The sequence below is a fragment of the Myxocyprinus asiaticus genome, chromosome 7 (genome assembly GCF_019703515.2).
Source record: "Myxocyprinus asiaticus isolate MX2 ecotype Aquarium Trade chromosome 7, UBuf_Myxa_2, whole genome shotgun sequence".
In the NCBI taxonomy this organism is placed as follows: Eukaryota; Metazoa; Chordata; class Actinopteri; order Cypriniformes; family Catostomidae; genus Myxocyprinus; species Myxocyprinus asiaticus.
This window is the reverse complement of record NC_059350.1, coordinates 14,485,432-14,629,610: the sequence shown is the minus strand read 5'-3', so window position 1 is coordinate 14,629,610 and position 144,179 is coordinate 14,485,432. Positions and strand designations below refer to the sequence as shown.

Sequence of the window (144,179 nt, the reverse complement as noted above, 5' to 3'; positions counted from 1 at the left end):
GCAATGTTAAGCTTAACGAACCAAATAGCTTTCAACTGTGTTTGATATAATGGCAAGTGATTTTCTAGTACCAAATTAGCAATTTAGCATGATTATTCAAGGATAAGGTGTTGGAGTGATGGCTGCTGGAAATGGAGCCTGTCTAGATTTGATCAAAATTACTTTTTTCAAATAGTGAAACAGTACGTTTTTTACATCAGTAATGTCCTGACTATACTTTGGTGAATTAAAGTACCAATTTCCTTCCGAAACAGCAAAATCTGTACATTATTCCAAACTTTTGGCCAGCAGAATATGTATATATATATATATATATATATATATATATATATATATATATATATATATATATATATATATATACAGTGCTGTGCAAAAGTATTAGGCACTTATGAAAAATGTTGCATAGTGTTGATGTCTTCAAAAATAATGCCATAAATAATTTTCATTTATCAATTAACATCATACAAAGTCCAGTAAACATAAAAAAGCTAAATCAATATTTGGTGTGGCCAACGTTGCCTTAAAAACAGCCCCAATTCTCCTAGGTACACCTGGACACAGTTTTTCTTGGTTGTTGGCAGATAGGATGTACCAAGCTTCTTGGAGAATTTACCACAGTTCTTCTATCTATTTAGGCTGTCTCAACTGCTTTTGTCTCTTCATTTAATCCCAGATTGACTCGATGTTCAGTATGGGGGCTCTGTGGGGGCAATGCCATCTCTTGCAGAGCACCCTGTTCTTCTATTCTAATTTTTCTATTAGAAAAAGTAATGTTTGTGAGTCTAAAATGTATTTTTCCTATTGACACACTAAAGCTGAAGATATAAATAACCATCTTAAGACAAATGTTTTTGTGAAACATCTTAAGTGCCTAAAACTTTTGCACAGTACTGTATATATATAAGCTGACAAATCAGACTGCAGTACAATATTTTGAATGGCTATGAACAGCTTATTTATAGTTACTCATAAACTTTCATAGGATAAAGTATATTACCAATGCAAAATTACACACTTCACCTTTAACCCTTATTATAAAAAGCCCTATGATGGGTCTAATTTGCTTATATATATATATATATATATATATATATATATATATATATATATATATATATATATATATATATATATATATAGTTGGTCATAGGAAAATTCTCAAAAAAAACATGCTTTTTTTTCTAATTAACCGATGTTTTACTAATTTATATAGAGAGTGCACTTACATATAAACACTTCTTTGCTCACTGCATGACCCTTTATGACTATATCTGTGTTTAGGTCTAATTTTTAATCTTTTTTGTTTTGTTTTTTCAGGCTGGTGGAGAGCCTAAGTGGGTTACTGAAGATGTGGTAATGACTCCAAACATCACACAGAAGGTATAAGACTGCAAGACACTATTATTTGCCGATACGTTTTTGTCTCAAACAAATATCCAATGTGAAGTGTCACCAAATAATTTTCGTATTTGCCATTTTCCCTTTCTTTAGAAATGCAAGACCGCTCTGGAAGAGCTGGTTTGGACAGAGGATCTCAGCAAGTACAGACAAGTTTCAATGGGGAGAGGGTGCCTTTTGTAGTTCTGAAAAGGAAAATAAGAGTGAACATTCCTCAGTTCTTTAAAAGCAAATGAGACCCATCATAGGGCTTTTTATAATAAGGGTTAAAGGTGAAGTGTGTAATTTTGCATTGGTAAAATACTTTCTCCTATGCCAGTTTATGAGTAACTATAAGTAAGCTGTTCATAGCCATTCAAAATATTGCACTGTGTTTGTTTGAGCAGTCTGATTTGTCAACTTGGTGTGGAGTGAGTTTGGGGCAGGACCTCTATATGTGTTTTTTACGAACATTAGCATAATGGGGGTGGGAGGAAGGGAATGTTTGGGTACCGAAATTCCATTTGGTGCCAGAGAAAATACATACTTATTATAGGGCTAATTGTGCCAATTTCATTTATGTTAATACACAGAAGTTTACTTGCTGTAGCCTTAATCTATTTGTTTCCACACACTATCTTTTATTCCAAGTATATTATTTAGGGATGCACCGATATGAACATTTTTTTGCAGATACCGATTTTAACAAAAAAACCATTGGCCGATATCGATATTTTGGCCACTTACCTTATTTTGTCATTAGATCACTGTTTTATTTTGGAATTATGCTTTAAATATGTACAAAGAAGTAAAACGGCCTTTTCACTGTTCTAACAATGAAAAATTTCCATTGAACGGATTGGATCTGTTGAACACATGACATGCAAAAACTTTTATGAGAACCACAATGGAAGATAAAAAGAAGATAAAAAGATATTAAGAAAAAATAACTAAACATGATAATATGAAGATTGATATGAAAAATGGTTATTTTGTACTTATAAAACATGTTTACACTTCTGTTCACATTATACACATATGTACTGTATATGATAGAACATTACAAATTCAAATTATGCATATTCATTCATTCATTCATTCAAGCTCTTTATTGTCATTGTACAGGTACAACGAAATTATTGTCTTTCACTGGCTGTTGCATAAATTTAGAAAAGAAGAGATTAGACATAAACAAAAATACAGAAAATATAGAATCTAGGAAATATCTAAATATACAGGAATGCACAAAAATACAAATATACAACAAATAATAATAAGCATGAAGGTGCTTGAAATGATTGGATCAGATGTGGAAAATATTGTATTGTTATACAATATTGTATATATTGTATTGTTGTGCAATTCCATGTAAATGTCATCCACATCATGGACAAATAAAAAGTATAAACCAGAGGAACCAAACCCCCTTTTAAATCCTGTATTATAGTTGTATAATGGGCAATGATAAAGGCATCCACACCACTAGAGGGCGCCGCTTGCTCACATAGCGCTGACTGAAATGCTGAATACAGAAATGCAGCCTTTTAAGGTTAAGTAATCGCACAAGGCCATATTACGATTTCAATCTTAATTCAATCAATCATGCAGCATTAATGGATATCATACTGATGTATCAGAAGTCAAAGTCGACTGGTTTCAAAGTGTTTTGAATGGTTTCCCTGATCATGTAGCCAAAAGCTAAGTGCTGTTTTCATAACTATCACGTCCGTTTATGGTGGTTTTTCCTCATTAACATAAGAATGAAAAAAGAATAAAAATGAAATATTACATGTTCTTAGGAGTACCAACCCTTTTACATATTGTGGCTATTATCATTTCTGGATTGAGATTCTAGACTGCATTTAAATTCACAGAGTTTTACAAAGTGTGTTACTAATTAATTATAAATCAACCATCATTTTTCATGTCTGTGTTTTCATGCTTGTAACCGATATGCCGATGGTTTTAATTTGGTCAATAATTGGCCAATAAATATCGGTACCGATACATCGGTGCATCCCTCATATTGTTTATATATATTGTTCATATCTCTTGTTTGTTATTCCCTCATCTGGTGTCATATTTTCAGTATCCCTGGCATTCTTTCTAGATCTTTGGCCCTCCAATACCAACAAACCTCTCACTGGTTAGTGCAGTATCTACACATAAAAGCCTTCCACATAATCAAATTATCTGTCTGAACTGATGTTACCTGCAAGTGAAATTTAAGATGACTTTTCTTTTATACCACACAGAAGGGGCAGATAACAACGTTGTTGTATTTGACAAACGAGAGGAGCAAACCTGCTCCTGAAGGAGTTGAATGATCCAAAAATGCATCATCTATTTAGAAAAATTTAAAGATTTTTAAGATGATTTGGTGACTATATGACTGTGGATTCTTCTCATAATTTTAAAACCTCTTATAAAAACTATTTCATGTTACCAGAACCAAGTCATTCTGCTCTCAATGGGCCTCATTCATTAAACTTTCGTAAATATGTGAGTAAATTGGGAGTCATTTGTTTGTAAAATGAACCTTCCCGAAAACTTTCCTCCAAATTAACAAATGCTGCGTACACCCCAGATCTTTTTATTTTTAAAGATCTGGGGTGTACGCAGATAATTATTATTTTTAATTTTATTTTTTTTTTATTTTTTTGTGATTAACATTTTTTTTATTGATTCAACCATTAAATATATACATAGCAGAACACACATATACAGAATCAATATACAACCCCCATCTTGTGTCTCCATCTTCTAATTGACATCGCCAGCAGGTGGGTGTGTTTTAAGACCAAGCCTATGCAATCTAGAGGGGGTCCAATAGACTCTATGTAAAATCTTAAATTGCATGAGGCGAACCCTTGCATCTCTAGATGCAGATTTGACATTTTTTAGAATCCCAGCCCACTGTCCCTCCTCCAATACCAAATTTAGATCTTTCTCCCATAATCTCTTAAGAGAAGTTGAAGTTCCATCTCCCAGACTCTGAATTAGTAGGGAGTAATACACCGATGCCTCATGACCTTTTCCAAAAGCAGTAATCACCTCTCCCAGAGTGTCTGCCGCTTTAGGAGGGTGTAAACCATTCCCAAAAACAGTACAGAGCAGGTGGCGCAGCTGTAAATACTTATAGAACTGAGATCTAGGAATCCCAAAAAGTTGAACCAAATTTTGAAAGGATCTCAACACTCCATTCTCATACAGGTCACCGAATGTAGTAAACCCCTCCCAATCCACTCTGACCAGCAAAAAGGGGACTTGTTGATGCATAGTTTGGGGTTCAGCCATATGCTCGAGGCAACATTTAAAAAAATGTCAGAATTAAACAGTCTGGACACTTTAGTCCATACCGATTTCAAGTACGAGATAACGGGATGTACTTTAGCTTCTCCGATTAATTTGATAGAAAGGCTCTGCAGTGGCGAAATAGGGGCAAGAACTTCCTATTCTATACAGAACCAGGGAGGGGCTCTCCAGGGGGTGGAAGCGACCAATGAGCCAAATGTCTGAGACCGAATGCATAATAATAAAATAAAATTTTGGGTAGGCCTAGCCCACCTTTGTCAATCGGCCTATGTAACGTATTGAAATGTAATTTGGGACGCTTACCAAATGAAAGACTTTACTATGCTATCAAATTGCTTGAAATAAGAGATGGGGACATCTACAGGTAGAGACTGCAGTAAGTAATTGAATTTTGGAATACAATTCATTTTAATAACATTAACATTCCCAATCATAGATAAATGTAATGAAGCCCACCTACCCACATCACTCAAAAGCCGTTTTATTAAGGGGTCAAAATTAACTCTAACTAAATCACACAAATTTGTTGGAAATAAAATACCCAAATACTTAATGCCCTGTTTGGGCCACTGGAAAGCACCCGGTTGGAAAGCCGTTGCTAGGCATTACGCTGTCAGAGCCAAAGCTTTGGATTTAGACCAATTGACTCTATATCCTGAAAACTTAGATAAGGAATTAATAATTCTGTGGAGGCAAGGCACAGATCTACTGGGGTCAGAGACAAATAATAGAATATCATCTACGTAAAGCAAGAGTTTATGCGCCATACCTCCCGCCACCCACCCTGGAAAATCATCCTCCTTTCTTATCGCGGTTGCTAATGGTTCCAGGGCAAGACAGAACAATAATGAGCAAAAGAGGGCAACCCTGCCGGGTGCCCCTATCCAAAGTAAAATAATCTGAATTTAGTCCATTTGTTTGTACCGCCGCTACTGAGTGTCTATAAAGTAACTTAATCCATCCAATAAACATACTCCCGAACCTGTATATTTTCAAAACCTTAAAAAGATAATCCCATTCTACCATATCAAACGCCTTTTCGGCATCAAGTGAGATGGCAGCGACCGGAGATTGTTCATTCGCTACTGACCACATGATATTGATGAGACGCCTAATGTTATCAGAAGAGCTACGGCCCCGAATAAATCCCATCTGATCTATATGTATAAGTGATGTCATAACTTTACTTAATCAATTAGCCAAAATTTGTGACAAAATTTTTACATCTAACTGGATCAGGAAAATTGGACGGTAACTTTTACACTTGCTTGGATCTTTGTCCTTTTTAAGAATCAGACTGATCCAGGCTTGTGTCATGGTTGGAGGAAGCTTTCCGTTCTTTAATGATTCTGTATAAACTTCTAACAAAAGTGGAGCCAGTTCTGTAGCATTAGATCTAAAAAATTCAGCAGCAAAACCATCTGGCCCCGGAGCTTTGCCTGTAGGTAAGGCCTTAATTACCTCGTCAATTTCCTCCAAGTTTATCTCAGAATCAAGAGAATTTTTTTGCTCAGTTGTCAGTTTAGGAAGTTTTAATGGTTCCACAAAGTTTCTAATATCTTCATCAGTAGACGAAGACGTAGAACTATAAAGATCAATATAGAATTCTTTAAAAGCATTATTAATATCAGTGGCCGAGGTAAATATTTCACCACCAGCAGATTTCACTGAGGGAAGAGTAGAAAAAGACCCTCTCTGCTTTATATATCTAGCCAAAAGCTTCCCTGCTTTGTCCCCTGACTCAAAGTAAGACTGTCTTGCCCTGAATAATCAAAACTCCACTTTCCGCAACAAAATAGCATTATATCTGTATTTCAATCTAGTCAATTCTCTGAGGCCATCAGATGACATTCTGTGCTTCAGCTCTGCCTCCGCACTTTTAATATTCTCTTCCAACTCCACAAATTCTCGTGCTTTGGATTTTTTGGTGAATGAGGCATACTGTATGATCCAACCCCTAAGAACTGCCTTAAGTGCCTCCCAAGCCACACCCACAGAGGATACTGAGGACCAGTTGTTCTCCATATAAACACTGATTTCGGTCTTTAACATTTGTTGGAAATCAGGATTTTGCAAAAGGGATACATTAAAGCGCCAACTATATGATTTCTTTTTCTCCGTATATGGCAACATCTCTAAACTCACCAGGGCGTGATCTGAGACTAAGATGTTTCCAATTGAGCAATCCGCAACAGATGAAATGAGGGACTTAGATATAAAAAATAAGTCTATTCTAGAATAAATCTTATGGACTGATGAAAAAAATGTATAGTCCCTACCAGATGGGTTCAAAAGTCACCAAATATCTGCAAGACCAAGATTTTTACACATCTTGTGAAGTGTCACCGTTGCTCTAGGGGGCTTACACACTTTTGCTTCACTATGATCAAGGACTGAGTCCATCAAAAGATTAAAGTCTCCTCCCAATATTATATCATGAGGGGTGCCAGCGGCTTGCAACATCCCTTCAAGATCTATAAAAAAAGCCCTGATCATCAGTGTTAGGCGCATAAATATTAGCCAAAATCAACCTTTGCCCCTGAATTTCAGCTAAAACAATAATGACTCTTCCTAATTTATCTTTAATCTGTTTGAGAAATTTGAATTGTAGATGTTTATCAATCAATATAATGACTCCCCTACTCTTACTTGAGCCAACACTAAAGAAAACATGTCCACCCCATATCTTCCCAAATTTTTCAGCTTCCTGCGGGGAGAGATGTGTTTCTTGAAGAAACACTATATCATATTTCTTACGTTTAAGAAAATAAATAACCTTCCTTCTTTTTATGGGGTGCCCCAACCCATTCACATTCCATGTGGAGAGAGACAACATATTCATATTAACATTTGACATATTGATATAATAAAAATAAATAAATTGTGTGTCAAAAACAAGATTACACAGACCACATTCCCCATTAATGCAACAATCAAACCCTGAACTTCTCCCCGATCAAAACAAACAGAAAAAAGAAAAACGTGCGCATTAACCCCGCGCATGACAGCGCCAACCGGCATCAATCCCTTAAAACTCAAAGAGTCCATGTACGCCTACGAGAGCCCCTGCGACAACTTTGCCATCGGATTGCTCAAGTCCGGTGCTTCTATACAAATTTTGTAAGGCAAAATTACATAACAGAAAATACTTTGTAAAACAGACCCCAGCCAACAGGCAGTATAACAGAAAAAACTGGTGTGTTCCTCCACGAAATAAACTCCAGCTGATATAAAGCCGTTCAGTTTCCTCGGACAGACAAGCAATTGTTCAGTGAGCCAGCTGTTATGAGTTCAATGGATGACATAATCCTTCCAATGTCCCGTAAAAATACTCAACAAAACAGACTCCAGCCAGCAGGAGGAATAAGCACAAAGGACAAACAGATTTATCCACAGCTGTTCCAAAGGAGTGATATTCAACAGAACAAGCTCCAGCCGCTAGGCTGAGCCAGCACGAAAAACAAAACCGGCATCCCGGTTTCTCGAATGATCAAGAGCCAAACTAACTCGGAGGCTGCAAAAAAAAATAAAAAAATACACCATAACTTACTCAGCCCGTCAACTTTATAAAAGACATCCTTTATGTGAGCATGTAGATATTTTGTGGTCATCCAAGGTGTCCATTCTCGATCTGGCCGGAAACTTCAGTGTAAAAAAAGACCTTCCGTCAATGCAAAAGTTTCTTGGAGTCATGCCACAAAACAAACTCCAGCCGCTAGGCGGAGCCAGCGCAAAAAGAAACAAAAATGGCACCCAGCTTCCTCAGATAATAGAGTTTCTGAACCACGAGTCAGTCCACTAATATAAGAAACATCAAATGCCTTACTCACTCCAATGTATTTATGAAAGAGAGTGCCTGTTTTGGACATGTAAATATTTTGCGACCATTCTTCGTTTCTATTCTCAGTTTGGCCGTGAACATCAATGCAAAGGTGATCTTCTGCTGGTGTAAGAGTTTCTTACATTCCTTGAACCGATCGCGTTTCTCTCTTGTCGAATTCGCAAAGTCCGGGAACAAGAAAATATTATGGTTCTTCCAAGAAAGCTTTCCTTTGCTCCTCGCCTGGCGCAACACCAGATCTTTATCGGATGATCTCAGAAATTTGGCCAAAATCGATCGGGGCCTATCTCCCTCAGCAGATCTGCGAGCAGGGACTCTGTGAGCTCGCTCGATTTCCAGTTTGTGGCCTGTTATGTCGAGCATACTCGGGAAGAGCTCGTCCAGGAATTTCACCTTATCTCTGCCCTCCTCATGCTCAGGAATTCCAACAATTCGTATTTGTAAGGGGGTTCAATGAAAGGAGGAGGCGAGAACCGGCTTGACAACTTAAATAATAATTTAATAAACAACTTAAACAGAAACACACAACCATAAACACACAGTACAGCTGCCTGTAATTCTCTCTCTCGAACTGTCGTCCCCGGGCGCCTTTATCCCTCGCGCGCCCCATCAGGCTGATTGGTGACCGGGCGTGCGTCATTCCAGCCCGGCCCCACCCTCCTCGGCTCTACACTCCTCCAGGCATTGCCTCAGGCTGGGGAGCCCCCGGCATGACGTACATCCCCCCTTCCTCTCCGGGGGGCGTGCCTTGCGCCCCGAATGCCGGCGGGTCATCCCCGCCTTCCTCGACATTGGAGGAGACAGGAGGGGAAAAACAACAACAAAACAAAATAGGCGAGGGAAAGGCCAACACGGAGCGACAGAGAGAGAGAGAGAGGAGAGAGAGAAAAAGAAACTCACCGGTTCTCTGATGCGCCGTCGCGTGGTCCTCGATCACTCCTCCACCCTCTCAGGCGGACGGCAGCCGCTCCTCCCCGGGCGGACTGGAGTCAGACCTCCGATCCTCAGCGGCCAGAACGCCCCTCCGCGTTCCCGGCGTCCCATGGGGACACTCCTCCACCCCTCTCAGCGGCCCTACCACTCCAGGCGGTCGGGGAGTCGTTTCCCTCCTCCCCCCGCGGACGGCGGTCTTCTCTCGACCCCTCCACGTTCCCGGGGGACGGCAGGGCACTCCTCCGCCCCCGGCAGCGGCTCCCTCGCTCCAGGCGGTCGGGTAGTCCCGTCCCCACTGGCCTCGCAGGCGGCGGCCGTTCCCCGCGTCCGGGTGGTCGGGCTACTCCGTCCCCCGTCGGATGGCAGCGGCGCTCCCCTGGGTGGACGGCAGTGTCGAGGACTCTGTGACGGGAATCCCTCCTCCTACCCGGGTTTCGGCACCAGTGTAAGGGGGTTTGATGAAAGGAGGAGGCGAGAACCGGCTTGACAACTTAAATAATAATTTAATAAACAACTTAAACAAAAACACACAACCGTAAACACACAGTACAGCTGCCTGTAATTCTCTCTCTCGAACTGTCGTCCCCGGCCGCCTTTATCCCTCGCGCGCACCATCAGGCTGATTGGGGACCGGGCGTGCGTCATTCCAGCCCAGCCCCGCCCTCCTCGGCTCTACAGTATGTTATTCCTTCGGCTCATATTTTCAAATTATTCCAGTTTTTCTGAAATTAATTCCAAATCTGTTTTGGACACGGGCGGATTAGCGGATAATTCCCTTTCCGATGACTCAAGATAATCGATTCATTTTTCAACTTCTGTCTTGTAAACAACTCAGAGAATTTTGTTTCCATCGCCGTAATCGATCGATGTATTACAGCGAGATCCTCCAAGTCAGCAACAACCTTCGTCAGCATTACCGATATGTTGGACAGTTGACGCTGAATTTCATCTACCGATATGCCGTCCAAATCGAGTCCTCGTCTCGCAGTCCCGCCAGAGGCCTCAGCTTGAACACGTAAGTGTCTTTTAATGTCTCCAGAGTCTGAGGATTTTGACTTCTTTGCCATGTTTACCTCAAAGAGCAAATATGTAACTGGGTGTATCGAATCTCACCAGATTATAACATGAAAATAATTAATAAACTAGCAAAGTTCGCAGAGCTCGTGTCTCACACGTCTGCTTCTCGCATGGCGTCCCCGGAAAACCAGATCATTTTTTTTTAATTGAAGTGCATTTACAAAGTAACATATTGATTTAGCAAACACACTAGTGTGTCTGGTCTCAAAGAAAGCGAGGAACTAACTGTCACCACATGTTCTTGCCGTCATCAGAGATTCTTTCGTAAATGAATGAAAGTCAAGAAAAATTATTTGACATGAAGCTTGAGTGTAAAAAATTTACCAGTTCATGAGCTTCACCACCATTAACTTTATTTTAGTCATGACAACTCTCTGAAGATTTAGCATGTTAATGTGGATATGACATATTGATTGGATATTGGTCTTGGCTGACTAGATCTGCTACGCTGCTGCTGCTAGAACATAAACCGGCATACTGAGTTAAGCATGTGGACATGCTGCTGCACAATTAGAAAAACACAAGACATGCTGCATTAAGCATGTATGACATGCTGCGGCAAAATTAGACATAAATAAAATCCCCATGTAGCAGATCTAGACAAGTGGAGCTGGAGAGGGAGAGGGTTTCAGAGAAAACTCTTGCAGTGTGCTGCAGTGAAACCAGCTCACTTGCAAATTTAAATGTTAGGCAAAGAGAGTACGCAAGTTGATTGGCTACCCAATTACATGTCAAAGGACCTGTCAGCTTACACCATGTCAGTCGATTGGCTTGACATACACTGGCAGCCAAAAGTTTGGAATAATGTACAGATTTTGCTGTTTCGGAAGGAAATTGGTACATTATAGTCAGGACAGCACCATCACTATTTGAAAAAAGTCATTTTTGATCAAATCTAGACAGGCCCCATTTCCAGCAGTCATCACTCTAACACCTTATCCTTGAATAATCATGCTAAATTGATAATTTGGTACTAGAATAGCACTTGCCATTATATCAATCACAGTTGAAAGCTATTTGTTTTGTTAAATGAAGCTTAACATTGTCTTTGTGTTTGTTTTTGAGTTGCCACAGTATGCAATAGACTGGCGTGTCTTAAGGTCAATATTAGGTAAAAAATGGCAAAATAGAAACAGCTTTCTCTAAAAACTCATCAGTCAATCATTGTTTTGAGGAATGAAGGCTATACAATGCTTGAAATTGCCAAAAAACTGAAGACTTCAAACAAAGGTGTACACTAAAATCTTCAAAGACAAAGGGCAACTGGCTCTAACAAGGACAGAAAGAGATGTGGAAGGCCAGATGTACAAATAAACAAGAGGATAAGTACATCAGAGTCTCTAGTTTGAGAAATAGACGCCTCACATGTCCTCAGCTGACAGCTTCATTGAATTCTACCCGCTCAACACCAGTTTCATGTACAACAGTAAAGAGAAGACTCAGGGGTGCAGGCCTTATGGGAAGAATTGCAAAGAATAAGCCACTTTTGAAACAGAAAAACAAAAAGAAAAGGTTAGAGTGGGCAAAGAAACAGACATTGGACAACAGATAATTGGAAAAGAGTGTTATGGATCTTAACCCCATTGAGCTTTTGTGGGATCAACTAGACTGTAAGGTGTGTGACCGTAAGTGTAAGTGCCCGACAAGACAGCCACATCTATGGCAAGGCTACAGGAAGCGTGGGGTGAAATGTCACCTGAGTATCTGGACAAACTGACAGCTAGAATGCCAAGGATCTGCAAAGCTGTCATTGCTGCACTTGTTGGATTTTTTGATGAGGACTCTTTCAAGTAGTTTTAGAAGTTCTGAAAAAAAAAATTCAAATTGTAATAGTAATTTTTCACGTCATTAATGTCCTGACTATACATTGTGATCAATTGAATGCCACTTTGGTGAATAAAAGTACCAATTTCTTTCCATAAGAGCAAATCTGTACATTATTCCAAACTTTTGGCTGCCAGTGTATCACATATGAGTGTGCTGATTGGCTAACATATCACAAGTTCCAAGAACCTATCAGCCTGTGCCATTCTAAGTTTAATGACTGAACTTTGTCATTTGACACAGTTGAGCACATCGCAAGTGTCGGGAAAATCATGATGGTTACAGTGATATACTTGCAACTGTAAGTATCTTCATAGAAATTAACAGAATGCCTGAAGAAGGTATTTGACCAAAAAACTGTAAGCTAATAAAGATTTCCAAGCTATGACAATGTGCAGGTCTTTTCTATTTGTTTATTTATAGATATCAGCATTAACATAGACCACGCGTTATCAACCGAATGCGATATAGCCTATACTGAATTAGTGAAACCGAAATTATAGAGCTCATATCAAATGAAGAAACGGTCAAACCAGTCATGTTAGAGGGTATTCATTTTTTCGAGAAAATCAAAAACAAACTGCGTCTTCCCACATACTTTTCACCCCACGTCATGCACTTCTGCTAGAAAAACGATGTTAAATTTAAGAAGCAAAGTTGGGAACAAATTATACTTTGAAGATATATATATATAAAAAAATGTTTTTTTATTAAGTATATGTTTTTAAAAAGAAACAACAAACTGCTTTCTTTTACTAATTTATGTTATTTATTAAGGTGCCATTTAGTAGGCACTCTTAGCCAAAGTGACTGATAAATGAGGAAAACAAGAAATTTGTCATACAAAAGCCAACAATATCTGCAGTATTGCACTGTTCAAAGTTCAAAGAGTAGCTATAGTAGTGCAGATAAAGCAGGAGAAAGGACAGACCAAGAAAAAGAGAGATTTTTCTATGAATGCCTTCATTCTTTCAAGAAACAGGTTGAGGCTACCGTTTGCCAATAAAGGTGATCAAAACTCAAGTACAGTATGGAAGGACATTAAGCATCTTTTAAAACCATAAAACTTTTAATGATTATCATTGACCTTAAACTGATCTTGTGGGTAACTTTTATAATTATTGATAATTAACAGATTTAGTAGAGCTTCAAACCACTTCCAAGTGTTTTCACTTGAAGCATTTATTGGTAAATAATTTGTTATACGCTGGCTTTCATTCATAAATTATTTGTAGTTTAATATTTGTTATTTGAGGTTGTAGTATTTTGTGTGTGTGTGTGGGCGGGTTTGGGTGGTTTTTGAGGACATTTTTGTAGGTTATAAACTGGTACTTACAAGGGTATTGTGCTATAAATGTGGTTAATGAGGACATTTCTAGTGTCCCCATAAATCAAATCGCTTAAAAAACATACTAAAATATGTTTTTTTGAAAATGTAAAAATGCAGAAAGTTTTTTGTGAGGTTTAGGTTTAGGGGTAGGGTTAGGGGATAGAATATAGCATTCGTACAGTATAAAAATCATTATGTCTATGGTTAGCTCCCTAAAAACACCCAGAATGCACCATAAAAAACAGGGAGAATCATTGCTCACTACTGGAGTATCGCAAACCGCACTCTTCTGCACTTTTCGACGCCATTTTGTAAGTGTAAGTAGTGTGAGTAGTATGTTTACACTTAAAATGCAGCAAAAAGAAGTGTACTATGAGTACCCGGATGATGCACTTCTTCAACCGCCAAAAGAGAGTGTGGAACGTTGGACACTTTATACGCTCAGCGCTTGCGGCTTGCTGTACGTAACGAAAGGGGCGGAGTTACCTGGCTGGTTCCTGGTCTGTCAAAACAATTGTTAACAATGGAGAATGTGGCAAATAGCGAAACTTCAGTGAAGACAGCACCTTACAAATGTGAGTTGAATGTTTTACCATCACCCCACGCTGTGTGAATATGTTTATTATTTTAGATATAAGTGTCAAACTGGGTGGCAACACATCATGTGCGTTTGAAATGTCACTTCCATCAGCTGTTAAACGGCGAATGCTTTGAGGTAGTAAAAAACCGTTAAGTGTTCCAATGGGATGATACTATACTTTGAAAATTCATACACTACATCAAGGAGCTCTAAAATATCGCACTATATGGCTGAGTGTATAGTGTAAGTGCACATAGTGTGTCATTTGGGAGGAGTGCAAGTGTAAAAAAAAAAAAAGAAGTCTTATTTTCTCTTTAAAATAGATGTTGTTTGTAATAGGCACGAAACAGAAACAATGTTTTATATATTTGAGCTGTTAGCAGAAGGTTAAAAATACACTACTTTATGTTTTTTTATTCTTTAATTTATGTCATTTATCTTTTAACAATAATTCGCTTTACGTTTTAATATCAGCTTAAACGCGCGAGCTCGTAATCTTGTCGCGGATAATAGAGTCACGAGCGTCCAAATGTTCAGTAGATCAACACCCTTGCCGGTGCCCCCAGTTCGTGTTTACGATATGCTGATTCACGAAATGCGGCGAGGTGGGACTCACCCTCAGAAAAATGATTGGGCCTCTAATATGACATTGTCATACGCGTGAATGCACAAAATAATTCGGAACAAATGTCTAGTAACTTAATGAGTGAAAATGCAGGCGGTTATGTAAATAAAACCACTTCACTCATCATTTTGCGTTGCTCGAGACGCAAATTTGAATGAACATGTTGAAGCTTAATGGTTTCTAAAATGTTGTTTTCATTGGACAACAACGCTTCGAACAACACATTGATTAAAAGCAGAGGAAAATGTTAATAGAAGTATAAACCATTTACAAAACCCCGTTTGATAAACTATATCCATTTTTTAGAACCAGGTTTATATCCGTGGACGAATGGAAACAAGTATGCAGAACTCACGCACCCCTCTCGCATACTAGGTTAAAAAAGCAACTGTTGTTAGATTACGCGGAAGGAGAAAACGTGGAATTAAAAACAAAATCGCTTGAACAGAAACAAACTGCAAAGACATAAAACAGTAGTGTACTCACAATTTCATCAGTGTAGTAGATCCGTTGTATATTTTTATTTAATCGAAATCAGAGCTGAAGTGCAACGTTGTGTGGATAGGTGTGTCCTCGGAGATGTCCTGGTGGAAGTCTGGTCAACTTTAACCAGAGACAACTCAGTCCTTTATGGTGCTGTGCGAACAAACCGCTCTGGGCACATTCCGCTTCTTGGAAGTTTAATATAGCTAAAGTTTGTTTTTGTGATTCGTGAGCATTTGTGTAAGTTTGGGCTGAGCGTGTATACAAGTATTAGGCTATAGCAAGTGTAGTCTACACATACATTTGAGGAGTAAAATTCTCATTTATAATTATAATTTTATTTTAGATACGTGTATATGTATTATCAGGGCAGAAGCAAGGAATTCTGTGCCCCCTAACAATATATTGCTCTGGGCCCCATACCTATTAAAATAATAGTTTCAAATTAGTTGTGGGCCCCCCTGGACCTTTGGGCCCCTAGAATCGTTTCCACCTTTCACCCCACTAGTTACGGCCCTGTGTATAATTATCATTTTAAATGTGGAATTTTTTAATGTTGAAAAGCATTAAAAGCATTTGTTAAAAGCATGCCCTCTTTGATATAGATACTAAATTTGCAAGCCTCTAATCAATTGCCTTCTGTAAAGCAGTTTTGTTGAATAGTTGGGAAATAGCTGTAGTCTAAGGACTAATTGAGCTTACTGGATCTCCTCTATTGTTTTTGATTGTACTATAGACATAGAATGTTAACCCTTAAATGCATGGGAATTTCTCCAAACACTCTTACATACAGTATTTGGGTCTTTAAAAACCCGGCACTTATATTTATCACAAATGGATGTACAAAATGCCCAGATAGTGTCAAACTTTTAAAACATTTTCAAGACAATTAGAAAATAATAGAATAAAATAGATTTTTAGATATTTTCATTTTTTACTTTTCATATATCAAAGAGATAATGCAACAAATCAGGACAAATCTAGAACAGGATTCATTACTTTCACACCGAAATGTCCTGAGACGAAACACATATTGAGCTACACATAAGATACACATAAGCTCCACATAAACTACATAAAAGCTACACATAAGTATTTTCTCAGGCACTTATTGAATCTAAATTGATGCACAACTAACAGAATTTCAGTAGTACACCCAAATGACAACAGTATTATCATACTGTTCATGTGTTACACTTGCTATAGTTTAGTTCCATGTCAAATTGAAACCAAGTCAATTACAGAAACAAGCACCACCTTGAGTATGAAATATCATGTAAAATGTATGTGTATATACATATGGAATAATGATAATTCACCATTATTTATAATTCATTGTTGCACAGAAAATCAACATGATATAGTATTTAATTGTATGAATATAGTGCTCATTTCTCTTGTAATAAATAAATAGATATCCTGTGATATGAAACTTTATATATATATATATATATATATATATATATATATATATATATATATATATATATATATATATTAAATAATTATACAAAATATTATTTATGGAAGTGCAAAAAAAAAAAAAAAAAAAAAAACACTATTACATACCTAGGGTCTCTAATGACACTATACACTTTTAGTACTTAAGCCATTATACAACTTTTTTTGTATGCAAAGAAAAACCCCCGATGTATGCATTTAAGGGTTAAAAAGTCAGTTTTACACAGTTAGATGTTGATTTGGTGCTTAAAAAAAAAAAACAGTCAAAATAGAAATTAATATATTTAATTCTTCAAAAGTGAAGTATGTTCCCAGATATGAAGAGGGGGTTGGGACTGGATTAAACTGTATATATCTGTGCTCCGGCCTTCAGCTGTTCCTTCTATATTTTCCCTTGCAAGCTATGTGGGTACATTAATAGTTGTAGAACGAACAGACTGCACCAATTTAGACTGGCACGCCTGCATAAACAGACAAAACAGGAAACATGTCAGAGTACAGGCTGCAGGACTCCTCCCATTCCAGCATGCATCAGTGCACAATTGCTGTATGGAAGAGATGCAGTTTAGAAATCGAATTACTACTGTCTGCCTCTGCATCCTTGGACAGTAACTTAAGTGGCTGACTATTTAATAAACATTACACATCATCTGTCATCTATCACCTGTGTGACTGTGAGCTTTGTCAAACATAATCACATTCTGGATATCATTCTTTGTTTTATTTGTCAAATGATCAGATTCTCTGTTCTTTTATTTAGAGAGGACACTTGTATTTACATCCTTTCTTATTTCAAGACTCTTTCTGACTATATCTGTGGAGAGCCCATGGAGGTTACTGAAGTCATAGTGCCAGTATCCCTGGCATTCTCTCTCTGGACCTGTGCCCCTCCAATAGCAACAAACCTCTCATGAATCTACACATGAATGCCTTCCACATGATCAAATTATCTGTCAGAACTGATGTAACTTGCAAGTGAGATACTTTTCTTTGATACCACACAGGAGGTGCAGATAACAATGTTGTTGTATTTGAAAAATGAGAGGAGCAGGTTGTTGCAACTCTTAAAGGACACATAAAAAAGTCACCTCTATCATTTGTCCAACCAGGTGAAGTCTACCTGCACAATTGTTTTCAGTCTCACTGAATGGTTAACATTTTTATTCAAGCGAGTGTTTTATTCAGCTCTCTGCTTAGGTGTGGTCTGCTGTCGGTGGCAACAGTTGTGGATGTGTTGGGAGTTTAAATTTTTTTTGTCCAGGTCTATTTAATTAACGCTACATAGCTCTGAGCACCAGAACAGTCAGGCACAAGAACAGTTTCTTCCCTCAGGCCATTCACCATATGAACAGTTAAAACTGCCCCCAATACTCTCCATTGTGGCAATACAATCATATGCATATTCAACTAGGGCTGCTCAATTATGGCAAAAATCATAATCACGATTATTTTGGTCAGTATTGAGATCACGATTATTTAACACGATTACTCATTGACTTTGGAAACGTCTTGCATTTATTTTAAAAAAATGTTTTTTTTTTTATTGTCTTTTTAACAGTGGATTTCCTTGAACTTGAAATGTAAACTGCACTGGGTAGGGGAGGAGGCTATTGTCATATGTTAGTTATATTTTGTTACGTACGGTAGTCAAATAAAGGAAAGTCCATATCCATCATTTACAGCAGGGGTGCTCACAATTCTATGGAATGAGATCAAATGAGAATGAGACATTTTCATCATGTTATTGCAGCAAGATCTACCATGTACAATAAAGAGGCTATATCTACATTATCCCAAAACCAAAAGTTCAGTAGTCGGTCATGATATTTCATGATTCTCAATACCAGCTTCAAAACCACAACAAATAATAACACTATGTTAATTATGGAAGAATGGTTTCAAGTTCTTAAGTAATTATTCGTGACTAGTAAACAGTCAGTAATAAAATAACAATAAAAAACAGCAATGAATAGAATTAAAAATAATAGAACAAAAAATTAAAATTAAGAAGATTCAGTGCTTTTTAACAGCTTTAAAAGTTTTTAACAGCAGTAGGCTATCAAGTATTCAAGTAAACATTCAGAATGAAATGCAACATAAAATTGTCGGGCTTTACTGGTTGTTTAGATCAGTGTTACTATCAGAAATAATTAATAATTATTTCTTTAGTTATTAATTAATATTTAAATTAATTAATTGAATCTAACTCATTAAAACCTCATATGGGGCTCCAGTAAATGTAGTGTGCTACGTTTAGGAGCAAGTTTGGTTATTAGCAATAATTAGTAATTATCAAAGATAATTAATAATGATTAAAATCAATAGAACATTGATGAGAATCAATGTTAGCTTTTTTTAATCCTATAAATCAACAATTATCAAAGATAATCGTTAATTGTTAACATCGATGAAACATGAATTAAAATTAACACTAGCTTATTGATCATTCAAATTCAACAATCATCAAAGATATTTATCAATTATCAAAAATCAATAGAATATTAATAAGGATTAACATTGACGGGGCACCACCCTGAAATCAGGGACTAATAACCAGATAGTAAAACAGTCTCAATATTAGATTGTTTTCTTAGGAAAATCAACATCCGAAGAATATCGATTTTCGGGAAAAAAACAACGAACGAAGGCTTGAATCCGAGCACTGACATCTCGTCAGCATGACACAGGCGTATGCAAAACAAACCAAAACACTTCTCTTTGTAATATAAACAAAGTTTATTTATGCAGTAATATCAATTAATAATTAATACAATGCAGTCAATATACTTCCGACTTACAACTACAAACTAAACAGTGATATGATTAGATATGGAAACTAAAATAATCCTATAACACATGAGGTGTGTGTGAGAGTGTGTGTGTGTGTGTGTAAGGAGGGACGCGCACAAAATGGCGGACATGACTCTCGTGGAGAGTATGTCACGCGAGACTTCCGGCCAGGGAATATGGCCGCGAATGGGGGTGGAGAGAATCCAGTCAATGGCGTCTACCAGTTACCGCGTGTATCCGCTTGTACGATAGCTTAGGGACAAAGCTGGGCTTTAGCATGAAGCTATCTAGGAGCCAAAAATGTGTGCCAGAATGTTTGTGAGGGGTCGCGTGCATGTGTGTGTGTGTGTGTGTGTGTGTGGTTAGTACGAGAGAGAATAAAGTGACAGCCCTAAAGCCGATTTCGCAATCGTGGGAGAGAAAGCAGCTGTTAGTTTATCGCTCAGAGACGCGGTGGACGGTAAACAGTCCCGCGTTCTTTGACTCTTTAATGGATGAACTCACTTTACCGGTCTCACCTGCGGTGGCGAAATTGTACAACAGTCCAATTTGGTTGGACCACAATACAGCAAAACAAATTCATGATAATTAATACCCTGAGTATTAATAATGAGCGGACATGGCGGTCTGTAAACTGTACAAGCAAAAAACCTTGAAACACAAGAATAACACACTATAAAATTCCATCTCTGCCCAGACGTAAACCTCTTACTTGAATCGCATGAGGACAGAATGTGTGTTCCTCCGTCCTTTAACTCCGACCCGGTTCCTTGAGGCTCGGGTGATGACGGGAGGCCATTTCCTCGCTCTGTCGGCGGGAGTACGGCTGACTGTTTCTCGGCGGGCTGGCGGAGAAATCAGAAATGTCGACTTGATCGAAGATGGAAGAGATATCTTTTATCTCTTCACTTCTGCAGGCAAACGGATGAAGATGTGGATTGCTCAGCGGTCTCCTTTGGATCCGTTAGAGTGTTCGGTTGAACACAGAGTAATCTCAACTCGTCCAGCGAGATGGAGATCGTATGGCCTCAGTTTCAAGTCGGACGTTACTTCCTTGTGCCACGAGGTTGCACCTGAGAACAGCGATGAGCTACGTCTAGTTGCTGGATGCAAATCCCGGAAGCATTTCAGAGGTATTTCTACTCCTGATGATGTCATGGTTTGAGGTGCGTTCTGTTGTGTGCCTCATCCAATAGATGTTGAGAGTTCGATCCTTTAGTGAGCAAGGCTTCATGGAGTTTGTAGTCTGTTTTGGACTCCCTTTGTTTGATTTTGGCGCAATTTTTATCAGTATAATTTACAACTTGGAATGTGGGGGCTTGAGTTAGGTTTTTACGACTGTGTTAGGCCTGCCTTTGTCTTCTATCTGAATACATGAGGCCCAACAAAACTACTACTGGTCTTCACTGTATGATTATAATACATTAATACTTTTTAAAGCTACTAAAGTTACCCAGTCAAGAACTGTGAGTGTTTTCTCATTTTCTTGTTCTGGATGTTTGATTATTATAATGACACACAAGACAGCAGCAGGTCTATTAGCTTACATTTACACTTACAAGTCAGTCAGAACAGTTAGTTTCTTGTTCACACCAGATTTGAATTTCTTATAATGGCCAATTTACTGACACAATAACTAGGTTTTGAAGCATGAATTAAATGTTTTGGGTGAGCATGCAATAGAGTTGTGATGTCCCATAAAACAGTTGTGACAATTGCACTTACAGTTTAGAGAATGTTAAGACGTTTAAAAAAATGAGCCAAAGCGATTGAGAAAAACTGTAATACAAAGCTTGCAATATATACGTTCACTTTAGACATCACTCTCTGTGTGTAAATGAATACCTCACCAAGACGGCCATTTTGGCGGAATTTTGAAATGTATTTGACCGTTCAGGTGCGCATTAGCACAAGCATTTTCGGAACACACGCGCATGTTCAGCACACACACATACGCCACCTTCCAATCAAACATGGCACAGCTGTTACTAGATCACTAGCAAATTATAAAATGACATGCTCTGAATTACTTTCAGCAGCAGAATAATAATATGAACTTTATAATCAGTGACACAGGCCTAGGCTATCACAAATATAGACGGTTATTTTTTCGTTATTAATCAGTCTGACGTTTTAATCAAGCAGACAAGCGATGTCGAGCCCTGATTAAATATTGTATTCAACATTCTCCAATAACAATTTTTCTTCTGCAGCATAGCTCCTAAAGTAAATGTATGTTGTTTTAAAGGAGGTTTAGATATTATTTTGGAAAACAAACCAAAAAAGACTAATCTAAAATGTGTATAATGGGCTAAGACTCTCTCACCATTATGTTCACTTCGATCCATCTTTAACTCACAAAAAACAAACTTTCTCTTCTTAATAGAGCTGCGTATCGCCGATTTTCTTCATGATAAGATACACACTGTGAACGTGACAGATACTTTATATTATGATTCACTACATTATAATCTAGCTTCACGTTTTCTTTTAGATCATGTGGACGGCTGGGTGTGTGTGCGTCGTTTACCTGGGGAAGAGATGGCAGCAGGATGCACTATGGGAAGAAGGCAGGCCGGTGGAGGCAGTGTGATGCTCTGGGCAATGTTCTGCTGGGAAACCTTGGGTCCTGGCATTCATGCGGATGTTACTTTGACATATACCACCTACCTAAAGATTGTTGCTGATCACTTACACCCCTTCATGGCAACGGTATTCCCTGATGGCAGTGGCCTCTTTCAGCAGGATAATGCTCCCTGCCACACTGCAAAAATTGTTAAGGAATGGTTTGAGGAACATGACAAAGAGTTCAAGGTGTTGACTTGGCATCCAAATTCCCCAGATCTCAATCCAGTTAAGCATCTCTGGGATGTGCTGGACCAACAAGTCCGATCCATGGAGGCCCCACCTCACAACTTACAGGACTTAAAGGATCTGCTGCTAATGTCTTGGTGCCAGATATTACAGACACCTTCAGAGGTCATTTGAAGTCCATGCCTTGATGGGTCAGAGCTGTTTTGCTGGCACCAAAGGGACATAAACGATATTAGGCAGGTAGTTTTAATGTTGTGGCTGATCGGTGTATGTGCTTGCTTATCCCAGTGCCTTGCAGAATCTTCACTTTTAGAGGCACAAGGAATATTTTTGAATGAACCAACCACCTTCTTCCATTATTTTCGTGTCCAGTTTGGAAGACCATGCATTTATTTTTTAAAAACATTGCACCAAGCAAGAATCGTATATGCCACAGCAATATGTATTCATGGTAAAATAGCCTTGATTAGCAGTTTTAACTATAAAATAAAAAGGAAACAATACCCATATGTGTTGAATAGTTCTGTAAATTCAATAATGTAAATTACAATTTTATGGATTATTTTGATCAATTTTGTAATTACCAAATTATTACTAGCTTTAATGTGATATGATATTTGCCAATAGTTACTTAATTCCATTAATTAATCACATACTTAACTCCCATGCAGAGATAATTAAACGATAAACAATTTTCATTGGTTTGCAGAGGTTGAAAGATTTGTGTTATTTGAAGCTCTTGCCTTGTGTTCTGTTGGTCTAATTCAGCTGGTGAATCACATGGTGATGAGTAATGAGAGGCCATGAGTGTGCAGAGATCTGCTGTTTACATTGAACTGGCCAGCTGTGGCCGCATTTAGAAATGATCCGTTATCTCAGAATACAATCTACCATGAGATCAAATCGTCGATAAAATTTACATTTTTCAAACTGTTCACTTGGATTTATCGATAATCGCTACAGATTGATGGTAAGACTAAGAGCCGTATAATGCATGTCTGAATTTAATATATACATATTTTTAAATACAGTGCTTAATATGGAGCCCATAGGTGAATTACAGACCGGGCCAATGGGGACAGTGCCCTGAGGCCCTTGACTACCAGGGGCCCGGGTGTCCCTGAGCTGCAAGGTCCCGCGGCCCATCAACTTTGAAAACAAATGTTTGTATATGCTTAAATATGTGGGCCCCACAGCCCTCTTAAAGGACCCTTCCTGTTTCTAATTAAATTTTTTGAGCAACTCTTTAATCTTATAATGCCACCTGGTGAAAGTTTCAATGCTCTTCTGAAAGTATAAAACCTTGTAAAATAATTTCCAAAATAGCTACCTTCATATTTTGATGCACTCATCTTTTTTATGTGAAATCTTTGCCGATTTTGATAAAGTAAAATTAACAATGATGTTTATATTGTTACTGATATTTTAAAATGAGTATTTATTGAATTCAAGCAACATGTGTTTATTATTTTATAGAAAAATAGGTTTAAAAAATATAATTTTTTGACTTATTTCATTAGGCTTTATATGGTTAAGCTTTATTCTTTGTATAAAAGGGCTGCTGAACAAAACATTTATTATACTATTTATTGCTCTAACTTTGCTGACAAGTCTGAAAGTTTAGAATCAGAATGAGCTTTATTGCCAACTATGCTTACACATACAAGGAATTTGTCTTTGTGACAGAAGCTTCCAGTGCACAAACAATACAACAACAAGAATAAAATAGAATCAAAATAAAAAGCGAACAGAAAATATAAATATATATAGAAATACACATTAAGACTATATATATATGTATATATATATATAGGTGCATCTCAATAAATTAGAATGTCGTGGAAAAGTTCATTTATTTCAGTAATTCAACTCAAATTGTGAAACTCGTGTATTAAATAAATTCAGTACACACAGACTGAAGTAGTTTAAGTCTTTGGTTCTTTTAATTGTGATGATTTTGGCTCACATTTAACAAAAACCCACCAATTCACTATCTCAAAAAATTAGAATACATCATAAGACCAATAAAAAAAACATTTTTAGTGAGTTGTTGGCCTTCTGGAAAGTATGTTCATTTAATGTATAGGTACTCAATACTTGGTAGGGGCTCCTTTTGCTTTAATTACTGCCTCAATTTGGCATGGCATGGAGGTGATCAGTTTGTAGCACTGCTGAGGTGGTATGGAAGCCCAGGTTTCTTTGACAGTGGCCTTCAGCTCATCTGCATTTTTTGGTCTCTTGTTTCTCATTTTCCTCTTGACAATACCCCATAGATTCTCTATGGGCTTCAGGTCTGGTGAGTTTGCTGGCCAGTCAAGCACACTAACACAATGGTCATTTAACCAACTTTTGGTGCTTTTGGCAGTGTAGGCAGGTGCCAAATCCTGCTGGAAAATGAAATCAGCATCTTTAAAAAGCTGGTCAGCAGAAGGAAGCATGAAGTGCTCCAAAATTTCTTGGTAAACGGGTGCAGTGACTTTGGTTTTCAAAACACAAAATGGACCAACACCAGCAGATGACATTGCACCCCAAATCATCACAGACTGTGGAAACTTAGCACTGGACTTCAAGCAACTTGGGCTATGAGCTTCTCCACCCTTCCTCCAGACTCTAGGACCTTGGTTTCCAAATGAAATACAAAACTTGCTCTCATCTGAAAAGAGGACTTTGGACCACTGGGCAACAGTCCAGTTCTTCTTCTCCTTAGCCCAGGTAAGACGCCTCTGACGTTGTCTTTGGTTCAGGAGTGGCTTAACAAGAGGAATACGACAACTGTAGCCAAATTCCTTGACATGTCTGTGTGTGGTGGCTCTTGATGCCTTGACCCCAGCCTCAGTCCATTCCTTGTGAAGTTCACCCAAATTCTTGAATCGATTTTGCTTGACTATCATAAGGCTGCGGTTCTCTTGGTTGGTTGTGCATCTTTTTCTTCCACACTTTTTCCTTCCACTCAACTTTCTGTTAACATGCTTGGATACAGCACTCTGTGAACAGCCAGCTTCTTTGGCAATGAATGTTTGTGGCTTACCCTCCTTGTGAAGGGTGTCAATGATTGTCTCCTGGACAACTGTCAGATCAGCAGTCTTCCCCATGATTGTGTAGCCTAGTGAACCAAACTGAGAGACCATTTTGAAGGCTCAGGAAACCTTTGCAGGTGTTTTGAGTTGATTAGCTGATTAGATGTCACCATATTCTAATTTTTTGAGATAGTGGATTGGTGGGTTTTTGTTAAATGTGAGCCAAAATCAACACAATTAAAAGAACCAAAGACTTGAACTACTTCAGTCTGTGTGCACTGAATTTATTTAATACACGAGTTTCACAATTTGAGTTGAATTACTGAAAAAAATGAACTTTTCCACGACATTCTAATTTGTTGAGATGCACCTGTATATATATATATATATATATATATATATATATATATATATATATATATATATATATATATATATATATGTATGTATATAGTTGAAGTCAGAAGTTTATATACACTCATTTTTTAACAACTCCACAGATGTAATATTAACAAACTATAGTTTTGGCAAGTCGTTTAGGACATCTACTTTGTACATGACACAAGTAATTTTTCCAGATTGATTTCACTTTTAATTGACTATATCACAGTTCCAGTGGGTCAGAAGTTTACATACACTAAGATAACTGTGCCTTTAAGAAGCTTGGAAAATTCCAGAAAATGATGTCAAGCCTTTAGACAATTAGCCAGTTAACTTCTGATAGGAGGTGTACTGAATTGGAGGTGTACCTGTGGATGTATTGCAAGACCTACCTTCAAACTCAGTGCCTCTTTGCTTGACATCATGGGAAAATCAAAAGAAATCCCTCAGAAAAAAAAATTGTGGACCTCCACAAGTCTGGTTCATCCTTTAGAACAATTTCCAAATGCCTGAAGATACCACGTTCATCTGTATAAACAATAGTACGCAAGTATAAACACCATGGGACCACGTAGCCATCATACCACTCAGGAAGGAGACGCGTTCTGTCTCCTTGAGATGAGCTTAGTTTGGTGCGAAAAGTGCATATCAATCCCAGAACAACAGCAAAGGACCTTGTGATGATTCTGGAGAAAACAAGTAGACAAGTATCTATATCCACAGTAAAACGAGTCCTATATCGACATAATCTGAAAGGCTGCTCAGCAAGGGGGAAGCCACTGCTCCAAAACTGGCATAAAAAAGCCAGACTACAGTGTGCAAATGCACATGTGGACAAAGATCTTACTTCTTGGGGAAATGTCCTCTGGTCTAATGAAACAAAAGTTGAACTGTTTGGCCACAATGACCATCGTTATGTTTGGAGGAAAAAGGGTGAGGCTTGCAAGCCGAAGAACACCATCCCAACCATGAAGCATGGGCGTGGCAGCATCATGTTGCGGTTTGCTGCAGGAGGGACTGGTGCACTTCACAAAATAGATGGCATCATGAGGAAGGAAAATGATGTGGATATATTGAAGCAAAATCGCAAGACATCAGCCAGGAAGTTAAAGCTTGGTCAAAACGGGTCTTCCAAATGGACAATGACCCCAAGCATACATACAAAGTTGTGGCAAAATGGCTTAAGGACAACAAAGTCAAGGTATTGGAGTGGCCATCACAAAGTATTTGACTAACTGGGGCCCAGGTCAGGAAGCAGACAAACTGGTTAATCCGAACATCTGCTAGCTGCCTTGAGACATCACACAGATCACATAAACTACAACACATAGGGACTGTATCACCTAGATGTCACATAAAGACTGTGTCTGTTCCCCAAACACAAAACTCTCACTAAATAATTTAGAAAAAATTTGCTTAAGGTCAAACTTGGAGACATGGGATACTTAATATGCCACTGCCTGAACCTTGGAGTTAGGATGGACCCCACTGAACCTCACCAAAATGACCTGCAGGTTGAACTGCGATGCACCTCATTGTGCATTTTCTCCCCAATTTGGAATGCCCAATTCCCAATGCGCTCTAAGTCCTTGTGGTGGCGTAGTGACTCGCCTCAATCCGGAGGACGAATCTCAGTTGCCTCCGCCTCTGAGACCGTCAATCTGCACATCTTATCACGTGGCTTGTTGAGTGCGTTACGGCGGAGACATAGCGCATGTGGAGGATTTTTTGCATTATAAATAAAGGTTTAATGATAAACTTAACCAAAAAGACAAACACACACACAGGTGTCAGACAGCTGTCCGTAACTCTCTCTCTCGCACTGCCGTCTCCTGTCGGCCTTATCCCTCTCAGGCTTAATCAGCCTAATTATGGGCCGGGTGTGCGTAATCACGACCCGGCCCCGCCCTCCGCCCTGCCACATTCCTCCCTCGTTCTCGCTCCCCGGCCTGACGTACATCCCCCCCTCCCCCCTCTTTCCCTGGGGGGAGGCGTGCCCTTCCGGCCCTGTCTGCCGGCAGGTCATCCCCGCCTTCCTGGAACTGGGAGGGTGACAAGGGGAGGGACACAACAATAAAAAAACATGGTATATACACGCCGAAACGGCCGATGATACCAACTTAATATAATAATATTTTAAAAAGAGAGGGAAAGGCCAACGCGGAGCAGCAGTGTGAGAGAAAGAGGAGAGAGAGAGTAAAAAAAACGTACTCACCGGTTCTCCGATACGCCGTAGCCTCTAGTGGACGACAGCCATGCCTCCCCGGGCGGATGGAACGCCCAGCCGCGTTTTCGGTGGATGGAAGGGGTCTCTCCCGCCCCTGGCAGCGGTTCTCCCGCTCCAGGCGGTTGGCCAGGAGCCCCTCCCCACTCGCGGTCGGTGGTCTCAGACCCCACTGTGTTTCAGTGGCTGGTAGGAGTCTCCTCAGCCCCTGGCAGCGGCCCTGACCGCTCCAGGCAGTCGGTTAGGAGCCCCTCCTCCCCTTGCGGTCGGCGGCCGTTCCTCTGCTCTCAGGCGGCCGGGCTTCTCTGTCCCCCGGCAGATGGCCGCGTCTGCTCCGTTGGGGTGGATGGTAGTGGCGAGGACTCTACTACGGCGCATCCCTCCTCCTTCCCAGGTTTCGGCACCAGTGTAACAAGGTAAATGGAAAGGAGGAGGCGAGAACCGGCTTAACAATACACACACACAGGTGTTGGACAGCTGTCCATAACTCTGTCTCTCGCACTGCCATCTCCGGTCGGCCTTATCCCTCTCAGGCTTAATCAGCCTAATTAGGGGCTGGTTGTGGAATCCCGACCCGGCCCCGCCCTCCACCCTGCCACAGCAGGATAGTAGACATCAACATGTTGACTGGAATGCTCCTTTCATCCTTTTTTGCATCCATTTCTCTTTGAAAATTGAAATCATATAGTGGCTCCAAAAGCTTTTGGATGCTTGGATATTTTGATAAACCACACTGTTAAATCTGCTGTCTCGCTGCGTGTGTGTGCTGCCACAGTGGAGGATGCGTTTGCATAAGTGTAAAGCTATGCAGACTGTTCTCAACCTCTGCAGCCCTTCAGTCACTGACAAGTGTCTCATCGCAGAGGCCTGGTGCCCTGTTGGTAAACTGCTGCTGCTCCAGAGTGGTCTGATAGAAGGAACGGTGAGAGGGATAATTATTATAGGCAAATAGAGGGATTGGGGACAGATGCTGTAAAGGCAGGAAGCAAAAGAAGAATTAGTTTGCATATTTTCTGAGGTCAGAAAGTATATTTTCTGAGGTCCTTCAACCTATGCATGACATCATGAAATCAAGCATTTTGGAGCGTAATGTTGCACCCAGCATCAGTAGGATGTCTCTGTTGCAAGGTTATTATAGCTAACTGAAACTAAAACTGAAACAATATTCCAAAAAAATAACCTAGAAAAACTAAATTAAAACTAACACAAGTTTTTCTAAAAAACTAAACTGAAACTATCATGCATTGATTTAAAACTAACTAAAACAAAATAGAAATTATGATAAAATATTTATCGTTTTCATTTTTAATACTTTTTTTATATGTCTCTATCTGGTGGCTCAGTGGTTAGCACTGTTGCCTTACAGCAAGAAGGTCCTGGGTTTGAGTCCTGGCACAACTGGGCCTTTCTGTGTGGAGTTTGCATGTTCTCTCCATGTTTGTGTGGGTTTTCCCTGGGTGCTCCAGTTTCCCCAATGAGTTCAAAAACTTGCAGGTTAAGTGAATTGGAGATTCAAATATGTGGATCAAGGATGGTCTGCTGTGGCAACCCCTAATGGGAGCAGCTGAAAGAAGGAGGAGTGGGCTATTGATGTGTATTATGTTCTTTTTTGAGATAAAATTTTTTTTATTGATTCATATATTAAACAGATAAAAGCAAAAACATATACAAACAGAATCAATACTTAACCCCCTTCCTAATCCCCAACCCCACCCACAAGAACACCCCAGTGGTCCCACATGATTATAGACGAACAAAAACAAATATTAAAAAATAAAATAATATAAATAAATAAAATATATTAATTACACACATAACATCTACACCTCTCTCTCCAATGTGCCCCCCCCCTGTGGAGACCCCTAACGGGAGCAGCCGTAAGAGGAAGAAGAAGGAGTAGGCTATTGATGTATATTACATTCTTTTTTGAGATTAACATTTTTTATACATATTTATTGATTCATTTACAGATAAAAGCAAAAACATATACAAACAGAATCAATACTTAACCCCCCTCCCAATCCCCAACCCCACCTAGTTCTAAAGACTTGACATTTTGTAGAATCCTAATCCACACTCCTTCCTCCAATACCAAATTAAAATCTTTCTCCCATAATCTCTTGAGAGAAGTTGAAGCTCCGTCCCCCAAATTAGCAGGGAGTAATATACTGATGCTTCGTGTTCTTTTCCAAAAGCTGTAATCACCTCTCCCAAAGTATCTGCTGCTTTAGGGGGGTGTGTGCTACTCCCAAAAACAATACAGAGCAGGTGGCACAGCTGTAAATACCGCATATTACATTCTTAATCATCATGAAATCTTATTTTCGCAGTCAATTCAGCATGAGCAGTGCTGCACAAATAGACCTGCAGCTGCTGTGACACTTCTGCCACGCTCTGACGTGCTGCTTAAGCTTCCAATGTGAATACTCTAGCCTGTTCATCATGGACGGCAAAAAAACTAATATCTAGAGCATGCGCAGTTAGCAACAGATACCAATAACTTAACTCAAAATGACCAAATATCTGCCAATTTATAAGTTATTGGTATCTGTTTTCCACTTGTATGCATAAACTACTGGATTTGATCTGGGAAAACAGTGTATATCCTTGATCATTGTGTTATACACTCATTGTGTTAATATTATTATATGTAAGTAGCCAAACAAACACAATGAGCACCACAAACAAAGCCACAACAAACCAGCACAGAACCCTAAATGTCATCTGTGTCATTTTTGCACCAATGGCGGCAGAAAACAAAGTTGCAAATATAATAATTGGTTAACACTTTATAATAAGGTTGTATTCATTAACATTAGTTAACTACATTAGTTAAGATGAACTAACAATGAACAATACTTTTACAGCAATTATTAATCTTGATTAAAGGAGACCAATTATGCCCCTTTTTACAAGATGTAATATAAGTCTCAGGTGTCCCCAGAATGTGTCTGTGAAGTTTCAGCTCAAAATACCCCACGGATCATTTATTATACCATCTTGTAAATGCCTCTTTTTGGGTGGAATCAAAAACACGCTGTTTTCGTGTGTGTCTCTTTAAATGCAAATGAGCTGCTGCTCCCCGCCCCCTTTCCGGAACAGGGCTGTGCCTTTACAGCTCGTGCTTCGGATACTATAGCAACAATAAATCAGAACCAATATGACTGACAATGTAAATAACGGAGTTCAGCCATATATGTAGGAGCAACCGTAAACGACTCAAAACATAGGCATTGTGAGTTTGTGATAGTGCTTCTTATGTAGAAAATCACTTCCTGCCATCCATCTGCATTTCACGCCAGAGCAACGCAAACATACACAAATTTTGGTATGTTTTGGGGCACATTTTCAGTGGCTCTGATGCCGGGAGTACATGAAGACTCTTATGTTCACTTTTACAGCCAACAACAGAACACTTATGACGCTTACGAAGTTGAGACATTATTCTTCTCACTGTAGCTGCTCCAGCTCGGAAAAAAATGGCGGACTGTGAGTCGATCACTTAGGGGAGGATCTATGATAATAGGGTGGAGTCCGTCACCAGTCGTGGGCGGGGCCTGCTCTAAAGTGACTTTAGAGCGGATACGAAAACCAGTAATTTTGAGACACTGTTTTTGATTAATAGAAATATAAGAGGAGTGGGTGGACTTTTAACATTGTAGGGTGGTTGTGTACACACACTGCCGACTCACATTTATGCTCAAACACCATGTAAAAGTGAATTTTGCATAATAGGTCCCCTATTATTTCAGCATAAATTAATACATTTTTAAAAGTACATTTTTTTAAACATTAGTTTGTGTATTATGAACGAACATTAACCATTTAAGCTCAGTAATGATCAAAATATTAATAACTACAGTCTTGACCAAGACAAAATAGGTTTAATTTTAAAGCTTAGAAACTGTACTTTACAATACTTGTAGGCATTATTACCAAAAATGAACAATTGCTTTGAAATTTCCAGACAAATCAGAAGTGTTCTGTTTTGATTCATTTATTAAAACTTTTGCACTGTACATATTATTGTAATCAGTAAAAACATCAAACTGATCAAATAGCCATGTGTCATATGTCATTGGAAAGCTGAAAAATCTGTTTTACTCACAGACAAAAAAAATAAATACAGCGAGTATGAGATAAGTACGTTTTTGACATACAGTACATGTTACATGTAAACAAGTCTTGCTTATAAGCCGCGTTTTCGCTTATAACGTCACAAAAATAAACAGAACACAAAATATCACATAGCATTACTTAGAGGAGGGGATTCCTGTTAAAATGAGCCCACACACAATGTAAACAGATGCATGGATAATTCGATAATCCACAAAAAGCACAATGTGCACACATGTGAACATAATGTTCTATCTGGCTAAAAACACCTTGGCTTTCCTGGATCAGATGACAGCATTGGAAATGATGTTGTATGCTGTCCAGAGTCATGGAACGCTAAACCAATCATATTAGGATTCAGATCACTGCAACCAGAGGTGGAAGTCATCCAAATATCGGCAGAGAGGATCGTTCACTCTAATTACATATGGCCACCAGGAAATGGCGCCAAGTACATGGCTCAGACTCAATAATGGCTCAAATGATTCAGAATGGAACTGAATGAGATCTCATTACTCATGTCTGCATGCTTTGGAGAGAGAGCATACCTTTATTCATTGTTGTATTTGCATGTGTAATTAGTTCTTACGTACAATTATTATGTTTTATTTGTTTGGAGAGGCTTTTGGACACTTGGAGCCATTTTTGGACACTAGGATAAATTATATTTGTAATGCTACAACTTTTGAAGTTATAGCTTCAAAAATACTGGAGTATTCTGGGACCATATCCTACCAAAATATGGAGAATACTGGAGTATTCCAGGGACCATACCCATTTGGCATTGACCTGCTTTCAGAGCCTTTAATCAAAACCTCATTGTGGAACACTCACTACTTATTATTGAATCACAAAATGTGTTTTACCTTTATCAAGTTATTTTAGATATACTGTAAATGTATTGAGTAATTGTTTTAATCACTGCTTTAAAAAGGCAATCAGAGGTATAATAATAATAATAATAATAATAATAATAATAATAATAATAAAAGTTTTTAGATGATAGTATCTTGTTTTCTGGTTGTCAGATCTGGAGTCTAACCAACAACCACTTCCTCATCTCTTATAAGATGAAGATGTCCATCATCATCGGGGTCATCCATATGACTTTTGGGGTCTGCTTGTCTTTCTTTAGCTATATGTGAGTCATTCAAAATGTACATGTATTTGTTCAGTGTTTATAATCATACTTTTTGAACAAACCGCTAACCATGAATATAAATGTTTGGTTCTTAACTCGTCCTGCACCGTTTGTGGTAAAGACATAAATGATACCTCAAATCAAGAAGTGTGATGTTACTTTTCTAAGCTATCAGACTTACAGTGTTCACCTTGCAGCTAATCTGTTAAAATAATTGGCTCGTATTCTCCATGGTGGTCTCTTTGTTGCGCTATTTTCTCACTGAAACCCTCCTCCTCCCAGCACGACATGTCTAAATCTGCTTCAGGGGTATTTTATATATTTCCTATTGTGCAGCAGCATGTCTTACATGCTCAGCACAGCTTGACTGTGTATCTTCGTACTTGCTCTGCTGCAGCGTAAGCAGATCTAGACGGCAAAGACCAAACCTACTAACTTGTCATGTCCATTATAATACTTTAAAATCTATTCTGAGAGTTGTCATGACTAAGCAAATGCATGCAGGTACTCAGGGGATATAAGCTATGTGCTTCTGGTGCTGATACCTGAGCTAGTGTTCATGCTGTGTCTTTTTGAGTACCTTGTCAAAATATTTGCAGAACGTAACCGAAAACTGGTGAAAAGTCCCATTCAATCGTTCCGGAGTGAAAACTTTTTTTACATTTTTAAATGTTGGTAACCGGATAATAACTGGTTCATTTTGTTCCAGTAATTATTTTCATGAAACCAAAGTCTAAATGGTTTATTACAGTACATTTTCGAAATAACATCACTTCTTGTTGCTGAAAAAAATAGGCTTCTCTCTTTTGAGTTGAACATGACAACAGTGCTTTGATTCTGAAGGAGACCTCTGCATCACACATTTCTTTGCCATAATGCTCATTGTAGATGTAGCCCTCTGTGAAATACTGAAGACCTTTTAGGCAACTATTAATTAATTAATAAATTAATTACTATATATACATGCACGGTTAATCCAGATACAAGGAAATATATTGAGGTAAATAGTACATTTCTCAGTTGCTTCCAAGTCTTCACTGAATTGTTACAGATGATGTATTGATACAGATTAGATGCTGCCGGGCTCTGACCGAAAAGCAGATCTGTTATTAAAACAAATAATTAAAATTAAATTAAATAATTATTACATGTTTAAAATAAAATAATTCAGCCCACATATGATTACATGTAGTCCAAACACACCCAAGCATGGTGCGCATGCATTCAGGAGAGAGAGATTTTGGCTATTAATTGATTTTAGAAGGCCAGATGTATTTTTGAAATATTTTGGGGGATATATTTTATATTAAGAATGCATTTATTGAAAAAAGGAAAAAAGAAAAAAAAAAGTATTTTATATTGGCTACTTTATACTTTGCTTGTTATGTTTTCTATGCGGATAATTCCCCCACGTGGGGGAAAAACATTTATGACTTATTATCGCTTATTTTGGTTGAGGCTAGTCCTTTATATTGAGCGTGTTTTTCCAGACCACGTGCCTTGTTTCTCTTGAGAGATCTGGTAACACTTCAACTTATACATCGCCCACCCTTAGAGCAGAATATTGTCATTCAAAAAATTAATAAAATAAAATTATTAACCGTTCTTTAATTTAAATCTAACTGGTTACCAGTTGGAAAGAAAGCCGCGTAAAGCTGGAATCGGAACAAAAAAATACAGTTTCTGCTCAGAACAAACCAAAACATTTTGTTTTCAGTCCCTGTTTTAGAGTACAAAAATGGGTACCTAAACGTTCTTCATAAAAATTTGCCAGTGATGTATCTGTGGTACCCCAAATGGTGCCTCAAAAATCTTTTAATTTGTATAGTGTTAAGTGAGAAATATAATACTTCATGTAAGCAATGTCTCTTTTTAAAACCAAGTTGGTTCACTTGGCAATGCCATATGCAGCTCTTTTCCAGTCATTCAACTTAATGTACTTAAAGGTGCATTCAGTAACTTTTGTCTTTGTGTCATCTTGGCTGACACTAAGCTTGTATGTAGTATCATTCAAAATCAACAGTTTTCAGTTTCAGATGCCATTTTAGAAATGTACTATTCACTTTCAGTCATGATTAATTTAATCCTTGAATGAAGGTGTCCAATAGCAGGGTGGTTATTGAGATTGAGTAGTATTTGACTGGTCATGTGATCTCAATATGGCAGCCCCCATGAGAAAACCCTCTCCATGTAAAATAAAACAGCTTTTATAGCATTACAGATATGACTGAAATAAATTAATTTCTTTAATGGTAAAACTTTTTTAGTAAGGAAAAAATTACTGAGTGCACCTTTATTTGGGAAAATTTTCCAAAACTGTTTGCCAAGCTTAATGCTGCCTTCACATGCTATCGGAATTATCGTAAATTCGAGTTTCCCACTTTGAAGTTGCATATGAACGATCCCTCAAGTCGTAATTATGACTGAGAATCTCTGATATAATTTTGATACCTGAGTTTCAGAGTTGGAAGGAGATGTCAACTTTCAACCTGGCGGAGGAGAGGACGGTTTCTGTTGTGTATGACAGGTTTTATTCATTTTTCTAAATACAGATAATTGTTAGCACTTGCCGTTTCGGTCATATACATTTACAAATATCAGCAACCATTTGATGCATATTGTACATTTTTACACCAAGAAAATAGCATGTATTTGCCCAAAATACCATTACCGTCAGCAAGCTGAGTAATATGTTTCATGGTGTCAAAATAAAATGTCCTCAAGAAATATGCATAAACAAACCTGCTACGTCCATGTTTCCTGTTCATTCTGACAACAAAGCACTTGAACGCGACTTACTTGTATTTACCACTTCAGAAGTGGGAAGTAGAATAATTTCAACAGCACATGAAGGCAGCATACATTTAAATAACATGTCAAGTCATCAATAAACTCTAAAAGCTAAAAACGTATTGTTCAAGTTGGTCCAGCTAATGCACATGCATTAGCACATACCAGACGATGCCTCTACCAATGAAGCGTATAGATCTGTTAACTGAAATGCAGGATATTTTTTCATAAAGCTGCCATATTGAGCTTTGTGATTTCTCTTGTTTCTCCAATACTGTCTCTGATGTAATGTGTTGAACCTATATCTCAATGACTGGAAGAGCAGTGCCCCCTAGTCACAAAGACTGGCTCTATAAATGCTCAAATAGGAGACCTAGAGGGAGCTGGAGGAGCAGAGGATCAGGTGAGAAAAGATAAGTCACAAATGACATTACATTAGTCAGGGAAGAAGATGAAAAGGTTTATGAGTAAAATTCTGATAGATTTGGTGTTGAAGGCATTAATTGCCGTCTATTCTTCAAGATTGAGACACAGTGTGAAAGTATGCTTATATTATTGCCTTTTTGACCCTTATAAGAGTTTGATTGCACAGAGGTCTTTATGCACCAGGCAATCCACACAAGAGAGTACTGCCTGGGCTGCATCTCCTACACTGCCTCGAACCTCAGACTGTGGGACCTCAGCCTTGCCCATGCACGTAAACAACAAACACACACAAGTACTTGCATAAACAAGGATACATTTTTTTCCTAAGGATGCTATTGTGTCGACACTTTAGTAGTTTGGCTGTATGTCACATAAGTTCTGTGTCTGTGCATGTCAGAGCTGTCTGAGGTACTCTAGGTGATCGTGATGAGAATTTCACGCTTGTGGCAAGGCTATGTGGGATCGTTGGTTCTGTCAGTCATCTCCATCTTTGCTATGCTAACTGTTTCTATCCTGCTCATCATGGAGGGGCTGTCAGCCTTCCTGCACGCCCTGTGTCATTACTGGTAAATCCAAAATAAACACCCTGAACATGTCTGTGGTGATTCTTATTCATTCGGGTCATTGCAGAATATAGCGTAATGTTCAGTAGTTATTCAGCTTTAATGAGTGAATATTACATGACACTAAAAACGTATTATTTGACTTATTCATTAATCAGGGTTCCCACAGGTCCTGGAAAACCTGCAGTTTTGCAATGCAGTTTTCCAGTCATGGAAAATTAGAAAAATACCTAAAAGTCCTGGAAAATAATTTTTTTTTTTTGTCCTGGGAAATATTTTTGTGTAATAAAACTGTTTGACTGTGTTGCTAAAATGGTTTTTGTTACATGTACAAAAACATGGTAACGATTGGGACTCGGGATAGGTGTCAAACACACACAATAAGTTTCATTTTGTTACTGTTGCCGGCTGTGCATTGTGAAACAACATCATTGGTTAACTGTCATAAACAAAGCACGTACATTCTGTGCTCATCTCTCTGCTTTGCTCCAACAAAATAGTTTAAGTATCAGTATAGTGCAAAATATGATTTTTTTGGATTTGATCGCTGTAGTGTTAACTACAAAAACATTTGTGTTGTAAACTTTAGATAATGACAATGGTCGGAGCGCTGCTAAATAAGGTGGAAATGCATCATCACAGTCTGTGAAAAGGGTACATTAAACTACAAAAGACTATGATTTAATAAAATAAATATTTAATCTGCGTGTTGCACACTTCAAAATGAATGTGTGAAGCCGGTCGCTCATACACCGAAAACATTGTGACCATCACGTTTGCTCTGTGTGTGTGTGTAGTGGATGACAGACAGCAGAGCGCTCTGAAGCATGCAGCAAATACATCCTATATTTATTTATTTAAATCTCAGCCTTTTCGGGTTTAATAATCACACTGGGAGGTGGGAAACTACCATCAAAAACCAAAATAAAAGCTTGATTTAAATGGATGCGCGAAATGCGGGGAAAAAGACAAAAATATTTTACTACTGTATAGTAATGTAAAGTTTACTGTAATTAAATAATAATGATAATAATAATAACAATGTATTAAAAAATATCTTACATCTGTGATGTTGTTGTCCAGCACTTCATTTGACAAAAATATCTCGTTTCAAATTTTGTAAAAATTGTGTTTGCAATGTTATGTTAAAAATAAATGAATGTTGATAATTCTATTTTATTTGAATAAAGTTTTAATTAATTCATTTAATTAGAAATCATTTTGATGATAACATTTAATTAAGCTGTGGAATACGGAAATTCAGAATAAAATAATCATCCAATAACATCATGGTTGTCCTGGAAAACTGTACCTTGAAAAGAGTGGGAACCCATTCATTTAACTATCATTTATTTTATTTCCCATTTGGTACAGGGTGGAGTTCCAGAACACATTCTACAAGATTGGATCAAGATACAAGTTCAACCCCTTCAACTTTGCATCAATTTTGCATTCAGAGTAAATGTACATTTTACTTGTAAAAATGATTTTATACCTCATTTTGGAGCTGAATTTGCTATTGCTTTGGAGTAAAGGGTGATTCATTAAAGGGGCCATGTCATAATTATTTTTCTTCTTTGATTTGTGCTTATGTTATACAGAGTTACACTTTGTTAAAAATCAATCTATGAAAATATTATACAGTAGCTGACACTGCATATTAAGAAGGGATGTGAGAAAGAATTGTAACTTTGAAAAAACTATACACATCAGCTTTAAAATTAAACATCAACTTCTTGCTTCTAATGCTGGGACATGATGTAAGGATATGCGGAACAGCAGGAACTTCACAGCAGTGTTGGGTGTAATCCAATTACAAAGTAATTAGTTACTTTACATTTTAGTCAAAGTAGTGTAATGCATTACATTTTAAATACTTGTGATCAGATTACAGTTACTGACTTTCAATTAATTTAATTACTTTTAAGTACATTATAGGGTTATGCTAATTTCTTACATATTATTTATGTAGAATACATGAATTATGGTCCCATAACGAGTAATTGTGAGGGAAAAATGTGAGGTGCTGAGTGTATGACTTATGTGTAAAATGAACAAAGAAGAAATATAGACATTACTTTGAATTTGTTGAGCAAAAGTGTTTTTAGAAAGTAACCTAAAAGAAAAGTAAATAGCAATGGGATTACTTTTCAATGATGTAATTAGTAAAGTAATTTGATTACAATTTAGGTTAATATTTAGCAATTTGTAGTGGATTACTATTTTTAAGTAACTTACCCAACACTGCTTCACTGGAACAACACAAGGTTTGGTGAACTTTCCCATATTGTACTTTTATCCTTAGTTCTTATGGTACTGAGAAATAATAGTATTTAATCCTTCTTCCTCACAGTGAAGGCCCCATTTTTGAAAATGGAACAGGCACCCTTGATGTGTAAATGTGGGCAGTTATACTGTATATTATTGGATAATTTGGGTTTCTGAAGTCAGAAGTTCAAGGATTTCAGAATGAGTAGTTTCTACAGCTTAGCGTCAACAAACGGGAGGAAGTTTACAGAAACCCAAGTATACTTTTCAGTTTCAACTGAACAAGGAAATGGTGATTTCCCATGATATGACCTCTTTTAAGATGGTTAAAATGCTTTTGATTTTTTTCTTTTGATTTTTTACAAACTGTAAAAAAAAATAAATACTAATACAAGTTTTTTTGTAACTGTAAATTGAGACTCCACTGATTAAATCCATATCTTCAGAAGCGATATGATGATATGATTGCTCTATGAAACAGAGCAATATTTAAGTCTTTTTTTACTATCAACCTCCACTTCCACATTCTTCTTCTTTTGTTTTTGGCGATTCGCATTCTTCTTACATATCACCACCTACTGGTCAGGGAGGAGAATTTATAGTAAAAAAGGACTTAAATATTGATCCGTTTCTCACCCAATCATATCGCTTCAGAAAATATGGATTTAACTACTGGAGACATATGGATTACTTTTATGGTGCCTTTATGTGCTTTTTGAAACTTAAAATTGAATATATTGGTATCCATTCACTTGCATTGTATGGACCTACAGAGCTGAAATATTCTTCTAAAAATCTTTGTGTTTTGCAGAAGAAAGAAAATCATACACATCTGAGATGGCATGAGGGTGATTAAATGAATTTCCTTTTTAGGTGAACTATCCCTTTAAGGCTGTTTTTTTTTTTCATGCATATGGAAAGTGAGTCTCTAGATATCTGTATTCATTTAAATTAATTTCGCTTGAATGTATTACCCATTTGAGTTAACCCCTATAATAAAGTATTTACAGAAATGTTATTTTTGACTTGCTGTGGCAAATTTTTTTTAAAGCACTTCATGTACGGTAAACTATCTGTGAAATGTTACAGATCAGTAAAAATTAGGTCCGTCTTAAGTAGCACAATAAACCCAAAAAAATTCACATGCTCAGATGTACAGTTGTGTATTAACTTTAGTAATAACAACAACACAGACACAAGCAAAGTCATATCCAACGTTTTGGATATTTACTTTCAAAAAAATTTGTTTTTTATTTTCTGATTTTTTTTTTTTATGAAAAACAAAACAAAATGAACAATGTTTTCTAAAAGTCTTCAGAAAATAATTGCTATTGTGTTGCTACAAGTTGCATTTAAGTTACAGTTTTCAAATTGTAAATAAACAACTTAGCCTAACTGTGAACAACCCTTTCCAAGTTTAAACAGGACAGGAGAATGAAGGTAAATCAGGAATATGGGATGACAAGCAAAATTACAAAGAAAAAGTGATTTAAATTCAGAAAGACTGAGTAAAATCTGTTATTGTGGTGTAATATGTAGTGTCCACAAAAATACAGGCAGCAAGACCTTCAAAAAGGTTGAAGTACCAAGATTTGTGTTCAGACACTAAGAAAGTGTGAGTGAATGAGAGCATCTGGATCAGTAGGCTGAATGATTAAAATTTCTTCTCTAATGGCACATAAAATGTGCTTGCCACTACATTCTTTGTTGGCAGATGAGAACTAGAAGGACGTGCATCATTTTCTTTGTCAATCATAATCCTGCTTTACAGCTTATCATTGACACAGACTCCTCTGCGGCATTAGGCCCATGGTAAAATGTCAGTGGCCACAATCTCTGAACGAAACTTCCAGTCCTCATTTACCAAATCCAACTTGGTCTGAATTTTAAAATTACATTTCAAACTCACTCACATAAGCCTTAGAGTCTTCTGAAGACATCACTTTGGATGAGACCAAATGCCCAGAGCCACACACTGGATGTGTCTGGATCTGTCTCATAGGATGAGGAAGTAAAATCCTCCACTTGTATCTCATGATAAAGACACCGCAGAAAAGAACATGACTCTCACATTTCAGACTGTTTTTACCCTTTTAGAACAACACACAAATCCTTCCGACTTGCTCTTTTCTTCAGCCTCATCCTCCCATTTGTGCACTTGTGAGCTCACTAAGCAGAGCTGTGCGGAGACTGTATGTGTGCACATTACGATATTCTCTGAATGAGTCTGTCCTCAGTCAGACAAAAGACGGTGCAATACGACAGGTCAGAAATAAAGTTTTCACAGCCATGTCGAGTCACATTCTTACAGCCTCGCAGATCCAACATAGTGAGGGCTGATAATCGCTTCATATAGGATAGACAAGCATCAGTCAACTTATTACAACCTAGAGAGAGGAAGAAACAGGCTTTAATAAACATTCAAACAAAAAAACTAGTCAATCAGCAAAACGCAATCTGGGAGTGGCCAACTCTTTTTTTTTTAGCCAATCATAAATGCTATTTGATTGGGAATCATTTTGCACATTTGGGGTTGGTTGACATGTCTTTGGAGAGGGGTGTGTGGCCTAAATTAGTGGCCTAGGCTGCATCCGAAACCAAATGCAACTGTTGTAATGCCTCGCTGCTCTATCAGTCAATGACTCAACAGACAGCTTTTGTGTACGAAGGTACCTCCAGAAATTGGTTTGGGACAGGCAACTGAGACAGCATAATATCACATCATTGCTAGGATACCAGCAACTGATTATCGCCATCTGGTGTCCAGTAAAGGTAACATGTCTGTTTAATTCAGTCCAACCGAACCACAATGGTGTAATGATCTAGAACAAAATCAAGAGAGTTTTGGCGATAACCAGAGTGTATATTTAATAACTACAATACTACTATCTCGCTAGAAATGGAATACAAATTTGGAAAAAGTGAATAAAAACATACATTTATACACAAATTGGCTAGCAACTGCCGCTTTGGCCACCATTTTTTTTTCTTCAGCTTAACCGCTGTGGATTCGCACGCACAGGATTGTGGGATTTCATAGGCAGCGAAGGATAGATCTATGCTGCCTTCAAAAATCGATCAGATGAAGGTATCTTAGTAGACGGGATGTGACATGAATATTCCTACCTCCGTATATAGCCTCAGGAGGTAGCACTTTCCTGGTTACGCAACCCTAGTCTGGCGGAAGTCACCAAAATGGCTGAAATTGCTTACAGCACCTTTTTTCTCCCCAATTTGGAATGCCCAATTCCCAATGCACTCTAAGTCCTTGAGGTGGCATAGTGACTCGCATCAATCCAGGTGGCGGAGGACGAATCTCAGTTGCCTCAGTGTCTGAGGCTGTCAGTCCGCACATCTCATCACGTGACTTGAGCGTAATACCACGGAGACATAGCGCGTGTGGAAACTTCACGCTATTCTCCGCGGCATCCACTCACAACTCACCACGCGGCCCACCGAGAGCGAGAACCACATTATAGCAACCACAAGGAGGTTACCCCAAGTGACTCTACCCTCCCTAGCAACCGGGCCAATTTGGTTGCTTAGGAGACCTGGCTGGGGTCACTCAGCACGCCCTGGATCGAACTCACGACTCCTGGGGTGGTAGTCAGCGTCTTTACTCACTGAGCTACCCAGGCCCCATATACAGCACCTTTAATGTTTCATGTAAACTAGTCACAACCAGATGATCTTGTCGCAGCACCACACCAACTTAAAAGCAAACAAAAAATACCTTCCTTATGTGGAATATCCAATTTCATGGTCATTTTATGACATCTGTAATAGAGGTAGATCGATATACTGTATCCTTTTTACTGATTAATTGGTGCTGATAGTTGCTTTTTGGAACTACACTGATCAGCCACAACATTAAAACCACCTGCCTAATATTGTGTAGGTCCCCCTCGTGCTACAAAAACAGCACCAACCTGCATCTCAGAATAGCATTCTTATAGAGATGCTATTCTTCTCACCACAATTGTACAGAGCGGTTATCTGAGTTACCATAGATTTTGTCAGTTCTAACCAGCATCAACAAGGCATTTCCGTCGACAGAACTGCCCCTCACTGGATGTTTTTTGTTTTTGCCACCATTCGGAGTAAATGACAAGCCAATCTAGGGAGCAAAAAACCAAGGGTACCTGCAAGATTGAGCTGTCTAAGTGTGTTGCGAGTGTTGCAGCCAGAGGCCGTGAGCAGGTTAATGGACTGGTCTGTGATCCCCTGGCAGTGTGACAAATCTAAGCTCCGCAGTGAAGGCATATGTCTGACGATCAACTTCAGTGTGGAGTCACTTAGATCCAAACCAGACAAGCGCAAGGTGAGCAAACCTCTCAGCCGACTGCGACTTTCACTGCCTGTATGACAGGAGACCATAGAAGTGAGAGAGTAGAAGAGAGTGAATGGGTTACTTTAGCTTACAAAGTACACACAGTCTCAGAAATGGTACCAATTATGAGCGCCTCACCTGGCAGCATAATGAGGTCTTTTATTTGTGAATCTTTGACGCCCACAGCCCAACAAAGGTCAAGTGTTCGCAAACCCGGACAACTCTGCGAACTTAGCGCGGACACGCATAATGAAGAGCAACCTGACATTAAAAGATCTTTCAGACCTGTGAGAAACAAGGAGAGACTTGTAAGCTTTTAAAATGCAGAAATCACTTTGTTGCTGCTGGGTTTCGTCTTTTTAGAGCATTCCATACATGAAATCAAGTCTGTTTAGGGCTGCATAAGACAGAGGTGTGGTTAAACCATACTTGGGAGGTGATGGATGAGCCAGGCAATCTGTTTCTTTGATACAGGTGTCCAGGAGAGGTCGAGTATCACTGGTTGTCGTTTAATGATGGCTGATACAGCCTGAGCACTTAGTGACCGACAACGACTCAGATCTATCCGTGTCCACAAGCGCTTATCACAACACCTACAGCAAAAGAGAACCAAAAAAATTTCTCGATTAGCAAATCAACCAACATCCAAGTTATCAAAGAGTACACTTTTAATCAAGCACTTTTTTAGCATTTAGCATCAGTGTTGATAAACTGCAGCATTGTTTATCAGTTGGGTTGCTAGGAGACATCTCTGGTAACAGTCGAACCCCTGCTAAGCTAACGGGAGCATTGCAATTTTGTTTCCTTAAATGTCATCTTCCGAATATCAGGCAATGGAATGCATTTATGGTCAGAGATACAGTTGAAGTCAGAAGATTACATACACCTTAGCCAAATACATTTAAACTCGCTTTTTCACAATTCCTGACATTTAATCGTAGAAAACATTCCCTGTCTTAGGTCAGTTAAGATCATTATTTTAAGAATGTGAAATGTCAGAATAATAGTAGAGATAATAATTTATTTCAGTTTTTCTTTCTTTCATCACATTCCCAGTGGGTCAGAGATTTACATACAGTTTGTTAGTATTTGGTAGCATTGCCTTTAAATTGTTTAACTTGGGTCAAACATTTTGGGTCGCCTTCCACAAGCTTCTACAATAAGTTGCTGGAATTTTTGCCCATTCATCCAGACAGAACTGGTGTAACTGAGTCAGGTTTGTAGGCCTCCTTGCTCACACACGCTTTTTCAGTTCTGCCCACAAATGTTCTATCGGATTGAGGTCAGGGCTTTGTGATGGCCACTCCAATACCTTGACTTTGTTGTCCTTAAGCCATTTTGCCACAACTTTGGAGGTAAGCTTGTGGTCATTGTCCATTTGGAAGAACCATTTGCGACCAAGCTTTAACTTCCTGGCTGAGGTCTTGAGATGTTGCTTCAATATAGCCACATAATTTTCCTTCCTCATGATGCCATCTATTTTGTTAAGTGCACCAGTCCCTCCTGCAGCAAAGTGCTCCCACAACATGATGCTGCCACCCCCATGCTTCACGGTTGGGATGGTTTTCTTCAGCTTGCAAGCCTCACCCTTTTTCCTCCAAACATAACAATGGTCATTATGGCCAAACAGTTCCATTTTTGTTTCATTAGACCAGAGAACAGTTCTCCAAAAAGTAAGATCTTTGTCCCCATGTGCATTTGCAAACTGTAGTCTGGCTTTTTTATGGTGGTTTTGAAGCAGTGGCTTCTTCCTTGCTGAGCAGCCTTTCAGGTTATGTCGAAATAGGACTCATTTCACTGTGGATATAGATACTTGTCTACCCGTTTCCTCCAGCATCTTCACAAGGTCCTTTGCTGTTGTTCTGGGATTGATTTGCACTTTTCGCACCAAACTACGTTCATCTCAAGGAGACAGAATGCGTCTCCTTCCTGAGTGGTATGATGGCTGCGTGGTCCCATGGTGTTTATACTTGCGTACTATTGTTTGTACAGATGAACGTGGTACCTTCAGGCATTTGGAAATTGCTCCCAAGGATGACCCAGACTTGTGGAGGTCCAGTTTCTTTTCCTGAGGTCTTGGCTGATTTCTTTTGATTTTCCCACGATGTCAAGCAAAGAGGCACTGAGTTTGAAGGTAGGCCTTAAAATACATCCACAGGCACACCTCCAATTCAGTACACCTCCTATCAGAAGCTAACTGGTTAATTGTCTAAAGGCTTGACATAATTTTCTGGAATTTTCCAAGCTGCTTAAAGGCACAGTTAACTTGGTGTATGTAAACTTCTGACCCACCCTCGGCTCCAATGCTGCTTTCTGTAGATTCAACATGTAGCTTTTTGTGACGCTACAGCACTACTCGTTGGAAAATGTAGCTTGTTACTGGAAAAGTGACACTTTTGTGAATATAGCTGAATGTCAAGTTACTGAAAAATTTTGTTAAGTAGAAGCGTCCTTACTTTTAGTTAACTACTCCTCAACACTGATTAGAATTGCTGAGTTGTAGTAGCTCCTGTAGCTCAACTGGTAGAGCATGGCGCTAGCAATAACAAGATAATGGGTTCAATTCCCAGGGAACACAAACTGATAAAATCTATACCCAGAATGGACTGTAAGTCGCTTAGTCTAAAAGTGTCTGCCAAATGCATAAATGTAAATGTTTAAGTCAATAAACTCAAAATGACATAATCCGTTCAAAAAGTGAACTCGGCAAGTTAATGTCACTTTTTTTTAAAATTATCATTATCTTTAATAAATATCAGCATTAAACACTAAAGCCTTGCTCACATTGTCAGTGACTTTACATTTACATTTATTCATTTGGCAGATGCTTTTATCCAAAGCGACTTACAAGAGAGGAAAACATAAGCGAATCATCTTAGGAGACAGTGGTATGAAAAGTGCTATATTACAAAGTATCACTAGCATCATAATAGTATTCAAAATAGAATAAAGTGCAACAGAATTTTTTTTTTTTTTTTTAATGACTGGTTAAGTGCTCATGGAAAAGATGTGTTTTTAGTCGTTTTTTGAAGACAGAGAGTGAGTGACTAATGCTAGACTCTGTACTCTCTTACTAGCAGGTGTTTCCTACTGCTATCGCTCTAATGATATTGGTCAGCAACACAACTGGCCACTGCTGTAGAAAATACAGGTCTAAACTGGGTCTAAAACATTTTGTGATTGGATCACAAAAACCACATATGAATGTGGTCAAAAATGCATGTGACCACATCACATTTGATGTGTAAACGCTAATCCGTCCTGTAAGCATCCCAGCAGCAGTGAAGCGCCACCCCTCACCTGTCAATTAACCGCTGCACTAAAACAAGTCTTTAAACTTTGCAGGATATGAGCGGCTTTAAAAGGAAATAACCACCTGATCGAAAAAAGAAAAAAAAAAAAAAAACGGATACATACACAATCACGAGAGATTCACAGATCTTATTCAGTTCAGTGATATCAACACAGATGAGAAGCACGAACACCTGAAGCTCCTTTAATACAGGTAATCCACTAAAATAATGGATAATTCTGCTTGACATGTTGCGTTTGTGCTTAGATTAAATTTCAACCGCATCTGGGAGAAAAGAGCACAGTTTTTTTCTGCGCTTTCTTTGTCTTTTCTGACTTTGTTGTACTTTAACATCATGCAGTAACACACTGACCTAGTGACTGGTGATCAGATCACCTGAGACGCATCATAATACCAGGTGGAAACGGGGTATATCAGTCATTTTATTTCTGACAGTTTTTCATGCATCATTTTATTATTATATCCAAGTATGTGTTTAAAGACAAATGATACAAAACAGTCAAATCAATTATAACTTGATGACGTGAGCTACACAGTCTTCACTCCCATTGGTTGTCGTTGCACGACATCGCTCCACATTTCCATAAAGTTAAACTTTTCTCAGCTTTGTCACATCTCTTGACAGGCCCACATCCCATCACCAATAGTCACTCATGTCGCCGGATGTCGCCAGCTCTCATTGAAAATGAATGGTCTCCTGTCGCTCTGTGGCTGAGTCGCTGAATTTGTGAATGGGGTTTAATAAGCACCCTGAAATTATCGAACCCTTGAGCACAAGGCTATTAAGATCAAATTAAACTGTAAAACTGTCAACATTGTAACTTTTCTAAAAGACATAATTATATCCTAACATTTATCAAAATGTATTAATTTAGCTTAAGATAGCATAATGCAATTTATTCACAATTAGAGAAATTATTTGCCTGATAGAATGTTTTAAAATTGATAAAAAAAAAAATCATACATATTCCTTAAGGCAGTTGATCTGCTGATAAGCTAGGGCTGGGTTTTGATACAGATTTCCTGATTCGATACAATTCTGATTCACAAGCTCTCGATTAGATTCTGATTAAATTATTTATCTATTGATATGTGTATATTTCATTTATCATTTTCCTTTTGCTTACATATGAAAGAAATTCTCTCCCAACTAATTCTGTTAATTATGCAGGGGACCTTCTAACTAGGAACATTACAAAAATATTAATTTTATTAATTATATTTTATTACGTTTTTCATCATTTTGGCTTTTTAAAAATGTACAAATACATGTATTCAATGAATAAGATATTATATTTAATACGTAAATTTTGTTACACGATTATCGTTAAATTGCATAATTTGTACTATAAGTATTTACATTGATTTGTTGAACATGTGCTAAAAACCGGTACTGTCTCTTTAATTAAACTGCCATTTCTGTAGACAGTGTCTTTAAATTAGCTCATTTTAACAAGAGAGACTCCAATGGCTTTATCTAGGGCTGAACGATTTGGGCCAAAAATCTAATTGTGATTATTTTGAAAAAAAAATTGCGATTTGAGCTATGATAAGATAAACATAAAACAAAAAAGTGTGTGATTCCTTTTAACCAAAATTAAACCATGTTTTGCCCATGCTTTACTGCCAACCGGAAATACCACTCTAGAAAGGGTGTTCACACTTGAGCAAACAGTTCTGAGTGCACGTGAGGTGGTTCTGTCTGTGCTCCCTCCACGAATCTCATCTCATACACAGAATAACGGATGTGCTGCGTTCAAATTTATTTACAGCGCTCTAAATTCACTTTAACTGGCCTTATTATACAATTACAAATCTAAAATGTAAATGAGTGTAAATGCCAACATCATATGTCGAAAGGATTGAAGCCTGTCATGCAAAACATTGATGTCATTAAGTGAGTCTGCTTTTTTATTCCATCAGTTACTCCTGGTCGGAGGCTGCCGTATATATTTAGTTTATATGTAGGGTTACATCCCACATAAATTTAAATGGTACAATGCTCAAATATTTAGTAGAGTGTAAATTGTGACTTAGTGCTCATTTACGCCACAACTAGGCTAAGTTGTAACGTACGTATAGCTGGTGCAACCAGCCTCTGATGTTTACTTAGCTATTTATTTCATTTTTATTTATTCTTTATTATAATGGTCAGCCATTGACTGATACTAAACAGTAATGATGTTAATTAAGCTATTTATTTTATTTTTATTTATTCTTTATTTTAATGGTTAGCATTTGACTGATACTAAACATACAGTACCGATTTTTATTTTATTTTATATATTTGTTATTTAAATGGTCAGCAGTTGACTTATACTAACAGTACTGATGTTTATTAAGCTATTTATTGTATTTTTATTTATTCTTTATTTTCTCAATGTTCATTTCTAGAATTTGTTGACAATGTATAATAATAATGTCAAATGTACTTTGATAAAAATATTTGTTTAAGAAAGCAGCCTTCTGAGTACCTTTTCATAGTCATGTCGGTGCAAAATCGGTGCACAATCCACACAGAAAATGTCGGTTTTCATTTCAGCTCAAATTAGCTATATCGGTCACCATATTGGTAATCGGTGAATTTTCCCTCTCTAAAATCGGTATCGGTCTCAAAAATCCCATATCGGTCGGGCTCTACTCGGTAAGTTAACTAGTTTGTGAAATACATACTGGAAACTTAATAAACAATGACCCCATCATTTTCCCTTTTCAATACAACTAATATAACATTAACCTTGTCCCTGACAAACATGTCACTCATGTCTGTTTGCTGTTAGCCAGCTATAGTCTGTCAGTGCAATCAGTAAAGTAGCAGATTGAAAGGTAAACATCAGAGCATCTTTTTGCAGCTCAGCAGACAACGGAGCAGTGGTGGATTGTGTCTGATGAGTGTTGATTTCATGCTATGTTGTTACCTAGTTGGTGAGACACAATGCTGGAAAGTAATATTTAAAAGTCTGGTTTTCCACCGTTGAAAGTTTCCCCTGAACATGTATAGCAGAATATGGTGTAACACCACTGCTGCTGTTTATCTCTTGACTCGGCAGTATTAATATAGTCAGCATTTGACTGATACTAAACAGTACTGATGTTTATTTAGCCATTTATTTTATTTTTATTTATTTTCGTTTATTTGACAAAAAGGTTCTGTCTATGCTTTAATTTTGATGAGCTTTTCTTACAAGTTGGCACTTACCACTTATACCAAGCTTTGCAGACTCTCATACACACAGCCAAGTCTGTCCGACTCAAGTACCGGAACACCGACACCCAAATATCCTTTTCACAGCCTCGCTCATTTCCTACGTCACGGAATGAGGGATGAGAGAGGAGGGAGGGAGGAGAGCAAGTGGTGATGGCAGGAGGAGGTGGTGGTGGAGAAACAGATGAACGAGAAGATATTGAGGAAGGTGATGCCGTGTCTCTCTCTCGACCGTCATGGCTGGGGTTTCGCCTCGAGGGGCGACCTTTGGACTGAGAAAGGCCATTACCAGCAGGTGTCGAGATGCTGCTGTTTTTGAGTCGAGTCCTGGGCAGTGACTTGCGCTGAATGAAGCCAGGAGTGCTGGGTGTGCGTGTAGACACAGCAGCCTCCAGTTTGGGTACAATGGAGCCAGGGTCACGTTTGGCTTTTGGGGGGCGCTGGAGAGTCACAGTCAGGTAGGAGTCATTGAGCAGGTCATCATTCAAGTCTGAGACAAGTAAGACAGGTGGGTCGGTATCCGAGTTTGACTGGTTCTCCCCATCATCTTCTTCCTCTCCATCATCTAAGTCTTCCATCTCCTCGTCCTCCCCATCAAAGTCCTGTTCCTCGCTGTCTTCATCATCATCTTCATCCTCATCGTCATCATAGTAGTCTTCGCCTCTACGTCTCCGTCTTCGAGAACGATGCTCCTTATCTAACCTGCCCAGATGCCTCTCCTCATCACTGTCATCCTCATCCTCCTCATCATGTTCTTCATCCTCATCATCATCATCGTCCTCATCTTCGTCATCATCGTCCTCTGTTTCATAGCGTCGTCGTTTCATTTGAGTTCCTCCTCTTAACCTAACCCGACCCCCTCTCTCGGCCCTTGCCCCAAGTCCCCGTCTCATTTTCAGTGTACTTGTTGCCAAGCTGCCTCCCCCTCTTTGTCTGGAGCTTCTCCAAACACCTCGCCTACCAGCTCCATAGCCTCGGCGGGATGAAGAGACCCCACCCCTTGAGTGGATTGCCTTCTTCCCATTATCTCCATCCTCATCATCACTGCCGGAATCATCATCATGGTCCATTCCATGCCGCCGGTAGATCTTAGCCACTCGAGGATCAAGAGATGAGGACTTACGTTTCTGAAAGAAAGGAGAATCCTTCAGCTGGGAGTGATTTTACAGGATACAATGATGTTTTTGCAGCAGGGGCACCCAGGTGTTAAATTGGGATTTCTGCCCCAATTGATCAATTTGTTTGCTCTTTCGCTTTTGTGTGCAGTCAGTGAGGACAACACAATAGAAAGTTAGAGGGGTGAATAACTGTACAGGAAAGACTGAAAAAGACCACAGAATCTACAAGAACGCTACTGTCATGTCCTCTAGTCACAAATTATGGAGACATCAAGTAAGACCCAAATGTTTTTCCTTTACAAAAACAGAATATTTACACAAATTTACTTACATGTGTTTTCACTCCTTCCAATTTTATCTGTAAAACAGAAATCAAAGAACACATCTTATTTATGAGCTTGAAAGAACAGTGAATAACACATAAGGATCACTGAATGAAATCACACAAGCTTGCTTGATTTTGAAGGCCTCAGTCAGTCCGAGCAGTGATGAGGCACGATGATGATGATGAAACAGGGCAGGGCGGACCAAAGAGAGAGAGGCAGACAAAACAAGAGGAATGAAACGAGGGATTTAGTGCAAGAGGACAAAAGCACAAGGAAAAAGGTTCCCTCTAATTTTGTTTGTTGCTGAGCAAAACATATTTCTTTTGGGCAAACCCTTTGGCCACCGGAGCAGAAATATATAACATCAATAATATCAGCAATTACAGGGCATATGAAATATGAACTTTATACCGCTTTTCTTAAAATCATAATCAGTGATGTCTAACCAGAAGCAGAATTGTTTATATTACAATACAAATCATTATAACTTTTGACCAGTAAGTGGCACTGTCACTAGATTTATAGGGTGCGGTCAGGTTGTGGTGACAATAACACAAAGTTGCATGTCAATACGACAAAGCGTTGCCAAAATACAGCCTCAGATCTTTTTGCCATCTTGCCATCTACTTCGTCGATGCATTATTCGAGAATTGTCTATCGAAAAGCTTTGATAACTTTTGTCGCGAGTGTCCCTAGATGACCCACGACAAATTTCATGCGAATCGGACGTACAGCCTAGAAGTTTGAACAAGCATGTTTTCAATTACATTAAAAGTTGCGGACAGGAAGTATGACCGACCATGGCTAATTGGGTATCATTTTACTCTGCATGACCCAAAGAATGTAAAGGGAGAAGTCACAGGATGATAGGCCAAATTCATCAAACGTTTTAAGCATTTCTTATATATTTGTTATATCTTTTTAACACAAGGTGGCGCTGGCCCCAAACTTTGTTGGTGCCCTCACGGCATGGTGCCAATGATGCACACCAAGTTTCATAACGGTACGGCAATACATTTGTAAAATACAGCATTTTACAAGAAAATTCTAAATGTCTGACATATGAAAATTAGGTACATTCGACTCTGTATGCTCCAAGGAATCTAAAGAGACCATTATTATAATTTTAAGTAGGCCCAACTATTCAGAAAGTATAAACAAAAACAGCAATTTTTCATATTTCTTGACCAATAGGTGGCGCTGTGCCTAAAACTCCTCAGGTACTCTCATAACATGATGGCTATGACATATACCAAGTTTCGATTTGAATTTCTTTTAAGCATTATAGTTTGAACGGTTGGGTATATCAAAAATATTTTAATAACTCTTTGCCTAAAGTGTCCCTGGATTATACACGCCAAATGTAGTTGGGCAGAAATTGTAACCATGATAACCATTCGAACCAAGGAATTAGAGGAAATATATTGTTTCTAGTACATATGGTTCAAAGTTAGAAGTATAAACGTGTGAGCAATTTTAAAGTTAAAAGCATAAACAGTTGGTTGCATTAGAGGGTTTAAATATGCCACGAGGAATGTTCACACTCTCCCCTACCTGTGTGCCAAATTTCACAACTTATTACCAAACGGATCTATGGGCTGACATAAGCTGCGTTTCCATTAAACTATTTTTATGCACATTTTGAAAATGCGCATAAGAAATCCTAAATGAAAACGCCTGATACGCGAATAAACTCTAAATATTCACATAAAATTGAATGCGCTAGGAGGTGGTGGATTTTCTAGAGTTTCACATAAGTTCAAATGCACATTAAAGTGATGGAAAAAGCTTATTCATACAAACGATGACATGTCATGACCATTTGTAAAGCGCTTGTCGGATGGTATAGGTATGTGAGAGCTTGTGTGACTGGCTCAACGAAAGACCCATGGCACAAAATTCTTCAAACATAGCCCTGGTTAGTCGAAAGTGCTTCACCCACAGATCATTGTTAAAGTGGGTCCTCACAATCCACCAGAACTGTTTTGAGCATGGGTGCTCCTAGGTATATGGAGGCTGTCAGCGAATGGGAATAGCCATTTGAGCCCTCATTATGTGAGCTATTTCACTTATTCTGTGACGTTTTCTGTCAGCATTTAGTAACAATGTACAATTGCTTTATTACGGCAAATACAATTCTCCCCGAAGCAAAGTGGTCGTTCAGCTGCTGCTTGACAAAAAGGCGGGCTCCTCAAGATAATGCACATTTGTGCAATGTGCAATGATTCGCATTTTCTTTAGTCGAATTTTTAGAAATGCGCATTAAAAATGCTAAATATTTTGATGGAAACCCAGCTATAGACTCCACATCAGGGGAAGAATAATAATAAGAACACTAACAGATACAAAAGGGGCTCCACACCTTCGGTGCTTGGCCCCTAATTATACATTATATAAACAATGCATATAAAATGACATTATTGAATTGTATACTATCAAATAGTGAATAATGTTACCTAGAGGGCATACATAACTGTTAAGTCTTGTCTTCTCAAAAAACAAAAAGGACAAGCTCAAAAATTATCTAGAGATACTAAAACGGCAAAGAAATTATGCATGTGAAAATATGGCAAAATCTCTGTAATGTTGCTCTTTACCTTGTGAATTAATCAGTGCTGTATATTAATGCACAGGATTTCAGACAGATTCTGTTCCATACTTAAAAATCTACGGACCTTCAGACAGACTCCAGTTGAAAAAATGCCCATACATTTAGCTCAGATTCAAGAAATCTCTAGCCTTTTCCCATTCATTTCTGAGTCTGCCTTCTGTGTTTTTTCCTTTGTTGATTAGAGGGAACACTGAGAGAAAGTGAGAGGAGAGAGAGAGACAGAGAGGAATACATAAAAGGAGAGCAGATGTGCTTGCGGCTGCAGTGGCATGAGTAAGGCGGTGCCTCTCACCCTCTTCCGTAGCCGCTGCTCAGGGGCTGCTGCCCGTTTTGGGAGCGACCCATGGGAGAGAGAAGAGGGGGGCCGCCCGACCCCATGCCATTCCCCGCCCTCGCCCCCTCGCCCCCCTGACCCATCCTGTGCCATGATGTCATCACCGCTGTCTGACGACTGGCACACAGGAAAACAAGCATTACTGTTGCACACGCAGACCAGAGTGTTTACGACACAGTAAGCTCTCAACATGCATCTTTTTCCTTGATGTGAGTGTTGGAATGAGTGTATGTATGCAGGCCTGCAAAAGCTAGCATTAGAACAAAAGCTCAAAGCTTCCTTGATTTGAAAGGCCTGAATTTTTGTTCAAGCAAGAGGGGCAGAAACCCTCTCTTGAAAAACTTGTAAAATGTGTGTGTGTGTCTCTGCGTGTACATATTTGTGCTACCTCAGATTCTGTGTCTTTGCCAAAAACACATTTGGGACACTCCCAGCAGCTAGGCAGGTCTTTGTTCACCACTCCATCACCTGACACCTACAGAAAAAGGAGATAGCATATACATACATACATACATATATACCTCTATAAAAAGCTTTTTAAAATGACCACTTGATTTATAGAGGAAAAATGCTTTCAATTTGCATTGTATTCTTAAGGCTGATTTATACTTTGTTGAACCTATGGCATAGGCGCAGTGTAGTGGCCAACGCGTTGGGTTTGCATTTACACTTCTGCATTTGTGTCTGCATCGTTCTGCGATTACACAGTCAAAATACTAATTATACAATTATAAATAAACAAATGCAATATAATTCGTGGATTCAGAAGTATTTATTAAATTATTGTAGCACTAAAAATGAGTTCAAAGTATATGAAAATGATAACATTTAAGTAGGCTACATATTTATTATACATGTTGCCTGTATAACAGGGAGCAAATAAATGAGAACAATATTGTATGCTTGCTCATGAGTCACTTAAATAATAATAAACATGTTCTGTGCTGAAAAAGAAATCATATAAAGAAATCTAATTAATTAATAACTATACCTCACTTGTTGAACACTAAATGGGAGTCTTTTTAAAGACTTTACAACGCATATAGGCAATATATCCAACTCTTATCAGGTGCTTTTTAATTTGCTGACAAATTAGAAATGTTCCATTTACATAACCTTTGAAAGATAATTATTTACAGTGCACAATACTGTCAAACATATGGTCAAATCATTGTGCAGATCAGAAAGTTTGCCAGTAATATACAACATATTATTTCACTCACATATCAAATTAATATCAAGTAAAAGCCCTGAGGAAAAAAAAAAAAAAAAGCTTTTAGAGTTTATAAGCTGTAAACAGATATCTTTTGTCACATTTCACTTGTAACTTCATGAAACACAAACAGACCATAAAAACAGCAGATGCTCCTGATTGAGACTATTGCTTTAATGGTCCAAATACAATGTGAAATAAAGCATAGATATTAAAATAATCTAGGTAAAATGTGACGCTACCTCAGATATCGTTTTTATCATCCTAGGGGGCGGTCTCTGTTTACAAAGTGCACTAATAACAGCTGTTGTGGTCTCTGTCGATGCGACGCGCAGTTACATTTATGAAGAGGTGCATGTTAGGCTAAGGCGTAGGTTCAACGCAGAAGTATAAATCAGCCTTTATGTACAACAGTCAATAGAGCACAACAGTGAAAGCCCATTTTCAGTGGCTTGGACTATGCAAGTGTTTTCCCATTCATTCTCTTCACAGGCATTTAAAGAATATGATTCAATAATAGATATAAGCCTTGAACCAAATCGACCATCTCTGACATTCATCAAAACATTTGATTTAAATCTAAAATTGATTTGAAATCTGAAAAAAGGTACTTTCAATACGACCAATCTCATGAAGCATTCTGAAAAGATCAGCAATCATGAAATAATATATAAAAAACTATGAATAGTTAAAAACTACCATATATTTGAAAGTGTTTGAAAATAATAAAATATATACAAAGATATAAGCTGATAGTGTAAACAGCAACTGTTCTAATTCAGCAATTAACCATGACTTTTTAAAATGATGCTGATATAACACTTACATCATTCGGAGCTCATGATAGGTCTGTGTTTTTCAATATTGAAGTAACTCATCAAAATACACAAAATGGACCTCATTCATAAAACACAAGCAGAACGAATTTTTGTGTAAATCATTCGTAAAGCCGGTCTGACGTACATTTTCAGATTCATGAAAGTTTTTGTATTTTCAAAACGTTAGTTGGTACGAACAAATTTAGACCTGCTCCCAACCATAAATTATGCGTAAGACATCCGAACATGTTTTGTTCTTTCAGACAAACTGCCATGACTACATTCTGATAGAAGTAAAATTAAATAAGTAAAAAAACAATTTATTAAATGAGTGAAATTAACCTTAAAAAAATAACAAATAATATAAAAAGCTTTCATTTACAAACGTTTCTTTGCTGCTTGCATTTATTTTTTCAAAGTATAGTTTTTTCCCCCAACTCTGCTTATTTCCATCAGAAGTTCTTGACATGGGTTTGTGCTTGATTTTCTCAGAAAAATAAAAATAAAAAATAAAAAATGCCCTCTAACGTGACTGGCTGGTCATTTGATATAAGCTTTATTATTTAAATTTCATAATTTAGTATAGGCATTGGTAAATCGCGTTCATTTCATGTATGGTCTGTGGTAAAACCATTAATGAACACATTGCAAGCAGGTGCGTAAACAATAGACAGTACGACGTGTAGTGAAATGCTTATTACGACTGTCCGTGACATAAAATAGAATTAAAATACAACAGAATAGAAAACAGAATTTACATTGTATTTAAAAAAAAAAAAAAAAAAAAGAAAATATAAGGAAAGGAAGTACAAATAATACCGGCTCGTTCATATTAATGGGCTCTCCTCTCTCATTCGGCTTAAAGCCAAAATGTTCCCACACCGGAGACGTGGAATGCGGCTTAGGTCCATTTGGACTTATTTTTCCAAACTTTCTTGCTGGAATTATGCAGTCATCAAAAAACACCTATTAAAACACCTATTAGCCTCGAGTAACGTGTAATCTTCACATGTCGCTGTCCGCTCTGCATGTGTGGAGGAGCTGCTTGTCTGAGCCCCACCTCCAAAACAGAGAGCAGATGAGAGGACAGAAGCAGCGCGACTGGCTAAAATGTTGGTAACATTAATTCTTAGGTAAACAAACACGCATGTCAACACAAAAGGCACTATCAAAAATGATCGAGGTCATGTCCATAAATCGTACGATAAGTCGATAACGTAATTATCGTGACAGGCCTACGTTTGGAATTCACTAACATACACAAGTTGTACAACAAATCTGGGGAATACGAAGCGTTCATGAATCCGGCGGAATGTTTTCGTGAAGATCCATTTTACGTGGAAATTACTCTCAATTATTTTGTATATTTACGATATTTTCATGAATGAGGCCCAATGAGAATTAATCTCTTTAAAGCATCTGGAGAAGTGGAGTAAAATGCTGTCTGTGTTAATACAGAGGAGCATGTGTACCTTCAAACAGCTCGGATGTGCTATCTGAGCACAGTTGGAGCACTCCATGAGCTCTTCACTAGTCTCCTGGTTACCCTCCCCACAGAGCTCACATACAGCAGACAGCGGCAAACCAGGCTATGTAGAGACAGAGGCAAAGTTAACATATGGTCCAAAGACGAGAAAGGAAACTGTTTTGTCAACACAAACACAAGTCTTCAACTCACAGCGAGACACTGCCGGAGAACACAGGTCTGTTTGAGTTTGCCAGGACCACCAAACTTCTTCATGTCTCTGCAGAAGTTGCAGTCACCACACTCAGTACGCAGACAGGCCTCACAGCGTTTACAGCGTACACGCCGCCGCCGCAAGACCGACATATTGGAGGCTGGTTTCACTGGACGTGGAATGATGGGTGTGGCTGCCAGTTTGGGACGAATAACGGGTGGAGGGAGAGGAGGGGGCTGGTACCAGGAGGGCTTAAGAGAAGGACAAAGGAAATTAACTTTATTCACTGCATTGACAAATATGGAGAAACCTGGAAAAATATTTAATTGCGAGATGCCAAATAACTTGTTCCCAAATTAAATACACCATAGTGAAAAAAAAAACAACTTTTTTTTTCTCCTCAGCTTAAGCTGAAAAAGGTTAGCTCACCCAAAAATTAAATTCTGTCATCATTAATTAACCCTCTTATCATTTCAAACCTTCAAGTCCATTAAAAAAAAGAGAACATGTTTTAAAGAAACAAATTCAGTAAAGAAACAAATTCTCACCCTCTTCGGCCATCTGACAATAGGTTTTCCAGTATAGGAGAGTTTGGGGATGTCATTGGCATGTTCTTTCAATAATGCCTGACAGGGAGAGAAAACACATTCATCAGCTTTCAAAAAGCGTGGTCTAACTGGAATCATTCCAAGTCACATTTATATACAACTTGTGAAGCAGCTTTACGCATAGGCAAGTGCATTAGAAGACGACATGCAAGACAAACTGGGTGTGAGTGCTGACCCGTATATCGTGCAGCAGGGCAGCAGCGTTGTGTATTCCTGAAGGCACACATTTCTTATGAGCAGGCAGAGACTCCAGCTTTCCCACCAGATTCCACAGCCCCTCCAGCTCAAAAGGAGTCAAGTGAACTTTCACTCCAGGCCCACTGGTAGAAGAGGGAACATCATCATCTCTCTCCTCTTTAACATGGCCATTTAGTACCTCACCACCTGAGCTTTCCCATTTCAAGCCTGTGTGTATGAGTGTCAAGAGAGAGAAAGTTTCCCATTTGTGATCAGTACAAGCCATATACTGCATCTATGAGCATTTGAATGTGTTGTCAATCTACTGACCGATGCCCAGAGAGTATTTCTGGAACTCAGGGATAAGGTAGGAGGTGTTGGTCAGGCTGAACAGATAACGCTCCAACACGTACCAGCCCATCTCATAATAGAATGGATAACGGAACTTAGCTGGCACCTGAGGAAGGACCAGAGATGATGATAAATTATCAATAGACCCAATCATTATTTGAGGCTGTCTTTAGGTAAATCTCACCAAGAAAAGGCCAGGTCATACTTCACCACAAAAAATAAAATAAAAAAAGATTGATTTACTAATAAAAGATAGATTTGAATTTTATTTAAAATCAGCATAGTATCAGCATAGCTTATTACAATTATTTTTTTTTATATCAGCACAAATTAAACTACTATAAGTATTTGTTGTACTGATACACACTGCCTGGCCAAAAAAAAAAAGTTGCATACTCTAATATTTAGTTGGACCGCCTTTAGCTTTGATTACGGCGTGCATTCATCGTGGCATTGTTTCGACAACCTTATAAAATGTCACATTTATTTCCATCCAGAGTTGCATTAATTTTTGGCCGAGATTTTGTATTGATAATGGGAGAGTCAAACCACTCCGTAAAGTCTTCTCCAGCACATCTCAAAGACTTTCAATGGGGTTAAGGTCAGGACACTGTGGTCACACAATTCATGTGTGAAAATGATTCCTCATGCTCCCTGAATCACTCTTTCACAATTTGAGCCCAATGAATCTTGGCATTGTCATTCTTTTCCATGACCATGGGATAAGTCTTCCGACATTGTTGTTTAAGAAATGAGAAGCTACACACTACATCAGTTATAATTAAAAGAACTGTTACCAGCTGAAACATATTAATCACTGCAATAATGATCCAATCATAGGCTCTTAAGTATCTGCTTATTTAAATCCAAACAGCAACTTTTTTTTTTTGCCCAGGCAGTATATTATACTGTGTACTGAACACTGTTTCATGTGAACGTGTGCGTGAACTAGTCTTAAACTCAGAATCAAATCCTGAGTTGACAGAAAAAGTTGATGAGCAGCATCATGGAACCAATTAAGCCTGACTGGATTGGTTTGGTTTTGTTAACTCGAAACCAATCCTACAACCCTAAGTTTGTTCAACTAGCTTGATAGTACAGGCCTCAGGTTTTGAATGAGATTAAGCCTTCATAAAGTCCATAAACACGTAAGTTTGTAATTAACTGAAATATAGTAACCACTATGATAAATGTTGGACTCACTCGTGTCCTGTCCTCAATGCTGGAGATTTGTAGCTGTGTGGGGATGTTAAAACTATGCAGGAAATTCCCACCAAACACAAGAGTGTCCACAGGTGTGTAAACTGCATGGATCCAACCTAAACAATTAAAAATAAACTCATACTCATAGGTGATCTTCATTGCATAAATGCCATGAAAGAAAGTACAATTAATTAAAACAAAGTCTTTAAATTCATTTTTACCATATCAGTTTAAGGTAAATTAAATGTACAATAGTAACTCAGTGTGCATGTGTGTGTAAACTAACATATGTTTATGTCTGCATTTGAATACCTGATGGTATAATGAATGTGTAGCCCTGCTTGAGCTCAATCCTCTGGCAGTCAGTGGCCTTGTCACCAAGGAAGATGTCTCCTTGTTTCCCTGACAACACCCAGTTCTCATAAAGCTCCAGGTTTTGCGGCGTGGGTGGGATTAACCAAAACACCTGTAGAGGACACATTCAATCAGTGAGATTATTCATATAAAATTGCAATGGTTAAAATGGCATTATCAATGATCATATGACTCTACATTAAACTCAAATCAGAAAAACTTCAGGATGTGTGTTAATGTGCTCTGACCTTGCATCCCTGCAGTATGTGGTACCACACAGATGTACCTCCAAAGTCTATGTGGAAATCTGTGTAACAGCCCTGCACACTCATTAGGCAGTACCTGCACGCAGAACACAGGCAAAGTTGAAATAGGGAGAGAAAGACTGCATGGTAAAAGAGGAACAACAAATGACAAACAAAGAGGTGTCTGTGAGAAATAAGAGATGAAGAACAGTAGGAAAGAAAAGGGAAGATGGACAATACAAAGGACTTATTTATTTCCCGCAGTGCAGAACCTAAAGACCAAACATTTGTAAATACGGACTTAATTGGAGGATGAAAGAAATTCTCACTTCTGCACTTTGGGGTATTGCATCTCCATGATCGAGTTTGTGGAATCTCTTTGTCTTTCCTTTAAGTGTCGTGGCCACATGTTGTCCACCCAGTCAATCATATCCACCTGTGCCAGCAGGGAAAAAATATTAGAATTTTTTTGATGTGTCTACCAGTGAAAACCATTGATGCATGTACTAACCGTGGTAGGTCTTTTCACCAGGCTCTCTAGTTTAGTGTGGCTAAATTCAAGGCTGATAACATTGTAAAGCTTCTCTCGCTGAGAGGGAGGAGTCTCATAGTACCGCCTCCACTGGGTCATTGACATCTCCGTCCCCTTCTGAGTAGCCACATCCATCACATCAATCATCCGCCGACTTCCTGTCAACAGAGGAGCAGAAAGAAGGGGCTGAAGAATCCATATCGGCATTCCTTTACACCACTCTAAAAGGTATTCACGTATCTACCACATACGACACTTACCAACTAACGTTTTTACATCATTCACACTGAAGTCTTGATCCGGCATTCTAAATAATTATAAAAAGGCAGATTAGATTGTAAAGTAAAACATGAAAAAAATTCTGTAATATGAAACAGCAAAAAAAGAGGCAATAAAAGAGTCTATTTATTAATTTAGCACAGGCTTTTATCCAAGTGACTTACAAATGAGAATAATGTTTATATAGCCCAATAATAATAATTATTAATAATTAATAAGTAATTATTATTATTCCAAGGGAGAGAACAACACAAGAAGTACTACTATACCAAATTTGAATTGAGTACTACAATAATGCAGCTGTAAAAGAGCAAGGCTTAAAACATGCTCAATGCAAGTACACTGCCTGGCCCAAAAAAAAGTCGCCGGTTAAATTTAAATAAGCAGATACTTAAGAGCCTATGACTGGATCATTAATATGTTTCAGCTGGCAACAATTCTTTTAACCCTAACTGAAGCAGTGTGTAGCTTCTCATTTCTTAAACAACCATGTCGGAAGACGTATCTCATGGTCGTGGAAAAGATGTTACTGCAGGGGTTTGCAAACTTTTTGATAGGGAGCGCCATTTTTATTTTCCTGGTCAATGGCTGTGCAATTTTATTTATATGAATTTTTTTCACACCTGACCTGCATTCCAATCTACATCTTGATGTAATCCTTCCTCATGATCACGCAGCGTTTTCATCAGCTGAATGGGAGACTAAACACTATTAAAGTGTGACGAGACTCGCGCTGCGCATGCAAGCCATTTGCGCATCACAAGCCGATCAACTATTTAGCCCTTTTCAGTGAATCGCATCTGCAAAATCCTAAAACTTTAAATCCAGGTTTAATTTATATTTTGAATAGATTTTTGACCCATGGTTTATGCTTTCTCTTTTAATCGTTTAATGTAATTTTGAGTGTGACTATGGTTTAAGGAGGGTGTATCTGTATGCTGGGTTGGAAACCTCAAGGATTAATGGTGTTTTCCTTATTACATTATGTAGTGTTCTGAAATAAAAAAAAAAAGAAACAAATGAAACACGGAATGTAGGCCGTCATCTGCACAGCCTGACCGAAGCAATTCGGGCGCGTTTACTCGCTTGATTAACCGAACATGAAATGCTGCCGGCTCGCGATGCGTGAATGGCTTGCACGCACTGCACAAGTCTGTTGGTTATACTGCAGTCTCGTCACATTTTAACTTTTTTTGTTTAGCCTCCCATTCAGCTCAGTAAAACATGCTGAGTGATCATGAGAAGGATTACATTAACATGAAGATTGGAATGCGGAATTTATATAAATAAAATAGTCTACTCTCTCGCTGTTGCTGGTGTGCCAGTTATTACCCCTCCATGTATCAATGCTGGCACGTGTGCCATAGGTTGCCGACCCCTGTGTTACTATGTTTCAGAAGGGGCAAATTATTGGCCTGCAAAGAAAACAACTAAGGAGACTGCTGAAATTCCTGGAATTGGGTTAAGAACTGTCCAACACATTATTAAAACCTGGAAGGATAGTGGTGAACTGTCAGCTTCGTGGAAAAAATGTGGTCAGAAAAAAATCTTAAATGATCGTAATCGGAGATCACAAAAAAGCTTGTTATTTTAAATACTATTAAAATAACATTAAAATAAAATAATAATAATAATAATAATAATTCGACAGTAGAACTCACGCTCACTCATGTTTAATAGTGAAAGTAAGAGCATTTCCACACGCACAATGCGACGAGAACTTAAAGGAATGGGACTAAACAGCTGTGTGGCCACAAGAAAGCCACTTGTTATTGAGGTTAATTGGACAAAATACTTAAATTTGCAAGAGAGCATATAAAGACTGGACTGTGGAGCAATGGAAAAAGGTCATGTTATCTGATGAGTCCAGATTTACCCTATACCAAAGCGATGGGCATGTCAGGGTAAGAAAGGAAGAGCATGAAGCGATGCACCCGTCATGCATAGCGCCCACTGTACAAGCCTCTGGAGGTGGTGTTATGATCTGAGGTTGCTTCAATTGGTCAGGTCTAGGCTCAGCAACATTATGTGGCAATAAAATGAAGTCAGCTGACTACCTGAATGACCAGGCTATCCCATCAATGGATCTTTTCTTCTCTGACGGCTCAGGCATATTCCAAGATGACAATGCCAAGATTCATCAGGCTCAAATTGTGAAAGAGTGGTTCAGGGAGCACGAGGTATCACTTTCACACATGAATTGGCCACCACAGGGTCCTGACCTTGGAACGTGCTGGAGAAGACTTTACGGAATGGTTAGACTCTCCCGTCATCAATACAAGATCTCGGCCAAAATTAATGCAACTAAACGTTGTGACATTGCATAAGGTTATCAAAACAATGCCCTGATGAATGTGTGCCCTAATCAAAGCTAAAGGCGGTCCAATGAAACATTAGAATATGCAACTTTATTTTGGCCAGGCAGTATATGTAAACGTTGACGCTTCTAGCTACAAAAGCTCAATTTCATGTGTTGTTGCATTCAGAAATGTGCCAGACCACAATTCATAACGTGACGCAAGTACGTGTCACATTGAGTTTTCTTTAAGTCAAGTACTGTTTTAGAAGACCAACAGTTTAAGAGAATAATGCTCAGTTATTAAGATAATGTCAATAGATTTATAGCAACTTGCCTGGAATATTCCGGGTTCAATACAAGTTGAGCTCAATCGACAGCATTTGTGGTATAATACTGATTAAAACAAATGTATTTTGACTTGCCCCTCCTTTTCTTTAAAAAAGCACAAATCTGGGTTCCAGCGACGCACTTACAATGGAAGTGAATGGGGCCAATCTGTAATCGTTAAAATGGAATGGAATGTACTTTATTGTCCCCGTTGGGGGAAACTTGGGGTGGACTCAACAGGCAACATTTCTACATTTCAGCATCACCCGAATAAAAGATAGAAAAATAACAATACAATGGATACATAAAATATACAACAATTCAACACAGCATACATATCCATCAATCATAAAAATATATCCATCAATAAATACATCTAATACATAAAAATTCAAACATGATAGAAGCATACAATCTAAATCATTTGGCATCATTTAACAATTTAATAGAAAAAGGCAGAAATGAATTTTTAAATCTATTCAATTTACACTGATGAGCTCTAAAACGCCTGCCCGAAGGTAACAATTCATAATTAACAAAAAGAATGTGAGATGGATCGCTTAAAATTCTCCTAGCTTCCCTTAACGTACACTGTTCACACAGAAAACACTCACTGTTTCAAAAGTATAGCCACAAGATGCAAGTAATATGTGTGTTAACATGATTTTAGTGTGATAAAATCGCATGTTGACCTTTTCTGTGTAAAGTTATAGCCAATTTTACAACTTCATTGTAAGTTGTCTCACTGTAACCTCAATTCTTGCTTTTTTTTTTTAAAGAAAAGGAGGGACGAGTCGAAATTATTTTTTGTGGTAATCAGCATTTTCCACAAATGGTGCCGATTGAGCTCAACTTGTATTGAACCCAAAATATTCCTTTAATGCAGAGGTGCCCAAACTATTTAATATGAAGGGCCAAAAATCAAACTATATTATTTTTAAATTAAATATTAATACTGCAAAACACACAAAACTCTAAAATTAAAACCATCAAGTGTCCTGTACTTGCACAATGCACATAATTGATTTCAATAACATTTTTATGTATGTTATGTCTCTCTCATTTGTGAGTCACTTTGGATAAAATGTCTGCTAAACGACTAAATGTAAGAGTCTCTTAAAACATGGTTACTGTCTCTTTAAGAACAGGGCATCTCTTCACATTGAACACAAGGGAGTTCTGTGCAGTTTGGGAGAGATGAGGATACAATGCCATGGCGTAATACTATCAAGTAGGATATTGTTTTGTGATAAAGAAGATATTAAAGCTATTTCTTATCATAGACCTAGGTTACATATTGTGCTGGATTTCACTCAGTATTAATTAATTAGGATTAATTAAACAATGCAGTAAAATGTTTTTGCGTAGTTAATGCATTTAGCCTACTTACTTTTATTTGACATTAAAACAGTTTTCCTTGTGTTATATCAAAAACTTGAATTGTACTTTTGCTTCTTTTCTTAAGAGGCGATGGATTAAAGCTGAATGAATTACGTTATGAATGGAAATAAAAGCTACGAAGCACATTTCTGCAAATTAAAAAATTGAGAAGCCTATTAATTTAGATGACTCCAAAATATGATTATGATTAAGAACCTGCCGAAATATGGCATTGTATCTTTTGGTTATTAAAAAACCTGCAGCTATCCATTTATAGGCAGAAAGTTGCAAGTAAAACGAGATATTCTCACGATTGACATATGAATTACAGTACGATGCACACACACCTCAAAACGGGTTTTAGTCAGAATAAGAAGATGAAATATGAAAAATTAGTTTACTGCATTACCGTTTTTGTCTAGCTGGCAGGGCAGAAAAGGGATTTTTGAGAGTACTAGTCTGTTCACTTATAGTGCTTGACAATGTTGTGCAGTGTTTGGAGTGAATAGAACCGTTGTTTATATTGAAATGCTCCCTCACCTGAATTTATCAAGCCCGCTTCACGGGTGCGCTTCAGTGGTCGCGTTCACATGGATATAAAATGCTGCACAACGTATAGTGCGCATTCAACCCATATTTCATTTCGTATGACTGTACGGACTGTTCTGCGAGTCCACCTAATTACCTGTAATTTCTTGATACTGCTTCAGTTCCCACTCCATTTTAAAACAACTAGGTTCTGTCTGGCGGTACTGAATGCCCACCTCCGTCTTTGAAGCTGGCCAATCATAATGAAGATTTTGGGGTGGCACCTGGGATGGCCAATGGAGCAAACTTTCAGACAGCACTTATTTAAAGGTCATTGAAGTATACATATACATTTTTAAAAATTAAATCATTTACACTCTCTACTTTTCAAATAAGCTATAGTTTTTGTAATGCAAAAATAAAATAAAAATGTTCATGTAAATTAAAGACAACTGCATCAATGCCATATTTTTTTTTCCCCCTCTTGTCATCTGTGGCAAGGTGGGCCAAATCAAAGGTCATCACAGGTCAACCTTGGCCCATGGGCCCTAGTTTGGGCACCTCTGCTTTAATGGCACAGACTTTAGAATTTAACCATAACACCCAATTGAATACTGAGGTTTGTTTCTAACACAGGAACACAAGAACTCTCCTTAAGTATGTTCAACCGGACTGCACATTGACAATGCATCGACCAAGCGCTGACATCCTTGTTCTTTCGTAAACTACGTTTCTTACCTAAAGATATATGGGTGTAGTGCAACTCAAAAGGCAGGCTTTTCATATAAAAGGAAAGGAGGTGGGGCTTGGGAGAGAGAAACAGAGTGAAAGAGAAAGTGAGAAGAGACAGTCTCTTACTTCATCCCAAGTCCATCCGGTCTCTCAAAGATGATGGGATCCCTGAGCCCTCCTCTCTGGATATACTCAAATGTAAAGTCTAAACAAAACAGACAAGAGTTAGAACTACACACGCCATAACATCCTATATTCATAAAGAAGTTCCATATGAGTTGCTCCAATGTAGGCTGTGTATCTCTCTGACCTTTGCCCTCCATGCATTTGACTCTGTCTGAGCTGAAGCGGCTGCTATGCAGCTTCTCCTCCAGATTGAATGTCCTCTTTCCCTCGATCTCGTCGTCGGAAATGCCATCGTCTTGGTACCGTCGCCGTGTCCCAGACCGCTATAAGACAAGGGAGCGAGCGAATGAGAAATAAATGCCTATGAAACACTAATTCCCTACATACACTCATCCTTTAGTTTTGAATGTTGGACAAATGTTGTAGTTTTATAACCACCACAGCTCTCTGCCAAACTTCACACAAAAGTGATCAACAGTGCTGGGCTAAATGAGTGTACACCTACACTGGGCTGAGAGATGCGCTCGCCCACAATCTCTCACACACACACTATATACTAACTCACACTCCTCACGAGCATTAGCCTACACACATAACTGTGTCATAACACATCATAATTCCCACTTGTCAAAACACAACACATTTCTGCCTGTTATTAACCATTTCAAACCTGTAATACATAGAATCTAGGGACGGTCATTTTTTTCTACTCGAGTACTTGTCGAGTACTCAAGGGGCGATTACATGTTCAAAACTGTATACATGTCTGACAAACGTCTATGGCTGCTGCATTGTGCCTTGTTGTTCCAGTGTATCGTCTATTCATTATTATAGGCTGTTATAAAATAATATGGTTTAAAAATGTACAAAAGATTCAAAATATAATGCATCATATTTTATCATTGTGAAGATTCGCTGTCCAACTCTGACAGAATGTACCCAACGCACATCTGTCTGTTTTACTTCGGGTTACCGTAGAAATCTTAGTAAGCATGCACCAGTTTTTTTACTGACTGTCTGAACCGTCTATTTTCAAATAACAGGAGACGCCATAATTACATTTTTAATATGTGTGTTAAATTGAAGTTCAGTTTGAAGACGCTGCATTGTGTTCCATTTAGCTGCACTCTGTCTAGCTGTTTGAAACACTCGCCTGCTGTATATGCGTTGCTTCAGCGGTTTGAGTCCACTGCCACACGTGCCTGGTGTGTGTGTGTGTGTGTCCCCAAATGTTCGCTCGTGAGGAAAGCCGCAATGCTCTGTATTGTTGTTGCTGTGATTCATGAAGCGTTCCATTCAACTTGGAGAGTCTGAATTTCCACCTTTCAACTGGGGAAAGTGCAACGGAATGACACTTTATATTGGACATCTAACTTGGAAACTCGTGCACAAATCTTCAACTCCCATTTCGTCAAGATGCAGGTGCGTGTTACTTAACGCAGGGCAGGGAGGTTTACGGTCAGTGACAAACTTACTTTTATTAAATAATATCCATTAATGAGTCAAAGTTCTTAAATGAAATGATAATAAATGTTTAGCAAACATTTTGCAGAGACAAGTGTTCAAAACACGGTTAATTACACTCTCTTTTGATTATCGTAAAGATAGCATTGCTGTGTTGTATCAGTTTGGTTGCTATGAGATGTTTCTGACAATCAATGTACCCCTCAAAACCACAACGTAATCAATCTCAAAATGAAAAATAAGCTCCCTCTTTGTTCGTGTTTAGTTGTCAGGTAATTGTCACTGGATTTCGAATTAAGTGAAAAGTCACATCATGCGTGATCACTATCGATCATCGTTTTCAGGATCGATCATTGCTGCCATGTTCGAGTACCCGTGTACTCGTGCCCATCCCTAATAGAATCCTTGTGCTCCAGGAAACGGAGTAGGTGTTCAGTAATTCTGTCTTTTTAAGGGATCATGTCATGCATTTGTTTTTTTTTGTTTTTTTGTTCCTTGAGGTTCACTTAATGTTAAAGTGTTTTGCACAAAACAAGTGCAGGGGTGGGTAACAATACAGATTCCCTGATGCATCAAGATCTTATTTGAACGATCTCGATATCAATTCTTAAATCCCAAGATCGATCTTTTACTCTATGTGCAAACCTCCACTACAATGAGAGGAAATCACTCACCAAATTTTGCACAATGCGACTAAAAATTTATTTGGCAACTGGCTGGTAAATTTTTAGATTTCACTCACAAGTGAATAAATTGTGTAGTATAGTGGTGGAGTATTCAGCAGCAAGATCCTTTCACTGCATTTTGAGAATAAAAGTTGTTCTGTGTAATGCATGTCCAAAGACTAAATCTACACAACCGATTTGTCAATGAATAATGTCTCTTTTAATACCATTTCTGTTCTTTATAGTCAGTTGTTGATCAAATACAACAAAAAAAACACGCATGGCACAGATGAGATAAAGCCATTCGAGTCTCTCTCGTTAACATGCGCACATTTAAAGACGCTGTTTATGGGGTAGCTCAGTGGTAAAAGACGCTGGCTACCACCGCTGGAGTCGTGAGTTCGAATCCCAGGGTGTGCTGAGTGACTCCAGCCAGGTCTCCTAAGCAACCAGACTGGCCCTGTTGCTAGGGTGGGTAGAGTCACATGGGGTAACCTCCTCATAGTCGCTATAATGTGGTTTGTTCTCAGTGGGGCACGTGGTGAGTTGAGCGCGGATGCCGCGGTGGATGGCGTGAAGCCTCCACATGCGCTATGTCTCTGTGGCAACGCACTCAACAAGCCAAGTGATAAGATGGGCGGGTTGATGGTCTGAGACGCGGAGGCAACTGAGATTCATCCTCCGCCACCCGGATTAAGGTGAATCACTACGCCACCACGAGGACTTAAAAGCGCACTGGGAATTGGGCATTCCAAACTGGGTGAAAAAGAAAAAAAAGAGACGCCGTTTACATAAATGCTGGGCATCCTTAAAGAGACAGTATTGCTTTATCATCACATGTTCATCAAATCAATGAAAATACATTTCAGCCACAATACGGGACATCCTGGCTAATACGAGTCAGTTGAGACAGCTGGCAATCTCACTAGCGTATAGGCCACTACACCACTGCCTTTCGTTGGGCTCCGCACTAAGTGCTCATCTTACATAATTACAATAATGATAAAAATAAATTGCAGCCAAGTTTGAAAATGTTTAATGAATTAAATAAAAATCTAAAAATAATGAAGGCATGTTTTTCACTAAATTAACAACAATATTTAATAATTTATTTAGATGCACCAATACTACAATACAGTAATACAAATTTATATTCACCTACATACGAAAAAAACATTTGTGGAAATGTTCACACTCACTCACTTTTTGGAGACCAGTTACATTTTATTATAATACTGAATTATTATTATTATTATATGGATTATTATGAGGATTATACAGGTGCATCTCAATAAATTAGAATGTCATGGAAAAGTTCATTTATTTCAGTAATTCAACTCAAATTGTGAAACCCATGTATTAAATAAATTCAATGCACACAGACTGAAGTAGTTTAAGTCTTTGGTTCTTTTAATTGTGATGATTTTGGCTCACATTTAACAAAAACCCACCAATTCACTATCTCAAAAAATTAGAATACATCATAAGACCAATAAAAAAAACATTTTTAGTGAACTGTTGGCCTTCTGGAAAGTATGTTCATTGACTGTATATGTACTCAATACTTGGTAGGGGCTCCTTTTGCTTTAATTACTGCCTCAATTTGGCGTGGCATGGAGGTGATTAGTTTGTGGCATTGCTGAGGTGGTATGGAAGCCCAGGTTTCTTTGACAGTGGCCTTCAGCTCATCTGCATTTTTTGGTCTCTTGTTTCTCATTTTCCTCTTGACAATACCCCATAAATTCTCTATGGGGTTCAGGTCTGGTGAGTTTGCTGGCCAGTCAATCACACCAACACCATGGTCATTTAACCAACTTTTGGTGCTTTTGGCAGTGTGGGCAGATGCCAAATCCTGCTGGAAAATGAAATCAGCATCTTTAAAAGCTGGTCAGCAGAAGGAAGCATGAAGTGCTCCAAAATTTCTTGGTAAACGGGTGCAGTGACTTTGGTTTTCAAAAAACACAATGGACCAACACCAGCAGATGACACTGCACCCCAAATCATCACAGACTGTGGAAACTTAACACTGGACTTCAAGCAACTTGGGCTATGAGCTTCTCCAACCTTCCTCCAGACTCTAGGACCTTGGTTTCCAAATGAAATACAAAACTTGCTCTCATCTGAAAAGAGGACTTTGGAACACTGGGCAACAGTCCAGTTCTTCTACTCCTTAGCCCAGGTAAGACGCCTCTGATGTTGTCTGTGGTTCAGGAGTGGCTTAACAAGAGGAATACGACAACTGTAGTCAAATTCCTTGACACGTCTGTGTGTGGTGGCTCTTGATGCCTTGACCCCAGCCTCAGTCCATTCCTTGTGAAGTTCACCCAAATTCTTGAATCGATTTTGCTTGACAATCCTCATAAGGCTGCAGTTCTCTCGGTGGTTGAGCATCTTTTTCTTCCACACTTTTTCCTTCCACTCAACTTTCTGTTAACATGCTTGGATACAGCACTCTGTGAACAGCCAGCTTCTTTGGCAATGAATGTTTGTGGCTTACCCTCCTTGTGAAGGGTGTCAATGATTGTCTTCTGGACAACTGTCAGATCAGCAGTCTTCCCCATGATTGTGTAGCCTAGTGAACCAAACTGAGAGACCATTTTGAAGGCTCAGGAAACCTTTGCAGGTGTTTTGAGTTGATTAGCTGATTGGCATGTCACCATATTCTAATTTGTTGAGATAGTGAATTGGTGGGTTTTTGTTAAATGTGAGCCAAAATCATCACAATTAAAAGAACCAAAGACTTAAACTACTTCAGTCTGTGTGCATTGAATTTATTTAATACACGAGTTTCACAATTTGAGTTGAATTACTGAAATAAATGAACTTTTCCACGACATTCTAATTTATTGAGATGCACCTGTATTTGTCTTGTACAATAATAATACATTTTTGTTGTATTTACTTCACAGATACCTGGAGCTTTTATTTTGGCAGAACACTAAAAGTGTAGTGTATTTGTCAATTTGCAATGGTGCTCATTACAAATTTGTTAACGCTGTCAAAATGCTTTCATTTCCTTTTCCTTGATAATGCACACAAACCAATCTGAGAAAGCTGAAAACAGCATATCATCACAGAACTGGGCACAAATACACAAGCACTTGGAAGTGAATGGTCGATCATGAAAACAATGATCAATAATAAATCAAGCATGATGTGACTTCTCACTAAATTTGAAATTCAGTAGCAACTATAAACAAACATGTCAAAGACAGGCCTCACATTTTTAATTTTGAGATCGATTTTGTAAAGATTTTTGGCAGTACACTGTGTTCTGAATCATCACAGCAACAAGCTCCAACACAGTGCAGGGTGACTTTCTGTCTGGGGCAGAGACAGCGCTCGACACTCTAAAGCACACACACCAGGCACATGACAGCACACAGGCACTATCAGTCGACCTAAATGATTTCATATCAAAGTAACACAGTTGAAATATCAGAATTAAATTTGCAACTTACCATGTCCAATATAGTTGGCACTGCTCCATCTGTTAATACAAGTTTCTTTGCAAAGCCTGAATCTTAATTTACAAAAGAATCCTTGAAGAACTGTGCAGAACAAACGTGATGCATTCAGGAAATTTGTTTGAATAAGCTCATTCTTAATGTTTGGATCCTTCAAAAGGCTAGGCAATTTTCAAATTTGCAAAGAAAATATGTATTCCTAATGACATGACCCCTTTAAAATCTAAAACATGCATATGACTGCTGAGAGTATTGGAGCAGAAGTACTGGAAGTGACAGTTGGGGATCATTTCATGACCATGTTCTATTTTTCCATAAAGCTAACCCCCATCTGTTAAACACTTCCATTTGTTAAATATAACATTTTACATCAATATAGGGAAGTCATCTTGATAAAACATCTATTCAGGAAGTCAATTTAAACCTCAAATCAATTTAATTAACCACTTAATTTAATACATTGTGTGTTCATGCTACATTAAAATGTAGGTGTTTTAATTGTGGCATCATGCATGTAATACAAAACTAGAATGCAATGCACACACAGTCAATGTGCCATAGTGGTTCCTTTAAATGCAGTGCTCTCCTCTCTAAATACCAACTTGCCGTTTTCTTAAAGATGCTGTAAAATAAGGCTTGTATTGCCTTATTGTATTTGGCTATTAGGCTAAACTTATCTAAAGGCTCCAGATATGTTTGTTTGCACCTCTGTGTTTGTTTCTTTGCATCTGTCAATCAATTTTTCACTCAAACCATTTTCTGATGCCCCCGAGTTCCAGGGCTGAGAAAAACTGTTATAAGTAACACTGCTACATTTGATGTCAGAAGTTTACATACACTTAGGTTGAAGTCATTAAACTTGTTTAACCATTCCACAGAATTCATATTAGCAAACTATAATTTTGGCATGTCGTTTAGTACATCTACTTTGTGCATGACACAAGTAATTTTTCCAACAATTGTTTACAGACAGATTGTTTCACTTTTAATTGACTATATCACAATTCCAGCGGGTCAGAAGTTTACATACACCAAGTTAACTGTGCCTTTAAGCAGCTTGGAAAATTCCAGAAAATGATGTCAAGCCTTTAGACAATTAGCTTCTGATTGGAGTTGTACTGAATTGGAGGTGTGCCTTTGGATGTATTTTAAGGCCTACCTTCAAACTCGGTGCCTCTTTGCTTGACATCATGGGAACATTCAAAAGAAATCAGCCAAGACCTCAGAAAAAACATTGTGGACCTCCACAAGTCTGGTAATTTCCAAACACCTGAAAGTACCACGTTCATCTGTACAAACAATAGTACGCAAGTATAAACACCATGGGACCACGCAGCCATCATACCGCTCAGGCAGGAGAAGAATTCTGTCTCCTAGAGATGAACGTAGTTTGGTGCAAAAAGTGCAAATCAATCCCAGAACAACAGAGAGGACCTTGTGAAGATGCTGGAGGAAACAGGTAGACAAGTATCTATATCCACAGTAAAACAAGTCCTATATCAACATAACCTGAAAGGCTGCTCAGCAAGGAAGAAGCCAGTGCTCCAAAACAGCCATAAAAAAGCCAGACTACACTTTGCAAGTGCACATGGGGACAAAGATCTTATTTTTTGGAGAAATTTCCTCTGGTCTGATGCTCAGTCGTAAATAGGTCTTCCAAATGAACAATGACCCCAAGCATACCTCCAAAGTTGTGGCAAAATGGCTTAAGGACAACAAAGTCAAGGTATTGGAGTGGCCATCACAAAGCCCTGACCTCAATCTCATTGAAAATGTGTTGGTAGAACTGAAAAAGCATGTGTGAGCAAGGAGGCCTACAAACCTGACTCAGTTACACCAGTTCTGTCTGGAGGAATGTTCCAAAAGTCCAGCAACTTATTGTGAGAAGCTTGTGGAAGGCGACCCAAAATGTTTGACCCAAGTTAAACAATTTAAAGGCAATGCTGCCAAATACTAACAAAGTGCATGTAAACTTCTGACCCACTGGGAATGTGATGAAAGAAATAAAAGCTGAAATAATTAATTCTCTTTACTATTATTCCGACATTTCACATTCTTAAAATAGTGATCCTAACTGACGTAAGACAGGGAATGTTTTCTAAGATTAAATGTCAGGAATTGTGTCAGGAATTGTGAAACTGAGTTTAAATGTATTTGGCTAAGGTGAATGTAAACTCCTGACTTCAACTGTAGCATATGAAATAGCACCTGTTTGATGCTCATACACATCACTACTCTAACTGAGTTTCCATCCAACTATTTTTTTATGCACATTTTGAAATTGTGCATAAGAAATCCTGAATGGAAATGCTTATATGCAAATAAACTCTCAAAATTAGCTTAAAATTTAATGCACCCGGAGGAGGTTGATATTCTAGAATTTCGCATTAGTTAAAATGTACATTAAGGTGATAGATGATGTGTTTTGACCATTGGTGCATGTGTTAAGAGTGTGCAATAGCTTGATGTGACTGGCCCAACAAAAGGTCTGACCTTGGCACACAATTCTTCAAACAAAGCCCTTGACACTCAGAAGTGTTTAACCCAAAGCTGGTCATTAAAGTGGGTCCTCACAATCCGCCAGAACAGTTTTGAGCGCAGGCTCTTCCAGGTTTGTGAAGGCTGACGGCATGTGGGCATTGCAACCACTTCAGTCCTAATTATATCAGATATTACACTTATTCTGCAGCATCTCCTGGCAGCATTTAATAAAACGAGGTACAATTGCTCCAATCTTGCAAATAAGGCCCCGTTTCCACCTGGTATTAAGATGCGTTTCGGGTGATCCCGTCACATGTGGTCAGGTGAGATACATGGTGTTTACACCTGGTCACTTAAATGAGTCTCCTGTGACCACTTGTGTTGGGAATTAGAGGGGAGGTCACTGTTTCATGGCCACATACATCAATCACTATGTCAGTGTGTTACTGCATGATGATAAAGCGCAAAAAAGTCAGAAAAGAAAGAAAGCAACAAAGAAAAAAAAAACACCACAGTGTTTCTCCCAGATGCGGTTGAAATTTAATCTAAGCACAAACGCAACATGTCACGCAGAATTATCCATTATTTTAGTGAATTACCTGTATTAAAGGAGCTTCAGGTGTTCGTGCTTGACATCTGTGTTGATATCGGACACACTAAAGAAGACCCGTGACGCTCTCATGATTGTGTATGTATCCGCTTTTTAAAATGTTTTGATCGGATGGTTATTTCCTTTTAAAGCCGCTCATAACCTGCAAAGTTTAAACTCTTGTTTTAGCGCAGTGGCTGACTGACAGGTGAGGGGTGGCGCTTCACTGCTGCCAGGAGGCATACATGATGGATTAGTGTTTACACCTCAAATGTGATGTGGACATGTGTTTTTGACCACATTCATATGTGGTTTCTATGATCTGACCACAAAACCTTTTAGACCACGTTTAGACCTGTATTTAGGGCTGACCACATGTGATCGGACCAACCGAAACGCATCTTAATACCAGGTAGAAATGGGGCCTAAAACTCTCCCCGAAACAGGGAGGTCATTCAGCTGCTCCATCATGAAAAGGCAGCTCCCTCAAGATTATACACATGACCAAGTGAATGGAAATGCACAATGATTCGTATTTTCTTTAGTTGAATTTTTCTTAAAAATGCTAAAGATTTCAAATGGAAACACAGCTACTGTTGCAAGAGCTGGTGAGTAACACACACAGGCATACACTCTTTCAAACAAAACAATAAGACCCTCCTCCACCCTTGCTTCCGCCCTCAATGTCTCTTTGGTGATGCAGGAGTGCTAGCCAATCACACGTCCTACAAAGCCCTGTTGTCACACCCTCTCAAACACAAGGAAAAACGGGGGAGAAAAATCAATGAATAGGGCATGACTGTGCAGTATCTTGAGAAATCCGTCACTGTTGCCAACCCTTCACGCATCCTATTCGTTGTAAAATACAAATAGAAACATATTAATCTCTTAAAAAAAAAAAAAAAAAAAAAACATTGCTTTACCAAGTACACCATAGAAAACAACCCACTCTCACCCACAACACAACCCATTCTCCTCTACTACACCACAATGTGACCCTAAAGTGTTCAGGTGGATGTGAAGTACCTCACTGCAGCCTGGTTATGCTTAGTTTAGTCAGTTCTGTACAAATGGTACAAGTTTGTGAATGATGCTGCAGTTTTCACCTCCTTTGGGCCAATGCGCACCACACGACACAGTCAGTCAGCTGCTGTCTGATTACGCATCTTTGAATTTTTCAATCTCTTTCATTCACAACATGGATCAAACTCTCAGAATGGGACAAACAATCAATGGTGAGACTGTACCACTATCATTTTCATTAGCTTTGATACACTGTCTCCCCATTTGACACCAATAACGGCACATTGGGAGGATATCACATCAAAACACAACCCTAACCTATTGTAGTTGAAATCAGCTAGGTAAAGTTAAGAAGAAATGGAAAGCAGAATTAAGGACAATGCAACTGGAATACGTCAAAATTATAAACCTCAGTTTTCTGTGCTCTTCCCCAGCCATTCATCCACCTACAACCTTGTTTCTTTCTGTAGCTCCTAGACTGCAGTGGGCTTGGAGGAAACCCTTGTGGAGGGCAATGAGACACTACACACCTCGCACCTTCAGTGTCACATCTTCATCCCTCTTCTTGCTCTTCCTCCTCCTGCCTCTTCGTCTCATCAACATGCCCCCATCAACAAGTGTCAGGATCTCCTCTCCGTTCTCCATACCTCTCTTTCAAAATGAGAAAATCTGCTGCCTGTTCTCCTTGGTCATCCTGTTGCCTCTGCAGTGCCCCCTCCCTCTCCTCTCCATCTGTTTCCCCATATCTGATCACATGGTCTGCTAAACCAATCCAATCATACATCTTCCACTTCCCCTGTTTCTTCAAAAACAGGCAGACTGTACACAGCAGTCCCTCTAACCCTACATACACACAGTGCTGGGTAGTGATGCATTACATGTAATCTTGATTACATAATCAGATTACAAAAATGTAGTACTTGTAATTACTTGAAACTCCTGCTGTGTAGGCAAGGCACAGCTCATACAGAGACAAAAAACAAAAAAAAAAAAAACACTCACTGACAGCAGACAACACAACACGTGGACGCATTCTTGTATTCAAACATTTAATGGAGCGCAAATCCGAACGCAGGTATCTCAAGATGTTTTTCTACATTTCAAACAACGTTTAACTTGACACAGCGACCTAAAGACGGTTTGTTTATGACGGGACGCAACCAAAGTGAGACGCTCCAAAAGCATCTGTCTGACGCAGGTGTACATTGACGCATCCTTACTTAGACAAGCCCTTAGAATAAATCTTGGACTGATTGTCGAATTAAATTGCTAAATGGATTGCTGTGAACTGTAAGTCAATGACTGGCTTATGTTCAATAATATGGAAGTAAACAATATATAATTGGATTATAAAGCCACTTTTTGTACCGTGTTGTCAATGCTTTAATTATATGCCAAAATAATGTAATGCCTTTTAATTATCTGAATTATTATTTCAACGCAAATATTTATATATGCGATGAATTCAATGAATTAATCAGCATACCATGTAATTATTTCAATTAAACATTTTTTAACTAAAAGTGTACTGACTACAATTTAAATCATAATCAGTACCGGAATGCAGTAGTAATCTACCCAGCACTGCATACACACCATTAGCCTAATAAAAATAAAATAAAAAGCAGTTTCTCCAAAAAAACGAATAGGCTACTATCATTCTCAAAACAGCAACAACCAAAGTGATTTCAGACCAGATTTATGGAGTCTACACTACACTACGAATGTAGCAAGTCAATCTATAAGGTATTCCACTAAACTAACATTAAAGCTCAAATACAATTTACCACTGATTCTATGGACTCAAGTGTGTATGGTGTGGCTAAATTACTAATAGTAAATTACTACTGTTAAAAAACATACCCGTCAACCAATATCAAAACTATATTGTGGTGTTGCTCTTTTGAGAATAATATGTTTTTGCACAGTTTTTCTATGCAAATTTTATTTCATGACATTATATAGATTAAAATGAGTTAATAAATCTTACTTAATTTCAGTTAATACAGTAACTTTTACTTACAAATCGGAATACATTTAGTAAATTTTAAATGAACAATTTATTGGAACAGATCACATTTTAAACTTTCCTTTTATCATGTAACACATGACATATGGAAGCCTTCCACAGGGAAACTTAATGCATGTTAGGAAGTCTATTGGACAACATCACCTTGCATTACACATTACAGGCAATAAAATAAAAACACAGGGCTGTGCACGAAGAGCTCAACACATGGTGTGCAAAACACAATCAAAAGGTTTGTTTTTTTTCATCACGAACAGGTAATTTTGATTAGAAAATGAACTTCAGACTTCACAAAAGAAGTTACCAAACGTAACAGCAAAATCAACAATAAAAACTGTGTAAATAAACTTGCGAACAGTGAAACCATGCAAGCTCATTAATTATTCAAACCCGGTGCTGGGAACACCAGCTGCGAAAAGTTCAGTAAAATGTACTTATTTTATTATCTGTGAAATTGACTCGTGAATATATGAAAATGCTTTCTCCTTTAAGATTGATACATGATGACGCATTGTAAAGATAACAATCAGTCATGAATAATATTTAATTATAAGCTAGAGCATTAATTTTTACATATTTGAATTGAAGTTCAAATGTAGAATTTACTTAAAGGGATAGTTACCCAAAAATGAAAATTCATCATTTACTCTCATTTACCCTCATGCCATCCCAGATGTGTATTACTTTTTGTTCTGCTGAACGCAAACAAAGACTTTTAGAATAATATTTCAGCTCTGTAGGTCCATACAATGCAAGTGAATGGTGACCAGAACTTTCAAGCTCCAAAAATCACATTAAGGCAGCAGAAAAAAGTAATCCATAAAACTCCAGTGGTTAAATCCATGTATTCAGAAGTGATATGATAGGTGTGGGTGAGAAAGATTAATATTTAAGTTGTTTTTACTATAAATCTCCACTTTCACATTCTGAAACTGAGAGTGGAGATTTATAGTAAAAAAAAAGGACATAAATATTGATCTGTTTCTCACTAAAAGTGATTGCATCGCTTCAGAACATATGGATTTAAACACTGGAGTCATATGGATTACTTTTATGCTGCCTTTGTGTGATTTTTGAAGCTCCAAAGTTCTGGCCACCATTCACTTGCATTGAAAAGACCTACCTGAAAAATTCTTCTAAAAATCTGTGTGTTCAGCAGAAAATAATAAAGTAAATAAATTAATTTTCATTTTTGGATGAACTAACCCTCTGAATAAGCGTGAACTTGAAAATATTAACTTAGAAAGTACTTAATATTTTCTGCTATATTTACTTAGCACAAAAAACAGTGCGATATACTGCAAAAACATTTTTGTTTCTGGAAGATGTGATTACAATGCAAAAGTATCAAAAAACAGTTTCAAACTAGTGTGAACCTTGCAGTGAAACTGAAGACAGCAACACATCCTACAGTATATTGCCATGCCATTAATTCCTTCCATGTGACCTGTAGAGTGCCAGACTTGCCAAGGCTTCCAAGAAATCTTTAACTGACCTCATGACATCTGTGTTCAAAACGTTCAACATCTGAGCGCATGAAACCAACTTTGAAGAAAGGAAGATTTTTCTTCCTACGTTTGTGACAATATCAAATGACAGTAATGAACATTGCACTGAACTTCCAAACAGCTTCACTGAACTTCATCTGCTCTCAGCTTACAGATACTCCACTAAGTAATCACAACACAATATTCCATGCGTTTTAGTTTCCAAGCACCACGGTACTGCACTTACCAGTCGCTTGCTGTAACGCGGTTTGGAGTCGTCCATTGTCAGAATGAAGCCTCACGCGCCGCCCGCCGCAGCAAGGGCGAGTCGCGAGCAAGCGATTCTCAGTTAATCGCGTCAAAAATAACAGCCACTGCTGTGCGGGTCACTGTACTCGCTGCTCTTTTACATCAAAATACGATACGCTACATGAAAACGGTATCGAATACTCTGTCAGGACAGTACAATGCGATAGAAGTTTTTAAATCGTAAAAAAATAATAATCTAAAAATCGTTCATATAACCGCTTTAAAATATGTGCATGTTCTTTAATACTTTCAAATCGTTGTACTAAATCAAATGTTTACACTAAAAAAAAATAAAAATAAGAGGATAAAAACGGCAGGATATAATCCTAGGATGTCAAGCTGAGGGGAGAATAAACGAGCATCAGCACCAGCTAACCAACCGCTAACTAGCCCACTAACCCTTCAAAAAGATATAAAATTACAAAGTGCTATGAGGGCTTGCTTATATGTACAACTGTCTGATATTGCAGTAAAACATTATGAAGTGCGAGGAGTGAGGCGCGTATATTTATCGAGTAACGTAAGCTAACCCCGTTTAAGTTTCAAATAAAACCATATTTCCACAAGACTTAAACTCGGGCTCAGAGTGGGGGAAATCCAGCCGTTAAAACAGTCTTCCTGTACTATGTACAATTAAAATGTACATTCCGCCCAGGCTTCCCTAGTGACTTTTCTGTTCTAAGTGAAAGTAAGCATTATTTAGACAGCTCCACTGTGTAAATTCACGACAAAGTTAATGTAGAAAATCATTCGCCGCCATTTTCAGATCATAACAGAACCACCACGAAGCAAATCCCGCCTACTACACATCAGGATCCAATCACAGACGAATGCGACGCTATCGGTTTGACTTTTATTGGCTAATATTGATGTCACTTCACAGGAAGGCGGGACCAAGAGATCGGTAGTTGCACATGTGACCAGAGGAGCCACGCTCACATTGACTGAAACTGCATGTCGATCAAAGAACCTAAACAAAGATTGGTTTACGTATGGCGAAAGAGTCCTGAAGGTAGCCAATCAAACATGCAATTTAGGCACTACGGTTCAATTTTGGCCGAAGTTATGAGACAAAAAAATTATTGTAAAATAAACAAACTGCTTGTAATGTCATTAGTAAAACATATCCCATTATATATACCTTAGATCGTCCCAGGCTTGACGTCCGATCGCTTGTGGACACCCAGTCCATGTCCGCATATGCGCCTCGTTTGGGCCGTCTTGTGGAAAGAAATCTACATTTTCTTTCAAATTAGCCCGCTAACAAAGAGCAAGTTCACATAAGGCCCCCATAAAGTCCTCGACATCTGTTTGTGTCGGATACTCTGGAAAAACACTGCACAGTGAATCGTCCGTGACTGACCACAGGTAACTCCGCATGGTAAAACTTTTCATTTTAATCCAAGGGTAACAGATCAGGAAGTAGTTGCTGATTGGCCAGCCACCAACGCGGCTCAGTCATTGATTGGATAGAACATCAGTCGATAACTACAGTGACAAAACCAACTAAATATTGCAGAAAATGTGCTCCCATAAATAAATAAAAACGATTTTATAATCTTTAAACCTGGACGAAAGAACAAGTGACACATCTGTATACAACCCCGGTCTTTTAATGACACATTCACACTGCCATAACTCTAAATAAACTGAGGTGCCCCCATAATAGGCTACTCTACGTTTTTTGTTGACACAAGACAAACATTTTCAACTAAACATAAGAAATACAGTCGACTATATGCATAAATGAATATTCTGGGTTCAATACAAGTTAAGCTCAGTAAACAGCATTTGTGGTATAATGTTGATTCCCATAAAAAATCATTTAGACTCAGTGAAAATCGAGGTTACAGTGAGGCATTTACATTGGAAGTGAATGGGGCCAATTTTTGGATGGTTTAAAGGCAGAAATATGAAGCTTATAATTTTATAAAAGCACTTACATTAATTCTTCTGTTAAAACTCATGTATTACTTGAGCTGTAAAGTTGTTTAAAGTGTCATTTTTACAGTCATTTTAGGGTTTAGGGGTTGTTGATGTTACATCATCATGGCAACAAAGTTGTAAAATTGGCTATAACTTTACACAGAATAGGTTAATAGGTGATTTTATTACACTAAAATAATGTTAACATGCATATTGTTTACGTCATGTGGCTATACTTTTGAAACTGAGTATTTTTTTTATATTTACAGATTGGCCCCATTCACTTCCATTGTAAGTGCCTCACTGGAACCCATATTTTTATTTTTTTTAAAAAGGAGGGGCAAGTCAAAATACATTTTTGTGGTGATCAATATTATGCCACAAATGCTGTCGATTGAGCTTAATTTGTATTTAATCTGGAATATTCCTTTAAATAAGCATTCAATCAGTAATGACTGAAATTCATTCACTCTCTTTGAAAATCGTAAAATACTTCATTTGCTAAAACATGATTTTTAAAAAAGATTTAAGAATTTTTTTCAATAAAGACTAAGTGAGCACAAAATATTAGTCACTGGCAGTCTATAATGGTTCGATTGTCAGTTACAAAAATAAGACCTCATAAAGCAAAACCTCTCTCTTTTTGTAACTTTTATCTTCATATGTGAAATATATCATAACTTTACTGAAAATAATTGTCAATAAAAACATTATTTCATATAGCTCTTTATAAAAATCTAACAGACAGCTTGCACATCACATTTTAAAGTAGTGTCTCTAAAAGTGCAAGTCCAATACATACTAACAAAATAGGAGGAACAGAAAAAAGAAAACTGAGATAAACAAGCACAGAAACCTTGCAAAGCTTATGTCAGCCAGCTATACACGAGAGCACCACAGATGATAGCGAGAATTGTGCAGCACAGCATGATCATCATCTTCTTCTACAGAGGTGTAAGGGAGTGGCCAGGAAATCGTGGCAATAACAGTTGAGGAGAGCAAGAGGAATAAAAAGTGAATGAGAGATTTGAAAGTTGAAGTGAACAGATGTAGAAGAGGTGTTGAATTCATGTGCAAGAGACAGAGGACATCCATGCAAGAAAAAAAAATGAAGAGAGAAAAAAAACAGATGAAACCCAGTGGAAAAAATAAACTGAAAGGGAAATAAAATGCTTTTGAGTATTGTAGCATTGGAAGTCTGCATTTTGTCATTTTATATACTTAAGTGAAATTGTTACTGGCATAAGAATTTGACAATTCAATTCACTGTATAGTAATTATAGCTCTAAAGTTACTGTACAAACTGATAAAAATGTATACCGTATACCGTGAATGCACTATATGTCGCTTTGGATAAAAGCATCTGCCAAATGCATTAATGTAAATGTAATAAAATTGTAAATAGTTTTATCGAAAAGTCATGACATTTACACAGTGATATAATACAATAGTTGTACACTCACTGAGCACTTTATTATGAACACCTGTATGTGGCCACAGTGCATTGTATAAAATCATGCAGATACGGGTCAGGAGCTTCAGTTAATGTTCACATCAACCATCAGAATGGGGAAAAATGTGATATCGAACCTTGAGGCGGATGGGCTACAGCAGCAGACGACCACATCGTGCACTTTCTTAGGACCATAGGGTTCCTAATATAGTACTCAGTGCGTGTATACGCACATTTCTTGTAATTTCCAAGCTTACCCTGCGTGCTTCCTGTTGGAACTTTGCAGCCTTTTTAGTGTCAGCCACGGCTCTTTCCACAAAGCCCACTGACTGGTCCATGTTGCTCTCAATCCTGTCTATCATGCTTCCCTGTTGACAGAATAAAATGCATATGAAATTTTGTGCATTTATAAAATGTGGTTTATAATGTTCTGCCAAAGAGGGACAGCAACAGCAGTAATCGTACAGTCTAGAAAGTGGGGCTAAATCCTACCTTTACTCTCTGGAAAAGACAGATACACACGTACCTGATTCTCCACCAGCATTGCAATGTCCACAAACATATCATGCAACTCCTTAATGCTGCTCTCCAGTCGCATGATATCTTTGTGTCGTGCCTCAATCTCACTTAGTGCCTGCTTTGTGATGCCTGAGTCCATAATCTATAGATAAGAAGAACATTTTGTTTGAATAATACACAATAAATTGCAAATAAATGGAATGTTAGCATGCTGTAAAAGTGGATTCTTACAACAAAACACCATTCCACACTGACGTATAGAGAGTAGAGCTACTCACCCCAGCTGTAAAGACTGCGGCATTGCCTCCATCCAGCATTTCCTCTAATTCTTCATCAGTAGTGGCTTTGCCCGCTGCAAGATAGGATCCAACATTGGCTTTGCTGAATAACTTTGGATTTTACAGAACACAGAACTTTTTTTTATCAAACCCTACAGAAGGTCTGTGTTTGTTGTCACTCACTAATCTCCAGTTGTCTCTGGATGCGCCCTTTGCTCTTCTCTCTAAACTCCAATTGGGCCTCATTGTATTTGGTCATCACCTCCACAAACTTCTTAGCAAGAATGGCTTGCTACAAAGAAGGAGATGAACATAGTGTGAGTACAAAAACAAATGATTTGTGGCAATTTTATCTTGTGGGCTTGTGGAAGAGACAGGTTGCTGGGTTACTTGAGATTTCTTTATCCGCACATCTGCTGAAACTCTTTCCTCAGTATTGGATGCCAAACTCTGCTCAATGCCTGTTGACAACATTGGTTTATAATTACCATTTTAGCTCAGAATTTCTGAATAATAGTAAATTAGCATATATGAACACATTTAATCATCTAGTGACATGATAATTTAGTGGCATCAATAGGATCATACAGGTAAATGATTCACAGTGTATAAAATGAAAATAATCAATGCATGATTAAATATTGGAATACCATTTGTTCATTTCCATGAACAATAAATAAAAGAGCAGAAAACTGACTTTTGAGTTTATTGCGAGCATTGTTGGCCAGTTTCTTTATCTCATTGGTGACTGCCTCCAATTCATCCTGTGTCTCTGGGTTGGGAAATGAGATGAGAGGTAAAAGAAGAAAAGAGAGAATTACAGGCAAATGTAGAGTAACAGACCTCAGATCAATCATGGGGTGAGAACAGCATAGTACACATAAGTATATTTTAGATATGTATGTGGTATTATGAATATGTGTGACATTACAGAAAAATAAAGAAAAATAACTTTTAAGATACATAGAAACAATTACAGCAAGGTAAATGGATGGGTGATTTAAACATAAAGGGTGATAAGACTAACTTTGGTCTGATGTAGGTGCAGAGAGGATGACAGAATACAGTCGCTTTATCTCAACCACTTTCTCGTCAATCTGGTCTATACTGGATCGGATTTCTTCAATCTGTAGAACACACACAAAATGAGACAGTTATGACATTCAGTAATGTGATGTCCAGATTCTTTCAAATAAAATGTAGTTGATTTGCAGATACCTGTGTAAAAAACTCATCCATAAATTCCTTATTTTCCACTGGAACTTCCACATCATCAGGGGTTTGATCCGACTTCTGTTAGGATTACAAGAATTTGAGTATGTTTTTTCACATCACTCTGCCAGCAAACCTAAATATTCTACAAATGTATGATCAACATGATCCATATTGTAGCTTATCTTCAATTCTACATAAATGAAACACCTAAACAGATATGGATGTTTGCCATGTCCAGGGCAGGAAGAAACAGAAGGTGACTCGCTGTCCATTTCCTTTGGTGCTGAAATGCATTTGACAGGTTTTGCATCGGCTTTACACTCTCTTTTCTTCAGGTTTGAAGAAAGCAGAGACTTATTATCTTATTTAGGTGTGAATCCTCTACTTCCAAGTCATTCTAAAAACTTTAAGTAACGAAAGGCGATTTTACACGGTTCCTCTGTATTTATAGGTTCTGTTTTCAATGGGAGTAAGGCGGCAAGGTCGGCTGAACAGATCACGGCAGCAGCGTTTGTCAAACTCATTCATGGGACATCAGCTGCTTTGTCATGCATGATTGCTTATGGCATATATTGCACAAGATAAAGATATTTTTTCTTTTCATGGCCGATGCCTGAATCGAACATGCTGGAGACGATGCAAAAATGTCAGATAGGAGATGACGCTTGTCGGTAAGTCAGCATAATGGGGCTGATCATAGTGTACCAGAACTCTCTTAAAACAACATGCCGATGATCACGTTGCTCGCCTAGAATGGCACTCTTTTTACGGGCCTTGGTGCCCCCTTAAAAAAAAACGTAGGTGCATGACACCCCTGGTGTCAATGCATGTGCGCTTCTCTGATCTTAACTATCATTGTCAGATGGGTTTTTTCTTACGTGATATAACATTAACAATGTTCGCAGTAAAGATGTGGTTTACTCATAACATATATGTATTTTCATAACTGTAACACATTAGCCCACCAATTACGATCCCCGAATCATCTTTAAAATTTGTATCTAGAATATTAATTGGCCTACAAGTCATAGCCCTTATGCTATTTCACTCAACTTAATGACCCCAATTATTAGCACAGATAAAAATCAAGCAACAGCAAATCAGTCCAAAGACCCCCATGTATTTGTAGACAGCATTAGTCAAAAATTATATAAATCATATCTCATAAGTAAATTTTCTTGACTTACCGATTTAAGTTGTTCCAGTCGGTCCTTCATCTTCAGTCCAATATGCTATGACACTTACAAAAGGTAAAATTGCTATACTGCCTAATATAGAATATATAAGAGAGCAAGAAAGGTTGCTTTCAGAATGGAAAATTAGAAAACATGATAACTTTACCTAGAATATGTACCCAATTAATCAGGTACCGAAGAACTCTAATGGTCATACACACTCTAACCAATCTGCTCATGCAAGAAATATCACAAGATTACTCTCTGTTTTCATTGCAAAAAGCAAACAATATGGCAGTGTCTTCGTAGTTGTCCTAAGCCTATCCTCTCAGAGTGGATTAGAGCAACAGTTGTATGCTGGTTAGCTAATCTTTCTCTGCTTAGATGCTCATCTTTCTTCACTAACACACAAGTGAGTGGTGCAAACAGCACTTGACAGATCTCATTCTGGCAGAGTGGCAACTTGGACTAACTTTTTTATGGTCAACATTGCAATTTCTGATCAGTATAGAGCTATAATGTATTCTGTAAAAGCCAGAGCTCTTAAAAACATGACAATGTTGGGTTATATAGTTTTAAGTTTTGTTAATTTATATATATATATATATATATATATACACACATTACCGGTCAAAAGTTTAGGGTCACTTATTCTTTATTATTATAATTTTTTTTCCTACACATTTTAGAATAATAGTAAAGTTATTAAAACTATGGAAGAACAGAAATGGAACTATGGGAATTATGTTGTGACCAAAAAAATCCAAAATAAATCAAAACTGTGTTATATTTTAGCATATTTTAGCAAAGTAGTCACCCTTTGCCTAGAATTTGCAGACATTTTCTCAACCAACTTCTTGAGGTATCACCCTGGAATGCTTTTTAAACAGAATTGAAGGAGTTCCCATCAATAATGGGCACTTATTAGCTGCTCTTTTTTTTATTATTCTGTCCAAGTCATCCATTTCAAAAACTTTTTTTTTTTAATAAAATTTTAGTTTTGTAATGAAATTAATATGGTGGCACAATTATATTTTTGTCTACAAAACTAATTTCAAACATTTAAGCATACGCCTTCAAATCAAAAGATTTACCTGTATACATTTTCATAATTTTTCTTTAAAAAGCATAAGAAAAATGTTGCACAATTAGGCTGTTTCTGGGTAGAATTGCTTCATGCTGGATACTGTATGTAACTATGTAACGTCCCTGTATTAGGGTAACAAACAAACCTAAACCTCAGTATGAATCATATTCATTAGAGTGTGCCTGACATAAATACTGTGGGTAACTGGGGATGGTTGTCACACTTTTTACACCAGTGAATATTTCTCAGGGTGAGTTTATTTTTGGAAGTTAATTTTTGTACAGTCAAATTCCGTAAAGTCTTGGCTGCAAAAAGCTATTAAACATTTTTGAAGATGCAGTTAATAGAACACACATTGACCATTGGTGACAACATGCCCCAATACTGGTATATGTTGTCACACTTTATGGGGTAAGATTTCAGAATGGAACCACCCATTAAACTATTGGTATAGGTTTCCTGTGAATATTAGGGGGAAACTCCTGCCCCAATAAAAATGTGACAACTTATCCCAACTTGACATTCATGGACCATACCCTTGTCCTAAGAACACAGTTCAAACTTTTAGTTAAAATGTACCTTGATTATATAGTTGACCCATGCCTAAATGTATGTGAATGTGGTTTTATTGTGTTTACCCAACAAGTATTACACAAATATGATGATATTGACATTTTTGAATCTTATTCTAATTTCAGAGGGTTTGGAACTAGGTGTTTAAAACCTACATTTCTTACGAATATAATAAAACGCACATTGATATAATTTGACTTTTGACAAAAAACCTCCTACGACAACTCTCCTGTGTGACAGCTACTGGGTCTCATGATTCTGCCAGTATGGTTTAGGGGTCACTAACCTCTAAATTTGCATAAAATTACCTTAAAGGAATATTCTGGGTTCAATACAAGTTAAGCTCAATAGCATTTGTAGCATAATGTCGATTACCCCGAATATTTATTTGGACTTCTTGCTCCTTTTCTTTAAAAAAGCAAAAATCTGGGTTACAGGGAGGCAGTTACAATAGAGGTGAATGGGGTCAATCCATAGACATTAAAATACTATTTCAAAAGTAAAGTCACAAGACATAAACTATATGCATGTTAACATGATTTTAGTGTGATCAAATCACTTACTAAACTTTTCAGTGTAAAGTTATAGCCAATTTTACAACTTTGTTGCCATGAAGATGTCAACAAAACCTAAAATGACTATAAAAATGATGATATAAACAACTTTATAGCTCAAATAATACATGAGTTTTAACAGAAGATTTAATGTGTGCTTTTATAAAATTATAAGCTTCACATTTCTGCTTTTAAACCCTCCAAAAATTGGCCCTATTCACTTCCATTATAAGTGCCTCACAGTGACCTTGATTTTTGCTTTTCTAAAGAAAGCGAAGGACAAATCGAAAATAAATATTTGTGGTAATCAACATTATGACAAATGCTGTCGACTGAGCTTAACTTGTATTTAGCCCGGGATATTCCTTTAAATTAACTGTCCTCATATAGGAACACCATGCACAAAAAGCAAAGCTAATGAAATGAAAAAAAAAAACAATTCTTTCAGAAGTTTTTCATAGAGCATGGATTAAGAATTACGGATTTGTCAACGATACAAAATAGCAAGGAAATACCTTACAACTTTTTCAAATATTTATTCATTTATTGAGTTAATGTATTTGTGTATATTTGCTTTACTATATTAAAATTATATCACTACTAAAAAAAAAACAGTATTTTCCTTAGCATTTTATTCCCCCATTACTTTATAATACTTATTTTTTTAAATAACTATTATCATTCGGTATTTAAACACAGATCCTCTGACAGCATTGTACTTAATCATACCTCTAAGAATATGACTTCTATTTTATGTATTGTGTAATTTAATTATATTTGTATGCATCTTGCTCTATAATTTCACAGGGGTATGGTAGATAATTGTATATAAATGACATCAATATCTCTTTGCATAAAGTCACTTGTAGAGATACTTACGTCAAATTTGGTTTTACCCTTAACATAAGACACAATGAAACACAAGAGCAACCTGTCTACATCCATTAAGTTGGCATGGCCCACTACTGGTGAGCTTGCTGTACTGCAGGTAAAAAAAAAAAATTAACCTAGAAATCAAAGAGCTCATTTATTTTACCTGCAGAGCTGCAATGGACCTCTCAAAAAATAAGATAGATAGGATTTATTTGTTTGTTTATTTATTTGTTTTTGCAAGACAAAAGTTTGTTTGTTTTTACAACAGTAAAGAGAAGACTCAGGGGTGCAGGCTTTATGGGAAGAATTGCAAAGAAAAAGCAACTTTTGAAACTGAAAAACAAAAAGAAAATGTTAGAGTGGGCAAAGAAACACAGACATTGGACAACAGATAATTGGAAAAGAGTGTTATGGATCTTAACCCCATTGAGCTTTTGTGGGATCAGCTAGACTGTAAGGTGCGTGAGAAGTGCCCAACAAGACAGCCACATCTATGGCAAGTGCTACAGGAAGCGTGGGATGACATGTCACCTGAGTATCTGGACTAACTGACAGCTAGAATGCCAAGGATCTGCAAAGCTGTCATTGCTGCACGTGGAGGATTTTTTCATGAGAGCTCTTTGAAGTAGTGAATATTTTTTCAAATTGTAATAGTAATCTTTCACGTTATTAACGTCCTGACTATACATTGTGATCAGCTAAATGCCACTTTGGTGAATAAAAGTACCAATTTCTTTCCATAAGAGCAAAAGTTTGTTTTTTTAACCATTCCTTTAACCCTTAAATGCATGGGTGTTTTGCCAAACATTATTACATACTTGGGTCTTTAGAGACCCGGCACGTATATCTATCACAAATGGATCTACAAAATGCCCAGTGTAAAATTTTCAAAACATTTTATAAGACAATTAGAAAATTATAGACTAGAATATACAGTATTCTGATATATTTTAAGTTTTATTTTTCATATTTCAAAGTGATGCTGCAACAAATATAGAACAGGATTCATTACTTCCACACTGAAATTTTATGAGACACAACTGGCTGTCAAACACATATTGAGCCACACATAGGCTACACAAATATTTTCCCAAGCACTTATTGAGTCTAAATAGATGCACAACAACAATTTCAGAAGTACACCCAAATGACAATAGTCATATCATACTGTTCATGTGATTCACTTGCTGTAGTTTTCTTCCATGTTTTTTCTTCATCAAATAGCAATGTCAAATGTAAATCAAGTCAATCACTGAAACAACAGTGTCACCTTGAGTAAGAAATAACATGTATAATATATATTTGTACACACATATGGAATACTGATAAATCACCATTGTTGTTTATTCCTTGTTGCACAGAAAATCAATGTGATATAGTATTTATTTGTATGAATATAGTACTCACTGCTCTTGTAATAAACATAGAAATAGATATCCTGTGATAGTAAACCGATATAGATATTAAATAATCATAAAAATATGATTTATGGAAGCCAAAAAAAAAAAAAAACTTACACTATTACATACCATTGGTCTTTAATGACCCAATACTCTTTTGGTAATTAAGCAGTTATAAAAAACTTATATATATATATATTTTTTTTGCATATTGCCTTTTTTAATATATACACTAAAGAGAAAGGTTTAGGAATACTAAAGAGGTGTAACTCCAAAAAATAGATGAGGTACAGGGGTGGAATGAGGTCCCGAGTCACGAGGTATGCATTTAAGGGTTAAATAGGCATTGATAAATCTAGCCTTCATGAGCTATCCAAAAATCTACAGTCGTGTGAAAAAGAAAGTACACCCTCCTTGAATTCTATGTTTTTACATATCAGGACATAATAAAAATCATCTGGTCCTTAGCAGGTCTTAAAATTAGGTAAATACAACCTCAGATGAACAACACATGACATATTACACCGTGTCATGTTTTATTTAACAAAATGCCAAAATGGAGAAGCCATGTGTGAAAAACTAAGTACACCCTTACTGCTTCCATAGGAATTAAGAGGCTAAGTAGTAGCCAGGTGCTGCTAATCAAATGCCCTTGATTAATTGATCGCAAGTGTGACCACCTCTATAAAAGCCAAAGTTTTAGCAGTTTGCTGGTCTGGAGCATTCAGGTGTGTGTCAACACAATGCCAAGGAGGAAAGACATCAGCAATGATCTTAGAGAAGCAATTGTTGCTGCCCGTCAATTGGGAAGGGTTATAAGGCCATTTCCAAACAATTTAAAGTCCATCATTCTACAATGAGAAAGATTATTCACAAGTGGAAAACATTCAAGACAGTTGCCAATCTTCCCAGGAGTGGACGTCCCAGCAAATTCATCCCAAGGTCAGACCGTGCAATGCTCAGAGAAATTGCAAAAAACCCAAGCGTTACATCTCAGACTCTACAGGCCTCAGTTAGCATGTTCAATGTTAAAGTTCATGACAGTACAATTAGAAAAAGACTGAACAAGTATGGTTTGTTTGGAAGGGTTGCCAGGAGAAAGACTCTTCTCTCTAAAAAGAACATGGCAGCACGGCTTAGGTTTGCAAAGTTGCATCTGAACAAACCACAAGACTTCTGGAACAATGTCCTTTGGACAGACGAGACCAAAGTGGAGATGTTTGGCCATAATGCACAACACCATGTTTGGCGAAAACCAAACACTGCATATCAGCACAAACACCTCATACCAACTGTCAAGCACGGTGCTGGAGGGGTGATGATTTGGGCTTGTTTTGCAGCCACAGGACCTGGGCACCTTGCAGTCATTGAGTCGACCATGAACTCCTCTGTATACCAAAGTATTCTAGAGTCAAATGTGAGGCCATCTGTCCGACAGCTAAAACTTGGCTGAAACTGGGTCATGCAACAGGACAATGATCCCAAGCACACCAGCAAATCTACAACAGAATGGCTGAAAAAGAAAAGAATCAAGGTGTTGCAATGGCCCAGTCAAAGTCCAGACCTCAACCCGATTGAAATGCTGTGGCAGGACCTTTAGAGAGCTGTGCATAAACAAATGCCCACAAACCTCAATGAATTGAAGCAATGTTGTAAAGAAGAGTGGGCCAAAATTCCTCCACAACGATGTGAGAGACTGATAAAGTCATACAGAAAACGATTACTTGAAGTTATTGCTAAGGAGGGTGTACTTTCTTTTTCATACGACTGTAGCTATCCAAAATATTAACAAAGACACTAATCAATATAAGTAAAATACAAATACATCTAAAAGAAGAGGCAAGAGATTGTTGAAAGGTTTGGACAGAGTATTAATTTATTCATTACATAAGGTCCACAAGTATTTATTCTTTGTACAATTCTCACAAGGATAAACAAAACTGTTTATCTGTAAGGAACACACTTGCTGAAGAGCTTTTATTTGTAACACCCCTTCCTTCATTTAAATCCTCTAGACAGACAGAATATGAAAGGAAGAAGGGAGAAAGTGGGGAGGATGGATTGTTGGTCTTGAAATGAGGATTTAACATGGGCTTTACAGTGGTGCATCACCCATTTCAGTTTTCCAGAACAACTTGGTTTGCCTGCCATTAGGCTCTGCTAAAAATGAGAGCTGGAACTGCTCTGATGTACAAAGAAATGTTTCAATGTGAGGCACCACTATAAGACCACGGTGTTTTATGGACATGAATGTGAGAAGGTTGAAGTTAAACAGAGTATGTTCACATTGAAAGAGAAATCAGAATGTGCTCCTTCAAAATAATCAGTCCCTGGGCTTCGAGGTGCACTCAGCATAACGGTCCAAAACCAAATCTACCTTATTCCATTGAATATTTGACTATTGGTAATTGCTTTTATTGTCACTGTCTGTGTTGAAATGAGACAGCCCGTAATGCGTGACTGACATACTGTTTATCTGTAGAGATAGTCAGCCTGAATGTTGGCAGCAATCTCAGCCTCCCACTTGTCTCCATTGTTGAGGAGTTTCTCCTTATTATACAGCAGTTCCTCGTGAGTCTCTGTGGAGAACTCAAAGTTGGGGCCCTGAGAGAAAGACAGACAGATGCATACATTTGCTTCAATTAATCTGGTTCTGTTGAATGTATGGTCAGTTAATTCTATGAGCAATATCATGTCAAATGTCGGATTGTACATTTCACAAGTAGATCCCAATACTAGTGAAATTTGTGGTGCCTTAAAAGTGACACCAAATATTAACTAATAATTCTGCTTACTGAAAATACAGAATTATGTTAGATACATATGCTGCTTACACACTGTTGCTGATTACATACATTTAAATAAATTGTTTATTTTTTTCTAAAATAATACTGTTTCTCATTACATCTAAATATTCTTTTCAAAAATACATATTTAATGGAAGTGCGTGCTCATCCAGTTAATTAATAATTTACTGATGAAATCAAATCAGACATGACAATTGACATTAGGACGATATTCCCCCATAGCATTATTATACATAATATTCCGCATTATACTGTATATAGTAGATTTATTAATATGGCACTCTCATTAAACCTCTGTAAAGTTTAATTTTCTCTCGTGCAGTGTCAGAGAAAATCACTCTCACGCTTCAAACGGACATTCAATCCCTCGTGCTGAAAAGGCGTGTCTCTCTCCTGTTGCTGGACTGCTTTCACTTTAAAGCCCGGTGCAAACTGTATGATTTTGGCCACGATTCTGTCATCGGAGACAAATTTCGGGAATCCTAAAGGATTTCTGTCATCATAGGGCAAAATCGGCAATCTTACAATGTTCAGTGTAACATGTTCACAGACGGCCGATTAATAGCCTTTGCGATGATCTTTAGCCTCCGACAAAGTTCTGGCAGTGTCAGAAATTTAGCATCGCAGCCGTATAGTGTGACTGCTATTACGATAGCCAGATGAGATAGTCCGCTCCTCTCTCACAGCCCAATTCACTTGGAAAGAAACCTGCTCCGCGTCTGCATTATAGCAACATTTGTGCCCAGTTATCACACTAATCAAGCTCTTTCAGTGTTTTTTCTTCTTTTAATTTGAAGAAATTAAGTTCCCCTATGTGAACAGAGATGATGTTCATTTTTTGGGCCGCAAGTCTTTTTATTTCCACAATAAATCTTTGCTTGTGGTACCTAATTATTACTGTAGGCTACCTCCCGCAATCGCGTTCATTCTCAACATCTGTAATGTTTTGTATTTGTGATCAGGCTGTCTTATTATAGGCCTGTTTGACTAAATCCATCTTTCTTTTTACATGTTAGCCTATGCTCATGATGGAGTGGTATTGGAGCAATGGAAATGCTGATGTCCTGACTTTCAGAAAAAAATGCTCCTCCGGAGAGGGCAAATCTCGCCGTTTCGCTTCTATTCCACAATGCTCCTGTAACGCGAGTCACGTTCACTGATCAGGATGATTGGGACCACAGTTGGCTACGATGTGTATCATACAGTCTGACATAATGTCGCACAGTGTGCCTTGGCAATATCAATGCGTTCATATCGTACAGTCTGACAAGCAACAATCTTTTTTTTTCTCCCAATTTGAAATGCCCAATTCCCAATGTCCTCATGGTCGCATAGTGATTCGCCTCAATCCGGGTGGCGGAGGACGAATCTCAGCTGCCTCCTTCAAATATCATGTCTGTAATGCCTGAATTGCCCTTTATCAATAGTGATTTTTAACCTTGACAGCAACTGTGGAAACAGATCAAACCTGTTTTATATCCAACCATTGATAAGCTTTTATTCCTCTAGATTAATTAAAATAAACCTGAATTTCTTGAATAAAGTACTTATGGCAAAAATCACTAGTCTCTGTCTTGCACGCTCTCAACTTTAAAGAATGTGCATGATGCAGCAGCAGCAGCTCCATCCGAGGGAAGGTGGAATGACACTCGTTTGGGTAAAAAGTGCTTACAGAGAATGCCCAGAATACACAGCTTATCGGGATTCACGTGGGTGATATTTTTAGGTCTGAAAATCCAGAATTCCAGGTTAATCTGGAAAAATTACATCCCTGGTCTACATACAGGCTATGCCACATACTTGAGGTGTATAAAATATACCTGTGAACTCCCTCTACTGAAACCTCACACTTATGAGTGAAAAACACAGTGAGAATGGCCAGGATGAGTACTTGCACTAGTGTGGTGCCAACTCTTACCTCTACAATGGCATCTACCGGACAAGCTTCCTGGCAAAAGCCACAGTAGATGCATTTGGTCATGTCTATGTCATAGCGTGTTGTTCGCCTGCTGCCATCAGCGCGCGGCTCTGCCTCAATTGTGATGGCCTGAAAGAGAAGCAAAGGGGGTCACTGATTTACATGCACTACTTTGGGGGAGAAATAGTATGTAACATAATCCTGACAGCTATAACATTTTATACTGTTGTAAATACTCTTCCTATTTATTTGTGATACATAGCTAAGTTTTCAATAAGATTAATTTACTGCTTATTATTACACTGTTATAAAAACAATGTAAGCAGCAAGACCAAGTGCAGTGTAAAAAGAGATTGTACCTGTGCTGGGCAGATGGCCTCACATAGTTTACACGCAATGCAACGCTCCTCTCCAGAGGGGTACCTGCGCAGTGCATGTTCACCACGGAAACGGGGAGAAAGAGGGCCCTTCTCGAATGGGTAGTTGATTGTAGCAGGCTCACGGAAGAGATAGCTCATAGTCATTCCCAACCCTGAATCAACATTCAGATGGGGCCTACTATTTAGAGGTATCCCATTTTAAATTATAAAAAGAAAGGTCACATGATGTTACTGACCTCTAAACAGCTCTGTCCACAGAAGAGTCTGAGCTGCACGGTCCGTGATGGACTTCATATCCGTAGCTTCCTCCTCATTATTGACATACTCTAAATAAAGAAAATAAGCATTGTGACATATGCAAGGACTTTGAAATAAACATACACTGGATTAAAATAGAGTGGTTCCTGTTTTTGCCGTTTGAGATACTCACTTATCCCCGCTCTGTGCGCTGATAGGCTGAGAGGACGTGCAAGATTTTGACTGGCCAGAAATGACCCTAAAGAAGAAGCCCATGTCATAATCAGGTATAAGGCAATAAAATAATCTGTGCTTAACTCAAGAGACAAAACTATCAATATTTTGATGATATGTATATACACCAGGGTCTGAAATTAAGGGTGGCTAGGGGCAAAAATGACAAATGCACCCGTAATTCAAAATGTGGGCGCAAAAATGTCCTCATAATGAATTCTTCAGGTTTTTATTTGTAACATCAGATATAGTTCTTAAAGGGATAGTTCACTCAAAAATGAAAATTCTCTCATCATTTACTCATCTTCATGCCATCCCAGATGTGTATGACTTTCTTTCTTCTGCTGAACACAAACAAAGATGTTTAGAAGAATATTTCAGCTCTGTAGGTCCATACAATGCAAGTGAATGCTGGCCAGAACTTCAAAGTTCCAAAAAGCATATACAGGCCGCATAAAAGTCCTTTATTTAAGTCCTTTTCTACTATAAAATTTTCTCACCCACACCTATCATATCACTTCTGAAGACATGGATTTAATCACTGGACTTGTATGGATTACTTTTATGTGGCCTTTAAATGCTTTTTGTAGCTTCAAAGTTCTGGCCAAACTGCACTTGCATTTTGAAGACCAACAAAGCTGAGATATTCTTTGAAAAATCTTTGTTTGTGTTCAGCAGAAGAAAGAAAGTCAAGCACATCTGGGATTGCATGAGGGTGAGTAAATGATGAGAGAATTTTCAATTTAGGGTGAACTATCGCTTTAAGTTTCTATTATAGTCCTAGTTATTCATATTATGCCACAAATATGAGTTGATGTTGAATACATTTTTAGGGTAAGAGATAATAAATTCTTAATCTTGAAAATTGTATTTATGAATTGATTAAAGTATTTGACAAATGAATGAGACAAAGTTTGTTTTAAATTTTCCGAAAAAATATGCCCTCATAAAAGGTAAAAATGGCCTTAATGTAAAACTTAATTTCTGACACTGATATATACATATGTCACTGCATTTGTTTCAATTTAATTCATGCACCACAAATGTTGCTATGTTGACCCACCTGGCCTGGGTACGGTGTAGAGCAGACGTAACGCTGCAGACATCTTAAAGAAGTCCACTGAGAGTGACAGGGAAGAAGATGAGGGAATATATGGCTTGTTATATAAGTATGTACTATGTACACCATGCACAGTGCTGTGAAAAAGTATTTGCCTGCTGATTTTTTTTTCTATTTTCGTGTATTTTTCATACTAAATTGTTTTAGATCTTCAAACGAGATATAACATAAAACAAAGACAACCTGAGTAAACACAAAATACAGTTTTAAAATATATATATATCGATATTTTTAGTAGTGCCCGACCGATATATTGGTATCGGCGTATATTTTACCAATACGAAAACTTTTTTCAGAACATATAATGCTGAAAAGAATGCTTTAGAATTGGTGTCATTATATAGATTGTCCAGCAGAGTGCGCTCCGACTCCATTGTTTACAGAGCTGACGGTGGCTCTGCAGAAAGGGCGGAGTTATGCTGTGTGTCATAAGTTAACTAGTTTGTGAAATACATACTGGAAAGTTAATAAACAATGACCCCATCATTTTCCCTTTTCAATACAACTAATATAACGTTAACCCTGTCCCTGACAACCATGTCACTCATGTCTGTTTGCTGTTAGCCAGCTATAGTTTGTCATTGCAGTCAGTAATGTAGCAGATTGAAAGGTAAACATCAGAGCATCTTTTTGCAGCTCAGCAGACAACTGTGCGGTAGTGGATTGTGTCTGTTGAGTACTGATTTCATGTATGTTGTTACCTAGTTGATGAGACACAATGCTGGAAAGTAAAATAAACAACATCCGTCTTTTACTCTCCATGACAACGAGCTTATAGCTAACTAGCTAATCACATAGCTACTTTCATTGTTTTCAGCTAAGTGCAAGTTAATGAGTAAATATGGTTCACCAAACTGTTTTGTTCAGGATTCACAGTTTGGTACCCCCTTCAACTGAACAATTCCAGTCGTTGCATTTCCAAAATGTAATATTTAGAAGTCTGGTTTTTGACCATTGAAAGTTTCCCCTGAACTTGTATATCAGAATATGGTGTAACACCACTGCTGCTGTTTATCTCTTGACTCGGCAGTATTAATATAGTCAGCATTTGACTGATACTAAACAGTACTGATGTTTATTTAGCTATTTATTTTATTTTTATTTATTCTTTATTTAAATGGTCAGCATTTGACTGATACTAAACAGTACTGATGTTTATCAAGCTATTTATTGTATTTGTATTTATTCTTTATTTTCACAGTGTTCATTTCTAGAATTTGTTGACAATGTATAATAACAATGTCAGATGTTCTTTGATAAAACATATTTAAGAAAGCAGCCTTCTGAGTACCTTTGCATAGTCATATCGGTGCAAAATCGGTGAAAAATCCACATAGAAAAGGTCTGTTTTCATTCCAGCTCAAAAATTAAATATATCGGTCACCATATCGCTAATCGGTGAATTGTCCCTCTCTAAAATCAGTATCGGTCTAAAAAAATCCCATATCGGTCGGGCTCTAATTTTCATTGAAGCAAAAAAGTTATCCAACACCTATATCACCCATGTGAAAATCTAACTGCCCCCTTAAACTTAATAGCTGGTTGTGACCCCTTTAGCAGCAACAGCTGCAACCAAAAGCTTCAGATAACTGGAGATCCGTCTTTCACAACGCTGTGGTGGAATTTTGGCCCACTCTTCTTTGCAGAACTGCTTTAGTTTAGCCACATTGGAGGGTTTTTGAGCATGAACTGCCAGTTTAAGGTCCTGCCACAGCATCTCATTTGGGTTCAAGTCAGGACTTTGACTAGGCCACTCCAAAACTTTAATTTAGCTTCCTTACTCCAATGCTTTGGATCATTGTCTTGTTACATAATCTAGTTGCACTTGAGCTTCAACTCATGGACTGATGACCAGATGTTCTCCTTTAGGATTTTCTGGTAGACAGCAGAATTCATGTTTCCCTCAATTATTGCAAGTCAACCTGGCCGTGAAGCAGTAAAGCATCCCTACACCATCACACTACAACCACCATGCTTGACCATAGGTATGATGTTCTTTTTGTGGAATTCTGTGTTTGATTTACGGCAGATGTGACGGAACCCTGTCTTCCAAACAGTTCCACTTTCAACTCATCAGTCCACAGAACATTCTCCCAAAATGTTTAAGGATCATCAAGGTGTGTTTTGGCAAAATGCAGACAAGCCTTAATGTTCCTCTGGGTTAGCAGTGGTTTTGTCTCACCACTCTTCCAAGGATGGCATTTTTGGCCAGTGTCTTTCTGATAGTGGAGTCATGAACAGTGACCTTTATTGATGAGAGAGAGGCCGGCAGTTCCTTGGATGCTGTCCTTGGCTTTTTTGCGACTTCCTGGATGAGTCGTCGCTGTGCTCTTGGGAGGAATTCGGGAAGGTCGGCCACTTCTGGGAAGGTTCACTACTTTGCCAAGTTCTCTCCATTTGGAGATAATGGCTCTCATCTGGTTCTTTCGAGTCCCACAGCCTTTGAAATAGCTTTGTAACCCTTCCCAGACTGATGTATTTCAATCACCTTTTTCCTCATAATTTCTGGAATTTCTGGCATTGTGTGCTACTAGGTGAGACCTTTTAGCCAACTTCATGCTGCTGAAAAAGTTCTATTTAGGTGTTTATTTGATTAAACAGGGCTAGCAGTAATCAGGCCTGGGTGTGTCTAGTCCAGCTGAACCCCATTATGAATGCAGTTTCATAGATTTGGGGATTTAGTAACTAAGGGACAAATACTTTTTCACACAGGCCCAGTTGGTATTGAATAACTTTTTTGCTTCATAAAATAACATTATCATTTAAAAACTGTATTTTGTGTTTACTCAGATTGCTTTTGTTATATGTTAGATTTTGTTTGAACTTTTTAAACAATTTAGTATGAGATGTACACAAAAACAGAAGAAATCAGGATGGGGGCAAATCATTTTTCACACCACTGTAGATTCAGTTGTTTATCAGATTCAGATGAGATTACTAAAACATTCCGGCAGACAATCTATTGATGTGTTTTAAATATCATGACAGAATTAGAAACACGTCCATCTAGATTGTTAGTTAAAATGTATAAGTAAAAGAAAATTTATATATTTTAGGTCCTGTGACTGGCCACCATTTCTTTTCACCAATGTTTATTAACTTTAACTTTGTTGCTTACTGCGGTGTGAGAATTGAAAATATTCCATGTAGCTTCTTAATTTAAAAACTATTTGCACCAATAATAATTTACAAGAATTAGAAAAAATAACAGTAGTTTTAGATGAAACCCTTGACATTTCATGTCAGCTACCCGGTTATACAAAACAGTGTGCCATACTTTTCCCCTACAGGAAGTAAACAAAAACCCAAAACACTGGTTCCACTAAAATCGTGATTAGGGATGGGTGATACCACTCATTTTCTTTTCGATACCAATAATTTCAAGTCCAATATCGCTGATACCGATACTTCTATTACACTGATTTTTTTCTTTTTCTTGATTTCTTGGGATAAAATGGGCAATTTAATATATTATTTTTAGCCATAATTCAAGTCATTTTTTTTTTTTACATTTGTGAGCCTAAACAGAAAATGATTAGACTTCCGTTTTGTTTACCCTTGCAAAAATTAACCATGGGTTCACTACAATAACTATAGTTTAACCATGGGATTTAGTTAAGCCATAGTTACCACACAATTAACCATGGTTACTACTGCAATATTACCGTATTATGTATATGTATTTAAATTAATAGGTGTCATTAATGTTCCTTTTATTAGGCTACTATGAAAATTGTTAATACTTTATTATTACTCTAATAAACTGATTCATAATATGCAATAAACTGTTAAGCATTGTAGCTAATATGAGTGTAGTCATGTTCACATTAACACATTATCTTGTATTACTATATATAGCCTACATAAAAATGTATGGTTATTTGTTTTATTTGTGTACTGTTATGTGCTTTTCTGTGTATAGTGAAATTGTTTTCCTACTTAGAAATATAAACTGAAATTTGATATAACAAGAAAAAGGCAATAACATGCAGTATTTTCAAAAAGTTTAATTGCATAAGTTAAATTTAAAGAGCACCTATTATGGTTTTTAAACGTGCCTAATTTTGTTTTAAAGGTCTCATATAATAGATTTACATGCATTCACGGTCAAAAAACACTTTAATTTGTTCATAATTTAAATTGCAGTATTACCTTTTTTCCCAGTTTCAAAAACGACTGGTTCAATGATCTGTTCTAAAGGATTCATTCTAAACTCCTCCTTTCAGAGAGCCTACTCTGCTCTGATTGGTCAGATGCCCCAGTCTGTTGTGATTGGTCTACCGCTTAGTGTAGTGTTTGAGGGCGGGTCAAAGCTGTTCGCGAGCAGCCAGTGAAGACCAGAGGCGGGCTTTTTGTTACCAAATTACGTAGGTTAGTACAGGAAGTAAGTCTGGAATTACTAACGACTCGTTTCAGGTGTTCAGAATCGGTTCTTTCTTTTGGGAGTCAATAACTCCACATTTCATGGGGCCTGGGTAGCTCAGTGGTAAAAGACGCTGGCTACCACTCCTGGAGTTCGCTAGTTCGAATCCCAGGGCGTGCTGAGTGACTCCAGCCAGGCCTCCTAAGCAACCAAATTGGCCCGGTTGCTAGGGAGGGTAGAGTCACATGGGGTAACCTCCTCGTGGTCACTATAATGTGGTTCGTTCTTGGTGGGGCGCGTGGTGAGTTGAGCTCGGATGCTGAGGTGGGTGGTGTGAAGCCTCCACACGTGCTATGTCTCCGTAGCAACGCGCTCAACAAGCCACGTGATAAGATGCACAGGTTGATGGTCTCAGACGTGGAGGCAGCTGAGATTCATCCTCCTCCACCTGGATTGAAGCAAATCACTACACAACCATGTGGATTTAAAAATGCGCACTGGGAATTTGGGCATTCCAAATTGGGTGAAAATAGAGGAAAAATCCAAAAAACAAATATAATAATAAAACAATCTTTATAAATATATATATATATATATATATATATATATATATATATATATATATAAAAATCCATATTTCGTGCACTTTGATTTTTGAAACTTTGCAGATTTTTTACATTCACAAACAGCTATATAACACACTACATGAAAGGTAATATTTGAAAAACCATAATAGGTGCTCTTTAAATGTATATACATATATTTGGCAAGGAAATAAGTTTACAGTGCAAATTATGGTCACTCCTTGTGCATTAGACACTGGAAATGTACCGCCCCTTACTGAAACGGAAAATATGATTGGTTAGCAAATATCCAATCGCGTCTGAAATGAACGTTCTGATTGGTGGATCTGATTAGTTGGACTGTCTGTCTTGCCAGTGCAGTCAGTTGCGCTCCCGTAGCTCTGTGCACGTTCAGAGAGATTCACTGTACACTTATTAAAACACACACAACTCACTCAATGGTGCTGCGGCATCGTATTAGCAGATTTAAAAAGTTCCGGGTCAAAAGACTACTCGTTGTTCTGGCGGCCATACGTATCATCACTTATTTCAGGTGGGCATACGGCGTGTGCCCTAGACTACACTACTGTCCAGTTCTCTGATTATCTCTCATTACCTCTACAAGGCACTGATCCCTCTTGTTTGAACGAGTCTCGTGACGGCACAAGCGCTTGTCTGCTTGTGTCTTTCAACATTTATTCATGTTATGAGCGGAAGAAGAAATAGTTCCCATCCTGCACAAGTATTTGCTCATATGGCCTAATCCTTTTATTTCACTTTGCAGTTTATGATTATTGTTCATGCTCACCAAATTATAATATCCCTATTTAAAAAAAAAAAAAAAAAGATCGATATTTTTGTGTGAGGATCGATATTTTTTATACAACATCAGTATCGGAAGTATCGATACTTTAGGATCGATCCGCCCATCACTATGCAGCAGACACATTAAATGTGGATGATTTCAAATCTATGAACAGTACGCATGTAAAACGTGTAATCTAATACATAATCCAAGTCGTGCAAAGCTTACACACTCCAGACAACGAGGACAGCAGCAGTAAAGTTCAGGACACTCGTGCTATCCACGCGTTTACTGGTTAAAACACAGCGGTAGTGAGATATAGATAATGCATTCATTTAATCTTCGCACAGTTATCATTAAATATTTTAGTGTTGTTAATCTGGCTAAATGTTGACAGTGCAGTGGTTGTGGTAGCTTAGCCACAAGTTAATTTCTCAAGGACTTTCAATGACTGTAATGCCAATATGTTTACAACCTTTAAACCAATAATTGTCTCATTATCATTATATAAATTCGATCAGTTCCACACAGTGCAGTGTCTGACTACTCAAAGGATAGACGATAAATACGAGTTTGCAAATCAGTTCACACTCACCGGACAGTCGCTATTTGGCCTTCTCAACCAGAACAGCGGACGATTATGGAAATGCACACTCAGAACGCCGGAAGTGAGGTCACACATTAGTTTCTCACACACAAGAGAGCCGTACAAATATTTGTGCTATATTAATGTAACTATTAATGTAATATATATATAATACAATTCCAATTACATTATCTTGTACATTCCATAACAATTTAACAGAATGTGTCAGAACTTTAGTTTAAAGGAATGTTCCGGGTTTAATACAAGTTAAGCTCAATCGACAGTATTTGTGGCGTAATGTTGATGACCACAAAAATAATTTTGACTCGTCCCTCCTTTTCTTTAAAAAAAAAAAAAAAAAGAAGCAAAAATCTGTTACAGTGTGGCATTTACAATGGAAGTGAATGGGGTTAATCCGTAAACGTTAAAATACTCACTGTTTTGAAAGTATAGCCACAAGACATAAACAATATGCGTGTTAACACGGTTGAGAGGGTTACTTTTAAAATGTATTCCACTACAGATTACAAAATACATGCTGTAAAATGTAATTTGTAATGTATTCTGTAAGATTACTCAAAGTCAGTAACGTATTTTAAATACTTTGGATTACTTCTTCAGCACTGGCAGATTTTTTCACTTGTTTTGACCATAAACAAGTTAATAACAAGTGAAAAAAATCTGCCAATACAGAAAGACAAAATACACTTATATTAAAAATTGATTTTCTTAAAAAAAAAAAGAATAATAATAATAATAAATAAATAAATAAGAAAATCTTATGCAGTGTTGCTTAAAAAACAAGGTAAAGTAAATGTAACTTGTTTTAAGGATTTTTAGATAATTAGAGTTTTAGAGGAAAAAAATACAACAAAGATTTTTGCAGTAATTTTAAATGTCTTACAGAGGGGGGAAAAAAATAACATCTAATGTGGATTTTCTTAGAAAAATATAATCATGCCTGACAGCAGGTGCATGTATATGGTTTAGAAATAGCATTTTAGCTTAGCATAAAGCTAAGTGTTCACATGTCAATTTACACAATGTTAACTATTTCTGCTGCTCCAAACTTACTTCAAAACCCCACAGAGTATACACAAGGACATCGTTTTCTGATCCTATAACATCATATCCACCTTTTCACTCATAACAGTGAGAAAGCGCCCTCTGTCTGCTCGTATGAATGTAAGTAGCGCATCATAAAAAAGTGTTTCTCAGCTGTTCAAACACTCCTCTGATCACATCATATACACTATATTGCCAAAAGTATTCGCTCACCCATCCAAATAATTGAATTCAGGTGTTCCAATCACTTCCATGGCCACAGGTGTATAAAATGAAGCACCTAGGCATGCAGACTGCTTCTACAAACATTTGTGAAAGAATGGGCCGCTCTCAGGAGCTCAGTGAATTCCAGCGTGGTACTGTGATAGGATGCCACCTGTGCAACAAGTCCAGTCATGAAATTTCCTCGCTATTAAATATTCCAAAGTCAACTGTCAATGGTATTATAACAAAGTGGAAGCGATTGGGAATGACAACAACTCAGCCACGAAGTGGTAGGCCACGTAACATGACAGAGCGGGGTCAGCGGATGCTGAGGCGCATAGTGCGCAGAGGTCGCCAACTTTCTGCAGAGTCAATCGCTACAGACCTCCAAAGTTCATGTGGCCTTCAGATTAGCTCAAGAACAGTGCGTAGAGAGCTTCATGGAATGGGTTTCCATGGCCGATCAGCTGCATCCAAGCCATACATCACCAAGTGCAATGCAAAGTGTCGGATGCAGTGGTGTAAAGCACGCCACCACTGGACTCTAGAGCAGTGGAGACTCGTTCTCTGGAGTGACGAATCACGCTTCTCCATCTGGCAATCTGATGGACGAGTCTGGGTTTGGTGGTTGCCAGGAGAACGGTACTTGTCTGACTGCATTGTGCCAACTGTGAAGTTTGGTGGAGGGGGGATTATGTTGTGGGGTTGTTTTTCAGGAGCTGGGCTTGGCCCCTTAGTTCCAGTGAAAGGAACTCTGAATGCTTCAGCATACCAAGAGATTTTGGACAATTCCATGCTCCCAACTTTGTGGGAACAGTTTGGAGATGGCCCCTTCCTGTTCCAACATGACTGCGCACCAGTGCACAAATCAAGGTCCATAAAGACATGGATGAGCGAGTTTGGTGTGGAAGAACTTGACTGGCCTGCACAGAGTCCTGACCTCAACCCGATAGAGCACCTTTGGGATGAATTAGAGCGAAGACTGCGAGCCAGGCCTTCTCGTCCAACATCAGTGTCTGACCTCACAAATGCGCTTCTGGAAGAATGGTCAAAAATTCCCATAAACACACTCCTAAACCTTGTGGAAAGCCTTCCCAGAAGAGTTGAAGCTGTTATAGCTGCAAAGGGTGGGCCGACGTCATATTAAACCCCATGGATTAAGAATGGGATGTCACTTAAATTCATATGCGTCTAAAGGCAGATGAGCCAATACTTTTGGCAATATAGTGTATATGGATGTTTTCCAAGCATTCCAAGCAGACTAAAAATTAAATTAAACAAATGAAAAAAAAAAAAAAAAAAAGCAAAGTAATCTCTTCAGTAATCAAAATACTTTTTGAATGTAACTGTATTCTGATTACCAATGATTTAAATTGTAACTTTAGTGGAATACAGTTACTAATATTTTGTATTTTAAATACGTAATCCCGTTACATGTATTCCGTTACTCCCCAACCTTGTGTGTTTGCATGATTGTAGTGGGATTAAATCTCTAACTTTTTCAGTGTAAAGTTATATCCAATTTAACTTTGTTGTCATGATGACTTAAACCTTTTAATCCCACAAAATGACAATTTAAAGAACTTTACAGCTTAAATAATAGTAATAATAAAAGTTTTAACAAAATAATTAACGTAAGTGCTTTTATAAAATTATAAAATTCACATTTATGGCTTTAAACACTCCAAAACTTGGCCCCATTCACTTCCATTGTAAGTGTCTCACTGTAACTTCGATTTTAGCTTTTTTTTTTTTTTTTTTTTTTTTTTTTTAAGAAAAGTAGGGACGAGTTGAAATTATTTTTTGTGGTATTCAACATTATGCCACAAATGCTGTTGATTGAGCTTAACTTGTATTGAACCCGGAATATTCCTTAAAGCAATAAAAAAATTCAACAGCATACTATTATGAAATATGCTTTATAATAATATGATTTTCCTGTATCTAACACTGTACTTTTGTGTATTGTATAAAAAGATGCATTAACAGACCTTGTCATTTTTTGATGAAAAAATCAGAAATTATGTTTCCCTTGCTAATAATAAAAAAAATGTTTGTGTAAAACACAAGAGTTTGTGTAACACTCTATAGGCTATTTCAATGAAATGTGCCTGATGCAAGAGTTCGGTTCACCGTAGAGTATCAATAACAAGGAAGTGATTGGGTGCGGTATGTTGTACTGGAGTACAATATCAGAAATAAAATAGTGTCAGGTAATAGGTGTATTTACATTACTGTTTTTGTATATATGGTACCATTGTAATACTATATTTAATAAGTGTATTCTTTGAAATATCTTGGAGTACCATGTAAATCCATGGTATGTATGAATGAAATCATTCAGTACTTTAGTATATAACAAAGTGCCATTGTATTACTATTTGATACAATCACTGTACCATGGTACCACCACAGCACTTTTTTTAAAGGACTAACAATGTGTTCTAATGTGGTTCTTTGCTGCATTTTTTGGAAATAGTTTCAGGGTTGAGATAGACATAAATGTATAGCACTAACACTTTTTAGATTCTGCAGGTGAACTTAAATCTCCTTTCTGTTACTGATGCTCTGTTACACAGCTGTTAGTGCTGTCAATGTGAATACAGCAGATTAAGGGTTCTATGGCCAATGCTTAATGAAGCAGGATACGTTTAATTAATCAAAGGTGTCACGTCTAACGTCACGTAATCATATCTGTGTTAGTGGTACCGCATCTCTTCAAAACAACCGAGTGGAAAGCTTTTCTTTTTCAAATTGCTGGGTTTATCTGTAGCTCTGTGTGTCAGTGACAAAGTTGACAACTTTAGTACGAAATTCAATATTCTGTAAAAGATAAATCAAAATTAAATTTGATATGATGTTTCATTGACATTTTCTTTGTAACAGAGCTTGTGTGTAGTTTTTGTATTCTGAAAATTAGTTCTAGGAACTGTTTAAAACTGCATTTGTTTAAATAGCATTCATATTTCTTTTAGTGAACATTTCATATAACATAACAGAACTGGTGGAGAAGTATTGCTCCAGAGTTGAGAAGTCTGTGCTTGGTCCCATTCTCACCACTGAGATGATACTGGGTGTTTTGGGAAATGGACTAGTTAAAGTTGTTAAGAGCGACAAATCAACAAGTTTAAATTGAATACCTATAATTTACTATAAATCTTTAGATTTTCAATGAGAAAATGATTACATCTTTGCAATATTTCCATAGATTCCATCCATCTCCTGTCTATTTTTTTGTTCTTCCACTGTGTAAAGACCATTTTGCCTGCCGTTTATCAGCCTCACACTCTCAGATTTCTTCTGCTCTAACCTCATAATCTGTGGCTCCCTCTTAGCTATGCTGAGTGAACGTCAGATATCACCGTGTTGTGAGGTGGTCAGCCTGCTTAAGTTCACCTTCATCACCTCTTCCATTGGAAGCTTAGGTATGGTTATGACTTTGACCATAGATCAGCATAAAAGAAAATTAATTTGCATCACGAGATATCTTTACAAATACTGCTTTTTTGATTGTAATTACTAATAATATAGTGTTTTAGTTTTATCAGTTTGATTCTTAAAGGAATATTTCACCCAAAAATGAACATTCTTTTATTAAGACAGAATTTAGATTTTTGGGTGAACTACACTCAAATAAAAAAAATAAAAAAATAGCTCTTTGGCTGAAATTGATTCAATTGTAGACAGTATGTGTTTGAAATTAGTTTTATTTACTTAAAATTACTATGTAATCTCAATGCAAATAATTGGTGTAGAAAGAACCTAACTGAATTGTGTACACTCAACAAAAACTGATGTGTCAATGGAACTAAATAAATCTATTTTATTTCTTTATGAATGTAATGTTAAAAGGATGGGCAAGGAGGAGGCAGGAACCGGCTGAACAGTCAACAAAAACTTAAATGATATAAACGAACTTAAAACAGACATAAAACATAAGGACACAGACACACATGCAGCGTGGCCATGTGCTTCTGTCTCTCCCTCTCTCTCTCTCGAACTGGCATCTCCGGCTCCCCTTTATCAAAAAAGTTTGTGGACACCATATGTGCTTGATGAACATTTGATTTCAAAACCTTAGGCATCGATTTCCCCCTTTGCTGTAATAACAGCTTCCACTCTTTTGGGAAGGCTTTCCACTATACTGTATGTAGTAACATGGCTGCAGGGATTTGCTCTCATTCAGACACAAGGCTATCAATGAGGTCAGGAACTGACGCTGGTCGATGGGGCCTGACTTACAGTTGCTGTTCCAGTTCACCCCAAAAGTGATCAGTGGGGTTCAGGTCTGGGCTTTGTGCAGGCCAGTCAATTTCTTCCACGCCAGACACAGTAAACCATTTCTTTATGGACCTCACTTTGTTCACAGAGGCATTGTCATGCTGGAACAGAAAAGGGCTATCCCCAAACAGTTGCCACAGATTTGGAGGCACACAAAGCCCAAGCCATTACATAAAGAAACATTAAGATTTTTCTTTACTGGATTTAATGGAGTAACCAAATTTGTTAATTAAAAGGGGGTGTCCACAAACTTTTGGCCATATAGTGTATATTTCTTATATTGCATGAAATAAACCAGTACAACAATCTGGATTTTTTAATAAAACTGAAGTGTATTGTTTGGACATTTTATTCAGTGTACAAAGAGTAGTGGACAATTACTGTACAAGAACTCATGACTGGTAACAGACAATTTCCAACACACTCTCATAGTGAAAACATAAGGATTCGTACGACTTTTCTAAATTTGGCTAATTCGTATGATATCCTACGACTGCACTTGCATGAATTCGTATGACCTTCGCTACAGCTTCTGTCACAAATAACAGCTTCCTGTCAGGTTTACACATTCTACTGATCGGTTAGGTTTAGATAAGGGGTTTGAGTGAAGGCATAACATTAATAAGCATGTCCTTGGGGGGCCTGGGTAGGTCAGCGAGTATTGACGCTGACTACCACCCCTGGATTCACGAGTTCAAATATTAACATCCATATGGGCTGAACTTGAAAGTCATTTAGGGTTTGCGGTGTTATGTCATCATGGCAACAAAGTTGTAAAATTGGCTATAAATTTACACAGAAAAGGTAAGTGGTTTTATTACACTAAAATCACGTTAACATGCTTATTGTTTACGTTATGTGGCTATACTTTTGAAACAGTGAGTATTTTAAAGTTTACAGACTGACTTCCATTGACTTCCATTATAAATGACACACTGTAACCCAGATTTTATTTTCTATTTGTTAAGAAAAGGAGGGAAAAGTCTAAATACATTTTTGTGGTAATCAGCATTATGCCACAAATTCTGTTGATTAAGCTTAACTTGTATTGAAAATATTCCTTTAAGAATCTGATCAGTGTTTTTTTATTTATTCATACTGTTGACAAAAAAAAAAAAAAAAAAAAAAAAAGAAAAGAAAAAGAGCCAAGTAATGCATTTTCTTATGGTTTGTAAATGTATAGAAATATATGCATTGTTTCATTATTCAGTTGAGTCCACATTCATTCAAATGTCGTTTATGAGCATCTATAACGAGCGTTTATGTGCACTTTCACTGAGGCGCGTGAGAAAACAAAAGCTGTAATGGAACTGCAGAATATCACAAACTTTGGACCAGAAATGTCCTGTGAGATTTTGAAACATCCAGTATTCTGCAAGAGTATGATCCAGGAGCTTCAGAGCCACAAAACCACAACAGGACAGCACGGCCAACAAAAGGTAGCGCATAGACATCTTATCTCCGTGGCTCATCTGCGCACGGACGCCTTTGTAGACGGCGAAGGCAATGTGACAACCCAGCGCAACTTCAAATCCGCGGTCATGACAGAGCGCCAGTCCATAGCTGAGGAAAGAACAGCTTTCAACCATTAAGGCGTATCGAGACGACCAGCCGTTGACAATGACGTTACACCACACCAGTACCCACGCAAAAATAGGTAAAGTGAACCACTGGTCCAAAACAGAGGGCGCGCGCCGCAAGGTGGCCAAACGGACCCACTGCACAGGTCCGTACACGACTGCCATTAGCGCGAAAACGTCTTTGGTGTAGGTGGCTGGACGACTGTCTTTACAGTCTGATAGCCGTTGAAAGAGCCAGTAGATACCCAATAATATGTATCCTACGTTTATAAGACAGTTGAACGGCATGGCCAAGAAGGCAGGAAGGTCGTCAACCTTTTTCTCCGCGTAGTGATCATAACTGACATCCACCAAAACTTTGTCGAAGATGTCAGTGTTTGCTAGCGTTACGCAAAGCGCGATGGGTATCAGAACGTGGACGACCGCTGACATGATCAGTTTTCGATAAAAGAGCTATGATCCAATGTAAAGCAAAAGACCACAGGGAATTTTTTTGGAGATGTGTACAGAGGGTACAAAGTATGAAAACATTGGTTTTCTTCCGCAATCTAGAGACCATGTGACGCCCACTGTAGCCTTTCATTGGTTGCCACAGTGACCTTGGAACTACCCACTGTTGCAAAATGGTTGGAATAGCATAAGGCATACTACACATACTAATTTTCTGTATGCATGGATTATCATGCTGAATTACTTCATTTGCCAAAATATGCAGTGTACACTCTGTGGAGTAAGTGAGATTCTCCCCTACTGTATCACACAATGCAAGGCACTCAACTAGTCCTTCCATTTTCACTTTAACAAATGAACTGGAAGTAATATTAGCCACATGTTGAAATATTTCCTTCTTGACTCTTGATTTTATTTGATCATTTTTTTATTTTTATTTATTTATTTTTTTAATGAAATTAGATTAAAAATGTAAAGCTATAGCTGTCTTTATTTCCCAGCTAGGGTTGCCACCTGTCCAGGTTTTTCCAGGACTGTCCTGGAAAAAATAAATTCCATTCTGGGAATTTCAGTATTTTCCCGACACATTCACATGTATAAACCCTTGTTTATAAGCACACTATGCAAGGAGGAGAATCAAATACATTCTTCATCATAAAATCTGATTAATTTTAGTGAAATTGTTTGTTCGGATCATTGAGATTGAGATTTTTCATTTTTGTGTGAACAATCCTTTAAACTTCAGTCTACTTAATGCTTTAATGTTTTGGAAAACATGTCCATGAAAGGAAAGTCCTTCCTTTTACTGTAAGATCTCCTAGGTTCATAATGCCTGACACTCCAAAACAACAGCAACTATTTTTTTAAATTTACGCTTTTCAATTTCATAACAAATTTCCATCAAATAGAATTCTGTGATCTTTAACCAAATTAAATTAGTAAAACGTAAAATATCATATGTATTTTTTTTACTTAATTTTGTTAAAAATGACTAAATTCAATTTGATGGAAGTTTGTTATGAAATTGAAATGTGTAAATCTTGATATGTGTACTGTATATCTTTAAAATATTTTTTTGACTAAATGATTATGTACATTTATTTGATTTCCTTTTGTTTAAATGAATGCATGCTTTTTAGTATTTTTTATACTTTTATATTTATATATATATATATATATATATATATATATATATATATATATATATATACAGTATATATATAATATGTATATATTTATACATTTTAAAACATTTAAATGTTCAGTGTGAACCATAAACACGCTGACTCTGACTACCACCCCTGGATTCACAAGTTCAAATCCAGGGCATGCTGAGTGACTCCAGCCAGGTCTCCTAAGCAACCAAATTGGCCCGGTTGCTAGGGAGGGTAGAGTCACATGGGGTAACATTTAAATGTTCAGTGTGAACCATAAACTCAAGAAAACTGCTAAGGGCCAGAATATGTTAAGTACACAATATGTTAAACCTGTACACACACACACAGACACAATTTTTTTTGTTTTTGTTTTTTACACATTACAATTTCATAACAAAATAAATATAAAATAATAATAATATTTTTTTTAAGGTTTTATTTACATTAGTTAAAAATTACACAGTTCATTTTATGGAATTCTGTTATGAAATTGAAATGCATATCTTAAAAATAGGATAAAATATTTTTTTGAGTGTATTGATGTTTTTGTTTGATTTAATTATATGCTATATATAAGAGTAAACAATCCTAAATAATATGTTTCATTTCTTGTATGATGGCCAGCAATACGTTTCCATCACTGTTCAGGTCAGGTGTCCAGGGCCAAGGTGGCAACCCTATTACCTGCTCATAACTGGATGCCACTCACTGAATTAAACATGCAATATAATGAGGACATTTGACAATAATGTAACATAGTAAGCAGTTTGCTGGAATTCCATTCTGAACAAAGCAATTGTCAAACAAACAGTAAATTCATATTTATTTATAATTTACATTAAAAAAATAAATAAACAAAGTGCTACAGTTATATAAATCAAAGTGATTTAACATGGCACATATAGGATAGGAAAAACAAGGATGACATTGCTGCACTTGAAGGTTTACTCTCATATGCTTGGGAGAAAAGATACGTCTGAAGAGTTAAAAAACCAGTTATAGCAGTCCAGAAAGGGTTGGTTAGACTGTAAAAGGCAAGACAGGAAGAAAAAATGTAAAGAGAAAAAGAAGACAGGAACAGAGAGGTGGAGGAGGAAAAGGAGACAAGGTGTTTCATTCAGGTTGCACAGCTGTTAAGGAGAGACTGAAGACAACACAAAGTTCAGCTCACTACGAAGAGAAGAAGCAACAGAATGTTGTATGATTAGTAAAGAATGAATGAAAACGAGAGACTATGGATAGACAAACAGTAGAGGTATGACAAATAAAGGCTAGATATAATGGTTGAAGATGAAAAAATGAATAAAACATTTAAAAGAGCAAAAAGAAAGAAATCTGTAATGCTGTTTTGATCCATGAAAACCTTAATAAGTTGACTTTACTCATTTGATTGAGTAAACTCATTCCCTAAATTCAATTGAGTAATGGCGTCTCCAAAACTTTTGTAATTAAGATCAATTAACTTGGTGTTCATATAGAATGAACATTACTATTTAGGTTAAGTTAACTAGATGCAAGTAGATGTAGACGCAGTTACTCAGATTTGCTATTTAAACGTTGTTTCTACTGTTGTTAATCATTTTAATTAAATGTATTTAATTTTAGATCAAACAATAGTACAGCTCAAATAAAGATTATAACAGATTCTAAGTCAGTCATTAAATAAACTTAATTCTCCTAAGAAATACATATATGTCTGCACTTTAACTGCTCATTCACAAAATGGTTTAGTTAACAGGGTCCAATTTGACCAAATGGGACACTGATCACCCTAATGGTGACATCACACAAAACACCTATTTGCAACGAAACAACATAAATAATAGTACAAAAGAGCTAAAACCTCTATAAATTGTTAAATGCAACTATTTAAATGCCCCCATAACATACCTTTGACCAAGGAAACATAATTAAATAATTGAAATGCAAAGCATTATGGGCATTCCCCATAGCCTCAATTTTGCACTCAAAAGTTTAAGTTATTAACACTTAAAATCTTAATTCTATGCATTTTTAAGATAAATAAGTTAAATTAATATTACCAGTAATGACAATGTTAGAGGTTACAGTACAACCCTAGTGTTGTCATTACTGGAAAAATCAAGATGTCTTAAACATTACTTGAAATGTCAAGTTTTGGGCACATAACTCAAATATCTGTGTTCCTTGAACTTATTTTTCTTAAAAATTCATAAGGTTTTATCTTTTTTTGTAGTATTATTTTTGTTGTGTTGTTGCAAATAGTTGGTCAAGTTGGACCATGTTAACACTTTCTCAGTTCTTCTTGTTCATGTGCATCTGAAGTAAAGGTTTCTATGCATTTTTGTGGAGAAATACGTTTATTTAATTATTGACGTAGAATCAGTTATAATCTTCTTTATATAATCTGTGTTATTGTTTGACATAAATTTAAGTCCATTCAATTAAAATTATTAAGTAGAAACAACAACATTTAAATATCAAATTTGAGTTACATCTACTAGCATCTACTAGTTGCCTTAACTTAAATAGTTAAGTTCATTCTACAGTATATGATCAACAAGTTACGGTAAGTGAACTTAATTACATAAGTTTTGGAGACACCATTACTTAATTTAATTGAGGGAATGAATTTACTCAATCAATTGAGTAATGTCAACTTATTAGGGTTTTCAGTGTAGTATTAGATTGAAAATTTTGCAAATATGGTCAGTTGCTACTATAACCAGTCCTGCTCGACCCACGTCTCTGGCATGGGAGGCAGGCATGCTGACAAGGAGGCTAAAGGCTACGGCCTCTAGTATCAGTCGCTAGTGTGCCTTTTGAGCCAAGAGGAGGAAGGTTTACACACTGCACAGCTACCTACCAGCTGGCTACATTACACTCACCCCTCTAAACCTCACTCCCATCTGGGACATGGCACCATTGTAACGGGTCCTGCTCTGAGTGGGATTCAAACCGACATCTCTGGCATGGGAGGCGGGTGCGCTAACAAGGAGGCCAAAGCCTCTAGCGTCAGTTGCTAGTGCACCTCTTGAGGCTAGGGGAGTGAGGTTTACATACTGCACATCTACCTACCAGCTGGCTACTGTTACACTACTAATATATTTCTTGTAAAGTCTACAGAATATAGGGCTAATAAATGACTGAAATTACAAAAGACACTAATGACAACTAATATGATATATACCAAATTAAAACACAGTTTCCTTTTATGCAGAGTGGTAAGAGAGGTGATCCGCAGACTGGTATTTCACTACTGCAGGCTATGCTGATGAAACTGAGTACAGATAAAAATGTCCACCATCAAAAAAAACATAATGTACAATCGCACGCACACCCAGACACAGTCAGCGAAAGTGTATCTCAACATTCCCTGGAGTTGGAAGGAGAACTAACAAATAAAGATGCGACTGATTCAGATTGCTCTGTAAGACCTGATGGTGATGAGGAGCGACCAACTAGATCTGAAACTGAACATGTCAATGAACCTGTTGAAGAGTTCAGAGGCTTTCCAGAAATGATTCCTAAATGGGAGAGAAGGGCATTTCTCGCTATCTCTTTGTCTGAAGAAACAGAGGAGGATGAACCAAGTTTAGAGGACAGAGAGAATAAAGAGCTTGATATGGACGAGGACATGGCTGGAGCTGCATTAATGCTTAACAGTCAGAGTGAGGCACCTTCTAAACAATCATGTGAGTCCCCATTTCAACTCTCAATGTCCTCTGAAAGAGATGACTTGGCACAGATGGAGGTTAAGGATGCACTAACAGAAGAGGCTTGTATTTGTCCCCCAAAACAAGGCAGTGGTACAAGCAGTATTTTAACAAATCAAACTCCTGTGAACAATACAAGCAGGACAGCAAGGTCCGCTTCTGAACCAGTAGCCCACAAGCCTAAGGAAGACAGACCACTCTCAGCTCCAAGTATTTCATACCGACAGGAATATGAAGACAGTGGAGGCTTTGCAAATGACATGTCAATGAACAACACCAGGAAATTAGACAAAGCAAAACGTATTTTTGGATTGGAGGATTCATGCATGGAAGAGGGCTTTGGGGTTGTGGAACATGAAAACTCAGTCTCCAAAATGCAAATGAAGGGAAAGAAAAACAAGATGAAGTATCTTGCTCAGAAACTGATGGCAAGACTTAAAGAAAAACACAATAAGGAGCACACTGGCAGCAAGAGCATCAATGACAGTGAAGAGGCACAATCGGTTTGTTTACTTACTTTTGTGACCTTAATAAATTTCTGTTCTTCATCATACTTCTAAATGGCATATTACACTTTAAGAGAACTTAATCTAACTTGTGCTTGGGCTTGTTTTTCATATGTACATCACAATAAATCACCATGCAGTTGAGTTCAATGGAGACAGAAGTTGAAGAAGCAGTAAGTCCACCACCAGTACCCCCGAAAAAGGGGAAATATGTTTTCTTGGAAAGGTAAGATATGCTACACATATTTAATTTAAACACATAATGTTCAGTACATTATATACAGTGTTTTGGTATTAACAGAACAATTAAAGTGATTATGCATTTCAGATGGTATAGCAAAAAAAATATTTAAATGCTAGTGTGTATGTATGTGAAGTTTTTCAATTTGACACCTATTTTTGTTTTTATAGTTTTACAAAAACTAATGCATTTCCTTTTTGTAGCACTATCCAGTCCACCTATTAATAGCCCAGAGCTTATCTCATTTCAAGTTATGTGACATTCCTTTCAATGTAGCGATGGCATCAAATAAACACAGACATGCATTCCATTACCGAGAGAGCTAAAAGCACTACCCCTTAACAAAACAGGTGCAAGACTGTCAGATCATGTAAAAGATTCTTCTAAACAAGGAATTACCATTAAAGTGTATGGTAAAGTTCTGGCAGAGGATTAAAAAGGAAAATACTTATGGTGCATCCTAAATCGCACACTTCTGCACTATTCTATGCCGTTTTGTAGTGTAAACAGTATGAGAAATATGATTACACTGAAAATGCAACAAAAAGAAGTGTACTACGAGAACCTGGATAATGTACTTCTTCAAACGAGAAAAAAAAGAAATAGAGTGTGGAATGTTCACACTTCACACAGTTAGCACTTACAGCTTGCCGTACATAGCGGGAGGGGTGGGGTTACCTTGCAGCGATGCTGTTCTGACAAAAAAAATGTTTAATAATGGTGAATGTGGCAACCAATGAAACTTATGTGAAGACAGCACCTTACAAATGTGTGTTGAATGCTTTACCATCACCCCATGCTGTGTGAATATGAATATGTACTTTATTTGGCACAAAAGAGTTGGACTGAGTTTTGCTAAAGTGCTAAAGCTAGCATAAACAGATTAATTGCATTTGAAATGTCACTTCCGTTAGCTGAAAAACAGCGAATGCTTTCATGCAGTAAAAAAAAAAAGGTTAGTTTACCACTTGGGACGAAATACACATCAAAACATTTTACATAAGCAGTGGCAGATTTAGGCATGGGCGACATGGGCAGTTGCCCAGGGCAGCATCTTGCGGGGGGGGGGGGGCACGAGGCACCCAGACTTTTAAAAGTCTAACTGCAGCATTTTGCACTGATTGTAGCCATGCTAAAGTGCATTGATTTAAAACTGAAAACTGTGCATTACAGTAATCAAAGCATATGTAAGCTTCTCTGTATCCTTAAAAACTCAAGACATGTCTAACCTTGGAAATGTTCCTTAACTGACAAAAACAAGATTGAACTTCTGGACGTGATATTGAAAATTTAAATTGATATCAAAATAGACTACCAAATTTTTCACCACCCGCTGATTATTTGGGATCACCTGCCTAAGTGCTGACTCAATCTGATGTTTTTTTAGAATCATGACTGACTAAAACAACCTCTGTTTTATCAGAATTTTATCAGAATTTACCTGAAGAAAATTGCATGTCATCCAATATTTTTATATCTCATATACATGCTTGAAGACCATTAAAGTTACTCAGATCATTGGGATTCAACGACAAATACAATTGCAGTTCATCTGCATAGCAATGAAAATTAATGTTGTATTTTTTAATCACAGAACCAAGCGGTAACATATATAGTGAAAACAGTATTGGCCCTTACAGGGATCCTTGCGGAACACCACAATACATTTTTTTAAGAGGAGGACATCTTATCTCCAAAAGACACTACAAATTTCCTATTCATCAAGTAGGAAACAAACCAGTCTAAAGCCACCCCAGATATTCCCACCCATCACTTCAGTGTTTCGATTAAAACTTAATGATCTGAACTGTATCAAATGCTGCATGTAAATCAAGCAACACTAAAACAGAGCACTCTCAGCATCCTACGCCATCAATAAGTCATTGGTCACCCTAAGAAGGGCAGTTTCTGTTCTGTGGTTTTCTCTAAAACCTGACTGAAATTTCTCAAATATCTTGTTATCCTTCACTACCTGTTACTAATTACAATTACTGATCACACTAAATTCGGCGACAATAGGTTGAATGTTCTGCAGCTGAAAACTGTCTGTGCTTACCGAAATTTGAATCACTGCCCACCAGTAGCCAAATCTGGAAGTGTTGAGCTTCATGTGAGCTTCAGTTTCTGTGTGAAATGTCCACAGAGTGGCGCCAAAAACGAGTTGTATTTTTTAGTTGTAAATTATGTAAAACAGACAGCATGAATGCATATATTATTAACTCTACCCCAACCCTATATCTATCCATCAGTGGAATAAAAATGTAATTTTAAAGTGAAAAATGCAACCTCTGAATTGTGCTAACCATTGTTTAGGTGAACGATTACTTACTGGTTCCCATGGGGCCAGAACCTTTGTCTTGTAGGTTGCTTAAGCAATACATTATCAGTAGAGCTAGAGGGAAAGGTTATCATGGTTGAAATCATAGAAAATGTCTGATGGGGGATGGTGCTGTTCAGTAGTAAACTGATTAAAATAAATCAAATTCTTCTTGTCTTTTGAACAGAACATTTACTTTAAAAGACTTCAAACTCAACCTTGAACCAATCGATTTAATGGAAGAAATATTCATAGGAGAGGAGTGGCTGAAATACCTACCCAGCAAAGCCACTCTACCTCAGAAAGACACTGGCGAACAATCGATTTCAGAATTTCCAGATAATGTTCTCCATCCAGATATGGACACTCAGGTTCATAAATCTTTGCTGACAACAGAGCAGGACCTATCAGAAGACAGACAGTACAATCAGTCAGACACAGATCAAGACAATATTAGTATTACTCAGCTGGACAATGTATCAAAAGTGAACAGACACTTGCATGTAATACCAGTGGAGCCGAATGCAAACATTTTTGCTATTCCCAAGGCACTGCTAACAAATTCTGTGAATAATCAAAGGACATCTGGGTTAGTCTGTGAGTCATACAATTCTGATGTCATTAATAACTGTGTGGGGGTATACATGATTCCCAAACATGACTTTCGATTATTGGACAGAAAGTCACAGAATGTTCCTCTGGACTTTTCAACAGTCAAGGTGAGTACTGCCTGTTCTGTGCTGCAAAGTTGCAAGATTGTGTTAATACTGCTAATTATTTCTTGCTTTGAACATATGCCATTGCTATAGTTCTTAAATTAACATGCAAAATGCAGCCAAGGTGTTTAAAGGTGCACTCTTTTTGCCCTTTATATGGAGCTGGCCACCACATGGAGGTAGACATCTTTAGATCACGTGACCAGCTGAAATGTACTCACTTTATCTAGTTAATCCCCCTGTTAATAATGGCAAATAGAGCATTCTACCATGGCATTAGTAACTTAAAAAACGAGTGTGATCAAACATTCACACCACTAGGTGTCCATATATGTCCAAGATGACTTCCTTACTGCCCTGTGCGACATAAACATAAAATGATGTGCACCTTTAACTCAATGTCATGAGTAAGTTAAAGAAATGATAATACAGAAATCTCTTTCTCTTTCATTTCAAGTCACTTGGATTGCTGGACAACTCCGCTCTCAAGGGTCGAATCCGTCTAAGCAAAAAGAGACCCCACCGGCCACCCAAAAGAAACAAAAATGGTGAGAAAAGTTGTGTGTGTGTGTGTTTGTGTGTGCTTGTGTGTGCAGTGAATGTGAGCAAGCAAACAGGCAACAGCAAGTCTTAAACATATCCATTTGATTTATTTTCTCTCAGTAAAGACAGAAAAGACAAACACCAAATTCTACAAGATTCTCCCAGCTTTTCTGCATGAATCCACTGTCGGGGCTTCCTCACTACTTCCTTTTTCCACGTCTCCTCCACTGCATTTACCACCGCATCAACCGTTACCAATGACTCCATGACTGCTCCATCATCTGCATTTTTCGGGTCAGCAGAGTCACAATCAGCTGAAGAAACATATTGCAGACCCATATTGCAGTAAAACGTCACATAGTTCATTGTCTGACCACTGTAATTTACTGTGTTATAACAAACTGCGCAACCTGGTCTCATTGTGAAAACATGACTCTATATAAATTTTTTCGAAACTTGTTAAGCATGTCTCCAGTTACAATTCGCTGCAGTTTCCTGGAGAAATGAACACTGTAGGCGCTACAACAAATGTGTGTTTTATTCACTTTCACTCAAATCCTGACTTTAATGGCTGTTTATGACTTTATAAATACTTATTTTTCTTTCTGTTACTCAGAAACTGCTATTTTATGATATCAACACACTTTTACTCAAACGCATCTGTTGAAAAACAATACATTTTAATGCTTTTATTACAGACTCACCTACACACCTATTCCAATATTGATATCTTGCGCAGTAGCTCACCTGGCATTGGACTTACAGTTGGTGGTCCGCGGTTCAAGTCCAGCCATGTACAAGCTGACAGGTGTCATTACAGTCATAGAAGTGGAACGAAATGAGGTTTGGGGCCCCCAGCTTGACATTTCACTAGAAACCTGCAGCCAAATGTGTTATACAGCACATACATTTTGAATGGCAAAAATGTTGTCATGTTCACCACGTAAATTTCATGAGACCAGGCAATGTGATATAAATGTTTTAGTATTGTATATAATATATAATTACATAATTACTACAGTAGTACTACAAATAATTACTACTGTATAACTTTTTATTTATACTATTAAAGTAAATATTGTATTATATATTTTTGTCCACATTATAGATTTTATGCATTACTTCCAGATGAAGTTACTATCAATAAACAAGGAAACCTGAATTTGATTGTTAATACTGTCAAATTCAAAAGAGAGGCTAAAGGAGATTTGTTGTCAATCAAAAGTATTTCTTGTTGAAATGACAGACTCATAGTAAGTTTATATTGCAGTTTTGATTTTAGAAGATGAGATTTGCAGAGGATAATGGTGACCTTTTATTCACCCTAACAATTATTTTTAGAATTTGAAGATAGAAATATGATTGTGCTGACAAATCAATATACGTGTATGTCATATATTTAAATGTTACATTTATTCCTGTTAATAAAACTAATAATTCATAACTGTTCAATAATTGTTCATTAACAGTAGAGTGCAATAAAGAATTGTGCTTCTGTCCTTTGCTGGCCTTTAGAATTTACTAATTTCACAGTGCTTGATGTGAAAAATTCTATCTAATAAGTGATGACCTATGATAATGAATAGTTATAGTACAGAACTCCAGTTACATAAAAGGATTCCCCTGGAATTTGAGGTGAATATTTGTATTTATTTATCTTGAGTCAAGAAAGAGATCTTTGTGTCGTGTAAAAACTTTTGATGTAGTTTGCATCTTATGACAGAGCAAATGATGCAATTTCAGACAAAAAATAAATAAAAATGATCATTTTGATTGCAAAAGTTCTTTATTATCATTTTGAATTAATTTAAAGAAGTATTTTTATTTTTGTACGTATTTTTTAATGCAATGGAGAAAATTATATGCAAACAGTTTTATGGGATAATACCCAGATAAAACAGTTCGGTCTACTCTTCAAACTGGCGTTTACGCTTGAAGGCACATATGTAGTTTTTCTTAACCACACAAGAATCATCATTCCACTTGCCAATGTCTGAAAATATAAGAGACAGTGAAAGAGAGATTAATGTACTTTCTGTATTGTGTCTAACATAATTTTTTTTTTTTTTTTTTTAACCAGTTCTGTCAATCCCACCCTCCTTACGTTTCCAGTTCATCTCCACGCATTCCTCTGTGTTAGTGAAGACGTGGTTGGGCTCACCAGGTGTCCAAATTTGATAGTCCCAGTAGGAACCATCAGTCCAAAGAAATTTGCCAGACTGAGAGAGTGAGAAAGAGATATAAAAAAAGTAAATAAAAGAGGCAAGATATTTGGGGTGGAGAGAGGCATTTTAGAAATAAATATGGTGAGTCAAACACTATTGAATGTCTTTGAAGAACAGTGACCATAAAACATATTTTGATTTTGATCCTTATGTCTCTTTTACCTGAAAAAATTCATAGCCCCCAAGCCAAATGCGCAGGTTTTTTGGGTTTAACTTCTTCACAATGCAGAGTAAATCATCATTAGCTTTTTTATTATGCAGTGACATCAGGTGTCCACCAGGGGCTCTTCTTCTACAGCTGAACTGGATAGAAAACAGGAAGAACACTGAATTACTACACACAAAAAAGCCTTTTCCTTAAATGGTGGCATCATTATTTGTATGATAACAGAAATTAAATCTTTTTAGTCTGTAATGCTCTTTTTTCCCCCAGTGATACTGCCTACCTCAGCCTCAGAGAAGCTGAGAGGCATGTTGAAGTATTTTACACAGTCTTTGTCCACTTTGAACCAATCATTAAAGCCATCCACATTACATGGTTGAGGCATACGACAGTATGATGTGACATTTGCATGGCCTGCTGCATCAACTAAGGGACAGAATCGCAACCATGTATATTATTATGAGTTCTAGGCCTTAAATATATATCATGATCAGTGTTAGGTGTAATCCAATTACAAAGTGATTAGTTACTGTAATCGAATTACTGACAGTTGGATTTGGATCATATCTGGTAATGTACGTACTATATCTACTCAAAGTGTTGTTGTTGAAAATTCAGCACTCTTAAATTTAAAACCTTATCAACTCAAATTAGAGGACCAGAATTAACTGTTGTTTATTAAGTATATATGAATTAAAAGTTACCTCTTTCCATTGTTAGGGAGTTACCACTCGCAAAACAGAGTGTTATTAACAAAAAGTTAATACCCGCTGTACCCTGTGAATAGAAAATATCAGTGGAACACGTTTATTATACCCCTAATAAATCCAAAATGTATGCATTCTATTTAGATAATATATATTTTGCTTCATTAGTAAATTATTTCTACCACACCATGGATTTTGCAGCAATACCATTGGGTTGCAAAACATGCTAAATTTGCATTACTACACATTTGGAGAAATTCTATGAATTAGTGTAATATATATGGGATATAAAAGTTTATCAACATACTGTATGTTACTGAAGAAATGGCAGTATCCTACCCTCTCAGATGAACAAAGCTGAGTAATTATAACTTTACTTGGACTTCACCTTGCTCGCTGACATATTGTAAGAGACTTAACACTGAAAAGAATGCCTATAAGTTAAGGGTTTAACTCTCCAATCAGATAGTAAGTCTCTAATTAACTGCACTTAATAACTTAAGATGCAGTGACATTAATAGATGACAATAATTCAAACTAAGACTAAATCCCAAACTGAAAACTTTACATAATTGTGCAGTGATAACAAAATAAGGATTTTATTGTTATTGGATATGAGGAGCATGTTAATCGGAGAAGAGGACTTACCATTGCAAACCTTCCACTTTAAGTCTTCTATCTGTCCTCACTGTAACATTTGCATTTGTCTTAACTTTTACCACTTAATTTATACTATTCCATTAATTTTCACAACTCCTCCCATTCTCTCACTCAGTCTAACTATCATCAGAGTATAGTATTCACATAGGAAACTGCTTCACATGTACAGTGCCTGCATTACCATGTTGCTACAATGGCAACATTAATATTTTCACTATATATTACTCTTGTACAAAATTATCTATTATGTAAACTGCAGTCATTAAAAGGATAGTTCACCTAAAACTCTCTCATCAATTACTCACCCTCATGCCATCCAAGATTTGTATGACTTTCTTTCTTCTGCTGAACATAAATGAGATTTAAAAAATATATACAGTATATCTCAGCTCTGCAGGTCCATACAATGCAAGTGAATGGTGAACAGAACTTTGAAGCTCCAAAAAACATATAAAGGCAGCATAAAAGTAATCCTTTAGACTCCAGTGTTTAAATCCACATCTTCAAAAGCAATATGATAAGTGCGGGTGAGAAACAGATAAATATTTAAGTCATTTTTACTACAAATTTCCTCCCTGCCCAGAATGTGGCGATATACACAAAGAATGCAAATCGGCAAAAACAAAAGAAGAAGAATGTGGAAATGAAGTGGAGATTTATAGTAAAAAATGATTTTTTGGGGGGGATTTTTCCCCTTTTTTCTCCCAATTTGGAATGCCCAATTCCCAATGTGCTCTAAGTCCTTGTGGTCGCATAGTGATTTGCCTCAGTCTGGGTGGTGGAGGATGAATCCCAGTTGCCTCCACATCTGAGACAGTCAACCCATGCATCTTATCATGTGGCTTGTTGAGCATGATGCCACGGAGACATAGCGTGTGTGGAGGCTTCACGCCATCCACCGCGGCAACCACACTCAACTCACCATGTGCCCCACTGAGAACGAACCAGATTATTGTGACCACAAAGAGGTTACCCCATGTGACTCTACCCTCCCTAGCAACCAGGCCAATTTGGTTGCTTCAGAGACCTGGCTGGAGTCATTCAGCATGCCCTGGGATTCGAACTCCAGGGGTGGTAGCGAGTGTATTTTACCACTGAGCTACCCAGGCCCCCAGTAAAAAAAGGATTTAAATATCGATCTGTTTCTCATCCCGACCTATCATATCGTTTCTAAAGACACATATTTAACCACTGGAGTCGTATGGATTACTTTTATGCTGCCTTTATGTGTTTTTTGGAGCTTTAAGTTCTGGCCACCATTCTTTGCATTGTATGGACCTATAGAGCTGAAATGTTCATCTTCATTTGTGTTCAGTAGACGAAAGAAAGTCATACACATCTGGGATGACATGAGGATGAGTAAATGATGAGAGAATTTTCATTTTTGTCTGAACTATCCTTTTAATGTACAAGCCATGCATTTAAAGGATCCACATTTCAGTGGATAAATGCAAATAATGCAAATATTTAGCTTTATTTAGGTTTACATTCATGTATTCAGAAGACACTTTCTTATAAAAGTGACTTTCTTATTGGCCAGACAGTGTCATGATCATTAAAACATACATAAATACATTAGCATAAATATATTTGTGAAACGGTGATCTAATTGGGACTCTCTTCTTATGTTTTAAATAGTTAAGTGTGCTGTATTTCACTGGAGTGTTAAATGGATTCAAGCATTGTTATTCCTTGTATTTTTTTGCTTAACTTTTTGTTGTTGTTGTTTATTTTTTTTGTTTACAAATAATTAATGTCACTTAAATAAAGATTTTGTTGTATGAAACACACTAGTAGGTTTATCGTTGAAGAACAGTGATTAACTGGCTATTCTTGCAGACAGTTGCAGTAAGTTGGTTGGAAAAAGGCATCTTGTAAATGGCAAGCAATTAACAACTTTTTAAAAAAAATATATTTTTTTATCAACCAACACATTTAAACAAACGAGTCTTGTGGTTACAGATACAGTTGCTGGCCTCTTTGACTTTTAGCTTTCACACTTGACATCGCAAACCCAAAAAAGTTGCTGCAACTCAGAGGCTGAATGACATTAGAGGTCACCAACAAATGGCCTACAGCCCATGTTTTTCAACCAAAAACCTACTAATGTGTTTTAAACAACAAAAGCTTATTTATGACAAATTGATTATGTTCCTATTAAATTCCATTTGTAGTTACATAAAGTTAAAGAAGAGGATCTTAAAATACTTGCTCATATCCTAGTTTAATATACAGAAACAACTGTAAGTAAGCCATTTGTTGGTTGATTCCCCTTAAAAGTGTAAACACTGTGGCTCTGTGATGCTACCAAAACATTGTTCTGTTTCTTTGAGCATCCCAACCAGCCCAACATAGCAACATTTGGGGTGTTTGGGGTGGGGGTATCTGTTTGTCTGACCAATGCAGACGTTTGGGAAACCTGTTTGAAAACAGTTGTTATTTTTGCAGTTCCACTGTGTGAGAGTGGTTGTACAAAAATTGCACACTTCACCTTTAAACTTTAGCTCTTAATTTAACTCTTCAGTGTGATCTTATTTGGGTGTTCCCATCAAATACTCTGTGTCCCAGACACTGAAATTCATGAAAGGCTGAGAGGATTGTTTTTCACACCGAACGCATTATTGCACAAAATAAGCTAGGTGGAGCGCAATTAATAGAACAGAACACAGATGTCTCAAGACGCGTTTTTAAAAGTCGATGTTCTTTTTTAACATGACAGTTGGCTCTCCTGCACTAGACACTGAAAAACAGTGAGACGTGGCACAACGGTCAAAGACACTTGTCTAGCGCATGTTTACATAGAAAAATAATATGAAAACAGGACAGATGAATGTAAAAATATGTTCTATGTAAATGACCCCTTAGCATGATTAATTTACATCTCTCACCTTATACCAGTCACTCTATACCACATTCATACAGTATGATACTATCACAACTCCTCCTTTCACATTTTTTTCTTTCACACATTTACTGCTTTCAAAGTTCATCTTCATCACACATGATGAAAACCCTTTAAAAAAACAGATATATAAATATTATTATATAAGGTATAATAAATAACACAATAGCTGCCTGTATTAGAACTTAATGCATTAGGCTGCAAAAGCATTAGTATATCTCATTAACCATTATAGCTAGACAGATAAACTGCCAGAAATAGTCTTTACAACCTCAGTTTGTAATATTTTTTATGTCTCTTATTTACACTATATGGCCAAAAGTTTGTGGACACCATATGTGCTTGATGAACATTTGATTTCAAAACCTTAGGCATCGATTTCCCCCTTTGCTGTAATAACAGCTTCCACTCTTTTGGGAAGGGTGTCTACTATACTGTATGTAGTAACATGGCTGCAGGGATTTGCTCTCATTCAGACACAAGGCTATCAGTGAGGTCAGGAACTGATGTTGGTTGATGGGGCCTGACTTACAGTTGCTGTTCCAGTTCACCCCAAAAGTGATCAGTGGGGTTCAGGTCTGGGCTTTGTGCAGGCCAGTCAATTTCTTCCACGCCAGACACAGTAAACCATTTCTTTATGGACCTCACTTTGTTCGCAGGGGCATTGTCATGCTGGAACAGAAAAGGGCTATCCGCAAACAGTTGCCACAAATTTGGAAGCACACAAAGCCCAAGTCATTACATAAAGAAACATTAAGATTTTTCTTTACTGGATTCAATGGAGTAACCAAATTCGTTAATTAGAAGGGGGTGTCCACAAACCTTTGGCCATATAGTGTATTTTACACTATTGCTGAGGAAACCACATCACATGTAGGGTCCTACTAAAGTACTAAAGTTAAAGGCTTGTGAGTTTTACTAAGCAAAAACTAGACACTGTAATAGCTAAATTTTATGCACCTGCTATAATGGTGGAACCTGGCTTTTTTGCGTCAATTACACAAAAACATGTTAATGTGCATCTTTAGATCAGTAAAATGGAATTGTCATTAAGTTGGTGGCAAGTGCAGCTTCATTAAGCAGACAAATGTATGGCATTTACAGCTTGTTGCTCTTTGTATCAGTTTACAGTGATAAAGGCCCACTAGATGCAACCCATGTTGCATAGTCTCCCCTGGAAACCTGCCCTGAAAACTTGTGTACCTGGATGATGTTATTTCAGTGCAGCCAGTAGCGGATTTAGGCATGGGCGACATGTGCAGTTGCCCAGGGCGGCACGAGGCTCCCATACAGACCCATGGTCAACACGGTTGGGGGTGTGTTGAAGCGGGTTTCGCCCAGGGTGCCATACAAGCTAGAACCACCACTGAGTGCAGCACAGCTGAAGTTACAACAGTAACTTCTACTTAACTTTTACTTCATACTGTATTTGAAGTAAAAGCTGCCTCTCTCTCTTGACCCATTGCAGTTTGCTTACCGCAACAACCGCTCCACTGATGATGCCATTGCATCTACACTACACACTGCTCTCTCCCACCTGGAAAAAAAGAACACTTATGTGAGAATGCTGTTTGTAGGCTACAGCTCAGCATTCAACACCATAGTGCCCTCCAAGCTAGATGAGAAACTCCGGGCTCTGGGCTTAAACAGCTCGCTGTGCAGCTGGATCCTGGACTTCCTGTCAAGCAGACGCCAGGTGGTTAGAATGGGCAGCAACATCTCCTCATCACTGACCCTCAACACTGGAGCCCTACAGGGCTGTGTTCTCAGCCCACTCTTGTATTCCTTGTACACACATGACTCTGTGGCAACACATAGCTCCAATGCCATCATTAAGTTTGCTGATGACACGACAGTGGTAGGTCTGATCACTGACAATGATGAAACAGCCTACAGAGAGGAGGTGCACACTCTGACACACTGGTGTCAGAAGCACAACTTCTCCCTCAACGTCAGTAAGACAAAGGAGCTTGTGGTGGACTTCAGAAGAAAAGACAGAGAACACAGTCCCATCAACATCAATGGAGCACCAGTGGAGAGAGTCAGCAGCTTCAAGTTCCTTGGTGTCCACATCACTGAGGAACTCACATGGTCCATCCACACTGAAGTCGTTGTGAAGAAGGCTCATCAGCGCCTCTTCTTCCTGAGACGGCTGAGGAAGTTTGGAATGAACCGCCACATCCTCACACGGTTCTACACCTGCACTGTAGAGAGCATCCTGACTGGCTGCATCTCCGCCTGGTACGGCAATAGCACCGCCCACAACCGCAAAGCACTGCAAAGGGTGGTGCGAACTGCCAGACACATCATTGGAGGTGAGCTTCCCTCCCTCCAGGAAATATATACAAGGCAGTGTGTGAAAAAAGCTCGGAGGATCATCAGAGACTCCAGCCACCCGAGCCATGGGCTGTTCTCACTGCTACCATCAGGCAGGCGGTATCGCAGCATCAGGACCCGCACCAGCCGACTCCATGATAGCTTCTTCCCCCAAGCAATCAGACTCTTGAACTCTTGATCTCCCACGATCAAAATACATCAGCACTGCACTTTATTACTCTTACTCTTATATCTCACACTGGACTGTCATAAATTATATTCTCTCTTAACAACTTACTATCAACCGACAGCCTGAATGTCAGTGCAGTACAATACAACCTACAGTACATTCTATATATACTACTATATACACTTTTTTTATTTTTTATTTTTATTGAATAATGTGTATCTATATTGTGCGTATTGTATACTGTACAGTGTATGTTATTATTTGTATAGTGTGTTGTGTGTAATTATGTGTATATTAGACTTTAAATTGTGTTGTGTTAATTTGATGTTATTGTAAATTGGTATATGTCACGACTGCTATGTTGATCGGAACTGCACCCAAGAATTTCATACACCATTGCACTTGTGTATATGGCTGTGTGACAATAAATGTGATTTGATTTGATTTTGATTTGATGTAACATTGATAAGTTGAATCTGGACAGTATCGTTACTGTGGTTGGCTTTTCAAGAGTGTGCCTGTCTTCAATTTTATTTATGTTGTTGTATTAGGCTGTAGACCAGCTGAGGAAACAATATTAGTGTATCAATTTGCTAGTAATGATGGGAAGTCCAATTCTTTTCCATGAACCGGTTCTTTCGGACGGTTTGTTTCAATGAACTGGTTAAAAAAAAACGATTCACCAGTTCATTTACGTCATCACGTAATGACGTCACTACATATAATGCTAATACGCCGACGTCGTAGAATACACGCACAAACACATTCAATAAAGCCATATGTAAGGGCATATTGCTGATTATAACATTTTATTTAATTAAGTTATAATAATAAGGGTGTTTATTGTCATCAGTGTTTCATTCAGTGATCTTACAATACATCCTACATTAAAGTTTTGCACCTAATGCACCCAGTACTGACACTGGTATACAAACGTGGATGTTCTACACGTTTAAAGCATAAAAAGTGATTAAACTAGTCTTAATCAACTCACCCTTCTTAACACAAACTATGATCCAGCTCATCACAACTTCAGATATAATCTGCATGCACAATACTCAATAGTAAAATCTGTTTACATCTCTCAACTGAAACATTTTGCCCCCTCATTCAAGTCCTCATTTCACACTTGCTCATCAGCTACTCACTGATCAGCAGTTCTCAGTATTATGTCTGAAAGAGGCAATTCTCAGTTCAGTGTACTGGTGACTCGCAAACTGCTGTGATCGACTCATGTGATGACTGCTGATATGAGAGCTGCTGTCCTCGGATCAGTGTACTGTTGACTTGAGAACTGCTGTCCTCAAATCAGTGTACTGTTGACTCGAGAACTGTTATGAGCAAATCATTGTACTGTTGACTCGAGAACTGCTGTCCTCAGATCAGTGTACTGTTGACTCGAGAACTGCTGTCCTTGGATCGGTGTACTGTTGACTCGAGAGCTGCTGCCCTCGGATCAGTGTACTGTTGACTCGAGAGCTGTAGACTGGATCATCTTCATACATTGATAAAACAGTAATACAATCAAGTCATAAATATATTTCCAATATGTTTTATTTGTTACACTCTCTGTTGTTCAGCAAAATACACCTGAAACATACATTTCGCCCCTTAATCACACACATGCTCAATGTCAGCAGCTCATCGGTTCTCAGTATGTCGGACATCTCCGAAAGAGGTGAATCTCAGTTCAATGTACTGTTGACTCGAGAACTGCTGCTAGCAACTCATTATACTTTTGACTCGAGATCTGTTGCGACCCGAGCGTTCAATACGATTTGTGAACTAGTTGGAGTGGTTAATTGCAAAGAAGAGTTGGCAAAAACAGATATCACCAGTTCTAGGATCATATTACTCCCGGTTATCGGCTCAGTGTCAGGCACATCCAAGAGACAGGATAAGATAGACTAACTTGTGGAACAGTGTTGACTCAAGATGCGACTGTTTCAAATGATTCAGTCCGATTTGGTGAACTAGTTCAACTCGTTCACTAAAAGAACCGGTTCAAAAGAATCACTATTTGCTAGAAATTCTTCCCCCTACCCAGTAGGGGGTGAAAACACAGGAAGAAGAATGTGAAAGATAAAGTGGAGATTGACTGAGAAGGGAGGAGAATTTACAGTACAAATTGAATAAAATATTGATATTGTTCTTACCCACACCTATCATATTGCTTCTGAAGACTACTTTTGTGCTGACCTATGTGATTTTTGGAGCTTAAAAATATTGGCATCCATTCACTTGCATTGTATGGACCAAAAGAGCTGAGAAATTCTTCTTAAAATCTTCATCTGTGTTCTGCTGATGAAAGAAAGTCATACACATCTGGCATGGCATGAGGGTGAGTAAATGATGAGAGAATTTTCATTTTTGGGTGAACTATTCCTTTAATCCCTTAAACGGTGTAAGGAAATCTGCGTTCTTGTTTACATGACGTTTCAGAATGCTGCTTTCTGCAAAAACCCTGGAATAATCCTTTTTCTTTAACACATTTAAACATTGGTCATTGTATTACATCCTTTACAGCTAAAAACATCTCGCTTTACAACTCGCTCTGTTGGCATTTTACCAAGAAACTGGAGCTCACCTGGCCTTTACGTTCAAAAACACTTCCCTCTTCAGCCTCTGGGGGCAGGGCTTCGATTTTCGTTAAGCACAGACCGAGTTAAGCTTAAGAAAATTCAGCCAACGGTTTCTGGTCAGAATTAGATATTTTATTTTTGTATTCCATGGCGGGATCCAGCTTCCATAGGCTTGTTTACTACAACAGCTTTCAAAAAAATTAAATAATGATGCGACAGAAACTTCTAATAATTAGAAAAATGCCATACTGTTTTATGTTTTCCATGCAATAGGTCTGTTCTAAAACCTATGAGATCCACCCTATTTTTTCATTGATTCCCTCGGTCCCTCCCTCCCTTCTTCCCTTCTCCTTACGGCTCCAGTTCATCTCCACGCAGTCCTCTTTGTAGCTGAAGACATGGTTAGGCTCACCAGGTGTCCAGATTTGATAGCATCATGATGAACCATCAGTCCAGATAAATTTACCAGACTAAAAGAATGAGAAAGTAAAGAAAGAAAGGGAGAATGTTTGGGTGGGCATAGATATGTTTGTGGGGTCAAGTGTAACTCATTTCTGTCTCCTTTACCTTAAAGAATTCAAAGCCTCCAAGCCAAATGCGCATGCTACTTGGGTTCCCTTTCGTTGAAACTCAAGCTGCGTAATCACATTGGGACATGCCCTGAGTGTCACGTGATCTGAAGCCCTTGTACAATCACGCCAATTTATTGGCTGGTGGCGCTTAAGCGACGCCCCTAGGGCTCGGGCACAGGCTTTGGAGCCATCGAGTCAGATTTTCTGTTCTTCAGTGCATGATCTCGTCTGGCCCGTGTTGTACCAATGACTCATGTCGAAGCAAGGATCATTATTATTCTCCCTTTTGAGTGGCAACACAGGATGAAATTTAAGAAGGGACTCACATCGTTTTATACAGCGTAATTTCAGAGCAATTTTAATTCCAAACATTACAAGGGTCCGACAGGTACAGTGGCGCTGTTCAAGGCTCGCAATTTCTCACCATGAGGCGTTATCCCCACTTGTTCCAGTTCCACGTGTAACCCGGACTTAATTCCAGGTTAATAATAAGAATTGTATATAGATTGAAATAAATAGAAATGCGTAGTTATATAATTGCTAACTAAACTATTTTAAACTACATAAACTAGTTTGTGAAAGAGTAAAAAGAAATAAATGTGAAAGAGAAATAAGTTGAATAAGACGTAATAGAGAATTAGCCAATGAGAGTAAATTGAGAAGTTCCGCCTCAGCTGAGTCAGCAGACGCAGAGAGAACGGACGAGACAACAGAGAAGAGAGCAGCAAGCTAGAGCGAGCACTTTCTAAAAGAAGAAAATATAGATTTAAATTGCTGAATTTGATGAAAACCTTTGGAGTTCAAGAGGAGAATCTTATATTGAAGAGATCCAGTTATTATTTTGTTTCGTGAGGATTTAAATTTTAAGTATTACCGTGTAGAAATACTGGATATGGTGAGTTATTGTTTTAATTGCTGTTTATTGTGAAATAAGCACAAGACAATTTTTTTAGATCCAAATGTTTATTGAAATTGTGAGATATACAGTATGTGTTATTTGTAAGTATTTTGAAATGTATAAGGTTAATCGCTGAGTTAATTAATCTCACGTGGAGTTGCAGTTTACGTGGCTTCAAAACATGATATACGTGAGCATGGAAAAAGAGGGAAGTTAATGTGTTAGCAGATTAATACTGAAATTATTGTGAATATTTGATTAATGTGAATGTTGATTGTGATATAAGAGAATTACTTACCTGAAAGAGAGTTGGACACAGATAAATACATTATGTGTTGCAATTTCTGGCTTTTTTAAATAGGTCATTTTTTTTTTTAAATTCATCGGAAAGTTCCGTTGATGGCGAGCTACCCAGTCAAATGTTAGAAAGAGAAGAGAAGTTATCAAAAAGATTAACAGAGTCTGAAATCTAATTATTTTCCTGTCACGAGGAGAAGGACTTTTTTGGATAGAACTGTGAACTGACAGATGTATCGTTGGATCAGAAATAAGTGAATATGAAACAGAACCTGATATCAGTGATTGATTTGAACTGAACTGTGCCTTATTTTTCCAAAGTGGATTCTTTGGAAAAGGGTTATCTTTTCATACAGTGAACTTAAGTTGTAAATCTGATGTTTACTGGTTTTAATTCATTGGGAAGGTAACAGGTAAATGTATGCTGGTGATAATTTAACAGATTACTCTAAAGAGTTTTCTTTTCTTTACATTGAAATTATGAGATTTATTTGTTGATTTCCATTGTGTTACTTTATTTGATTTATTTGTTATTTTCTTTTCTTTAAGAAAGTCCTATTACTTAATTTAGGGGGAATTATTATTGAAAGTAAATACTTACCATATTACTGAATCCTGTGTGTTCTTCAGTAATTATCCATTACCTCCAGTGGCCGTTACTATGAATTTTCAGATGCGCAATTGGTCTATATCACACCCAAAGTATTAAGTGTAAAGAGATTATGAGTGATGCTCTGCTATTGGGACCTGCTACCTGATACAGGTGCATACTCTTTATACATGAGATTCATGTCAACCACTACACACGGCCTCCAGATTGGAGCTCCGTGTGCAGGCGCAGTTTGGGTTTTTTGGCTTTGTGTCTGAGAAGATTGGAGTGCGAACGGACAGCGGATTCTTCCTTGTATTATCACCTCCCCTTTAGCGAAAGCGCGAGTCTCATCGGACATGCTATGAGGCCTAGCTCTGTGGCCATTTACTGAAAAATAAAAGTGCAAAAGAGTTACCATGTCTTTAGATGTCACTATTAAATACGCTGTATGAGAGAATTTGTCATTGAAGGTAAGAAAACAAATTGGCCCTTTGTCCCTATTGTTTTTTTCTATGTCATTCTGGGAGAATGCACATGAAAAAGGCAATGGAGGAGTGGCCTCGTCCTTTCTCTCTTTCCCCTCCCCGTTCAAAGTGTATTGCTCACAGTGGAGGGGGATCACGCATAGACCAGTGAGCCCGGCCGCAGAACGAGGTGGCTGGAATAAGAGAATATTCCCCAACAGAATGATGGTGAACTCATCGATGCCATTATTCTTTCGGGATGCTATCAGGTGATGCAAGGTATTTTAAGTTTTTTGGTTTCAAGGTTTTTGTTTTTTTGTCTTTCGCCCATTCATGGAACACGTGGGCGTTCTGGCGAGACAAGAGATGTGCACTGCTATTTCTGCTTGATTTTTTGGTGGCGGCATGGACATCATCCTTTTCAGTCAGCTGTTGGATCTACACACAATGGTTTTGCAGTCCAAACAAGCGCATCACTTTAAGGAATACTTTGAGATAATATCGGCTCCATTTGGAATTTCTCTCATTTTTCCATCGTGGCTTGCACTGGGGAACGAGTGGTCAAGACAATGCTTTTGTTCATGAGGGGATTCGTCCTCTGTCTTCATGACCAAAGGTTTTGAGACATGCATAACAGAATTCGATGTTTATCGAGCACTAGTGTACACAAAACAAAGTGAACATAAGCACCACACGTTGTCCCCCATAAAGAATGCTGGAACTGTTGTGGCGAACCAGTTTTCTGAGTCATTCAAAGCCAAACATGGCAAGTTGCGCTCACCTAGAAGGCGAACCTGTAACAGAAATAAGAGCTTTGAAAGAAACTCCTGAACACAAAAACAAAAGTGACCCAATTAAACAACTCACCGCTAGGATTGATGCACTCACCAGCATGGTAGATTCCATGAAAGCCTCAGCCTTGCCAACAACACAGCCACCACAACCCGAACATAGCTGTAAGTGTTCTGTGAATAAGTCAGCTTCACGGAGAGGAGGAAGACCCCATGGCTGTTCAATGTGTGTTGAAAAGGGGCTGCCAAACTGTGCACATTGCTTCCTCTGTGGGGAAGAAGGGCACCTGGCCATAGAATGCCTCAGAAAACACAGGCATCAGGGAAACGGGAATTGGCCACTGTAGAGCGACAACCAGTGACAAGTCCACTTTCATCCCAGTCACAAGTCAAGTGCCCACAGGAAGTCAAGCCTGACAGTGAGAAATGTAAGCCCACAAGAACATTCTCACATGTTAAAGTTGAAGAATCTGATCACTAAAGTAAATGTAAATGGACTGAAACTCACACTCTAGCTCCACCTAGAGTCAAAAATGAGCCCGTTGTCAAACTCATCAGAAGAAAAGTTCTCACTCAGTGCAAATTGAATGGCCTCCCCGTAAGTGCTCTACTTGACACAGGAGCTCAAGTCAGCATTGTTAATCGAGCTTGGAAAGACAAGTACTTACCAGATGTAAAAGTAAGACCACTCGCTGAGCTTATTGGAAGTGCGGATAAATTGGAAGTGTGTGCCATAAACGGAGACCTCATCCCATTTGACAGTTGGACTATCATCACTGTTAACTTACCATGAAATGATGACCCCAATCTTTCTAACCATGTCCCTTTTCCAGTTAGCAGTCTGCTAATTGAGAGGCCGCTGCATGAATTTAATGTTGTGGAGGAACTGATCCAAGGGCAGCCAGAGCACCGACTCTGAACTCTCTGCTTTCTGGAGCAATTTCTGTTCCCAGTGAGAAAGTCCAAACGCTAGTGAGCTTTGTACAGACCCCAGAGCCCAGCAAACAGCATGCATGGTTAAGGGTGGGTCAGCATGATGTAGTCATCCCAGCAGGCAAAGTTGCATGGGTGAAGTGCAAAATACCACCTCATATTCACAAATCTGACTTTGTAACACTGTTTGAACAAGACGAGACCAATGGACATTTGAAACAGCTAGACATCGGCAAAGGCTTACTAGAAGTTTAAAGTCAGAAGAGTCCTTATTTCTTTGTCCCTATTGGTAACAGTATTATATGTGACATTATTTTGCCTCACCACACAGTCATTGGTTCCATTCAGCCAACTGAAATGGTAGTAGAGACAGAGGTGCCAGATAAGACAAAGTCCAGGGCAAGGGTCCACACTGCAGCTGCGTCTATGGCAGAGAACACATGCCAGTGGCTACCACCTGTTGACCTCAGTCATCTGACAAATAAACAGCAAGAGAGTGTCAGGGAAATGCTGCTTGAGGAGTCTGCAGCTTTTGCCAAAGATGGAAATGACATTGGCTGTATTCCCAGTCTACAAATGTCCATAAACCTTGAAGATGGCATACCTGTACAAAAGGCATATTCATCAGTGCCAAAGCATTTGTTTAAGGAAGTCAAAGACTACATCCAAGATCTTCTTGCAAAAGGGTGGATAGTGAAATCCAAGTCTGAATGTGTCAGAAAGAAGGATGGCACATTATGCCTTTGTATTGATTATCACCTCCTAAATAAGAAAACTGTTCCAGACATGCACCCGTTGCCAAGAATTCAAGACCGATTGACACACTTGAAGGATATTCATTGTTCAGCATTCTCGACCAAGGAAAGGCCTACCATCAGGGCTTTATAACGGAAGGGTCCAGACACATGAATGCGTTCATCACCCCCTGGGGGCTTTATGAGTGGGTGAGAATTCCATTTGGGCTGTCCAACACGCCTGCTGCATTCCAGCGTAGCATGGAGGAGATGCTGGATTCTCTTAGGGACGAGTGTTGTATGCCTTAACATGATGACGTCCTCTGATATGCAAAGTCTTTTGAGGAACATGGGGAAGGAGTTCATCAGGTCCTTAAAGCTCTTCAGTGCCATGGAGTCAAACTCAGACCAGAGAAGTGTGAGCATTTCCGCAATGAAATCAGGTACGTGGGTCGCCTTGTGTCCGCAGAAGGGGTGCGGATAGATCCAAAAGAACTTGAAGCCGCGATGCCGCTGAAAAGTAAGACTCTGCAGACAGTTGGTGATGTGAGGAGACTCCTGGGGTTCCTGAGTTACTACCGTGCTTTTATCCAGGATTTCTCTCGTGTAGCTAAACCAATCTTTGAACTGCTCCAGGTAAAATCTGAGACCCTGGCATTCAATTCCAGTCAAAAGAAGACAAAGGGGCCTCAGCTACCCTCCAGGACTCCTGTTGAATGGACAAATGTACACCAGAGCACACCTGACAGACTCATTGATGTACTGGTTAACCCACTGTGATGAGGAGGAGGGCAGGGCCGGGCCATGACTACGCACGCCTGGCCCCCAATCAGGCTAATCAGCCGAGGAGAGGGATAAGTGCAATGAGATGCAGCAGTTCAAGAGAGAGAGAGCTACAGGCAGCTTCCCTGTATGTGTTTGTGTTTATGTTTTGTCTTTATGTTTTAATTTATCATTAAACATTATTTTGATGGTCCGTCCGGTTCCCGCATCCTCCTTTCCATTGAACCTTGTTACATTGGAGCTGAACGCCAGGAAGGGGGTGGGATGCACTGTTGTGAAGTCCTCACCACTTCCAGCCAACCCAGGAGCAGCCGTGGCCATCCGTCTGGAAATGGAGACGTCACTGCCAGCTGCTGAGGATCTGAGGCACACTGCCATTTCACCCCCATAGAAAAAAGTATAGAGAAAAAAAAGAAAAGAGGTGGGGAGGAGCGTGACCGTCTGCCCCGGGCTGGAGGACCCATTACTGTCCACCGGTGGAGGAGCGAGCTGTCATCCGGCAGAGGTTGGTGAGTGGCTGAGGGCCAGACGACTGCATATCTGGGTGCCGGCGAACCAGGTATTCCTCTCTATCTCTCTCGCTGTCGCTCCGCTTTGCCCTTTCCCTCTCCTCTTTTTTTTTCCCTCCCCTCGTCCCCCCCCTGATTCCCGGCCTGAGGCAAAGGAGGAAGGAGTGTGACGAGGAGGAGGGATAATCAGCTGAGGAGAGGGTTAAGTGTGGCGAGATGTGGCAGTTCAAGAGAGAGAGAGCTCCTGTATGCGTTTGTGTTTATGTTTTGTCTTTATGTTTTAATTTATCATTAAACATTATTTTGATGGTTCGTCCAGTTCCCGCCTCCTCCTTTCCATTGAAGCTTGTAACAACCACCAGTACTGGCCTATCCAGACTTCAATCTGCCATTCACGCTTCACACTGATGCATCAGAAAGGGGCCTCTGGGCCATCCTCTATCAGCATCAGAATGGGAAGTTAAGGGTGATTGGGTATGGTTTGAGAACTCTAACCCCAGCTGAAAGAAACTACAGGCTACACAGAGGAAAGCTTGAGTTCCTTGCTTTACTTTCCATATTCAGATTGCGCTGAAGCACAGGTGCTTCCTCAGAATCGCTATCAAGCGTATCAATTTTGCGTTCTTCTGTTCGTATTTGCACTGGCACCATGCACTTCACAAAATGCATGGATGCAGCTTTGACGCCCTTGAGGCTTCAAGGCATCTGCGTTTTGAATTATCTCAACGAATGCTTGGTGATTGCCCACTCGGAGACTTTGGCTGCCCAACATCGATATGTCATTCTCAGCCATTTGATCTTGGGCTGTGTGTAACCTAGACAAGAGTGTCCTGTTGCCAGTGCAACAGACTCTGATTTTTAGGGGTGGAGCTGGGTTCGCGAGTGATGCAGGCGCGTCTGTCTCCAGTTCATGTTTTGTCATTTTGGCAGTGTCTTCAAAGTGGGACGTGTTCTCCCTGCAAGAACATTTCACAGGCTTTTGGGGCTCATGATCGCGGCTTCCGCTGTCATTCCCCTGGGCATGTTGCATGCAAGATTTTTTCAGTGCTGAATGAACTCCACAAATGGACTTTGTAAGACTGTCACAAAAATTATCTGCATCACTTCCGGGAAAGTCAAAGAACTCTGCACGAACCAACGTCATAAAACTCTCACACAGAGGAGCATCTCCACCTGGGAAAACACACCCCACTGATTGGGGACCGTAAAATGAAAATCACACTCACATCTGCTCTCTCTCTCTCACCTTAGGTCACTTTAAGGACACTAAAAACTAAGTTATGACTTATCCTGTTCTGTAATGTAAAAGGTTTTCTGATCATATATGTTTGGTATCATTCAAGAGGTCTCAGTGCAACTGGTAAAACAGTCTCATTCCCTTTCAGCAAAGTCAAATCACAAGTAAGATTTAAGAACTTAATGAAATACAGTATTCTATCCGGGGCATGCCCCTCCCAAGTCTCACACAGAGACCAGATGCTGTATGCAGATTAGGTGTATTCTTTGTAAACATCAAACAACCTACTCAATCAAAGGTTGACTACAACTCCCTAAATTGTTAACCAAATCCTAAATAACATCAAACACACACATCTGAAATAACAATGGAATCATTTGGTACTTAAGGGGGTTAATTGACTGGGGTTAAATGGTAAACCGAGAATCTATAATAGAACTTAGCCAAGTAGAATTAAATGGGAATACTAAATGTAGAACTGAGAACCTGTAAAACAGGACTTAATTGACTGGGGTTAAACGGTAAACCGAGAATCTATAATAAAACTTAGCCAAGTAGAATTAAATGGGAATACTAAATGTAGGACCGAGAACCTGTAAAACAGGACTTAATTGACTGGGGCTAAACGGTAAACCGAGAATCTATTATAGAACTTAGCCAAGTAGAATTAAATGGGAATACTAAATGTAGGACCGAGAACCTGTAAAACAGGACTTAATTGACTGGGGTTAAACGGTAAACCGAGAATCTATAATAGAACTTAGCCAAGTAGAATTAAATGGGAATACTAAATGTAGGACCGAGAACCTGTAAAACAGGTCTTAATTGACTGGGGCTAAACGGTAAACCGAGAATCTATTATAGAACTTAGCCAAGTAGAATTAAATGGGAATACTAAATGTAGGACCGAGAACCTGTAAAACAGGACTTAATTGACTGGGGTAAAACGGTAAACCGAGAATCTATAATAGAACTTAGCCAAGTAGAATTGAATGGGAATACTAAATGTAGGACCGAGAACCTGTAAAACAGGTCTTAATTGACTGGGGCTAAACGGTAAACCGAGAATCTATTATAGAACTTAGCCAAGTAGAATTAAATGGGAATACTAAATGTAGGACCGAGAACTTGTAAAACAGGTCTTAATTGACTGGGGCTAAACGGTAAACTGAGAATCTATAATAGAACTTAGCCAAGTAGAATTAAATGGGAATACTAAATGTAGGACCGAGAACCTGTAAAAAAGGACTTAATTGACTGGGGCTAAACGGTAAACAGAGAATCTATTATAGAACTTAGCCGAATAAGACTAAACGGATAAAGCCAAGAACCTATAAGGACTTAGTCTAAAACTTACTAATATCTGAAACTGATGAATTTGTAGTTAAAGGACATGTGTCTGACCAGCACAGGACCCAAATAACATTGAAGTAACAAATGCAGTCTAGAAGAGAGAATTACTAAAATTCAGAGCATAGATACATCAAAGAGGTTTTTCATAATTGGAGTCAGATGAAATAAAGAAAAGAATTAATGATAAGATTAATAAAACATGGAACTCAAATCAAATAATCAAAGTATAAGTTAATGTTGCGCACGATAAATCAGAACACGTAGGAGACCTTCAGCCACGCCATTGGACATCGTCCTTGGGCCAGTGGGTGACTTCCCCCTTACAAAGTGGTGACCCCGACATGATGATCCACTCCGAACCGATAGGTTGTCCCCCTTACAAAGTGGTGACTGACCTCCGTGATCTCCCAACCACAAGCGAGTGACGTCTTCCGAAGTGTGACATTCAGTTCCATTCCACATAGGACATGAGGTTTGGTCTTCTTCTCTGCCTTCATCTGCTGTGGTAAGTCCGTTCTTTTTGCCTATTAAAAGTGTTGAGGGAAAGCACAGACGCACCCCATATAGACACAATTTGTAGAATGGGTCAAAATACCCACTGTTAGACCGAAGACCGAAAAAATCCGGAGGGGCTAAAGAAATGAGAGAAAACCACATGTGTGTCAGGGAAGTGGTAGCGGCAGGATACGAGAAACTAAATCTCTTGCTCTTCAAATTAATGATCTCTTAGTTCGCCCAAGCGACAAGAGATCAAACTTAAACTGGAGATAACATCATCCAAAAATTTATTCTGGTATTCAAGGGAGGATTGCAATTGCAAACTTTAATTCTAAAATCAATGAACACCGTCTTTATTGTTTATTTACTTTGCTACAATGAACTCGCAACATTTCAAAAGAATGAGCGGGTAGCAACTATAAACAACTAAAAAGTAGCGATTGAGATATAAACATTGCATGTCGATGTGTTTGCATATGAAAAGCAAGGCTGGGAAAAACAGAGTGATGTGATAAAAAATAAATAGTAACAAAAGAAATGTCACTAATTTATAAGTCAGTAAAGAGTACTATAACAACCTATTTTTAAATTTGCAAGTGTGCTAAACACTGTTGTTATCATAGAACACACGTGATGATATTTGTTTGTGATACTGCATGTACACATAAGCTAATGCAGTTTATTTCTGAAAACACTTGACTGTTTCTGCTGTAAGTGTTACAAGAAACACTTAGGTTAGAGGTTGTAAATGCTTCGGGTGTTCTAGACTCTTTGTCTTGTGTAAAGTTGAAATAACTGTAATCACGTTTCTCTTGAAATTGTTCATCAGTTTCAAGCTGAATGTGTGACTATGTCGGATATGTTTGTCTCTGATATGGCACACTGTGCTATTTACCATATAGCTGCAGTTAAACCATACGGAGTACAAAATTCCATGTGACTACCAGTAGTTTTACACCATTACCAAACTC

General features: G+C 38.0%; 6 protein-coding genes across 12 annotated transcripts; 1 reads left to right on the top strand and 5 right to left on the bottom strand.

The window, feature by feature from the left end:
- Positions 1–40,551: 40,551 nt before the first annotated feature.
- On the bottom strand, positions 40,552–82,383 carry LOC127443372 (lysine-specific demethylase 2A-like). 5 transcript variants are annotated; one of them, XM_051701900.1, is made up of 22 exons: positions 80,920–81,741; positions 67,652–67,790; positions 67,468–67,546; positions 62,057–62,103; positions 61,776–61,954; positions 61,594–61,700; positions 61,268–61,448; positions 60,978–61,131; positions 60,666–60,781; positions 59,442–59,568; positions 59,110–59,339; positions 58,875–58,952; positions 58,326–58,577; positions 58,120–58,236; positions 55,005–55,091; positions 54,575–54,733; positions 51,677–51,703; positions 50,222–51,354; positions 44,139–44,302; positions 43,848–43,994; positions 43,522–43,737; positions 40,552–41,766 (listed from the first exon to the last, which is right to left on the bottom strand). In XM_051701900.1, exons 1-22 carry the CDS (start codon positions 80,953–80,955, stop codon positions 41,585–41,587), a joined length of 3,957 nt encoding a protein of 1,318 aa, XP_051557860.1. In that variant the 5' UTR covers positions 80,956–81,741; the 3' UTR covers positions 40,552–41,584. The 5 variants fall into 5 exon arrangements, with proteins under 5 accessions (XP_051557860.1, XP_051557859.1, XP_051557863.1 ...); XM_051701899.1 differs by lacking the exon at positions 80,920–81,741 and adding an exon at positions 82,123–82,383 and having other exon boundaries at positions 40,553–41,766; XM_051701901.1 differs by lacking the exon at positions 80,920–81,741 and adding an exon at positions 82,123–82,383 and having other exon boundaries at positions 40,554–41,766; positions 61,268–61,361.
- A 155-nt stretch (positions 82,384–82,538) lies between these two features.
- LOC127443377 (syntaxin-3-like) lies at positions 82,539–87,812 on the bottom strand. 2 transcript variants are annotated; one of them, XM_051701909.1, is made up of 10 exons: positions 87,560–87,812; positions 86,376–86,450; positions 86,185–86,284; positions 85,855–85,929; positions 85,548–85,618; positions 85,341–85,449; positions 85,158–85,231; positions 84,887–85,021; positions 84,618–84,728; positions 82,539–84,060 (listed from the first exon to the last, which is right to left on the bottom strand). In XM_051701909.1, exons 1-10 carry the CDS (start codon positions 87,587–87,589, stop codon positions 83,842–83,844), a joined length of 999 nt encoding a protein of 332 aa, XP_051557869.1. In that variant the 5' UTR covers positions 87,590–87,812; the 3' UTR covers positions 82,539–83,841. The 2 variants fall into 2 exon arrangements, with proteins under 2 accessions (XP_051557869.1, XP_051557871.1); XM_051701911.1 differs by having other exon boundaries at positions 82,539–83,851.
- Positions 87,813–93,887: 6,075 nt separating this feature from the next.
- Positions 93,888–105,148, bottom strand: LOC127443382 (NADH dehydrogenase [ubiquinone] iron-sulfur protein 8, mitochondrial-like). Its single transcript, XM_051701916.1, has 7 exons — positions 105,057–105,148; positions 98,674–98,730; positions 97,570–97,635; positions 97,376–97,465; positions 97,119–97,291; positions 96,760–96,888; positions 93,888–94,638 (listed from the first exon to the last, which is right to left on the bottom strand). The coding sequence occupies exons 2-7, from the start codon at positions 98,714–98,716 to the stop codon at positions 94,507–94,509; spliced, it is 633 nt and encodes a 210-aa protein (XP_051557876.1). The 5' UTR covers positions 98,717–98,730; positions 105,057–105,148; the 3' UTR covers positions 93,888–94,506.
- A 5,757-nt stretch (positions 105,149–110,905) lies between these two features.
- On the bottom strand, positions 110,906–112,724 carry tmem187 (transmembrane protein 187). Its single transcript, XM_051701915.1, has one exon. It carries the CDS (start codon positions 112,607–112,609, stop codon positions 111,845–111,847), a length of 765 nt encoding a protein of 254 aa, XP_051557875.1. The 5' UTR covers positions 112,610–112,724; the 3' UTR covers positions 110,906–111,844.
- Positions 112,725–114,686: 1,962 nt separating this feature from the next.
- On the top strand, positions 114,687–123,773 carry si:dkey-9i23.6 (uncharacterized). 2 transcript variants are annotated; one of them, XM_051701907.1, is made up of 7 exons: positions 114,687–115,039; positions 116,984–117,982; positions 118,126–118,211; positions 120,731–121,262; positions 121,717–121,807; positions 121,923–122,096; positions 122,501–123,773. In XM_051701907.1, the coding sequence occupies exons 1-6, from the start codon at positions 115,019–115,021 to the stop codon at positions 122,069–122,071; spliced, it is 1,878 nt and encodes a 625-aa protein (XP_051557867.1). In that variant the 5' UTR covers positions 114,687–115,018; the 3' UTR covers positions 122,072–122,096; positions 122,501–123,773. The 2 variants fall into 2 exon arrangements, with proteins under 2 accessions (XP_051557867.1, XP_051557866.1); XM_051701906.1 differs by having other exon boundaries at positions 121,923–123,773.
- On the bottom strand, positions 123,646–125,629 carry LOC127443384 (lectin-like). The gene is made up of 6 exons (XM_051701920.1): positions 125,546–125,629; positions 124,895–124,967; positions 124,474–124,616; positions 124,190–124,330; positions 123,907–124,021; positions 123,646–123,795 (listed from the first exon to the last, which is right to left on the bottom strand). Exons 1-6 carry the CDS (start codon positions 125,546–125,548, stop codon positions 123,710–123,712), a joined length of 561 nt encoding a protein of 186 aa, XP_051557880.1. The 5' UTR covers positions 125,549–125,629; the 3' UTR covers positions 123,646–123,709.
- Between the last annotated feature and the right edge of the window lie 18,550 nt (positions 125,630–144,179).

What these genes read in the sequence shown, in the direction of transcription:
- LOC127443372 (XM_051701899.1), bottom strand. Translation starts at nt 82,173, where the DNA reads ATGGACTGGGTGTCCACAAGCGATCGGACGTCAAGCCTGGGACGATCT. An exon ending in CAAATGCATGGAGGGCAAAG is followed by an intron (nt 67,547 to 67,651) that starts GTCAGAGAGATA and finishes TGTTTTGTTTAG; the next exon opens with ACTTTACATTTGAGTATATC. An exon ending in GCTCATCCATCACCTCCCAA is followed by an intron (nt 43,995 to 44,138) that starts GTATGGTTTAAC and finishes TGTTTCTCACAG; the next exon opens with GTCTGAAAGATCTTTTAATG.
- LOC127443384 (XM_051701920.1), bottom strand. An exon ending in CTCCCTAACAATGGAAAGAG is followed by an intron (nt 124,617 to 124,894) that starts GTAACTTTTAAT and finishes TCTGTCCCTTAG; the next exon opens with TTGATGCAGCAGGCCATGCA. An exon ending in TCAGCTTCTCTGAGGCTGAG is followed by an intron (nt 124,331 to 124,473) that starts GTAGGCAGTATC and finishes TTTTCTATCCAG; the next exon opens with TTCAGCTGTAGAAGAAGAGC.
- tmem187 (XM_051701915.1), bottom strand. Translation starts at nt 112,609, where the DNA reads ATGTCAGCGGTCGTCCACGTTCTGATACCCATCGCGCTTTGCGTAACG.
- si:dkey-9i23.6 (XM_051701907.1), top strand. Translation starts at nt 115,019, where the DNA reads ATGGATAGACAAACAGTAGAG. An exon ending in TGGATAGACAAACAGTAGAG is followed by an intron (nt 115,040 to 116,983) that starts GTATGACAAATA and finishes CCTTTTATGCAG; the next exon opens with AGTGGTAAGAGAGGTGATCC. An exon ending in AAATATGTTTTCTTGGAAAG is followed by an intron (nt 118,212 to 120,730) that starts GTAAGATATGCT and finishes TCTTTTGAACAG; the next exon opens with AACATTTACTTTAAAAGACT.
- LOC127443382 (XM_051701916.1), bottom strand. Translation starts at nt 98,716, where the DNA reads ATGTCTGCAGCGTTACGTCTGCTCTACACCGTACCCAGGCCAG. An exon ending in GTGGACAGAGCTGTTTAGAG is followed by an intron (nt 97,292 to 97,375) that starts GTCAGTAACATC and finishes ATGTTGATTCAG; the next exon opens with GGTTGGGAATGACTATGAGC. An exon ending in CGGTAGATGCCATTGTAGAG is followed by an intron (nt 94,639 to 96,759) that starts GTAAGAGTTGGC and finishes TCTTTCTCTCAG; the next exon opens with GGCCCCAACTTTGAGTTCTC.
- LOC127443377 (XM_051701909.1), bottom strand. Translation starts at nt 87,589, where the DNA reads ATGAAGGACCGACTGGAACAACTTAAATCG. An exon ending in TGCGGATAAAGAAATCTCAA is followed by an intron (nt 85,450 to 85,547) that starts GTAACCCAGCAA and finishes CCTTCTTTGTAG; the next exon opens with CAAGCCATTCTTGCTAAGAA. An exon ending in CCAGAGACAACTGGAGATTA is followed by an intron (nt 85,232 to 85,340) that starts GTGAGTGACAAC and finishes CCTATCTTGCAG; the next exon opens with CGGGCAAAGCCACTACTGAT.